A 144,179-nucleotide genomic window follows, 5' to 3' on the forward strand; every position below is an offset into this window, starting at 1 on the left:
TGTGTACTTACATCCCATGTGGGAACTGTCCTTAATGTGTTGTCTAATGTGCAGTGATGCTATAACTAGTACTGAAACAGTATTTTTACACTTTGTGTTTCTGCGTGGGTACAAACTGATGAGATCTTTACTAATTATATACAGAATCGATCTCCTGTATATAAAGATAATTGGAAATGAAAAAAAAAACCTGGTGTTAAATTGGAAAAGGCATAGAAAATTAATTAATTTTTAAAAAAATAATATGTAGGATCTCTGTCTTTAATGTGCTGTACACTCTTATTTGATGCAATAACTAGTACTCCAACAGTATTTTTTTTCACTCTGTGTTGCTATATGGGGCAAACTGTTGAAATCGTTACCTAATTTATACTAAACTGATCTTTTGTATATAAAGAGAATTGAAAATGAATCATGATGTGATTGGAAGGGGAGAGGGAGCGGGAAAGGGGAGGGTTGTGGGTGGGAGGGAAGTTTTGGGAGGGGGAAGCCATTCTAACCCATGAGCTGTACTTTGGAAAGTTATATTCATTAAATAAAAGTAAAAAAAAAGAATCATCAGAAATTACTACAAAGAGTTGTATACCAGCAAACAGGGAAATCTATCAGAAATGGACAGATTCTTGGACACATGCAATCTACCTGAATTGAACCAGGAAGACATAAAAAACCTAAATAGACCCATAACTGACACAGAAATTGAAACAGTAATAAAGGCCCTCGCAACAAAGAAAAGCACAGGACCAGATGGATTCACTGCTGAATTCTACCAGACATTTAAAGAAGTACTAACTCCAATTCTTCTCAAACTATTCAGAATAATCGAAAAAGAGGGAATCCTCCCAAATTCTTTCTATGAAGTCGGCATCACCTTAATTCCTAAGCCGGAAAAAGATGCAGCAATGAAAGAAAATTACAGACCAATACCCCTGATGAATATAGACGCAAAAATCCTCAATAAAATTCTCGCCAATAGAATACAACAACACATCAGAAAAATCATACACATACACCAAGTGGGATTTATCCCTGGTATGCAGAGATGGTTCAATGTTTGCAAATCAATCAATGTGATACACCACATTAACAGACTGCAGAAGAAAAACCATATGATTATCTCAATAGATGCAGAGAAAGCATTCAATAAAATTCAACACCCCTTGCAAACTGATGAAATCTTTACTTAATACATACTGAATCAATCTTCTGTATATAAAGATAATTGAAAAAATGAGAGCGGCAAGATGGCAGAATAGGAAGGGAGCACACTGATAGTCCGGGAAGAGACAGTTTAATAAAAGTGGAGATACTGCAGGGTCAAGGAAGAGTAGGGGAAGAAACAGCAGAGGAAACTCTTCCGGAACTAGTGATTCACAGTGGACCTGCGTGGAGAGCGTGGGAGCCCAAGTTCGGGACACCAGCGGCAGACTCAACACACCAGCGCTGGAACGCGAGGTGAGCCGAACCTCAATAGCCCGAGACACCGGCGGGCAAGTGGAAAGAGGAGACTAGAGGGAATGAGGCTTGAAACTCCGTGGGGAAAAGTTCACCAGGATAACTAGAAGAGAGAGAGAGAGAGAGAAAGTGACCAATACGGACACGAGTTTCTCTCTCTCCGCTCACCTCTCAAAGGTGAGCAAGACAAAGAGAAGGCGCCATTTTGGACAAACGTCATAAGCAGGGCGACCTCAGGTCTGCACTGGCCCTGAGTTAGCAGAAAAACCTGACTCTGGGGGGTGAGATAACAGGAGATTAGGATCTAACTTGGCAACCCAGTGGGAGACTGTAGGAGAACTGGAGCCCACACTGAGGGCAGCTGAGCTTCCCTGTGTGGTCCTTGGAAAAAGCTACCAATCTCTGGCTCCTGTGGGTATATAATTCGCCTGCTAACTACCTCCAATTAGGTTCAGCTGTGCGGAATTACTTCCCTTTTGAATAAAAAAAAGAATGAAAGAAAGAGAGATTTACCACGCCTAATCTGGGAGTGTCACCTTTGGCACACCCGCAACCCTGAGGAACCAAACTGAGCTCTCAGGCCACACTCATCTCAAGCCTCTAAGGCTCCATTGAAAGCAGCAGACAGTCCACTTAATCTAGAGCTGTAGTATAACAAGAAAAAACACCAGAGTGAAGAAACCAAATATCTCCAACATGCCAAACAACAAACGCAAAAACTGAGGTAACAAGAACAAGGAAGACACTATGATGACCCCAAATGAAAAAGACACCCTGATTCAAGATTATGAAGATGATGAGATAGAAGAAATGCAAGAAGCAGATCTCAAAAAATTGATAAGAACATTAAGAAGTTCTCAAAAACAAATTCTTGAACTACAGAAATCCTTAATGGACAAGATAGAAAATCTCTCTCGTGAAAATGAAATATTAATGAGGAATCAAAATGAAATGAAACAACTAGCAGAACATGAAACTGTGATAGTGACAAGAAATCATAATGAAATGAAGAACTCAACAGATCAAATGACAAACACATTAGAGAGCCTTAAAAACAGAATGGGTGAAGCAGAAGAGAGAATATCGGAATTAGAAGACAGAGAACAGAAAAGGAAACAGGAAAACCAAAGAAAAGAAGAGGAAATTAGAAATCTAAAAAATACTGTCAGGAATCTACAGGATACTATTAAAAAACCCAACATTCGGGTTCTAGGAGTTCCTGAAAAATGGAGAGGGAGAAAGGATTAGAAGGCCTTTTTAGTGAGATACTAGCAGAAAATGTAAAGATAATTGAAAATGAATCTTGATGTGAATGGAATGGGAGAGCGGGAGATGGGAGGGGTGTGAGTGGGGGTGAAATTATGGAGGGGGGGAAGCCAATGTAATCCATAAACTGTACTTTGGAAATTTATATTTACTAAATAAAAAATATAAAAAAATTCAACACCCTTTCATGATGAAAATTCTAAGCAAATTGGGTATAGAAGGAACATTCCTCAATACAATCAAAGCAATATATGCAAAGCCCACGGCCAGCATCCTATTGAATGGGGAAAAGTTGGAAGCATTTCCACTGAGATCTGGTACCAGACTGGTATGTCCACACTCACCACTGCTATTCAACATTGTTCTGGAAGTTTTAGCCAGAGCCATCAGGCAAGAGAAAGAAATTAAAGGGATACAAATTGGGAAGGAAGAACTCAAACTATCCCTCTTTGCAGATGATATGATTCTTTATTTAGGGGATCCAAAGAACTCTGCTAAGAGACTATTGGAACTCATTGAAGAGTTTGGAAAAGTAGCAGGATATAAAATCAATGCACAAAAATCAACAGCCTTTGTATATACAGGAAATGCCATGGCCGAGGAAGAACTTCTCAGATCATTCCCATTCACAATAGTCACAAAACAAATACCTTGGAATAAACTTAACCAAGGAAGTTAAAGATCTCTACGATGAGAATTACAAAATCTTAAAGAAAGAAATAGAAGAGGAAACCAAACAATGGAAAAATCTTCCATGCTCATGGATTGGAAGAATCAGCATCATCAAAATGTCCATTCTCCCAAAAGCAATTTATAGATTCAATGCAATACCAATCAAGATACCGAAGACACTCTTCTCAGATCTGGAAAAAATGATGCTGAAATTCATATGGAGACACAGAAGACCTCGAATAGCTAAAGCAATCTTGTACAACAAAAACAAAGCCAGAGGCATCACAATACCAGATTTCAGGACATACTACAGGGCAGTTGTTATCAAAACAGCATGGTACTGGTACAGAAACAGATGGGTAGACCAATGGAACTGAATAGAAACACCAGAAACCAATCCAAACATCTACAGCCAACTTATATTTGATCAAGGATCCAAAACCAATCCCTGGAGTAAGAACAGTTTCTTCAATAAATGATGCTGGGAAAATTGGATTTCCATGTGCAGAAGCATGAAGCAAGACCCCTTCCTTACACCTTACACAAAAATTCACTCAACATGGATTAAAGACCTAAATCTATGACCCGACACCATCAAATTATTAGAGAACAGTGGAAAAACCCTGCAAGATATTGGCACCGGCAAAGACTTCCTGGAAAAGACCCTGGAGGTGCAGGCAGTCAAAGCCAAAGTTAACTATTGGGATTGCATCAAATTGAGAAGTTTCTGTACTGCAAAAGAAACAGTCAGGAGAGTGAAGAGGCAACCGACAGAATGGGAAAAAATATTTGCAAACTATGCAACAGATAAAGGGTTAATAACCAGAATCTACAAAGAGATCAAGAAACTCCACAACATCAAAACAAACAACCCACTTAAGAGATGGGCCAAGGACCTCTATAACACATAGAGGAAATCCAAATGGCCAACAGACACATGAAAAAATGTTCAAGATCACTAGCAATCAGAGAAATGCAAATCAAAACCACAATGATGTTTCAACTCACCCCATTGAGAATGGCTCACATTCAGAAATCAACCAACAACAGATGCTGGAGAGGATGTGGGGAAAAAGGGACACTAACCCACTGTTGGTGGGAATGCAAACTGGTTAAGCCACTATGGAAGTCAGTCTGGAGATTCCTCAGAAACCTGAATATAACCCTACCATTCAACCCAGCCATCCCACTCCTTGGAATTTACCCAAAGGAAACTAAATTGGCAAACAAAAAACTATCTCCACCTTAATGTTTATTGTTGCTCAATTCACAATAGCTAAGACCTGGAATCAACCTAAATGCCCATCAACAGTAAACTGGATAAAGAAATTATGGGATATGTACTCCATAGAATACTATACAGCAGTAAAAAAACAATGAAATCTGGTCATTTGCAACAAGATGGCAGAATCTGGAAAACATCATGCTGAGTGAATTAAGCCAGTCCCAAAGGGACAAATATCATATGTTCTCCCTGATTGGTGACAACTAACCGAGCACCAAAAAGGAAGCATGTTGAAGTGAAAGGGATAATATGAGAAACAGTGACTTGATCAGTCCTTGCCCTGACTGTTGATGAACAATTTAATACGTTATCCCTCTTAGTGTATTTTTTGTCTGTTCTACTTAATACTATTGGTTTAATTCTGTAATTAATACACAGTTATTCTTAAGTGTTGAAACTTAACTGAAAAGTGATCCCTGTTAAATATAAGAGTGGGAATAAGAGAGGGAAGGGATGTACAATTTGGAACATGCTCAAGCTGATGTGCCTGAAATGGTATAGTTAGCAATATACCAGGGGATTCCAATTCAATCCCATCAAGGTGGCATGTTCCAATGCCATCTCACTAGTCCAAGTGATCAATTTCTGTTCACAATTGATCAGAATGATAGGACTAAGAATCAAAGGGATCACACAAACAAGACAAGTGTCTGAAAATGCTACCTGATAGAACAAAACAGGGAGAGAATGATCCAACATGGGAAGTGGGATACACAGCAGACTCTTAGAATGACAGAAGTCCTAAACAGCACTCTGGCCTCAGAATCAGCCCTTAAGGCATCCGGATCTGGCTGAAAGCCCATGAGAGTATTTCAGGCATGGAAAGCCAAGACACTCTGTCAAAAAAAAAGACCTAAATGAAAGATCTCCGTGAGTGAGATCCAAATGGAAAGAACAGGTCATCAAAGAAGGAGGTACCTTTCTCTGAAGGGAGGAGAGAACTTCCACTTTGACTATGACCTGGTCTAAATATGATAAGAGTTGGTGAACTCAAAAGGCTTCCATAGCCTTGGCAACTCATGACTAGAGCCTAGGGAGATTACTGATGCCATAAACAAGAGTGTCAATTTGTTAAGTCAACAACAGGAGTCACTGTGCACTTACTCCTCATGTAGGATCTCTTTCCCTAATGTGCTGTACATTGGGATTTAATGCTATAACTATTACTCCAATAGCATTTATCACTTTTTGTTTCTATGTGGGTGCAAACTGTTGAAATCTTTACTTAATATATACTGAATCGATCTTCTGTATATAAAGAGAATTGAAAATGAATCTTGATGTGAATGGAAAGAGAGAGGGAGCGGGAAAGGGGAGGGTTGCAGGTGGGAGGGAAGTTATGGGGGGGGAAGCCATTGTAACCCATAAGTTGTACTTTAGAAAATTATATTCAATAAATAAAAGTTTAAGAAAATTTTAAAAATGCAAAAAAGAAGAAATATATCAATAAATTAAGCTCTAATAATGAAAAAAAAGTCAGTGGGGGTGGAGCCAAGATGGCGGATAGTGAGGATGTGCACTGATAGTCTGGGAAAATATAGTTTAATAAAAGTGGAATTATTGTAGGCTTAGGAAAAGACTCAAGAAAAAAACTGCAGAGGAAATGCTTCCGGATCTAGTAAATGTGACACAGAGGACCTACAGGGCGCCCACCGTGTGGAAGCCCAGCCGCAGAGCCGAGCCACAGAATCTCGCTGGCGCGGGAACGGGAGCAAGGGAGAGAACAATCTGGGTGAGTCACTTTTTGCACAGCCTTAAACCTGAAGAATCAAGCAGAGCTCTCTGGCCATCTCAGCCTCTAAGGATCCAACAAAGCAGACAGCCCACTTAGAGGCATAGTATAACGAGAAAAAAACACCACAGCAAAAAAAAAATAAATAAATATTCTCCAACATGCCAAACAACAAATGTAGAAACTGAGGTAACAAGAGCAAGGAAGACACTATGATGCCCCCAAATGAACAAGAAACCCCAATTCAAGATTATGAAGATGAAGAGATAGAGGAAATGCAAGAAGTGGATTTAAAAAATTGATAAGAACATTAAGAAGTTCTCAAAAACAAATTCTTGAACTACAGAAATCCTTAATGGACAAGATAGAAAATCTCTCCAATGAAAATGAAATATTGAGGAGGAATCAAAATGAAATGAAACAACTAGTAGAACATGAAACTGAGATAGTGAAAAAAAAAAACCACAATGAAATGAAGAACTCAATAGATCAAATGACAAACACATTAGAGAGCCTTAAAAACAGAATGGGTGAAGCAGAAGAGAGAATATTGGAATTAGAAGACAGAGAACAGGAAAGGAAACAGTCAAAGAAAAGAAGAAGAAATCAGAAATCTAAAAAATACTGTCAGGAACCTACAGGATACTATTAAAAAACCCATCATTCCGGTTCTAGGAGTTCCTGAAGGCATGGAGAGGGAGAAAGGATTAGAAGGCCTTTTTAGTGAGATACTAGCAGAAAATTTCCCAGGTTTGGAGAAGGACAGAGACATCCTAGTACAGGAAGCTCATAGAACCCCTAATAAACATGACCAAAAGAGATCCTCACCACGACACGTCGTAATCAAACTCACCACAGTGAAACACAAAGAAAAGATCCTAAAATGTGCAAGAGAGAAACGCCAGATTACTCTCAGAGGATCTCCAATTAGACTCACAGCTGACTTCTCATCAGAAACCCTACAAGCTAGGAGAGAATGGCGAGATATAGCCCAGGTACTAAGAGAGAAAAACTGCCAGCACAGAATATTATATCCTGCAAAGCTCTCATTTGTGAATGAAGGCGAAATAAATACCTTTCACAGCAAACAGAAACTGAAAGAATTTGTCGCCACTCGTCCAGCCCTGCAAAAGATGCTTAAAGATGTGTTACACACGGAAACACAGAAACACGGTCACCAATATGAAAGAAGGTAAAGGAAGGAAAACTCACAGCAAAAGATCACAGGAATCTCAACCCATGTATTAGAAAATATCTTTGGCAAATGACAGGGCAAAGTTACTCCTTCTCAATATTCACATTAAATGTTAATTGCCTGAACTGTCTAGTTAAAAGATACCGATTGGCTGATTGGGTTAAGGAACAAAACCCATCTTTTTGCTGCTTGCAAGAAACTCATCTTTCCAACAATGATTCATACAGACTGAAAGTGAAAGGCTGGAAAAAGTTATACCATGCCAACAGAAATGAAAAAAGAGCAGGCATAGTCATCTTTTTTTATTTTATTTTTTTTCATTTATTAAACTTTTATTTAAGGAATATAAATTTCCAAAGTACAGCTTATGGGTTACAATGGCTTCCCCCCTCCCATAACTTCCCTCCCACCCGCAACCCTCCCCTTTCCCGCTCCCTCTCCCCTTCCATTCACATCAAGATTCATTTTCAATTCTCTTTATATACAGAAGATCAGTTTAGTATATATTAGGTAAAGATTTCAACAATTTGCCCCCATACAGCAACACAAAGTGAATAAACTACCTTTGGATTACTAGTTATAGCATTCAATAACAGTGTACAGCACATTAAAGACAGAGATCCTACATAATATTTTTTAAAAAAAATAATTTTCTATGCCATTTCCAATTTAACACCAGGTTTTTTTTTTCATTTCCAATTATCTTTATATACAGAAGATCGATTCAGTATATAATTAGTAAAGATCTCATCAGTTTGTACCCACACAGAAACACAAAGTGTAAAAATACTGTTTCAGTACTAGTTATAGCATCTCTGCACATTAGACAACACAGTAAGGACAGATCCCACATGGGATGTAAGTACACAGTGACTCCTGTTGCTGACTTAACAATTTGACACTCTTGTTCATGGCGTCCGTAATCTCCCTAGGCTCTAGTCATGAGTTTCCAGGGCTATGGAAGCCTTTAGAGTTCGCTAACTTTGATCTTATTCTGATAGGGTCATAGTCAAAGTGGAAGTTCTCTCCTCCCTTCAGAGAAAGGTACCTCCTTCTTTGATGCCCCCGTTCTTTCCACTGGGATCTCACTCACAGAGATCTTTCATTTAGGTCTTCTTCTTTTTTTTTCTTTTCCATGGTATCTTGGCTTTCCATGCCTACAATACTCTCATGGGCTCTTCAGCCAGATCCGAATGCCTTAAGGGCTGATTCTGAGGCCAGAGTGTTGTTTAGGACGTCTGCCATTCTATGAGTCTGCTGTGTATCCCACTTCCCATGTTGGATCCTTCTCTCCCTTTTTGATTCTATCAGAATTAGCAGACACTTGTCTTGTTTGTGTGATCCCTTTGACTCTTAGACCTATCAGAGCCATCAATTGTGAGCTGAAATTGATCATTTGGACTAGTGAGATGGCATTGGTACATGCCACCTTGATGGGATTGTATTGGAATCCCTTGGCACATTTCTAACTCCACCATTTGGGGCAAGACTGATTGAGCATGCCCCAAATTGTACATCTCCTCCCTCTCTTTTTCCACTCTTAAATTTAACAGGGATCACTTTTCAGTTAAAATTTAAACACCTAAGAATAATTGTGTGTTAATTACAGAGTTCAACCACTAGTACTAGAACAACAACAACAACAAATACTAAAAAGGATAAAGTATTACATTGTACATCTAGAGTCAGGACAAGAGCTGATCAGGTCATTGTTTCTTATAGTGTCCATTTCAGTTCAACAGGTTTCCCCTTTGGTGCTCATTTGTCACCGATCAGGGAAAGCAAATGATATTTGTCTCTTTGGGACTGGCTTAATTCACTGAGCATGATGTTTTCCAGATCCCTCCATCTTGTTGCAAATGACTGGGTTTCATTGTTCCTTACTGCTGTATAGTATTCTATGGAGTACATGTCCCATAATTTCTTTATCCAGTCTACTGTTGATGGGCATTTGGGTTGGTTCCAGGTCTTAGCTATTGTGAATTGAGCTGCAATAAACATTAAGGTGCAGATGGCTTTTTTATTAGCTAATTTATTTTCCTTTGGGTAAATTCCAAGGAGTGGGATGGCTGGGTTGCATGGTAGGGTTATGTTCAGGTTTCTGAGGAATCTCCAGACTGACTTCCATAGTGGCTTTACCAGTTTGCATTCCCACCAACAGTGGGTTAGTGTCCCTTTTTCCCCACATCCTCTCCAGCATCTGTTGTTGGTTGATTTCTGAATGTGAGCCATTCTCAATGGGGTGAGTTGAAACATCATTGTGGTTTTGATTTGCATTTCTCTGATTGCTAGTGATCTTGAACATTTTTTCATGTGTCTGTTGGCCATTTGGATTTCCCCTTTTGAAAAATGTCTATTGAGGTCCTTGGCCCATCTCTTCAGTGGGTTGTTTGTTTTGTTGTTGTGGATTTTCTTGATTTCTTTGTAGATTCTGGTTATCAACCCTTTATCTGTAGTATAGTTTGCAAATATTTTTTCCCATTCTGTCGGTTGCCTCTTCACTTTCCTGACTGTTTCTTTTGAAGTACAGAAACTTCTCAATTTGATGCAATCCCAAATGTTAATTTTGGTTTTGACTGCCTGTGCTCCTGGGGTCTTTTCCAAGAAGTCTTTGCCTGTACCTATATCTTGCAGGGTTTCTCCAATGCTCTCTAATAATTTGATGGTTTCGGGTTGTAGATTTAGGTCTTTAATCCACGTTGAGTTAATTTTTGTGTAAGGTGAAAGGTATGGGTCTTGCTTCAAGCTTCTGCAAGTGGAAATCCAGTTTTCCCAGCACCATTTATTGAATAGACTGTCCTTACTCCAGGGATTAGATTTGGATCTTTGATCAAATATAAGTTGTCTGTAGATGTTTGGATTGATTTCTGGTGTTTCTATTCTGTTCCATTTGGTCTACCCATCTGTTTCTGTACCAGTACCATGCTGTTTAGATAACAACTGCCCTGTAGTATGTCCTGAAATCTGGTATTGTGATGCCTCCAGCTTTGTTTTTGTTGTACAAGATTGCTTTGGCTATTCAAGGTCTTCTGTGCCTCCATATGAATTTCAGCATCATTTTTCCAGATCTGAGAAGAATACATTTTTGTTTATTTTTCTTCCCATGGAGTTTCATCTTTGGATGACTCTCCCTTGGTGTGGGGTTATGGGAGTAGATATAATTGGAGTATGTTAGTTGATTTAAATAGTGTTGCTGCTGTTAAAATATTAGAAATAAATCATGTTGTATCTAATTGTAGCATTTCATTATGGACAGGTGATTGCTCTCAATCATTAACTTAAAACATTTATGCTAATTATCTGCATAATGATATTGTAACAAAGATTGATTGCTTTTCAGAGTGTTTTATTGGCACTAATAGACAATAGGCATGATGCTATGGTTGGACAAATTATGGAGCATTCGCCATAATAATGACCTGGCTGAGTGAAATTTAGGGATGCTCGATTCAGACATACTGGATTGTTGTTGTTTTTAGACCTAATGATGGGATGAATGGTGAGTTTAAGACATCTCCAAGTGAAATTAGTATACAGATTGGTATTTCTATATTTAGGACTACTTCAAGCAGTTGTAGTTTTCTTGGTTTTACATCTGTTGTAGCCATCCTAGGAATCAAAGTTTAAGTCTTGATAGTCTTTATATTCATAACTTCAGTATCATTGCTGTCCTATAATTTTTATAGTTAGGGAAGAGTTGTTAATTTCATCTATTATATGTGAAACTGGTAAGGATGAAAGGGAAATTAAGGTTAGAATAATAGATGGTGAAATAAGTATTCCTTACTTATTAGGCACTTATAGTATTTGTATGGGTTAATTCGGTTGTGAATATATGTGAAATAATATAACAAACTAAAGAGCTAATTAAGAATACGATTATGGCCGGCGCTGAGGCTCACTAGGCTAATCCTCCACCTGTGGTGCCAGCACACCGGGTTCTGGTCCCGGTTGGGGCGCCAGATTCTGTCCCAGTGGCTCCTCTTCCAGTCCAGCTTTCTGCTGTGGCCCGGGAGTGCAGTGGAGGATGGCTCATGCGCTTGGGCCCTGCACCTGCGTGGGGGACCAGGAGGAAGCACCTGGCTCCTGGCTTTGGATCAGCGCAGTGCACCGGCCGCAACGCACTGGCCTTAGCAGCCACTTGAGGGGTGAACCAACAGAAAAAGAAGACCTTTCTCTCTGTCTCTCACTGTCTAACTCTGCCTGTCAAAAAAAAAGAATATGATTGTTAGTGTGTAATCATGAGACTGTAATAGTTTTTCTGTAACAGATGATGTAACGTCTTGAAGTCCTAGTTGCAGTGGATTTGCCATAAAGATATAAAGTACTTCAATCTATAAATTAACATCTGACAATTCATGTAATGTTTTTACTAATATTTTTATTGAGAAAGTCATAGTGGTTAATGTGGGCCTGAAACCAGTTGTAGGAGGCTTGATTGTTTCCTTTCTTAATTTAGGCTTTTACATTAGCTGGCTCTTCAGATGTGTATAGCTGTTCAAGGACTGTGGTTGAGAGGTCAATCACAATTCTCATTTTGACATAGAAGCTTCTCAAATAATAATAAATTGTTACTATAGTAATACTAAAGAATGATAAAGAATATGTAAATAATAAAAATAAAAGAAAGGAGCTCATTGATAAGTCACTATTTCATGTTGTGTATGTATCAGGATAACTGGAAGATCATCACAGAAGATATTGTGGGAAAATATTATATTTACAACTACAAATAGAATTGTAAATTTTAGTTTTGTAGAATTGAGTATATATCCTGAAAACAATGGTAATCAATGAGTGAGTCATTCTACATTGTGAATAGAGCTCCTGTAGAAAATAATTAATGGAAATGTGCTCCAACATGATATGCATCATGAAGAATGATATCTAGGAATGCATTGGATAGAACAATTTCTGTTAATGCTCTGATAGTAAATAGGAAATCCAAGTTGTAGTGTGACTGGAAAAATTATTTAACATTACATGCATGTAAGGTTGCTCGTCAGTGAAATATTTTTCTCCTGTGTGGCTTGCAATATTTATGGTAGTTGATGTGAAACATGCTCAGATGGCAGTTTCTATCCCATTGTAAATATATGATAAGCTGAGACCATAAATCCCAACAAAGCCAATTTATGTTTCAGCTTGTAATATTTCTGTGTACTCAACTGGTTATTTTTTCCAGGATAATAGATTACAATGTCTGAAATGAGTCCAAAACCAGGTAGGTTAAAAATAGATACTTTCTGGGTGGTCAAAGAATCAGAATAGGTGGTTGGTATAAAATCGGGTATACTTCTCTAGCTGACTCAAAGACAGTGGTGTTTAGGTTTAAGTATGTTAAGAGTATTATAATTTGTACTGCTAGCACTAGGAGAGATAACAATAGGAATGCTGCTGTAATTAATACTGATCACACAAAGAGTGATGTTTCATATTGAGATATCACAGGTGGTTTTACATTAATAATTGTGATGATGCAATCAGTGGCTTCAAGAATTGATGAGATGCCTGCAAGGTGAAATGAAAAGATAGTTATGCTTATACAGCATGAAATGTTGGACATCTCTGATAGTATACACCCCTTATTTAGATCTATTTTGAGGCAGAAAGCCTTAGAGCCACTAGTAGCTTAACCTCATTTAAGGATAAACAGTGGTACTCTCAAAATTAAGTGATATAGTTACCTGAGCAGGGAAAAATCCACAAGGCCCTGGACAAAGTCAGGGTATTTAGAAGTGTGACAGTTTGAAAAGACCCATTGTGCTTTGTCTGTCTAAGTACTTCACAAAATTCAATTAAAAGGAAAAGGTTGTTAAGGAGCCCGTAACTAGATGACATTCCTCTTGATTTCCTTCAGGTTATGTGGGGTGTGTCTTTAGGTTTGTCCACTGATTGGCTTCTGAAGTTCATAATGAAGGTGTTCACACCTGGGGCCGGCACTGTGATTCACTCGGTTAATCCTCCGCCTGCAGCGCCGGTATCCCATATGGATGCTGGGTTCTAGCCCCGGTTGCTCCTCTTCCAGTCCAGCTCTCTGCTGTGGCCCGGGAAGGCAGTGGAGGATGGCCCAAGTGTTTGGGCCCCTGCACCCGCATGGGAGACCAGGAAGAAGCACCTGGCTCCTGGCTCCGGATTGGCGTAGCTCCAGTCATAGCGGCCATTTGGGGGGGTGAACCAACAGAGGGAAGACCTTTCTCTCTCTCTTACTGTCTAACTCTACTGTCAAATAAAAAAAGGAGTTCACAGCTTTGTGCTTCTAGAGGGAAAGTGAAGCCTGCACTGAGAAGTGTGTGCAAAATCAATAGGGACTCATTTGCAGAGCTTTTTCTGGCTGTTTTGTTTTTTGGAATACTGGAGGAAAATTGACCTAGGAATATTTCAAAATTTCAAATTAGCTGAATTGAAATTTCAAAATTGTTTGAATCTGTAGAAGATTGTTGAATCTGCTGCCACAGGGTAGCAGAATATTGAGAACAGGTTAGGTTATTGTGCACATTGACTTTCTGTGGATTTATAATTCCTAAGGATTAGTAAAAAACGAGTGTGTCTCATGGTTCTGGAGAAAACTGTTCTGCAGAAGTCTGTGGGCATGTGTGCAAAGAAGAAATAAGCAAGCAAATGGATAAATGTATCATTAGTTACCCAACTGGAAAGTCCCAATAACAATGAAGAGGAAGGGATGGAAGTCTTAGACTGGTAGGAATTTGAGGCAGGGATCTCTGAAGGATAGACATTTAACCTGAGCCTCCATCTTAGTGTGTTTGGGGTAGGAGTATGTGTTTGGAAATCAGGATAGAAATAAATTGTGTTGTTAGTGCTCTTTGCAGAGATAACAAACTTTGATTGTGTTTGTATGGTTCTTAGAGATAGTGTTACAGGTGAACCCCTGGATATCTACTGGAGCCACTATGAAAGATTGGATATTCAAGAAGGTATTTGCATTTGGGATATGAATTGATTTCTAAGGTTTGAGAAATATGAGGATATTTGAAAAAAGGTGTAAATGTCAGTTAAAATGTCACTTGTGATTCCCACATCAAATTCCAGGTAACGGGTAGTATACAGCCAGGGTGGCATCGTTGTTGGGCAAATCATTATATCACTGCCTCTCTCGTGGGAGTCTTGGAATGAGTTTTTAGCTCTTCAATTTGGCCTGGCCTACCACCAGCTATTCCAGGCATTTTGGGAGTGAACTAGCAGATCAGAAATATCTGTACCCTCCCTTCCCTTCTATCTCTTTGTATCTTTGCATTTCAAACTAAATAAAAGCCAATAGATTTTCCAGAATTTTGTAGTAAATGGTGTTAAAAGATGTTTATTTAGGTGCCAGTTTTGAAATTCATGGATATGTGAGGTCTTGAACAAGTTAGCAACAAATGTATATGATGCAAAGTGTTCATAGCTTCCCAATGAACTTATCTTTTAATTCTATTATATTTTTTCTTGAACTTTTTGAAGGGCCCTCACACTTCCTGTCAGGTCTCTAATACAAGTAGAGATTAAACCTTATAATGTAAATCTTCCTTGAGTATTGAAGACATTTGCTATCATAAAGAACACAATGGAAGAAATTGAAGCAATTGAATAAATCAGGGGAATTTGAAGATGATGATGAGTAAAAAGAGAACAAGGGTTAGGACTGCGTCTTGACTTTTTCCATTGTTGATTGAGGAAGATCTTTCCAAGAATACTGAGAAGGAATGAGCAGATTAATTTTTAAAATAGATTTATTTTTTCACCTGAGAGGTAGAGTTAAAACAGAGAGTGGGTTTTCACAGAGAGAGAGAGAGAGAGAGGTCTTAACATCCGCTGGTTCATTCCCCAAATGGCCACAACTGCTGGATATTGGCTCTTCCAAAGCTAGCAGCCAGGAGCTTCTTCCAGGTCTCTCACACAGGTGCAGGGGTCCAAGAATTTGGGCCATCTTCTACTGCTTTCCCAGTCCATTACAGGGAGTTGGATTGGAAGTGGAGCTGCTGGGACTCAAACCCGTGCCCATATAGGATGCCGGTGCTGCAGGCAGATGCTTAACTTACTATGCCACAGCACCGGCCCCATGAGTAGGTTAATTTTAAGACATTCAGGAACCTTGAGATGTCAAAAAGGCTAGGAAATATAATGGTCCCAAATGGTGTTTCTGGTTATTATTTTTTTCTTTTTTGACAGGCAGAGTCAGACAGTAAGAGAGAGAGAGACAGAGAGAAAGGTCTTCCTTCCATTGGTTCACTCCCTATATGGCCACCATAGTGGCACAGTGTGGCCGAGACGCTGCACTGATCTGAAGCCAGGAGCCAGGTGCTTCTCCTGGTCTCCCATGTGGGTGCAGGACCCAAGGACCTGGGCCATCCTCCACTGCCTTCCCGGGCCACAGCAGAGAGCTGGACTGGAAGAGGAGCAACCGGGGCTAGAACCCAGCATCCATATGGGATACTAGTGAGCTGCGGCACCAGCCATTTTTTTTTCCCGTTTCTAGTTATTTTTAAAAAATAAGTTCCAAGGGACATGAAGAAAGAAACACTGAAGGTGAAAGAAACACCGAAGTTGTTGGTGCTGTGATTAAGATGCTGCTTGGGATAGCATCTTTTTTTTTTCCACTGCAAAACCGATTTAAGGAGAATAAATAGAGTCCCAGGGGGGCAGAGTCCAACTTGGCCGCAGCTTGCAGGAGACTGTGCCACGCCGGCGGTCTGGGAAGAGGGCAGCTGGGGTGAAGCATCCTGGGAGGCCCTAGCTGTCCCAGCAGGCAGCGTCCCGTCCATCTGTGAGCAGGGCCGGGGGTGTCGCAGGCTCCTCGGCTCCAGCAGCCCTGCGCTCCTGGCTCTCATAGACGGAGTGGAGCCTGTTAATCAAGAAGACTTTGTCTTCCCCCTCGTTGCGGATCTGCTCCTTGAGCAGGCAGATGACCTCTCGCTGGCCCTTCACCACCTGGATGTTGAGGTAGATGACAGCCAGCAGCAGCGCCGACGCCAGGAAGAGGGAGAAGGTGTTCTCCACCAGGTAGCGGTGCGCCCAGGGCAGCCATGACGCGCTGGGGCCCGCCAGCTCCAGGCGGCGCACCCACGCCGTGCCCGCCTCATACACGGCGCCCAGGGTCCGGAACGGGCCGCACGCGCCCGAAGCCTTCACCTGCCAGACGGCGTAGCAGAAGAAGACAGCGGCTCCCAGGAAAGACGGGAAGCAGAGCAGCAAGCAGAAGACGGTGCGCATGCGCGACGCCAGCCAGGGTCTGCCGGGGGCCTGGCAGTTGGCCAGCAGGCTGGTCTTCTTCAGGTAGAACAGCAGCACCAGCTTGAGGACCTGCACGGCGGGGAGGAGGGGCGAGAAGAGGACCCCCCCAGCCAGGTCAGAGTCTGCCCGTAAATCAGGTCCAGAACATCAGAGTGTCTGTGTTTGAGTACTGGCTCTTCTCCAGATTCTAGCTTCCTGCTCATGCATACCCTAGGAGACAACAGGTAGAGGGTAAACTAGTTGGATTCCTGCCCAGGGAAATCTGGACTGGGTTCCCAGATCCTACATTTGACTTGCTCCAGTCCCCCAACTTTTGTATGGTTTTGGTCGTGAGCTAGCAGATGGGAGACCTCTCTTTGTTTCTCTGTATGTCACTCTCTGACCCTGTCTGTCATTCAAATAAAATTAAATAAATATAAAAATTTTATTGTAGGGCAATTGCTATTTTATTACAATGAATTAATATACAAATCAACCTTAGGAATGAGGAAATCATTGGTTATCCTTGTAAATCTAAAGTGGAGAGCAATATAGGATGAAGGTAACTGCTCTTTCAGTCTCATTTTGAAGGGAAAGAAAGAGATGGTACTGGAGCTTTGGAAATTAAATGCTGAGGAGATTTCCTTCAAAGCTCAAGGAAACTTAGTGAGTTTAAATGATGGGTGGATGGCTAGTGATGTGATGAAAGAGTTAATGATAGTGGGGATATAGATTGTCAGTAGCAGAAGGGATATAAATTATTTTAAAAATTCAAAAAGGGAGTTATGTAGGGTAAATATGATCTTTCAGATACAATAATAAAAATGAAAATGCAGGAATATTTTAAAATATTATGTGATACACAGAGGGATTTTTTTCAAATTATATATTTCACCTGTATAGGAAAAATGTGAGCAGTACTATGAGAATAGGTGGAATTCAAAATGCATTGAAGAAAGCTTGAAATATTCATGGAAGGTAGAAAAGCGATCTAATTTGCTAGATAAAGTCGTTTCCAGATGTATATTAAGGAATTTAAGTATATCTGGATCAATAGCATAATCAGAACTCTTGCAGCCACCTTAGTGGCACATACTGACAGGAGACTCAGGTTCTTCTTTCAAATTTTTATCAATTTTCATTTATTTGAAATGCTGAGAGGCAGAGACAAAACAAACACAGAGAGAGAGCTCCCATCCAGTGAGCCTCCCAACAAAGGCCAGTAACAGCTTGGACAAGATCAGGCTGAAGGCAGGAGCCAGGCACCAGGAACTCAGTCCAGGTCTCTCATGTGGATAGCAGGGACCCAAATACTTGAACCATCACCTGCTACCTCATAGTGGGCACAGCATCAGGAATCAAACAAAGAGTGGAACCAAGACTCCAGCCCAGAGCCCTGGAATGGGACATGACTTCCCAAGAGGTGTCTCATCCATGGTTCCAGGTTCCATGGCCTAGATTCTTTTTTTTAAAGATTTATTTATTTATTTGAAAGGCAGAGTTACAGAGAGGGAGGGAGGGAGGGAGAGAGAGAGGGAGGGAGAGAGGTCTTCCATCCTCTGGTTCACTCTCCTGATGGCTACAATGGCTGGAGCTGTGCTGATCTGAAGCTTCTTCCAGCTCTCCCACATGGGTACAGGGGCCCAAGCACTTAAGCCATCTTCTACTGCTTTCCCAGGGCATAGCAGAGAGCTGCATCGGAAGTAGAGCAGCTGGAACTCAAACCAGTGCCCATATGGGATGCCAGCACTATAGGCATTGACTTTACCTGCTACACCACAGTGTCAGCCCCAAGGCCTACGTTCTTAATGAATAGATGTGGTGAATCGAATATGCAGTCATCCAGGGTCACATGAGTGGCTGGATTGAACTGGGAAGTCCGAATGAGGAGAGGGTGGGGCTGATGGGAGTGTATCTAATACAAGGGACTTCTTTGTGGTACCGGAAGTGAGGTATGTGAAATGATAGTGTGAATAAACTAGAAAGTGACATTTTAGCTAAAACTCAGGTTTCATATGTACCCTTGAAGGTGATGGATATGTTTAGGGATCTGAGCTCCAGAAGGAGGCAGACCTCAATCCAAACTCTAGCCAGGTCACAATTAAGCCATGCAGAATTTTTGTATTATGAAAGCTTTGTGAGCTGCAGCTTTCCTCATTTGGAATTGAGTAATGAATCCTAAATAGCTGGTTTACTTTGATGATTAAAAAATAAATATATAGGGGCCAATGCCTATATGGCATATTGAGTAAAACTGCTGCCTGCAGTGCTGGCATCTCATATGGGTTCTGGTTTGAATCCTGGCTGCTCCACTTCCAATCCAGCTCTCTGTTATAGCCTGGGAAAGCAGTAGAAGATGGCCCAAATCTTTGGGCCCTTGCACCCATGTGGGAGACTGGGAAGAAGCCCCTGGATCCTGGCTTCAGATCGGTGCAGCTCCGGCCATTGTGGTCTTCTTGGGAGTGAACCAGTGGGTGAAAGACCTATCTCTCTCTGCCTCTGCCTCTCTGTAACTGCTTTTTAAATAAATAAATAAATAAGTGCAAAACCCATGGGAAAACTCAGTAGAGCTTTTATTTTTTCCTTTCAGGCATCTAAGATGAAAGATTGAATTAATCTCACTCTTTATAATGACCCATAGTCAACATTTACCCAAATAGTACAGCTGATTATTAACAATGTGTTCAACAGAAGAAATGTGGTTTACAAGTGCCTCACATATGCTAATATGAGATGCAGGATGTTGCTGCTCATAATGGCCATTAATACTAGACACACTTTTGTTATCAATGTACTAGAATATCAAGTGTTATCAATGTACTAGAATAGCAGCAGATTACATTTGCCCTGACACCTTTCCTCTTTATTTTATGACCCTTGCTGCCATTCAGGATTCTTAGGATACAACACTTAAATTGAGACATGAGTGTACCTGCTACTTTCCTGTTGAAGGGATCATGAAATGATTCCATAGTTGCCTGGGCAGAAATCCAAATCCATGGAGTAGAGGGAAGATGTCATGTTCAGAACTGAGGGACCAACGTTATCTGAATCCAGATGCAGATGAGTGAGGGTGGCTGAGGTCAGTTGTCTTCAGAGGGTTGGGAAGCAACTTTGGGTGGGGAGGGTCTGAGGCTGCAGAGTTCTAGGATGAATGTGGGAACATAAAAAGGATATTGCATCAAACCAAGGATGACTAAATCTGAAAGAAATTGACAGTGATTTCTTAGATTTGGAGACAAGTGCCCACGTCATATGTGCCACATTTGCACAGGATTTGCAGTTATAAGGAGGGAGTGAATGAAATCTTTGAGTGCTAATTATATCTAACATATACAGCTAAGTTTTGAAAATCTGGTATGTAAATTGGGACAATGCATATATGCTTTATGAGCAGCAATAGCCAAAGCCCTCTGTATTTGGCGGTGGGAGAGATGAGGGTTGCCCTGTGTTTCTTGGAGTACTCCACATGTACATTCAGCTTTGGTTTGGACAGTCACTCCCAGGGGAGGTTTAGGGATTTATGGTTTAGGGAAGGCTTAGGGATTCATGACTGGTGTGCCTGGGAATCGTGGACAAGACTGGATTTCCCAGCTTCTTTCTCCATGGTTGTCTCTGCCTGCTTGTTTTTCAGATTTTCTCTGAGAATGCAGAAGGGGACAGGTGGGAGTTGAGTTCCTAGCAGTGAGTTCCCAGATGGCGCCTGTTCTTTCTCTCAAAAGTGACTTGTATGGCCAGAATGGGGATGTGCTTCCTCTTGGCTGGCGTTTGTCAGTGCACGCACAATGTGTTCAAGGGTCCAAATTCCTGGTATGTTTTCCCAGGACTGTGTGATGCTTAGTGAATTACAGATTGATTTAGAAATAGTCAGTTTCCCAGTATTTCCTCCATTGGTTCCAAATGGTATTAAAACTCTTGAAGAGAGGGATTGGTAGCACTTGCCCTTTTCTTTCCTTAATCAGGTTTGTTGGGGAGGAAATAATCAAAGTAGTGGCTACAGTAGACTTGAGAATGTGGCAGGCACAGAAGATGAGGAGGAATCAGGGAGAGAAAACTCAGAGTAGGTGAGAAGAGGCTTTTCAGCAAAGGAATCAGAGGAGGCCCTGGGGTGAGAGCTCCCTGCAGGGTTGTGGAGCAAAGAGTGCCTTTACACTTATGTAGATTTTGTCTGTGGTAAGTTATTAATTTTCCAATTTGAAATTAGTATGGGTTTGATGTAACATGTTTGTACTTCCTTCTCTTTGAAACTCTGTCTTTTAAGTAGTAAGTACTTTTAAGAAACAAGCAAATTAGAATATACTCTCTCTACTGGACTCAGATATCATACCTTTGAGTTTAAACAATAAAACTGAGATTTGCAAAAATGTTTTTGGCCAGCGCCACGGCTCACTAGGCTAATCCTCTGCCTGTGGCACTGGCACCCTGGGTTCTAGTCCCGGTTGGGGCACCAAATTCTGTCCCAGTTGCTTCTCTTCCAGTCCAGCTCTCTGCTGTGGCTCGGGAGTGCAGTGGAGGATGGCCCAGGTACTTGGGCCCTGCACCCACTTGGCAGACCAGGAGAAGCACCTGGCTCCTGGCTTTGGATCATGCAGTGTGCCAGTCGCAGTGGCCATTTGGGGGGTGATCCAATGGAAAAGGAAGACCTTTCTCTCTGTCTCTCTCTCTCTCTCTCTCTCTCTCTCACTGTCTGTCTAACTCTGCCTGTCAAAAAATGTTTTTAATAAAAAATTTACAACTTGATACTTTCAGAAGAAGCAGCAGTCATACCACATTTAGAGGATATTTTAATTTTAAGATGATGTTACGTATTTCAATTTTAGATATTATCTTCTCATAACTAAATGATCTCACCCTAACACATCTACAGAAAGTATTATAAGTCAAATTGGTTTAGGATATGTTAGATACCACAAGGAATTTAATTTGTAGAAATGTTTTAAATATGGGAGGACTTGAGAAGGTGATTTTCCCCTTAGCAACAAGGTCACAAAAATCCAGGTTCCCTTAATGTTTTTTTAAAAGATTTATTTATTTACTTGAAAGTCAGAGTTACACACAGAGGGAAGGAGAGGCAGAGAGAGAGAGAGAGAGAGAGAGAGAGAGAGAGAGAGAGAGAGAGAGATCTTCCACCCAGTGGTTCACTCCCCAGTTGGCCACAATGGTCGGATCTGTGCTGATCCGAAGCCAGGAGCCACAAGCTTCCTCTTGGTCTCCCACGTGGGTGCAGGGGCTCAAGACTTGGGCCATCTTCTACTGCTTTCCCAGGCCACAGCAGAGAGCTGGATGGGAAGTGGAGCATCCGGGACACGACCCTTAATGTTTGGTGTTTATTCAGATTAGGAAACTGGAACAATTTGTGCCTTAAGGGGAAAGAAGGTATTAGGTAGAGTGAATGACCATTTTTCAAAGACTGGAGAGACCCAAACTTAGCAGCAGCCTTCTCTTACTGTGTGAGCAGAGACACAGGGTGATGGAATAGGAGAGATGAAAATGGATGATGTGAGGTACCACAACAGACATGAGGCAAAGGCTGTCCAGTAGTGGGAAGGTAGTCTTCAGTGCAGCAGTCCTGGAACTACTAGCTTGTGCTGTGAACCCCCTGTCCCCCAGTTCTGTGGGAAACCTGTTCAGGTGTACCTGGTGTCTTGGCCATTACTTCAAGGGTATTTGCATTTTTTTTAAAATATGGAAACTTAAATATAAAGCTTCAATACAAGATTCAATAAAGTAAAAAAAAACTTTTCTAGATAGGAGTGGAGTTTGTACTTGTGTGATTCTGAATTTCAGGTTTTTGACTGCATCCATTTTGTTTATGGAGAGGGATATTTCAAGTCTCCCAGTGTCAGTGCCTGTATGAAGTGACAATGAAGTCATCTCCTGGCTGTAGGGACTGGGACTGTGCTGGATCTTCCCCTCATTCGTGCAAGAGACATAGGGCTTCTGTATTCAGTGTTTGCTGGTCCCCACAGGGCTCTGTGTTCATTTCTGGTATGGACACGAGACTCACCTATCCAGAACAGGATATATTTGTTTCTAAGTTGTAGGGTCAATGCATTATTTTTTTAAAATTTATTTGAGAGGTAGAGTTACAGACAAGAGAAGGAGAGACAGAAAGGTCTTCCATCTGCTGGTTCTCTCCCCAAATGGCTGCAATGGCCAGAGCTGGGCTGATCCAAAGCCAGGAGCCAGGAGCTTCTTTCAGGACTCCCATGTGGGTGCAGAGGCCAAGGATTTAGGCTGCTTTCCCAGGCCATATCAGAAGAGGAGCAGCCGGTACACAAACCAGCACCCATGTGGGATGCTGGCATTGCAAGTGGCACAAGCGGAGGCTTAGCCCACTGCACCACAGTGCCAGCCCCGGGTCAGTGCATTATTAAACCATGTGTCATCACACCCAGCTGAGAGGAGAGAGTGTGCAGGGCATGCCTGCACTGAGCATGGCTTATGGAGTCTGTCATCCAGTGCAGTCGTTTAAGGAAAGAAGATGGTGTCTGAGTCCTGTTCCAGGGAACACCAAGAATATCAGCTCAGCACAAATGTTATCAGGGATAGTATTCTGAGAATTTGCAAACACAAGAGTTTATTCACATTGCTGAGTGACCAGTCTCCAGAACTCTGTCTAAGTCCGTACCCACTGAACTACCCATTCCTGTGTTTTGTACCCCCTCCAAACTTCCAGTAACTCCTTTCCATGTCTAGGCTAGGGAGTCCTCCAGCATCTGTGAGGTGGCCCATGTTGCCATAGTTCTGTGTGGTTATGGAAAAGCATAGGGTTGTAGGTGAGCAGTCAGCAGCCTGAAGGTGACTTTGAGAGGTGCTGACCCTAGACGGAGTCCAGAAGTGTGGAGCCCAGGAAGTGCATTCGCCTCTTTGATGACAGGCTCCAACAGAAGATAGAAATCTGGTGACCAACACCCAGTTTGCTAGACAGCTGCCCAACTAACCTTTCTTGGAGATACTCTACAGAAGCTTGTATGTTTTCTGCTCCATCTTTTTTTTAAGATTTATTTATTTATTTGAAAGTCAGAGTTACACACAGAAGGAAAAGCAGAGAGAGAGAGAGACAGAGACAGAGACAGAAGGAGAGAGAGAAAGAAGTCTTCCATCCGCTAGTTCACTCCTCAATTGGCCGCAGTGGCCGGAGCTGTGCTGATCTGAAGTGAGAAGCCAGGAGCCTCTTCAGGGTCTTCCCGCACAGGTGCAGGGGCCCAAGGACTTGGGCCATCTTCTACTGCCTTCCCAGGCCATAGCAGAGAACTGGATGGGAGTGGAGCAGCTGGGACTGGAACCGGCGCCCTCCTGCTCCATCTTGACTGCTCAAGAACCTAGACTCAGGAAAGCGAAGTACGTGTCTTTACTGCCAGTAGATGGTGGCTCAGTACTCTCACTCAGTGCCTCAGGCATGATGGAAAACAGGACCGTTAGGTATCACCAAGCAGTCCACGAATGCCAGTCTAGACAAGGCCACAATGCTGATCCCACCAGGGTATCCCCATCTTTTGTTTGTGTTTTGGGATGTTTCACGGGGCTGTCCTGTAAAGGAGCAATTATTTTGGTAGGGGGTGGGTGGCAGTTAAAAGCCTGGTCATCCTCTCAGGTTCACCCCTCAGGTCATAGTTGGCAGGATGGGAAAGTGAGTGCTGGGGTGGCACCATCTTTCCTGATGTGAATCCCAAGCTCAGGCCTTCACTGTATCATTCCAGGATGGACATTTGCACAGATGCAGGTCTGTGCCTGACATAGGAAGTGAAAGTCAAATGCAACAGAAGCAGCACTGATGATGGTCAGGCAGGGGGCTTTGGTGCCCCCAGGCCTGGATGCAGACCTCCAAGAAGCAGATTGGCAAGAGTCTAGTTGACAGTCTCCCTAATTCCACTTTCCTTGGTGAGGGGAAGCTGCACCACACAGACAACAGGGGAGAGTTTAACTCAGGTTGAGTGCAGGTGCAGGGGTCTATACACCCATGGCCTGGGAATGATCAAGGGAAGCTTGCTGGAATCTCCCCAAGATTCATCCTCTGCTTTTCCTCTTGAGTGACCTCAGTTCCCCACTCCAGGAAATGTGGGCTTCTTCCCTTCGTGGACTCCACTGTTGGACCTCAGCTTGGCCAGGTGCAAAAATCAAGATTAACATTTCAAGGAACATTTGAAAAATCCTGTATATAGTGTTTTCCCATCACATTATTTTTAAGGGAAATATTTATGGTCAGGTGGGGGAAGCCTGATGGGGCTGGAAGGAGAGGGCAAGAGAGTAAGAGAGAGAGGCATCAGGAGAGAGAGAGAGCGCACATGTGCTGGAAGCAGGTCCTGTTATAGTCTTGCTGAAGGGCAGGGAAATAGGAGCAGCGAATCCCATTAGGGTGGGAGTAGAGCTGACACCTGTGGTTGGGCCATGGGGCTTAGGACCGAAGCTTACTGTGCAAGGTGGGGATAGGGGCCAGAGGCTAAGAAGGCATCTGGGGCATAGATGGCACCACAGATAAGACAGCACCACTTCACTAATGTTCCCCCCTTTTGTTTTTTATTATTTGTTTATTTGAGAGGTAGAGTTACAGACAGACAGAGAGAGAAGGGTCTTCCTTTCATTGGTTCACTCCCCAAATGGCCACAATGGCTGGAGCTGTGCTGATCGGAAGCCAGGAGCCAGGTGCTTCTTCCTGGTCTCCCACGTGGGTGCAGGGGCCCAAGGACTTGGGCCATCTTCTACTGCTTTCCCAGGCCATAGCAGAGAGCTGGATGGGAAGAGGAGCAGCCGGGACTAGAACTGGTGCCCGTATGGGATGCCGGTGCCACAGGTGGAGGATTATCCTCCTGCACCACAGCACCGGCACTCCCTTTGTTTTTTTTTTAAATTATTTATTTATTTGACAGGTAGAGTTAGTGAGAGAGAGAGACAGAGAGAAAGTTAGACAGTGAGAGAGAGAGAGAGGTCTTCCTTCCGTTGGTTCACCCCACCAAATGGCCACTATGGCCAGCGCTGTGCCAATCAAAAGCCAGGTGCCAGCCAGCGCCACGGCTCACTAGGCTAATCCTCCGCCTTGCGGCGCCGGCACACCGGGTTCTAGTCCCGGTCGGGGCACCGATCCTGTCCCGGTTGCCCCTCTTCCAGGCCAGCTCTCTGCTGTGGCCAGGGAGTGCAGTGGAGGATGGCCCATGGGAGACCAGGATAAGCACCTGGCTCCTGCCATTGGATCAGCGCGGTGCGCCGGCCGCAGCGTGCTACTGCGGCGGCCATTGGAGGGTGAACCAACGGCAAAAGGAAGACCTTTCTCTCTGTCTCTCTCTCACTGTCCACTCTGCCTGTCAAAAAAAAAAGCCAGGTGCCACGTGCTTCTTCCTGGTCTCCCGAGCAGGTGCAGGGGCTCAAGCACTTGGGCCATCCTCCACTGCCTTCCCAGGCCACAGCAGAGAGCTGGACTGGAAGAGGAGCAACGGGGACTAGAACCCGACACCATATGGGATGCCAGTGCCACAGGCCATAGTGCCAGCTCCCCCTTTGTTTTTAATAAAGCAAGTGTTGTATGGGATTCCATCAGCCCCAAAAGTCCAGGAGGGGTGGAGGGACAATGATCTGTCTTTCGACTCCAGGGCAGTTCCATTTCCAGGGACCTAACTCTTAGCTGGCAGAGCTGCCAGGGCTCTTCATAAGCTACTTCTGCTGAAGCCCTGGCTTTCCATGTAAACCAATGCAGTGGTCTGGTCTGTTGGATCTCCTTGATGGCAGATCACTGTACAGAGCAGCCTTAATTGGCCTGCCGCCTATCTTTACATTGCTTCTACTGCCTAGCTTTCTCTTCCTCCTGGCTTTTGTGGAAGCAGAACAGAGGAAACCTTTAAGAGTATGCAAGTCAAGAGGGTGCTCAGTCCCTTGTCTGGTGGTCTAAACTAGAAGTCTGTAGTCACAGGCATGTTCTGATAGTGGATTTTCTGTGAGATGGACAGTGCCATGAGGAAAGTTACGTCCTCACTTTAAAACTGTCTCTCCCTTTATTGGTCTGAAAGGAAGGTTTTGCCTGTTTACTGTGTCCATGGTGAAGTAAATCTAGCTGTGAAATTATAATTTAAGTTCTCATTTTGGCTATGCTATTATTACAGAAAATGTTAGCCATCCTTTTTATAAGGTTTAAGGATCAAACTGTACATCCTCAGAGTCCTTCAGTATAGAGTCAGTTTCCCATCTTGAAAAGAATAGAGAAATGAGGGAACAAGTCAGGCTTCCCAGATCGCTTACTGTCAATAACAATATCAAATGAAAATTTAGCAGGCAATTTCAACTGTTAAATAACAATTTATGAAAACATTTACCAGAAGGTCCAATGCCTTCTATAAATTTTAAAAATACATGTATTTTGAAACATCTCTTAAATATCCAATATGGTGAAGCTTGTTTGACCAGCAAGCATGTAAAAACATTTTTAGATTCTTTCTACCAACAATTTTTTATTAAACTTTTATTTAATGAATATAAATTTCCAAAGTACAGCTTATGGGTTACAATGGCTTCCCCCTCCCAAAACTTCCCTCCCAACCACAACCCTCCCCTTTCCCGCTCCCTCTCCACTTCCAATCACATCATGATTCATTTTCAATTCTCTTTATGTACAGAAGATCAGTTTAGTATATATTAGGTAAAGATTTCAACAGTTTGCCCCCATATAGCAACACAAAGTGAAAAAAAAATACTGTTGGAGTACTAGTTATAGAATTAAATAACAGTGTATAGCACATTAAAGACAGAGATCATACATAATTTTTTTTAAAAAATTAATTAATTTTCTATGCCATTTCCAATTTAACACCAGGTTTTTTTTTCATTTCCAATTATCTTTATATACAGAAGATCGATTCAGTATATAATTAGTAAAGATCTCATCAGTTTGTACCCACGCAGAAACACAAAGTGTAAAAATACTGTTTCAGTACTAGTTATAGCATCACTGCACATTAGACAACACATTAAGGACAGATCCCACATGGGACTGACTTAGCAATTTGACACTCCTGTTCATGGTTCAGTAATCTCCCTAGGCTCTAGTCATGAGTTGCCAGGGCTATGGAAGCCTTTAGGGTTCGCTAACTTTGATCTTATTCCGATAGGGTCATAGTCAAAGTGGAAGTTCTCTCCTCCCTTCAGAGAAAGGTACCTCCTTCTTTGATGGCCCCGTTCTTTCCACTGGGATCTCACTCACAGAGATCTTTCATTTAGGTCTTCTTCTTTTTTTTCTTTTCCATGGTTTCTTGGCATTCCATGCCTACAATACTCTCATGGGATCTTCAGCCAGATCCGAATGCCTTAAGGGCTGATTCTGAGGCCAGAGTGTTGTTTAGGACGTCTGCCATTCTATGAGTCTGCTGTGTATCCCGTTTCCCATGTTGGATCCTTCTCTCCCTTTTTGATTCTATCAGAATTAGCAGACACTTGTCTTGTTTGTGTGATCCCTTTGACTCTTAGACCTATCAGAGCCATCGATTGTGAACTGAAATTGATCACTTGGACTAGTGAGATGGCATTGGTACATGCCACCTTGATGGGATTGTATTGGAATCCCCTGGCACATTTCTAACCCCATCATTTGGGGCAAGTCTGATTGAGCATGCCCCAAATTGTACATCTCCTCCCTCTTTTACACTCTTAAATTTAACAGGGATCACTTTTCAGTTAAAATTTAAACACCTAAGAATAATTGTGTGTTAATTACAGAGCTCAACCACTAGTACTAGAACAACAACAACAACAACAAATACTAAAAAGGATAAAGTATTACATTGTACATCTAGAGTCAGGACAAGAGCTGATCAGGTCATTGTTTCTTATAGTGTCCATTTCACTTCAACGGGTTTCCCCTTTGGTGCTCAGTTGTCACCAATCAGGGAAAAAAAATGATATTTGTCTCTTTGGGACTGGCTTAATTCACTCAGCATGATGTTTTCCAGATTCCGCCATCTTGTTGCAAATGACTGGGTTTCATTGTTCCTTACTGCTGTATAGTATTCTATGGAGTACATGTCCCATAATTTCTTTATCCAGTCTACTGTTGATGGGCATTTGGGTTGGTTCCAGGTCTTAGCTATTGTGAATTGAGCTGCAATAAACATTAAGGTGCAGATGGCTTTTTTATTAGCTAATTTATTTTCCTTTGGGTAAATTCCAAGGAGTGGGATGGCTGGGTTGCATGGTAGGGTTATGTTCAGGTTTCTGAGGAATCTCCAGACTGTCTTCCATAGTGGCTTAACCAGTTTGCATTCCCACCAACAGTGGGTTAGTGTCCCTTTTTCCCCACATCCTCTCCAGCATCTATTGTTGGTAGATTTCTGAATGTGAGCCATTCTCAATGGGGTGAGTTGAAACATCATTGTGGTTTTGATTTGCATTTCTCTGATTGCTAGTGATCTTGAACATTTTTTCATGTGTCTGTTGGCCATTTGGATTTCCCCTTTTGAAAAATGTCTATTGAGGTCCTTGGCCCATCTCTTCAGTGGGTTGTTTGTTCTGTTGTGGATTTTCTTGATTTCTATGTAGATTCTGGTTATCAACCCTTTATCTGCAGTATAGTTTGCAAATATTTTTTCCCATTCTGTCGGTTGCCTCTTCACTTTCCTGACTGTTTCTTTTGAAGTACAGAAACTTCTCAATTTGATGCAATCCCAATAGTTAACTTTGGCTTTGACTGCCTGTGCTCCTGTAGTCTTTTCCAAGAAGTCTTTGCCTGTACCTATATCTTGCAGGGTTTCTCCAATGCTCTCTAATAATTTGATGGTTTCGGGTCGTAGATTTAAGTCTTTAATGCATGTTGAGTGAATTTTTGTGTAAGGTGTAAGGTAGGGGTCTTGCTTCAAGCTTCTGCACATGGAAATCCAATTTTCCCAGCACCATTTATTGAATAGACTGTCCTTACTCCAGGGATTGGATTTGGATCTTTGGTCAAATATAAGTTGTCTGTAGATGTTTGGATTGATTTCTGGTGTTTCCATTCGGTTCCATTGGTCTACCCATCTGTTTCTGTACCAGTACTATGCTGTTTTGATAACAACTGCCCTGTATTATGCCCTGAAATCTGGTATTGTGATGCCTCTGGCTTTGTTTTTGTTGTACAAGATTGTTTTGGCTATTCGAGGTCTTCTGTGTCTCCATATGAATTTCAGCATCATTTTTTCCAGATCTGAGAAGAAGGTCTTCGGTATCTTGATTGGTATCGCATTGAATGTATAAATTGCTTTTGGGAGAATAGACATTTTGATGATATTGATTCTTCCAATCCATGAGCATGGAAGATTTCTCCATTTTTTGGTATCCTCTTCTATTTCTTTAAGGTTTTGTAGTTTTCATCGTAGAGATCTTTAACATCCTTGGTTAAGTTTATTCCAAGGTATTTGATTGTTTTTGTAGCTATTGTGAATGGGATTGATCTTAGAAGTTCTTCCTCATCCGTGGCATTGCCTGTGTATACAAAGGCTGTTGATTTTTGTGGATTGATTTTATATCCTGCTGCTTTGCCAAACTCTTCGATGAGTTCCAGTAGTCTCTTATTAGAGTTCTTTGGGTCCCCTAAATAAAGAATCATATCATCTGCAAAGAGGGATAGTTTGAGTTCTTCCTTCCCGATTTGTATCCCTTTAATTTCTTTTTCTTGCCTAATAGCTCTGGCCAGAACTTCCAGAACTATATTGAAGAGCAGTGGTGAGAGTGGGCATCCCTGTCTGGTACCAGATCTCAGCGGAAATGCTTCCAAGTTTTCCCCATTCAATAGGATGTTGGCCATGGGCTTTTCATATATTGCTTTGAATGTATTGAGGAATGTTCCTTCCATACCCAGTTTGCTTAGAGTTTTCATCATGAAAGGGTGTTGTATTTTATCAAATGCTTTCTCTGCGTCTATTGAGAGAATCATATGGTTTTTCTTCTGCAGTCTTTAATGCAGTGTATTACGTTGATTGTTTTGCGGACGTTGAACCATCCCTGGATACCAGGGATAAATCCCACTTGGTCTGGGTGGATGATCTTTCTGATGTGTTGTTGCATTCTATTGGCCAGAATTTTATTGAGTATTTTTGCATCTATGTTCATCAGGGATATTGGTCTGTAATTCTCTTTCAACGCTGCATCTTTTTCTGGCTTAGGAATTAAGGTGATGCTGGCTTCATAGAAAGAGTTTGGGAGGATTCCCTCTTTTTCGATTGTTTTGAATAGTTTGAGAAGAATTGGAGTTATTTCTTCTCTAAATGTCTGGTAGAACACAGCAGTGAATCCATCTGGTCCTGGGCTTTTCTTTGTAGGGAGGGCCTTTATTACTGTTTCAATTTCTGTGTCAGTTATGTGTCTGTTTAGGTTTTCTATGTCTTCCTGGCTCAATTTAGGTAGGTTGTATGTGTCCAAGAATCTGTCCATTTCTGATAGATTTCCCTGTTTGCTGGCATACAAGTCCTTGTAGTAAATTCTGATGATTCTTTTTATTTCTGTGGTGTCTGTTGTTACGTTTCCCTTTTCATCTCTGATCCTATTGATTTGGGTCTTTTCTCTTCTTTTTTTGGTTAGTTGGGCCAATGGGGTGTCAATTTTGTTTATTTTGTCAAAAAACCAGCTCCTTGTTTGGCTGATTTTTTGTAATGTTTTTTTGGATTCAATCCTGTTGATTTCTTCTTTGATTTTAATTATTTCCCTTCTTCTACTGGGTTTGGGTTTGGGTTTGGTTTGCTGCAGATTTTCTAGATCCTTGAGATGACTTGAAAGCTCATCTATTTGGTGCCTCTCCAATTTCTTGATGTAGGCACCTATTGATATAAACTTTCCTCTTAACACTGTTTTTGTTGTATCCCATAGGTTTTGGTATGTTGTGCTGTTATCCTCATTTACTTCCAGAAAATTTTTGATTTCTCTTTTAATTTCTTCTATGACCCATTGTTCATTCAGGTGCATGTTGTTCAATCTCCATGTGTTTGCACGTGCTCTAGGGATTCCCGAGTTGCTAATTTCCAATTTCATTCCTTTGTGGTCTGAGAAGCTGCATGGTATGATTCTAATTCTCTTGAATTTGCTGAGACTTGCTTTATGGCCTAGTATGTGGTCAATCCTAGAGAAGGTTCCATGTACTGCTGAGAAGAATGTAAAGTCCTTAGATGTAGGATGAAATGTTCTGTAGATATCTGTTAGATCCATTTGGGCTATAGTGTCATTTAAATCTACTGTCTCCTTGTTGATCTTCTGTCCTGTTGATCTGTCTATCTCTGAGAGTGGAGTATTGAAGTCCCCCAGTACTATTGTATTGGTGTCTAAGTCTCCCTTTAATTCCCTTAACAAGTCTTTTAAATAAGCTGGTGCCCTATAATTAGGTGCATATACATTGATAATCGTTATATCTTCCTGTTGAATGGATCCCTTAATCATTAAATAGTGCCCCTCTTTGTCTCTCCTGACAGTTTTTGTGGTAAAGTTTATGTTGTCTGATATTAAGATGGCTACTCCCGCTCTTTTTTCATTACTGTTGGCATGGTATATCTTTTTCCATCCTTTCACTTTCAGTCTGTATGGATCATTGTTGGAAAGATGAGTTTCTTGTAAGCAGCAAAAAGATGGGTTTTGTTCCTTAACCCAGTCAGCCAATCGGTATCTTTTAACTGGACAGTTCAGGCCATTAACATTCAATGTGACTATTGAGAAGGAATAACTTTGCCCTGCCATTTGCCAAAGATATTTTCTAATATATGGTTTGAGATTCCTGTGATCTTTTGCTGTGAGGTTTCCTTCCTTTACCTTCTTTCATATTGGTGACCGTGTTTCTGTGTTTCTGTATGTAATACATCTTTAAGCATCTTTTGCAGGGCTGGACGAGTGGTGACAAATTCTTTCAGTTTCTGTCTGCTGTGAAAGGTCTTTATTTCACCTTCATTCACAAATGAGAGCTTTGCAGGATATAATATTCTGTGCTGGCAGTTTTTCTCTCTTAGTACCTGGGCTATATCTTGCCATTCTCTCCTAGCTTGTAGGGTTTCTGATGAGAAGTCTGCTGTGAGTCTAATTGGAGATACTCTGAGAGTAATCTGGCGTTTCTCTCTTGCACATTTTAGGATCTTTTCTTTGTGTTTCACTGTGGTGAGTTTGATTACGACGTGTCGTGGTGAGGATCTCTTTTGGTCATGTTTATTAGGGGTTCTATGAGCTTCCTGTACTAGGATGTCTCTGTCCTTCTCCAAACCTGGGAAATTTTCTGCTAGTATCTCACTAAAAATGCCTTCTAATCCTTTCTCCCTCTCCATGCCTTCAGGAACTCCTAGAACCCGAATGTTGGGTTTTTTAATAGTATCCTGTAGATTCCTGACAGTATTTTTTAGATTTCTGATTTCTTCTTCTTTTCTTTGATTTGACTGTTTCCTTTCCTGTTCTCTGTCTTCTTCTTTTTTTTTTGACAGGCAGAGTGGACAGTGAGAGAGAGACAGAGAGAAAGGTCTTCGTTTTGCCGTTGGTTCACCCTCCAATGGCCGCTGCGGTAGCGCGCTGTGGCCGGTGCACCGCGCTGTTCCGATGGCAGGAGCCAGGTGCTTCTCCTGGTCTCCCATGGGGTGCAGAGCCCAAGCACTTGGGCCATCCTCCACTGCACTCCCTGGCCACAGCAGAGAGCTGGCCTGGAAGAGGGGCAACCGGGGCAGGATCGGTGCCCTGACCGGGACTAGAACCCGGTGTGCCGGCGCCGCAAGGCGGAGGATTAGCCTGTTGAGCCACGGCGCCGGCCTGTTCTCTGTCTTCTAATTCCGATATTCTCTCTTCTGCTTCACCCATTCTGTTTTTAAGGCTCTCTAATGTGTTTGTCATTTGATCTATTGAGTTCTTCATTTCATTGTGGTTTTTTGTCACTATCACAGTTTCATGTTCTACTAGTTGTTTCATTTCATTTTGATTCCTCCTTAATATTTCATTTTCACGAGAGAGATTTTCTATCTTGTCCATTAAGGATTTCTGTAGTTCAAGAATTTGTTTTTGAGAACTTCTTAATGTTCTTATCAGTTTTTTGAGATCCGTTTCTTGCATTTCCTCTATCTCTTCATCTTCATAATCTTGGATTGGGGTGTCTTGTTCATTTGGGGGCATCATAGTGTCTTCCTTGCTCTTGTTACCTCGGTTTCTACGTTTGTTGTTTGGCATGTTGGAGATAATTTATGGTTTTTTTTTGGCTGTGGTGTTTTTTTCTCATTATACTATGCCTCTAAGTTGGCTGTCTGCTTTGATGGATCCTTAGGGGCTGTGATGGGTGTGGCCGGAGAGCTCTGCTTGATTCTTCAGGTTTAAGGCTGTGCAAAAAGCGACTCACCCAGATTGTCTCTTCCTTGATTTTTTTTGGAATGCCTGTCAAAAGATGCCAAGGAGGTTTAGAACATTTTGTAGAAACAGTATCCTTTAACATCATGACATAATATAGACAAAATTTGATCATTGTTACAAGGTGATTACTCAGATGTTTTAGAATAAGCATATATTTAAACAAACGGCTCTTAAGGGGAACTCAGCTGTTTTAAATGATCAGAACTTAACAGAGTCATTAAGAGAACATAATAGATAAACATTTACAAAATCTGTGTCTCTTTGGTTGTTCCAAAAATCAGAAATAAAACCTTAAATTTAAGAGCTAGTGCATGGAATCATATCTCATATTTTGGAACAGTTTTAACCAAGTCAGAACTAGGGAACTACTGGATCTGACTAGAAAACTGACAGTAACCAACTAAACATAACTATTAATAGGGGATGCTACAGGTTTTAAACAGTTTTTAAGATGATTTAAGTATTGACTAACATACATGCATTGCAAAAACCTCATTGCTTTAACAGAGGATCAGATTCTAATTCTATGTCAAATAGGCTAATAGCTTTTTTTTGACAGGCAGAGTGGACAGTGAGAGAGAGAGAGAGAGACAGAGAGAAAGGTCTTCCTTTTTGCCGTTGGTTCACCTTCCAATGGCCGCTGTGGCTGGCGCATCGCGCTGATCCAAAGCCAGGAGCCAGGTGCTTCTCCTGGTCTCCCATGCGGGTGCAGGGCCCAAGCACTTGGGCCATCCTCCACTGCACTCCTGGGCCATAGCAGAGAGCTGGCCTGGAAGAGGGGCAACCAGGAGAGGGAGAGGGAGAGAGAGAGAGAGAGAGAGACAGAGACAGAGACAGAGACAGAGACTGACTCTCTTTCTTTCTTATCTGCTGATTCACTTCCCAAATGACTATATTGAATGAGGCTGGGCCAGGCTGAAATCAGGAGCCTAGAATTCCATTGAGTCTCCCACATGGATGGCAGGTGCTCAAGCACTTGGGCCATCATCTGCTGCTTTCCTATGCACAGTAGTAGGGAGATGGACTGGAAGTGGAGCAGCTGGACTTGAATTGGCACTCTGATATGGGATGGCAGCATTGTAGGTGGTGGCTTAGCCTACAATACTGGCCCAAGATGGTGTGCTTATTTGGTGGATTGGGACTTAGTTGCTTCACTCCGGGGCAGCACATAGCACACTCAGTGTCATGGTGCTTCAACATTCTCCTCTTATAACAGAAGAAATGCATGAGATCTAAGATGGAGAGAAAACTTCTAGGATTGAGGCAAATAACCAGATTTAAAATTGGGCAAGTGCTTGAATGGCTAATTCTTCAAATACATGGGAGTGGCTATAAGCATATGAAAATTAGTCCAACACCATTGATCATAAGCCAAGTGAAAAATCAAACCCTAACAAATGTCATGTCACACAATGAGGATGATATGAAAACAATAAACAGCTACATACGTTGGCAAAGATAAGAGGGTTCATGAATGCTTGTGCACTCTTGGTGGGAATGTAAAATGGTACAGCCATTTTGCAAGCAATATTAATGTTTTCCATGTAATAGATTTATCTCATTATCCCATAGGGTATGCATGTAAAAGAATTCTAAACAGGATCTCAAAGAAATACAAGGAATATTCACCATAGTACCATTTACTCTAGTCCAAATTTGGGAGCTAGGCGAAGATGACCCTATAGACATCACAGAGAAGTGGTATGTGCAACACAATGGGATAATACATAGCCACAGAAAAGAAGGAAATCTTGTTATGTGGACTGTGACATGGATGAACCTCAAAGACAGTGTGCTAACAAAATAAGCCAGTCACAAAAGTACAGATTCTGCAGATTGTGTTCATAGAGGTTATCTAAAGCAGTCACCCTCATAGAACAGAAAGTAGAAAGGTGGTCATGGGCCCATTAAGGAGGGTATTAGTATTTTGAGGGAATAAGTTTTGTTCTAGACATCCACTTTACAATAACATAAATATATGTAACAGTGCTGAACTGTACCCCTAGCATGTTTAAGGTGATAAATTTAACATTGTGTGTTTCTTACCACAACGACAATGAGGATATTATCTGCCTTATGAGAAGCAGTGTCTAAGCCTTCTTGCCCCTGGCCCTGGGACATGAGAGGACTCCTGCTGTAGGTGCTGGTCACCCTGCAGGTGCATGTGGGCTGGTGCATGTGACAGGTATGACAAATTAATGACAGGAGATTTGCAAGTGGTGTAATGTAGAAATGTTTTTCATGATTGGAATCCCATATCCTTTGTTTCTTCCCAGCTTTGTCTGCTGGAATCTCAGGTTCTTGTGTGAGAATAGAGGGAGACAGGTCTCTACTGAGTTTATGACAGTGCACCTACAGTTCAGGATGGGCTTGCTGTTTTTATGAGTTGGTCCCCTTTGTTAATCAGTGGGCAGTGTTCTCATTGTAGCCTAAAATTTCCAAATGCACCTAGGAAATATTAGTTCCAGTTTTATTTCATGGGGACTCTGGGGGGTATATGGTAGGTCAATACATATCCAGAAATATTTCTTATCCTTCCAATGTTTACACTAACTTCCTTCATTTTCCACTGAGGATTTTTTGGGGAGAAGCATTGTGAAAACTTGTGACTTTCTCATAGTGTCACTGGGGAAGTAATTTCTTCATTAACCATGTGAGTGACTGCAGTGGACTTAGGCATATAGTGCACACAGGAGTCAGAGCTGGGGAGAGCAGAAGTTGACAGTGCAGTGGGAAGGCAGACACTTCCTCAGGGAGTTCAGTGGTCCTAGTGCTAGATGTACTTGGGAAGGACTGTGCAGCATTGAGTAGAGGAGAAAGGAGAGTGTTAGACAAAAGGATCAGAAGGAATCATGTGTTATAGCTACCAGTATTGAAGTTAATTGAACATTTTAATAAACTCTTACAAAAGACTATCCTTATCTCCCTCATCTCCAAAAATACATTTTTGCTCTTAAAAAGATTTACTTATTTATTTGAGAAACAGAGGGAGAGAGAGGAGGAGGGGGAGGGCGAGGGTGAGGGTAAGGTGAGGGTGAGGGAGAGGGAGAGGGATCCTTCACCCACTGGTTCACTCCCCAAATGGCTGCAGTGGCTGGAGCTGGGCTGATCAAAGCCAGGAGCTGGGAGCTTCCTCCAGGTCTCCCACATGGGTGCGGGGGCCCAAGCATTTGAGCCAACTTCTTTTGCCTTCCCAGATGCATTAGCAGGGAGCTGGATCAGAAATGAAGCAATTGGGACTCAAATCTGTCTCCATATGGGATGCCGACACCCCAGGCGGTGGCTTCTCCCACTATGCCACAGCGCTGGCCCCATTTGCTCTTATAAACATCCTTTGCTTAAGTTTTAAAACTGTGTGCAATGTGTGACAGGATTACTTACTCAATTTGGCTATGCACAAGTAGTTTAGTGGATTAAAATTAGGGTCATACGACAGCTTTGGAAGTAGAGGAGATGACATTAAACTGAGAGGTTTCTGGGGCAGGCATTTGGTGAGTGAATTAGACACTGCCTAGGTTTTTTTTTTATTTTTAAGATTTGAGGGGCCAGTGCTGTGGTATAGCGGGTTAGGCCACCGCTTGCAGTGCTGGCATCCCATATGGGTGCCGGTTCGAGACCCAGCTACTCTACTTCTGATCCAGCTCTCTGCTGTGGCCTGGGAAAGCAGTGGAAGATGGCCCAAGTCCTTAGGCCCCTGCACCCATGTGGGAGATCTGGAAGAAGCCCTTGGCTCCTGGCTTTGGATTGGCGCAGCTCCAGCTGTTGCAGCCAATTGGGGAGTGAACCAGTGGATGGAAGGCCTCTCTCTCTGCTTTTCCTTCTCTCTCTGTGTAACTCTGACTTTCAAATAAATAAATAAATCTTAAAAAAAAGATTCATTTGAATGGTAGAGAAAGGGGGCATACAGAGAAGTTTTGCTCCTGCTGATTTACTCCCCAAATGGCCACAACAGTCAGGTCTGAGCCAGGCCAAAGCCAAGTGCCAGGAATTCCATCCTAGTCTTTCTCATAGGTGGCAGGGGCCCAAGTACCTGGGCCATCTTCTGCTGCCTTCCCGGGGACATCAGCAGGAAGATGGATCAGAAGCAGAGCAGCTGGTTTCTCAAACTTGTGTTCTCATATGGGATGTCTCAGGCAGCAGCTTAACGCACTGTACCACAATGCTGGCTTCAGAGTACCTGGTTTTGAGTCCCAGCCACACTCTGAATTCCATCTTCCTGCTATTGCACGTACTTGGAAGCAGGGGGCAGGGGTGGGGGAGGCTTACATAGTTGGTTCTTGCCATCATTTGGGAGACCTGGATTGATTTTTTGCCTCTGACGTCATCTCAGGCCATTCCTTTTCTTTTTTTTTGACAGGCAGAGTTAGACAGTGACAGAGAGAGTGAGAGAAAGGTCTTCCTTTTTCCATTGGTTCACCCCCAAGTGGCTGCTACGGACAGTGCGTTGTGGCCAGTGCGCTATGCCGAGCCAAAGCCAGGAGCCAGATGCTTCCTCCTGGTCTCCCATGTGGGTGCAGGGCCCAAACACTTGGGCCATCCTCCACTGCACTCCCGGGCCACAGCAGAGAGCTGGACTGGAAGAGGAGCAACCAGGACAGAATCCAGCACCCCACTCAGGACTACAGCCCGGGATGCCGGTGCTGCAGGTGGAGGATTAGCTTAGTGAGCCGCGGTGCCAGCCCCAGGCCATTCCTAACTGTTGCAAGCATTTGAGGAGTGAAGCAATGGATGAGAGATCTGTCTGTCTCCCCTTCCCCTCTCTTTGAGTGTGTGTCTGCTTTTCTAATGAATAAATAATATTTTAAAAAACCCTAGAGGTCTCTATTACCCATTTAGTAGATGGGCAGGGTTGATATACAAGGAAAAATAATGATAACCAACCCTTGATGGACTCAGGGATTGGAGAGAAGGAAAGCCTTCACCACAGAAGTTGTCTGGCTAGGACCACCCTCTACAGAAGTCTCAGGGGTCCAACTCTGTCTTCTGAACTGTTCCTTGTACCAAATCGTGAAGATGTAGTCTCTGTAGAGATGATGGAAGCTGTACCTGGTAAACTCCCCATTCTGTATTTGAACAGTTCAACTCACAGAATGCCAGACGTTTCTTCTTCCTCCACTGCCATCCTAACAGAAATAGACATAGAAATTGCATTTATTGCTTGATACATAGGGAATGATGCTCCATTAGCTCACTGAACTCTCTCAGTACTTGGAACAATTTGTTGAAACGTTTTGTAGAGGAGAAACCTAAGTTTCATATCAGGGAATAGTTTTCCTGTGGTCATAGTTGATTCATGTCAGAGATTTTGCATATTGCTTATCTTTTGATGAGGCTGTGTATGAACTTCAAACTGCTAAAGAGGAACATTTACTTATGTTCTCAGTTCAAAAATGACTATTACCAGTGAGGAAGTGAATCATACCACTTTATTGGGAACTATACAGGTTATTTCATATCACACCTCATGTGATACTTCTTTATTCAGAGTGCAACTCTGAGTGATCATGTGTGTATGTCACATGTCAGGTCTACACAGAGAAACATTGAAGCTGAATCTCACACAGGGCTTGGGCTTTCTGTATGGTCCCTTTCTTCGCTGCTGTCTGGTGGATCATCCTCTCCTAGTATACTAGTGGGAGTAGCCCTGGCCTAATCAGGAGGTAAATGTTTTTTTACAGTCAGTCAACTTCAGGGATGTGGATGTGGATACCATCCAGCAAACATGGGCCCTGCTGAACTCACCCTGCAGAAACCTGTGAAGAGATGCAGTGCTGGAGAACATCAGTTGCTGATGGATGCTAGGACATGCACATTCTAACTCCCTGAAGCTATTCTACATAAAAACAATTTAACTTAAGCCTGTCCAAAATATTGACTTCCAGGTAAAATATTGTTCAGATGAAGCACATGTGGAGTAGGAGTTTGGCCTGGAAGTTAAGACCTCAAAATTCCATATCAGAGTATCTGTGTTCAAGTCCCAGCTGCACTTCAAAATCTAGCTTCCTGATAATGTGGACCCTGGGAGTTACGACTCAAGTAACTGGGATCCGGCTACCCATGGGAGGCATGGAATGAGTTCCCAGTGTTGGCTCAGCCCTCTCCTGGGTGCTAGGGGCATTTGGAGAGTAAACCAGTGGGTAATGAATAACAACTGGGTATTGTAGATAGTAAAGGAACATAGTGGCACATTGAGTAGCTAAGAGATGGTCCTGAAGTGAGATAGGCATGAGTGAGCTGCGAGGGAGTTCCATTCAGAGATCAGGGTGACTGCAACTTGACCAATGATGCCAGAGCAAATAGGACTCATGTTACAGCGGGCTAGTTGACAGAGGGGACTTTCTCCCTGATAAAGGTATCAATTTTCCTTTCAAAGGAAGAGAAGCTGGCGTGTAGAGGAAAGGAAAGCAGGGAGATGATGTGGGAGACCAAGACAGTGATGGGAGGTTGAAGGTGGTGAAGGCTAGACCTCAGGGAGCAGTGGAGGTAGATATGGAAGTATGGGGTTTGGTCAATGAGACTCACATAGGCTTGTTGGCCCAAAGGAAGAGCAGAGTCAGGATCAGGACAAGGAGCCTTCCATGAGCATCTGTGTTGGGGGTAATGTTCTTTGTTAGAACACGAAGGGATGGCAGAGGGTGCATTTCAGTGAGAAATTCGTATCAAATTGGGAGGAAATAGGTTTCCAGAGCCCACTGGAAGTACCAAGTGTTAGTCTAGGACTAAGAGAAAAAAATACATCTGTAGCTGGATCAGTCATTTGTGAGTGATGTTACTGTCACAGAGATTTCCTTGGGGTGGGCATATTCTGTGGAGTAGATTCAACTGGCCTTTTGGTAGCTAGAGTCCTCCTTAAGGTTGCCAGTATCAACGAGTTCTCAAAAACCACAATGGTGACCTACTCAAGTCTTCCCCACGTGTGAGAACTTGTGCAGAAACTGCATCCTGTTCCCTTTCTCAACATAGACTTGTTTTTGGTTTGGAAGGATGAGAATGGGTTTTTCACTATAGCACCTGCCTCAGGTACTGTATGTCCTTACCAGGAGGTTACTTGGGAAGATCTGACATCTCACCAAGCGCACATGCTTCTGAGGGCCATAGTCTCATCATCTTATGAGCCACTGAATACACTTCTGCCCTTGGCCTGAGGCTGGGGTTCAGCATTTGTAGCTAGAAATTCAGAGCCCATGCAGATAGCGGGAATCCTACAGGCCTTACTGGAAGGTCTCAGCTGACGACCTTGGGTTTGAATTGGAACCCTGTGTATCTCGTGAAAGACAGCAGGGATCCTTTGCCAGCTGTCTCCAAGACATAGTTGACCATGAAACAAAATGTTATGGTAAGGTAGAGGGTACCACCCACTTATTAATTTAGGTACTAATGCAGAATGATGGGAAGTTGATGCCTTTTGGATAAAAATTCTTTGTCAATTTATATGTAACTATTTTATGCAGGAGTTTGCTCACTTGTTTAGTATGTTGATTCTATGCGTGTGTGAGAATTTTATTAGTATTTTATAATTCATTATTGTTGCTTTATTGTTATGGTTTTCTCTTACCAGAGAGTACTGTGCTTGCTCCATGGTCTGGAAGATACTCTCCAAGGTTTCCTTCTTGAAACTTTCTTTAGGAATATGACATTATTGGTGAAGTTTGTGATCTACCTTAAATTAATATTTCTGTGATGTGAAGCAGGGATCATGGGTTGATTTGTCCTTATACATATGTAGCTATACTAGCCTCATTTTGAAAAACTTTGCTTATTGAATTATGTCGTCAACACAAAAATTTGACATATTCATTCTCTCTCCCTTGTGTATTTATGGTTTCTGTTTGTTTTGCTTTTTTTCTCCTTCTAAATAATCAATAAAACCATTGTGTTAAACTGATGCTGTCAATTACAGTCAGCGTTAGTTGAATATCCCCAAATCAGACTCCAAAAATCGTCCATCTCCAACACTGCAGGAGCCCAGCTAGGGCCCTGCACTCAGGATCCAGACCACGTATTCACTGCCTCCACAGAGCCACAATCCATGATTGTGAATGTCCCCACAACATCTTAGCCCCCTACTAATTGGTTCTTTTATTACAGTGATCAGGACCAATGACTTCCCCATTCCCTAATCCTAGATGATCCTCCTGGTATCAATCTATTACTCTTATCCTTCCCTTTTTCAGGACATTTGCAGTCCTTTCTGGGGCTTTCTGGACTAAGTGTTTTTCAGGGGTGTTGAGTACCGAGTTTATAAACAATGGCATCACCCATTTCTAAACTCTATAAAGAAACTGTTCCAAACAGACAACCCTCTGTCTTACTCAGGTCTGGAGCCTGCGTGCAGAGCCCTAACTGGGCTCTCAATGCACTCGAACACTACTCACACAGTCCACTCCACTTTGAAATGGCCATGCACATTCTGGCCACAAACAAAATTTGAAAATGTATTTGGATACATCCCCACGCACTCCAGATTTTATTAGAACCCACAGTGACTTATGCTTACCAAATACAAAATAATCAACAAAGAACACTCACCTAGAGAGCCATAGTTATGATGCACCTGTCCCTGTAAAATCCTGCAAACAAAGGCACACGTCTACACAACGGAGAATATTGTGGTGCACGTGTGTGCTCTGATCATGGAGTATTCTGTACCTCAGAATCAACACGCACTCTAGCGAGGGCGAGGGTTGGGGGCACAGCCCAAAATATGGGGAACTGTTAGATTGCACCTGCAGAAAGCAAATCCCACATCTGAAAAGCTAGTTCCTACAGTGACAAATGATACAGGGAACAGAAGACACCAAGAAGATCAGAAATGGTACACAAGATGTGTCTGCTTCTAGCCATCATTTAAAATCAGATGTAAAAACCAGTATTTAATGGGCTCTGAAGAGAATGTATCAGTGCTTCAGTGGAATTCCAAACAACAAAGGACAGAGAATCGTGGCTAAAAGAATACTCATCCTTGCTTTGGAAATTTCTAGGTAAACGTTACTCTACAGAGACAAAACATTGTTTACAGAGTCAAATAATTTCAGGTTTCACATTTACTGAGTGGCTTTGGATGAGACTGTTACAAATGGTGGACAGAATTTTCAAGACCTCACTGTATGGAGGGTCAGAGAGCAGCCTGTGCATACAGGCCTTGTGGGACTGCAGTCCCTGGCAACAGGGAGTCACTGGGGTGGGGGTGGGCATCATGTCCCCTTGAGCTTTTCCCCTAAAGTATTTACAGTTTACACCTGACGTAAGAGTCTGAGCAGAGTGAGGCAGGCTATCCGAGGTGAGGAGAGATGGACTGAAACTTGGTTCAAGCAAGGTCCTCTGATGGTTTTTCCAGTCAGGTGTTCTCAATGCATGGTACTGCGTGTTTGAAAATGCTAAAGGGATGTGGCTGCAAAGAGGATGGAGGAACAAAGATTTCTTAACGGGGAGAAGCTTTGTAGATGAGATGGGCAGACTTGCCCATCCTAGGGAGATTGTTTAACCTGGGGTGAGAGGTGGACATGTCTTAATGTTCCTATGATAGCTTTTTTTAAAAAAAAAAAAGATTTATTTATTTGAAAGGCAAAGTTACAGAGAGGGAGAGGGAGAGGGAGGGAAGGAGGGAGAGAGGGAGAGAAAGGTCTTCCACCTGCTGGTTCACTCTCCAGATGGCTGCAATAGCCGAAGCTGCTCTGATCCAAAGCCAGGAGCCAGGAGCCAGGAGCCAGGAGCTTCTTCTGGGTCTCCCACGTGGGTGCTGGGACTCAAGAACTTGGGCCATCTTCTACTGCTTTCCCAGGCCACAGCAGAGAGCAAGATTGGAAGTGGAGTAGTTGAGACGAACTGGCGCCCATATGGGATGCCGGCACTACAGGCAGGGGCTTTACCGCTATGTCACAGTGCTGGCCCCCTAGCATAGCTTTTGTAATACAGGTCTTACTTGCCTGTTTATTTTTATTGCCTCTACTAGAAGAGAAGCTCTGTATCAGGAAGTATGATATGTCATTTGTTGGCAAAACTCACGGAATAGTCCAGGCTCAGAACCAATTAAGACCTCACTAAATGTTGATCAGTTATTTGTTTGAAGAATGTATGGATCAGGTGATTGAGTTGAGGATCCTCTTCTAATGGCACAGTTATGCCAGTGATTCATGAATCTTTCGAATCAGAACTTCCTTAGGGATTGTGGAGGTGTGTGTCAGGGCTTCTCTCCTTAGTTAAGCACATTACTGACGCAGTTGAAAGTAGTCATTCAGCTGCCTCACAGACTCCTTTGTTCCGATGGTTCACTTGCAGGCCTTGGCCAATGTGAGCTTAGGGCCTGGGTGTGTGTGTGTGTGTGTGTGTAAGCGGTAGGGGCTGAGGGGATGAGAGCAGGGAGAAGAGCTGCCATCTGTGAATCCTAAGAGGGCAGAGGGGGATCTGGGGAACAGGCCGGTTCTTGGAACCAAGCTCCACTGACCTTGGCCTGGGGTCCTGTGCTCCGGGAAGGAAGGTGGCCCTCAAATCTCCACAGAGGTCTGAGTCCCATCAGACTGTTCATAAAACCAGCTGTTGGACTTAGGGCTGGGGCTGCATGGGGGCTCCCTAGGAGTGAGAACCTGCCATACTCAAATTGAGGCTAGGTGGGCCTTTGGGTATTCAGGATGGTTAATGATTAAGCACAGTGACTTTAAAGATGGACATACGAGACAAACTGGCTCAAATTGCTTATGAATATCACACCCATGAATGTAAGCAATTAAGTATTTTATAAGCACCACTGAGGTGCCAATATCAGAAAATAGGACTTGCAGGTGACAGAGGCGGGATGGTCACTCCGTGTTTTCCTCGGGAGCTTCGCTCTCTTCACCTTCTGCCGAGGACTCTGGAGGGGGTGTCTTCTCAGCGGGGCCCTCGCTGAGCTCCCTGTGAGAAGAGAGCAGAGCAAGGCTTCCTCTCCTGCCGCTCTCCCTGCCTCCCCAAGCTCGGTACAGTGAAGTGGCCCTGTCACGTACCTTGTCGAAAAGCTCTTCCTTTACGGAAGGCTCCTTGTACAGGGGCAAGTCCTCGGCTTTCTTGCGTGTGCCACCGAAAGGACTGAGCAGACGCCTCAGCCAGAGTGGCCACCTCAGCCGGAAAAAGCCCTAGGAAAGAGAAAAAGACATGTGAATTGCGCATTTTCCCTGCTGTCTCTGGCCACACACTGCAGCCTCCTCCCATTTACCTGAGTCTCATCTTCCGAACACTTTTTAGGCTCTTGTTCGTGAAAGCTCCTTGGGGAAAAAACACACAAGACCATTAGGGACTAGTGCCATTGTTCACTTCTCACAGTGTGCATCTCCGGTCTTCCTGGGACGACACATGCAGCTCAGCCATCACTGCAGTGAGCAGTCACTACAAGCCGGGGTCTCAGACACAATTCCCAGGGCGCTGGGCTTCCAGGAGCCCTCTGTCTGCACAGACCTGCAGTGTCTCTGGGAAGACTTTTGTCTGTCGTCAGTCCCAGTGCCATTCTTAGCCAAGTATGCTTGTGCAGTGGACACACTGCACCACCACTCCGGGCAGAAGTATTTTCTCTCCCCAGAGGCATTTGACACCTGCCCCTTTAGGATTGAGCCTCACAAGCATCATTCACTGGGGTGTAGGGAGAACATGCTTGTGTTTCCATAGCTGCTCTAGTCGCCTATAAATTGAATCCTATGAAGCAATGCCCGAGTCCAATAGCAACGTTACCCAGCTCATAGATTTTTCTCACTGCAGGGTGTCTGTCACTGATGGAAGATGGAGTTGTGAAACCACTTTAAAGGACAAAACAAGCATGGAAATACAAGGTGCCCTTTTTGAATATGATTAAAACAGAAAAAGAGTGCATTGTTTTAGCAACTGCTTGTGTCTACAGAGTGTGTGGGTATGGATTTGCAATAGAAATTGTAGCGCACAGCCCAAGCTCACTATGACCAAGGGAGAAGTCCCTGACTGGGGAGGAACCATCCTCTCTGTGATACTCAGTGGCAGTGTGACTATGGGACTAGGTATTGTCCCTTTCTCCTTTTGTTTCCTTACCATAACAGGGAGAGACAAAAGGTCTGAGAAGGTGTGAATAAAAGGCATAGGCAGCGGGGGTCTGGAAACAGTAAGTTGACAAGGTAAGTTTTCCAGCCACCTCATATGTTTTACTCTCCAGCAGCCTTGAGGGTGACTGTCCCCCTTCCCCCAGTGTGATGTGACTTTCCATAGCCCTTCTCTGAGCCTCTGGGAAGGCCTCTGGACTGGCCAGATGCCCACCAGCAGCAGGAACAGCACAGCCAAAGCCCCTCCCTAGCTGCTGTGTCTCGGAAGGACCCCTGACAGCACATGTCTCCATGTGGGTCCCGTCTCCCCAGCCGTGGCTGAGGACCAGTTTTGCTGGAATCAGGCAAAACATTCGGATGGGTAGTCTTCTGCCTCTGGCAGCGTCCTCATTCTAAAGTGAGCAGGTTTAAATAGATGAGTTCTAAATACTCCTCTACTTCTAAAATTCTAATGTAACAATTGTCAGACTGATACTTACGTTGAAGCTTTTTCTATGTCTTCTGTTACTCTTCCTCTATGAGAGTAAATCTGTTTTGTAAGGAAAAGCAATCATTATTCACCATAATGATACTATCTCCAAATCGTTTACCTTCCCTTTCCTCCTCTAAAAGCCTTGCCTGCCCAATAAGATAACTTTTTTTGAGGACAGGCATTCTGTCTTGTTAATAGTTCTCACTCTTCCACAGTCCTTGGTCTTGAATGCCTCTGGGTCTTAATACATTCTATTGAGAGCCATTCATCAATGAGTCCTCTTAAAAGTGGAATGGGAGTGCAACGTCATGCATTTAATGTATACAAATTTGGGAACATGGAAGTTGTAGTCCTTAAACAAAATAAAAAAAATCTGGAAGAAAACAAAGTGGAGTAGAAGGAAACACCCTTAACCTGCTGAAAGTATGGCCCAGAAACCTAAACAATGGTGTTTTAAAGGCAAGAACAGGAGTAGGATACTTATTAGACTACTAATAGTCATCATTGTTGAAAAGGCTGAAATCAGTGCAATAAGAAAAATAGGTATAATTACTGCAAAGGAAGAGACAAAACTGTCAACATTTGCATAGGAGATGGTGGACAACCTAAAAAAAAGCCCAAGGTAATCAGCTGACATTTTGTTGGATGTAACATGTGGTTTTGGGGAGGTGACTAGGTGCTGAGTCAGGAGAGCAGTACAGTGGATCTCCTGTTTGTTTCGACCCACCAGTGACTAGAGGGAAAATGGAGTACAGAGCCCTTCTGTAATAGCAATAGAAAGTAATAAACTGTCTTGGAATAAACTCAACGAAAGTTCTATAAGATTTATGTGATGAGGATGCTCTTCTGAAGCCCATAAAATGTCATGTTTCTAGGGTAGCATAAAGAAGCCAGTTCTCAAATTAATCTACAAATTCAATGCAACTTAACTCAAACCCCAAGAAAACTTTTTACAAAAACCAAGAAGCTGCCATCCTTTAGGGAAAAATATATGAGAAAAACTACTAAATTTATGAAAAAGATTAGAGAGCAGGAGCTTGCCCTGCACTGAAACTGTGTAGTGTTAGGGTGGGCACTGCCCATGCTGGTCTCTTTCTCATCTCCTCTGTCCTGTTATCACTTACTTCTTGAGCCTAGACATGTCTTTTAAAAAACTTTCATTGAAGATATACAGATTTCATGGATACAGATTCAGGAACATAGTGATGCTTTCCACCTTACCCTCCCTCCCACCCACACTCCCATCCCTTATTCTTCCCCCTATTTCCATTCTTATTTTTTATGAAGATCTATTTTCAGTTAACATTATACTCCTAAGATTAACCCTACACTAAGTAAAATGTTCAACAAATAATATGAAGAAAAAAATTCACTGTTCTTCAACAGTCCAGACAAGGGCTATTTAAAATCATCACATGTCAGGGATTTTTCAATATGGTGGCATAGGGAAGCAGCTTGCTGCTCTAGTCTAGGGGTGGATAGTTAAAAAAAAGTGGAAGGAGTGCAATCTCAGGGAAGGTTTAGGGGGAAAATGGTAGAGGAAACTCCATGCAAATTGGATGGACACTGTGGACCTATGTGGAGGGTGTGGACTTGCACAGTTTGAGACCCTAGCAGCTGAGAGCCTCAGCACCCCTTTGGAATGAGGTGAGACCATACTGCAGCAGCTCAAGCCACTGGCAATAAAGCTGTGCGAAAAGCCTGGCATGGGTCTGGCTTGGAGCCCTGTGGGGGTGGTGTACCTGCCAACCTAGAGCAAAAAAAAAGGGGGGGCTCATGTTTCTCTCTCCCTGACCACAGGCACTGGCATGCTGTAACTAGCCGAGAGAGGCACCATTTTGGAGATACATAACAACTGCTCGAGCTACTGACCGCGAACCCAGCAACCAACCTAGAGGAGATGCTGGACTCTGGGAGAATTGACAGGGGGCTGGGTGCTTGTGACTGTGGGAGCCTTGTGTGGTGGGACTGTGAAAACACTGGGCTGTGTGGGAGGGTGCAGGCAACCTCCATGGAGGGAACATATTTAGAGTAGCTTGATGCAGGAATCAGCTGCAGTGCATCAGCTGAACTTATTTAGACAAAGTCTTAGACATTGGAGCAGTAGGATGCTACGTAGATCTAATGTTTCTGTAAGATAATGCTTTTGTCTTTTGGCTGCATCCATTCTCCCAAGGGCAGTGACAGTTCCTAATCTCATTGTTTCAGCAATGAGGAAAGAGTTCAGTGGTAGAAGAGAGTACATCAAATCCCTGACATAATTTTGGAGAACTTCTGCCACTTTACTCTGGCTTTCTTACACTTAACCTCTCCAAATGTCCAGTCCCTTGTTATCTTGGTTCCAGTTGCACAGAGATTTTCCATGAGTGGGGTTCCTATAAAAAATCTGTGGAATGTGCTTTTCAAGGAAAAGAATAAAGTGCATCTCAGTCTTGGTGACTAAAGAGGAAGGTCAGCTCGTGGTACGTGGAAAGTGGCTTTGATGTTCAGTCTGTGGATTCCGAATCTATTACAAAGGAAGGATGCACTCTGGAAATCTGAACGAGTCGTCCTTACCTTAATGAGACAGAGGATGATAACCAGCATCGTGAGCTCTGCCATCACAGGTATTGCCATGATGAGCTTGTTGTGACAGCCGTGATCTTGAGCTCCTTTTGCGAGCTAAGAAAGAGCACAGTTTAAAAAGACAGAATAAAGAACTAGAAAATATGAATGCTTAATATTCAGAACCCCCTTCTTCCAGGTGAGTGGCTTAAAAGATCTTAAAAGACCATACAAAATCTACTGTAATATTATAATCTTGGTATTACTCATTTTCTTCTACAGTGTATTAGGTCTGCCTCCTTCCCTAAAGGAACCAAGTGTCACCGTCTTGGCTAAAGTTACATTACTGAGACAAGATCTGGACTGGGAGCCCCTGGTCTTCCCGTGTGGGGTCTCCTAAGTGATGGAAAGGTGCAGGTCTCCTGTCCTCACCTTACTCGACTCCTGCTCTTTCTGTCCACTCGGGGCTTCTGTACTCTCATTGATATAGGTCTCAGTCCTCCACTGCTCTGTATCCCATTCTTCCTTGGCTATCTTTTCTTCCTGCTGCTCACTGAGGAGCTTCATCAGGATGCCTGTTTTGGAGATGAGCTTGGCACAGTGCAGTTGCACCTGGGCCTCAGAGCAGTCCATTTTCAGAGTGCGGATGACGTGAGAAATGAGCCTTCTCACGTCAGTGTTGGGGATGAGGGGCTGTAGCTGCTGATTCAGCTGAATTTCCAACTGTTCCCCCTGGGACAGCATCACGGGGTAGGTGAAGCCTGCGGGCATGGTGGGGGCTTCAGTGCCCTCGCTGGGGTATTCCCACTGTGTTTCCTTGGTTTGGTCCACAGTCGGCATTAGGTTGAACTCGGTCCCAGCAGAATCTGTAAAAGACCTGCCCAGGATGTGTTTCTTCAGGAAAGAGGAGGCTGCAGCCCCATGTTCCTTTGTGAGCAAGGGCTCCGTGTGCAAGGAGTTTCCTACCAACTGCCTGGGCCTCTGAGCCACTTGAAGCTCCTTCAGCTCCCTGGAGCCTGCTCTCCCAAGCCTTCTTCCCCCGATGCTCTCTGCAAAGGGCCAGGTGCCCTGTCTCCTCCCGAGTCTCTTCTTCCTCATCTCCTGGTGGTGCCTTTTCCGTAAGCCCTTTGGCCCCTTGATGACTTTGTTCACTCTCTGCAGCCTGTACCCCACACTTGGCGTGGTTGCCAGGCTGTTCTCCTGTGACGGGGCCGGCTGTTCACTCATGCGACCTGGGAAGTCCATGCTGTTTCTCTCTGATACTGGGTTCTCTGGCTCAATAGTCAGCTCCTTGCTGGTGTTGTTCTTCCGGGCTTGCAATGTCTTCATGAATGCCCCCTTTGGGTTCCCTATGGATGCTTCTTCAACTGTCAAAAAAAGAAGAGACTGCTTTTTGGTACGGAAGACTGATGGGACAGCTTTATGTCAGTCCACAGCCCTACAGTCATCAATTAAATTAGGAGTCAAATCCAATATTTGGGGTACCATTGAGACTGTAGAGAGAAAAGTAAAACCAAACTCAAACCTATGAAATTGCAACAAAAAGAGGAGGAAAAAGATATTTTTGAGAGAGGCATTCAGAAGAGTTCACAGTGTTAAAAAAACAGGAACTATGATCAGTATTATTTCATTGGTTTCCAATGACCGACCACTGCAGCCTTCTGACTGCATCGGAGGAGCCAGGCAGCCATTTCTGGTTATGGAACCAGAAACTGCCAGGCTCCAATAAAACAGCATCATGTGTACTCTTTTATACAAGTGCAAAAACAAACAACTGCAGTGAGCAGTGTAGACCTGTTCTGTAAGACAGAGGGCCCTTGAGGCCCAACACATAGAAAACCAGTTTATAGACTGTGTGCAAATGAGTTATCATTGAAAAGCAAAGCACCCAAGAGCACAGAACACCACATGTGTAGTTCCCAATATTACTTCCTTCCCCTTCTATCTCTTTTCCATGATCCTTAGTGCATATGTAAGTTACATTATTAAATTACATAGTGGTAATTGGGAACCTGACTTTTAGCAAGGGAGCAGTGTAGCAATTTAGGGAGTTTAGATCTAAATGAATGAATAAAAATACAGCAATTACATTGTTACTTTAAACTTGACCCTCAAATTTTAAAATAGGAAATTTAAAACAAATAAAAATCTAAAAAAGATCATCAGGTAGTTCCGACTCACGGCAATGTGTGGTATTTGCCAGGCATTCATTGTCACAATGAAGCTTGATGGTCTTGCAGACAACCTCGATAGTATGTTTAAATTGGCAGAGGCAGCAGGCCATATGGCTAGGTAAGATCCTATGAATAGAAACAGAGAATTAAGTTACGTGTAAAGGGGTTCCTTGGGTAGGTCAAACAGGTGAGCCAAGGTGCCAGCAAAGGAGTTCTTGAGGTATGTGGCCAGGACATTTGGGTAGGAGCCTGGTGGCCAATTGTTGCTCTTGAATATGAGAATAAAGGAAGGAGGGAGAGGTGGCCAAAGGAGGTATAGGCATGGAAGTGGTTATGGTGTGCCCAAAATAAAGTCGACAGGGTGAGCATTGGGCACCATAGTTCTGTAGTTTGACTCAGGGGTGTCTCCTTCCAGTTCACAAGTCTCACTGTGGGTTGGGAGTGCACAGGAGGACTTCCCCCAACCTCTGGAGTCCCCTTCTCCATCCCTGTTGGAAGTGTTCACTATTAGAAACTACTCTGGTCCCAGAAAAACGACTGACTACAGTAATTGTTGGGAAAGATGTGGAGAAAAAGGAACACTCGTTTACTGTTTGATGAGTGAAAGTAATTGGACCAGGCAGGTGTTTAGCCTAGTGATGAAGATGCTGCTTGGGACAAGCACATGCCATTGTGGATTGCATGGCTCCATTTCTGATCCCTGTTTCCTGCCAGTGAGTGCCCTGGGATGTGTCAGGTGGTGCTTCAGTAAATACCCAGAAATGGAAAGACTGCAACTTATGGTAGGTGTGTGTTTTAAGTTTTTAACAAACTGTTAGTCTATTTCCATTATATTTTTTTTCAAATTTATCATTTTAGCAGTTTCTGTGGAAGGAAGAGAGAGAACAGACACAAACACACACACATCTTTTCATTAGGTGGTTTACTCCCCAAATGTCTGTGACATCCAGGGCTTGTCCAGGCCAAAGCCAGGAGCTCAGAAACTAGTTTGGTTTTCCATGTGAGGAGCGAGAACTCAAGTCCTTGGGGCATCACCCACTGCCTTCCAGGGTGCACATTAGCAGGAAGCTGGGGTGGAACAGAGCCAGGACTTGGATCCAGGCATTCTGATGTGGGATTTGAGTATCCCAGGTAGTGGCTTAACGGCTGCACCAAATGCCTGCCCTCATAAACCATTTAATTTTTATTTGTTTTGTTTTTTAAAGCTTTTATTTTCATAGGTACAACTTTAGGAATATAGTGTTTCTTCCCCCATACCTGCCCTCCCACCCACACTCCTATCCTACCTCCTACTCCCTCTCCCATCCCATTCTTCATTAAGATTCACTTTTGATTAACTTTATATACAAAAGAGCAACTCTATACTAAGTAAAGATTTCAACACTTTGCACCCCCCACCCCCCCCATAAAAAGTACTGTTTGAGAACAAGTTTTGCAGTTAATTCTCATAGTACAACTCATTAAGAACAAAGGTCCTACATGGGGACTAAGTGCAAACAGCTTAATTTTTAATACCCCCAAATTGGAACAACCTAAGTGTTCACAAATAGGTGAATAGATAAACTATGATAGGTTCATATAATGAAATGCTATTCAGCAATAAAAGGAAATTAACTCTTGGTACACACAACAACAAGAGTGTCTTAATCATGTTGAGTGACAAAAAGTGGTTAGAAAACAGTGCATACTGTGTGGTTCCATTTCTATAAAAGTGTAGAACATGCATATTAGCCCATAGTAACACAAGAAGGTCAAGGTTATGTGGAAATTGGATTGGGGAGAGCAAGGAGGGATGGAAGGGAAGAATAATAAAAAGATATAAGGACAAGTTGAGGTGGCAGGTATTTTGCTGTGGTCATGGCCTATGGTATATACATCTATCCACATAGATTGTCCACTGTGTCTATTGTTTCTTCATCTCTGGAACTACTGTGAAATTGCTCAGAGGAAAGAAGGAAGGGAGGAAGCAAGAGAGAGGAGGAGGAAGGAGTAGGGTTGGGAGTGAGGGAGCAGAGGAGGGGAGGAAGGCTAATAATTGAGTCCACATGAGAAGTATGCTGCTTGTGATACTCACATCCTGTATCGCAGTGCCTGGGTTCTCAGTGTACTTTTTGTACTATTCTTTATTTTTCTTGGGGGATTGAATTATTTTTAAAAAGATTTATTTATTTATGCTATTATTTATTATTATTTTTCACTCCCCAAATGGCCACAAAAGCTGAGTGGAGTAGCTGGGATTCAAACTGACATTCCAATATGGAGTGCTGGCATCACAAGTGGTGACTTACCTTGCTGTGCCACAAGGCGTGTCCCTAGTAGGTTTGAGTATTTCTAAAATTAAAATTTGGCAAAAATGCTAACAAAGCTAGTTGGTTATCTTACTAAGAATTATTGGAGGCTGTTTCAGGGAGATAAAAACAGCCTGTTTAATAGGAGTGAGTCCTCAAGATGATACTTAAGCAGTATAATCACTTAGGAATACGGATTCCATCACCAGATTAGGTTCACATCTTAGCTCTGCTAATAATATGATCTTGGGCAAATGGCTTAGACTCTGTGTCTCAACCACCTCATTCTGATAGCACCTACCTCTACTGAGATGTGAGGATCAAATGAATCAGCGCTTGAAATGTGCCTGACACATGTGAGTGTGCAACACAAGTTAGCCACTGTAGTTGTTCACTTGCAAACCACTACCTGCACAGTACTGATGCTCTCCCACTTTTGGTTGTTTGGGGACCTTCTCTGAGGCAAAAGGATGACTTTATTAGGAAAACAGAAAGTGTGCTTCATGGAAACATGAAGGCTGTGGGTTGGGAGCACAATGTATAGAGCTTAGATTAACACTGGGTACACTTAGTGGGCCTGGATCTTTCTAACCAATAGAATAACCAATAGTTGAGTTGTTACAGATGACTAATGTTACTTCTTTGGGTCCAGGGAAAGCTTCATATAGAAAGAATGTACTCAGAATGGTAACCTAGCATTTTACTAGACTTCAATGCTAACACGAAATTTTTGTTAAGTCCTTTCCTACCCCTAACTTTGTATTTTGAAAATTTTCAAGCCTACAAAAATATCTGAAAGATTGGTGTCATGAATTTACATATTCTTTCACTTAGATTCAACTCTTGCTAACATTTTGCCACATTCACTTTCCACGTGTGTGTCTCTATACACTTCTTGGACAAACCATTTGAGAATGAGCTATAGATATGATGACCTTTTATTGCTAAAACTGAAGTCTGCATCTCCTACGAACAAAGGCATTCTCCTGTATATCCACAACACTGTTATCACCCAGTCAGCTTTACATTAATATCATCATCTATTGTAGTCCACATAGAGGAGCTCTCAGTTGTTCCAAACATGTCTTGGCTATTTTTAAATCAGCCATTGCATTTTATTTTCATGGCTCTTTAATTTTCTTCAGTGTAGAACTGTTCCTGGTTAGCAGTATTTCAAGACATTGACATTTTTGAGGCATTCAAATCAGTTGTTTTACAGCATGTACCTCAATTTGTCTTTCTAAGACCAATACTGAATATAATCACCATGGATCATTTATTTTTTATGTGGCTAAGATTTTTTTTTAAAGTTTTATTTATTTGAAAGGCAGAGTGATGGTTGGGTGGAGAAGGAGAGAGAGGGGAGAGAGAGAGGGGAGAGAGGAGGGACAGAGAGAGAGGGAGGGAGGGAGGGGGAGAGAGAGAGAGAAAGAGAAAGAATATGAATGAATGTGAATAAATCTTCAGCCACTAGTTCATGCCCCAAGTGGCCACAGGAGCTGGGGTTGGGCTGGGTTGAAGTCAGGAGCCAGGAGCCAGGAACTATATTCAGGCCTCTGCTGGGTGGCAGGGGGTCAAGCACTTTGGTCATCCTTTGCTGCTTTCCCAGGTTCATTAGCAAGGAGCTGGGAGGGAAGTGGAGCAGCTGGGACTTGAACTGGCACTCCCATATGGGATGCCAGCATCACAGACAACTTCACCTTATGTCACAACACCAGCCCCACCAGGGACCATTTCTAGCAGGAACACTGCATCTTGCATAGGGAATGTTGTAGTTTTGCTGCTTACTAACATGGATGCACTAGGGATGATGTCAGTGATAAACTTAAAATATTTATTTTTTAGAAGATTTATATTTATTTGTGAGGTAGAGTTACAAACACAGAAAGGGAGAGACAGAGACAAAGATCTTCCATCTTAAGCTGGTTCACTTCCCAAATGGCCTCAATGGCCAGAGCTGGGCCAATCTGAAGCCAGGAGCCAGGAGCTTCTTCCAGGTCTCCCATGCAGGTGCAGGGGCTCAAGCACTTGGGTCATCTTCTACTGCTTTCCCAGGCCATAGCAGAGAGCTGGATCAGAAAAGGATCAGCCAGGACTGGAACTGGTGCCCATATGGGATGCTGGCACCGCAGGTGGAGATAGCCCACTATACCACAGTGCTGGCCCCCAAATCATTATTTTCAAAATATTGGCAACTCTGGGGCCGGCACTGTGGTGCAGTAGGTTAATCCTTCACCTGCGGCGCCGGCATCCCATAGGGGCACTGGTTCTAGTCCCAGCTGCTCTGCTTCTGATCCAGGTCTCTTCTATGGCCTGGGAAATCAGTGGCAGATGGCCCAAGTCCTTGGGCCCCTGCACTCGCATGGGAGACTGGGAAGAAGCACCTGGCTCCTGGCTTCAATTAGTGCAGCTCCTGCCATTATGGCCATTTGGGGAGTGAACCAACAGAAGGCTTTTCTCTCTGTCTCTCTCTCTCACTGTCTGTAACTCTATCTGTCAAATAAATAAATAAATAAAATCTTTAAAAAAATTGGAAAATGTTTTGAAATTGCTAATGACCTGAGGTATAGCTTATTCTTACTAGGTAATATTTATGTATTAAAGACCATTGCACATTAATATGCAATAAAAGGGCCAACACTGTGGTGTAGCAGGTTAAGCCTTTGCCTGCAGTGCCAGCATCCCTTATAGGCACTGGTTCAAGTCCCAGCTGCTCTGCTTCTGATCCAGCTCCCTGCTAATGCACTTGGGAAAGGAGCAGAGGCCCAAGTGCTTGGGCCCCTGCACCCACGTGAGTCGGAATAAGCTCTGACTCCTGACTTTGGCCTGGGCAAGCCCTGGCTGTGGTAGTGTTTTGAGATAGGAACTAGCAAATGGAAGATCTTTCTCTCTCTCTCTGTATTCCTGCCTTTCAAATAAATAAATAAGTCTTTAAAATGCATTCAAGACCATCGCTTATGAATCATGACACAAATGAGCTGGTCTGCTTTGTCTAAACTCCTGAGGACTTCCAATAATGAACTGCAGTGTAACAATTGCTTTCAGGTTTTTATAGCCTTGGTTGCAAATGGCTCCAGAAAATGCTAGCACTTTTCCTGTCCACTGATGGTCAAGTATAAAAAAAACAGCTAGAACACCACTCCCTTGGCTAACCGAGAAAGCTTGTTGATGATGAGAGCTTTGACTCTTTGGAAAGGAAGGCCTCTCACTGACCTAGGAGGGATCCACTGTGGCAGATGCTGCCCAAGGTTGAGGAAGAGGAGGCTAGAGTAGAAACCAATGGATTTGATGATGTAGGAAAGTTAGTCAAGGAGGTGATCTGAAAGAAATGATTAGAGCAGGGTATGCTATGAGAGGCCTTTCCCCATTCTTATCTTGTGGAGTCCACTCAACTAGCCTTATCATAGTTTCTGTTTAGCTTGTCCAATTGGCAGGGAGGAGGTCACAGTGGAAGTTGCAGTAAGTTTATGATAAAATGTCACAATAGGGCTCTAAGGAAATACTTTTTAAAACTTCAAAACTTGAGATACTTCAAACTCTACATGAAAATTAACTAGAATGGATCATGGACCTAAATGTAACTCTACAGTTTCTACAAGAAAACAGGAGAAAATCTTTGTAACTTTAGATTAGACGATGGGTTATTTGAAAGATTTTTTTTACGAAAGGCACAATAAAAGGACAAACCATACAAGATAAAAAGTTGCTATAGGCTCATCAAAATTAAAAAAATTAACTTCTACTCTTCAGAAGATACAGTTAATAGAGTGCAAGGATAACTCACAACCAGAGAGAAGATATTTAGTAAACATACATCTGAGAGAAAGTACTCATACCCAGAGCATACAAAACACTCTTAAAACTCCCTAAGATTAACATCAAATTACTACATGGGAACAGATTTGAATAGACACTTTGTAAAGATATTTGCACAACAGTATCATCAATTATTAGAGAGTGCAAGTTTAAACTGCAGTGAGTGTACCCAAGGTGCCAGCGTTAGGATGACTGAGTCCCACATTTGAGCACTTGTATTTGATTCTTCACTCTGGTTCCTGGTTCCAGCTTCCTGCTAATATGTTTTTCTGCCTTTCTTGGGCTTGAGTAATTGGGGTTCCTGCCACCTACATGGGAGGTCTGGGTTGAATTCCCAGCCGTCAACTCTAGCTTCAGCCCAGCGCTGGTCATGGTGGGCATTTGGTGAGAGAACTGATTGACTTTCAAGTATCTATTTTTAAATACTAAAAAAAATAGAGATTCCACTATATATCTACTAGCAGAAGAGCTACATTAAAAAAATTTTATTTTTTAACTTATTCGAAAGAACGAGAGAGAGAAGGAGAGAGAGAAAGAGAAAGAGAGAGAGATATTGATTGATTGATTGACCTTCCATCTGCTGGTTCACTTCCCCAAATGCTGATAACAGCCAGGGTTGGGCCAGGACTATGCCAAGGACATAGGTCTCAATGTGTGGGTCTCCTACATGGGTGGCAGAGACCAGAATACTTGAGTTACCATCAGCTACCTCCCAGGGTGCACATTAGCTGGAAGCAGAGTAGCTGAGACTCAAACTGGGCACTCTGATATGGGATGCAGGCATCCCAAGTGGTATCTTTTTATTTATTTATTTATTTGTCAGGTAGAGTTAGACAGTGAGAGAGAGAGACAGAGAGAAAGGTCTTCCTTCCATTGGTTCACCCCCCAATTACCCCCAAAAATGGCCGCTACAGCCGGAGCTGTGCCCATCCGAAGCCAGGAGCCAGGTGCTTCCTCCTGGTCTCCCATGTGGGTGCAGGGCCCAAGCACTTGGGCCATCTTCCACTGCCCTCCCAGGCCACAGCAGAGAGCTGGACTAGAAGAGGAGCAACCGGGACTAGAACCCGGTGCCCATATGGGATGCCGGTGCCACAGATGGAGGATTAGCCAAGTGAGCCATGAATGCCAGCCCCCCAAGTGGTATCTTAATGCTGTGCCACAACGTCCAGTTTCTAAATTTTTGTTAAAAAAGTTGAAATCTGAGGACTAGGACAACACATGTTGCAACTGCCACTCTCAAACAGTGTTGGTGAGAGTGCAGACTGCAGCAGCTACTTGGCAAACAGTTTAGCTGTGCGTTAAACAGTTCAATATACACTTAGTACGTAATGAACTGTCCTACCCCTAGATCTTTACACCAAAGAAATGAAGACACATATTCACACACAGACCTGCATGTGAGTGCTGCTAGTGGCTTTATGTATAATTGCAAAAAGTTGGAAAACACGGTTCTGTAAACTGATGAAATGGATAAACAAAATGGTATAACTACACAATTGGAATGTTACTCAGCAATAGGTAGCCACAGCAACATGAATAGTAGTTTAATCTCTAAAGGATTATGCTGAGTAAAAGGAGCCAGACACAGGAGGCTACACTTACTACGTGATTTTGCTTATATGACACTCTGGAAAGAAAAACTACAAGAATAGAAACAGGATGAGTGGTTTGCAGGGCCTGGGTCTGGGGATGGGAGCAGAGGATTTATTGGAAAGGACCATGAGGGACCTTTTGGGGTTGATAGAAATGTTCTACATCAGGAATTTGGTGGTGGTTACATAACCACATGTTTGCCAAAACTCAATAAACTTTACAGTGTGAATTTCAATACATAAAAATTATACCTCCATAAGCCTGACTTAAGAAAACATGTCTACAGAATTACATGGAAATAAACCTAAGAAAAAGATAACTTACAGTTTTTCCAATTGAAGAGTCATCATGAGGATGTTCTCAACTGTGGTAAGTGATACTTGTGTTGCTCCCAAGCCTCTGAAGGAGAAAGCCCAAACATTCATGGTGTGGAACTCAATAAAAAAAATCTGTCCTTAAAAAGATTGTTTCAGGAAGATGTGGTTACATCAGTTTTGGCTTCTCTATAAAGAAAGACAGCTCAAGAGTTTGTCATGGAGACAGATCCAGAAAGCCCTGGTTGAAATGACTTTACTATGTGCATCATCAGATTAATGACCTTGGCATTGAAGAGTAGAACCTACAACTTTTTATGCCATTGTCTTATTTTTCATTTTATACTACATTTACCTCTTTTAATTACTTAATTTGTTATTTAAAAAATTTACATCTATACCTCTTTGCTTGGGATAAATGGTGTTCCTAACATGTATTTGCATGTAACACTGTCTCCCCCTGCCAGCTGTCTTTCCCATGATAAATTCTTTCTCAGTTCTTGCCTCAGTCAATAACTTTTTTCAGTAATCTAATTTAAAATTATGACATTTTAGCCTCAATCTCAAATATTTAATGTTTGATGAAAATAAAAAGATTATTTTAATACTTACAGATATTTTAATGCTGGCAGTTTAAAAAGATATGAGTCTTCAACATTTGTCAGAGGATTACGATTGAGATTTCTGAAAAATGCAGTGGAATTAAAGTTATCGGCCTTTTCAAAAAGCACAAGACTGTATGAGAAATTATGTTATTTTTTGTGTAGACATTTTAGGCTTAAAATTACTTTCTGTGTACTTATAAATCACCCTTAGAATTCAAAAAGCACTTGTTCTTTGGGAACTACCTATGTCTCTTAGAGGATGAATGGAGAAGAGAAAGAGAAAAGATACAAAAAATGCATAATAAACAAAAATTATGCAAAAAACCTTTTTATGTCAAAAACCTTAGAAGTGGAGCCAGTGTTTTGCCTAGCAATTAACACCCAGATTGGTATACCTACCTCTCAAATCAGATGCCTGGATTTGATTCCCAGTTTCAGCTTCTTCTTCTTCTTCTTCTTTTTTTTTTTGACAGGCAGAGTAAGACAGTGAGAGAGAGAGGGAGAGGGAGAGGGAGAAGGAGAGGGAGAGAGAGAGAAAGATCTTCCTTTTTCCGTTGGTTCACCCCCAAAGTGGCCACTAGCCTGACACTTTGTGGCCGGCGTGCTGCGGTGATCCAAAGCCAGGAGCCAGGTGCTTCCCCCTGGTCTCCCATGTGGGTGCAGGGCCCAAGGACCTGGGCCATCCTCCACTGCCTTCCCGGGCCACAGCAGAGAGCTGGACTGGAAAAGGAGCAACCGGGACAGACTCCGGTGCCCCAACCAGGACTAGAACTCTGGGTGCTGGCACCGTAGGCAGAGGATTAGCCTAGTGAGCTGCAGCGCCGGCCCCAGTTCCAGCTTCTAATTGCAACTTCCTGCTAATGCAGACCCTGGGAGGCAGTGGTGGTGGCTCAATTGGTTGAGTCTCTGCTGCCTACTTGGAGACCTGGACTTCAGCCTGGGCCTGGCCTAGCCTCGCCCAAGCCATTGCAGGTATTTGGGAAGTGAACTAGTGGATGGGAGCTGTCTGTGTCTTAAAAAAAATAGACATATAGAAGTGACCACACTGATAGGGAAGCCCTTTTTTTCTTTCTTTCTTTTTTTTTTTTGTAGGAAACACTAATCCTGTGTTCTCCATAATTCAAGGTGCTTGCCTTTCATCTTTAGAAATTTTAAACAATCCATGACTTAATTCATTGTTAATGGGAAAAGAACCCAGGTCAAAGCCATACTCCTGTCATGTTCTTCCACTGGTGTTCTCACGTCACATCACAGTACATCACATCATATCACATTATCACATCACATCACATCACATCACATCACATCACATCACATCACATGTCTTTGTTACGTTGCTTGTCATCACCTGTTGGCCTGTCAGTCTCCTGGCCTGTTAGCTCCTTGAGGGAAGGGATATTGTTATTGTCTTTGTTATGCCTGAGTGTGTCATAGTGCCTGAAATTTACTGCATGGTTAGTAAATATTTGTTGAGTAAAGAAGTCACATTTTGTTTCCATACCAATACAATGAATAAATTCATAATGATGGAAATTTCATTCCTAAATGCTGTAATAGATTTTAAATTTTTTAAAGCAAGCAAACAAAAACAAAAACAGGTTAAAAAAACTGCCTTTAGTTTAACTCTACTCAAAAACGTACTGTACTGTTACAGACTGTGAAAATAATAATTCTTACAGATGATATTGATTGGGCTGCCAAGCATCTGTGTCCAGCATTTAACACTGAATGTTCCCAATAACCTATGTGATAGATATTGTACCCCAGTAGCCTATTGTGATATGTATTGTGCTGAGTCATAGAGGTTATACAACTTGTTCTAGGTCGCTGAACTTTTAAGAAGCAAAGCTGGCCAACATTATGCTATGTTATATGTGTGTACATATTGTATGTCCACATGGGGAAATTTTATTAAGAGTTTTATTTTAAATGGCTTTTAGATAAGATTGTCCATAAATTTAAGCTGCTAAAATCAATCAAAGATACATTTTAATTTGTGTGACCTGAATCTGTGTATCATATGTTTTAAACTTGTTGGTAGAAAGAAACTAAAAACATTTTAGATGATTGTGCTTAAGTTTACTGGTTAAACAAACTACACCATGTTAGATATTTAAGAGGTGTTTTCAAATACATGATTCTTACAATTTCTAGAAGGCGTTGGACCTTCTGGTAAATGTTTTCTTAAGTTGTTATCTAATGGTTGAAACGGTTTGCTAAGTATTCATGTGATATTGCTATTGTCAGCAAGCGATCTAGGACTTGCTCCCTCATTTCTCTATTCTTTTTTTTTATTAAACTTTTATTTAATGAATATAAATTTCCAAAGTATAGCTTATGGGTTACAATGGTTTCCCCCCTCCCATAACTTCCCTCCCGCCCGCAACCCTCCCCCCTCCCGCTCCCTCTCCCCTTCCATTCATGTAAAGATTCATTTTCAATTCTCTTTGTATACAGAAGATCAGTTTAGTATATACTAGGTAAAGATTTCAACATTTTGCCCATATAGCAACATCAACTGATCAGCTCCTGTCCTGACTTTAGATGTACAATGTAATACTCTATCCTTTTTAGTATTTGTTGTTGTTGTTGTTGTTCTAGTACTATTGGTTGAACTCAGTAATTAACACACAATTATCCTTAGGTGTTTAAATTTTAACTGAAAAGTGATCCCTGTTAAATCTAAGAGTGGAAAAAGAGAGGGAGGAAATGAACAATTAGGAACATGCTCAATCGGACTGGCCGCAAATGGTGGAGTCAGAAATATGCAGGGGATTCCAACACAATTCCATCAAGATGGCATGTACCAATGCCATCGCACTAGTCCAAGTAATCAATTTCAGCTCACAATTGATAGCTCCGATAGGTCTAAGAGTCAAAGAGATCACACAAACAAGACAAGTATCTCCTAATACTAACTGATAGAATCAAAAAGGGAGAGAAAGATCATTTCTCTATTCTAAGCTCAACTTGTTCTTTCATTTCTCTATTCTCTTCAAGGTAGGAAACTAATTCTAGTATGAAGGAATCTGTAGGACGCACAATTTAATCTTTAGACCATATAAAAGAGATGGCTAACACTTTTCTGTAATAGCATAGCCAAAATAAGAACTTAAATAATAATCTCATAGCTAGATTCACTTCGCCATCAGCGAAGTATACAGTAAGTAGAAAAACCCCCATTTCAGACCAAAGGGAAAGAAAGTTTTAAAGTGAGAATATAATTTTCCTCATGGGCATTGTCTACCTTAGAAAAACTACTACAGAACATGCCTGTGACTATAGACTTGTAGTTCAGGCCACCGAAGATTAGAGATGGGACACGGGCACTCCCTTGACTTGCATCTTCTGGTCTGCTTTAACACAAACCAGGAGGAAAAGAAAGCTCGGCATCAGAAGCAATGGGTGGCAGGCCTATTAATGGCTGATCTGTACAGTGCTCTGCCCTCAAGGAGACCCAACAGGCCAGTCCACTGCAGTGGCTTTCAATGTGGTAAGCCTGGGCTTCAGCAGAAGTCAGCTTGTGAAGAGCCCTGGCAGCTCTGCCAAGAGTTGGATCACTGGAAATGGACCTGCCCTGGAGTCGAAGGATGCCCAGGTCAGAGCCACAGATCTTATTGGCTCTAAGCTGAAAAGCCCTTCACTCAGCCCAACTTCCAAAGTGACCACTGCAGCTGAGTGTATTGTCAAGTAGGGTCAGCAACATTGCAGGCAGAACTGTAAATTTCTTGTTAGAGATGCCCCCTGCCTTTACCTGGCCAGCTCTCCTCCCAGGCCAGCCAAGTAATGAAAGTCAACAGAGTGCCTTCCCCTAGGAGGTTCACACCTCCCTTAGGATATACCCCATGTGAAGAGATAGATAGGTCTGGGCCTCTTAACTTACAAGGCCTAAAGCCCACCAGAATATTATCAAGCCCCTTCTATCAGGTTCTATTTGCCTCTCAATCAGAAAACTTAATTGTAGCTTAGACAGCACCTTTCTTAGCTCCTCTAATAATGACTCTGTCCTTTGTTCTAGACCCCGTCTAGCACACTTGGGCCTCGTTCCTTTGTAATCATAACCTCTACTCTACCACCAATGGCTCTACTCCCAACCTGTGTGTACTGATGGTCCTCTTCCCCACTTAATGCTGTATAATTGTTCAGACCTGGTAAATGCCACTCTTAGGATCATTGGTTACTATCCTCACTCTGTCTTTTATGACCTTGTCTAAATATGATCAGAGTCGGCGAACTTGGAAGGCTTCCATAGCCTTGGCAACTCATGACGACAGCCTAGGGTGGTTACTGGCGCCATAAACTAGAGTGTCAATTTGTTGGGTCAACAACAGGAGCCACTGTGCACTTGCTCCTCATGTGGGATCTCTGTCCTTAATGTGCTGTACATTTTGATTTGATGCTATAACTAGTACTCAAACAGTATGTTTCACTTTGTGTTTCTATGTGGGTGCAAACTGTTGAAATCTTTATACTAAATTGATCTTCTGTATATAAAGAGAATTGAAAATGAATCTTGATGCAAATGGAAGGGGAGAGGGAGCGGGAGAGGGGAGGGTTGCGGGTGGGAGGGAAGTTATGGGAGGGGGAAGCCATTGTAATCCATAAGCTGTACACTGGAAATTTATATTCATTAAATAAAAGTAAAAAAAAGAAATTAAAAGAAAAAGAAAAGAAGCAAAGCTGGAGCTTGAACTCAGTCCTGCCACCAGACTGTGTCTAATATGTGTGAAGAAAAGGGGTTCCAAATATTTGTTGCTTTAATCTGAAGCTTGAGATGACTAAATATAGAAGTACTTTGAAAATTTCATCAACCTTTTCAGGATAGCTCTCATGAAAATTAGTTTCTCTTTTTATTCCTTTTCCCTAATCATATCCCATGATTAAATATTTAGCTCAGAGTCATTGAGACTAGAGATTTAAAACCATGTTGTAGGTGACATCAGTGGAAACCTATGTAAACAGTGGAGTGAGAACATTTGAAAATTTATCCCTTCATAAAAGGAACAGCAAAATGGTAAAAGTGGTCAGAATCAAGTTTTTCATAATTCTGGAAATTTAACCAAAGGCTTGCAGCAACCTGTGGGGCATTTATTCAAGAAAATTGGCTGACTTTCTGTAAGAATAGTGAGATTTGTGTGGGTTTCGTGTATTTAATTTGCCCTAGACAGTTCTTCCCTGGCAAGCTCAGTGGTAGCCTTAAAAATAGCCTTGGCAGCTTATGACAAGAGCCTCAGGTGATTACTGACGTCATAAATAAGAGTGTCAATTGTTAAATCAACAACAGGAATCACTGTGTACTTACTCCCCATGTAGGATCTCTGTCCTTAATGTGTTGTACTGTGTGAATTAATGGTATAACTAGTACTCAAACAGTACTTAATACTTTGTGTTTCTGTGTGGGTGCAAACTGCTGAAATCTTTACTTAGTATATACTAAGTTGATCTTCTGTATATAAAGATAATTGAGAATGAATCTTGATGAAGAATGGGATGAGAAAGGGAATGGGAGATGGGATGGTTGCAGGTGGGAGGGAGGTTATGGGGGGAAAAAGCCACTATAATCCAGAAGTTGTACATTGGAAATGTATATTTATTAAATAAAAGTTAAAAAAAGAAACATCTGCTTTAGGAATAGACTGATGTCTTAGTAATATTTGGGTTTAGGTTTTTGGATTGTGGATGAATTTTATTTTTAATTTGTTGCTTCTCAAATTTTTTTTAAATTATGAGATGTATTACTTGCATACTCAAAGTCATATGTAACCACGTGAATGTTGGATAATGTTTGACTTAGTCTAAGTTATTTTGTCTACATTTGAACCAAATCAGGAATAATAATGAGAAAAGAGAAGTATGTGTAAAATGAGCAACAACAACAAAAAAACCTCAAACTCTCCAAAAAAAATAGCCTGTATGCCCAGCATCAGAGAGAGTGAGGGAGAGAGAGTGAGAGTGATAGAGGGATAGAGGGATAGAGGGAGGGAAGGAGGGAGGGAGGGAGGGAGAGGGAGGGAGGGAGAGGGAGGGAGGGAAGGAGGGAGAGAGAAAATGAAAATGAATGGAGATGAGCATGCAGAATGAAGCTGAGCTCCTCCAAAGTGCATTCCCAGTGAGTTGTCAGAATCTTCCTGGTGATTCCCTGGAAGACCTGACTTGACTGCTGTGTCTTTAGTTTATCTGAGGGCTGATTAGTGTTAAAAGCCTCTCTCAGAGGCTGTTTTTGGGAAATAACTACAGGCAAGTGCTTCACCATGGAAGCTGTGTGAGACACTGGATAGCAGTTGGGACCAAAAAATAGTCCAATCAAAAAGCTTAACGTGAGAAGCTAAGGAATAAGATGTTCATTAGAACTTTGAAACACTGCAATATACCCTCAGGACACTGGAAGATGGTGGAATGTATTCCTGTGAATTTGGAAGGCCTTACACATATTTAGGGCTATAAGCATTGCCAGGAAAGACCTAAAGAGGCCCTGACTTCTTTATAACTGGCTGATCCTGAGGTTCTGTGCATGCGGGAAGTGAAAGCTAATACAGCCCTGGACTGCCTGGTTAAGAACAGAAAGGAAACAGTACAACGTGTACATGGAGCTCTTTGACAGAAGCTGGGAGATTTGTTGATTCCAGACTTGTAGGGAATTCTCTATTCAGTCCTGACCCCCAGGCTAACCAAGTAGAGACGTCAATGGCCACAAACAATAAGTAATACAAACTTTATAGCATTGGTTCAGAAAAGTGGTTAGATAACAGCATCTGCTACAACAAGCATTAGTAACACCAAACTGTGGAGACAGGAACCTAATTTTTGGAATTGCTACATCATTTAAAATGTCCATTTTTTTATGAGAGCGAGAAGGAAACAAAATATGGCTCATACTCAGGGGAAATGCCAGTTTCAGTAAAAAACTATCCCTGAGGAAACCCAGACATTGGACTCACTAGATAAAGATTTGATTCAGTTATTTAAAATAAGTTCAGAGGTGGGTGTTGTGGTGCAGTGGGTAAGCTGTCACTTGGGATGTCCACATCCTACCTGGCTTCTGATTTCAGCCTCCTGCTGATTCACGTGCTGGGAGACAGCAGATTCTGCCTCAAGTATGGGAGCCCTTGCCAGCCATGTGGGAGACCCAGATGGTTTTCCAAGCTTTTGGCTTTGGCCTGGCCCAGCTCTGATTTTGCAGGCATTTAGGGAATGAACCAGCAGATGGGAGACCTCTCTGTCAGTCACTACTTTCAAACTAATGTTAAAATGGAAGTGATGATGAGGACACCCTGGTTGAAAAAAATAGAAAGGAAACCATTTAGTTTTGTTTAGTAAAGAACTAATGAAAACAATGCCTCATCAAATAGACCATATTAAATATGGAAATTACTTTAAAAAGAGGAACAGCTGATTGGTGCAGCAGTCAAGATGCTGCTTGGGACATCTGCATCCCATAGCAGAGTGCCCGGGTTCAAGTTCTGATTCCACTCACAACTTCAGCTTCCTGCTAATGCAGAGTATTGGAGCAAGCCGGTAATGCCACCCACATAGGAGACTTGGACTGAGTTCCCCATTTCCTGTTTCAGCCTGCCCCAGCCCCACATGATGGAGATAGTTGGGGAGTATAACAGTGGGTGGAAGATCACCATCTTTGTATGCTTTTTAAATAAAAAAAAAACCACAGAAATTATAAAAAGGAGCCAAATAGAAATTGAGGAGTTGAAAAACATAGTAATTAATATGGAAAATTCACCAGTAAGTGTCAGTGGCAGATCTGACTAAGCAGAAGAAAGAATCAGGAACTTGATAACAAACTGAGATTGTTGAGTTGAAGGAACAGAAAGAAGGAAGAAAGAAGAAAGACAGATGGAATCCTAGAGCGTAGGACACCATCAAGCTTACTAATTTCAGAAGGAGAAAACAGGAGAAAGAATATTTGAAGAAATGGTGGCCTAGGCTGGCGCTGCAGCTCAATAGGCTAATCCTCCACCTGCGGCGCTGGCACCCTGGGTTCTAGTCCCAGTCGGGGTGCTGGATTCTGTCCTGGTTGCCGCTCTTCCAGTCCAGCTCTCTGCTGTGGCCCAGGAGAGCAGTGGAGGATGGCCCAAGTCCTTGGGCCCTGCACCCGCATGGGAGACCAGGAGAAGCACCTGGCTCCTGGCTTCAGATCAGCGTCGTGCTCCAGCCACAGCGCGCTGGTCACAGCGGCCATTAGAGGGTGAACCAACGTTAAAGAAAGACCTTTCTCTCTGTCTCTCTCTCTCACTGTCTAACTCTGCCTGTCAAAAAAAAATGGTGGCCTCAAACTTCCTAAACTTAATAAAAATATGGATCTATATATGCAAGAAGTTCAAGGAATTCTTAAGTAGGATAAACTGAAAGAATTTCACATATAGACATATCATAATAAAACTATTAGAAGCCAAACACAGAACATCTTGAAAGCAGCAAGAGAAAATAACATCATCTACTAGGTATCGTCAATAAGATTAATAGCTGATGTTTCATCAGAAACAATAGAGGCCCCAAGGCAGTGAGATGGCACATTCAGTGTGCTGCAGGGAAGAAATATCAACCAAGAATTGCATAGTTTTTCCGTAATACACATTTCTGTAAACTTTTGAAGACTCCTCAAATGCATGGACTTCTAATATGTTTTAATTCCACATTCTCAAACTTTATTGTTAAAAGCAGTATATGGTTGAACTCTGTAATTAATACACAATTATTCTTAGGCATTCAAAATGAACAGAAAAGTGATCTCTGTTAAATATAAGAGTGGGAATAAGAGAGGGAGGAGATGTACAGGTCGGCACATGCTCATTCGGACTTACCTCCAATGGTAGAGCTAGAAATGTGCCAGGGGATTCCAATTCAGTCTTATCAAGGAGGCATGTACCAATGCCATCTCACTTGTTAAAGTGATAAGTTTAAGTACATAATTGATCAAAAAGATAGGGTAAGTATCGAAGAGATTTCACAAAAAAAGACCAGTGTCTGCAAATAATGAAGGATAAAATTCAAAGGGAGAGTGATCTGGTGGGGGAAGCAGGACACACAGCAGACTCATAGAATAGCAAATGCCCTAAACAGCACTCTAGCCTCAGAATCAACCCTTGGGGCATTCAGATCTGGCTAAAAGGCCCATGATAGTCTCACAGGCATGGAAAGCCAAGACACTGTGGCGAAAACGACCTGAATGAAAGATCTGGGTGAGCAAGATCCCAGCAGAAAGAATGGGCCATCAAAGAAGGAGGCACCTTTCGCTGAAGGGAGGAAGGAACCTCCACTGTGATATGGCCTTGACTAAGTAAGTTCAGAGCTGGTGATCTCAAGAGGCTTCTATAGCCTTGACAGCTCATGGCAAGAGCCTCGGGTGATTACTGACGTCATAAATAAGAGTGTCAGTTGTTAAATCAACAATGGGAGTCACTGTGCACATGCTCCCCATGCAGGATCTCTGTCCTTAATGTGTTGTACTATGAGAGTTAACGATAAAACTACTAGTCGAGCAGTACTCTATATCTTGTGTGGTTGTGTGGGTGCAGTCTGTTGAGATCTTTGCTTAGTATATACTAAGTTGATCTTCTGTATATAGAGATAATTGAAAATGAAACTTGATGAAGAGCGGGATGGGAGAGGGAGTGGAAGATGGGATGGCTGTGGGAGGGAGGGAGGTTGGGGAGGGGGAAAGCCAAAACAATGCAAAAGTTGAACTTTGTAAATTTACAGTTATTAAATTAGATAGCAGTATAAAGGTAGGGGAAGAATGGAGCTTTAGAAAAGCAAAGTTTCTGTATACTATTGAAGTTATTTTGATAGTAATCTGAAGAAAAATGTAAAACTAATATGTTAATTATAATTTCTAGGACAACCACTAAGGAAATAACTTGAATATATTGTAGAAAAAAGGGGGATGGCCATTTGGTCTAGTGGTTCAACCACTGTTTGGGTTGCCTGCATCCTGTATTAGAGTGTTTGCAAAGGAGTCTGAGCTTTGCTCCTAATTACAGCTTCCTGCCAGTGTGGACCTTGGGAGGTGGCAAGTGGTGGCTGAAGTGGTTAGTTTCCAGTTGCCCATGTTGGGTAGACATGGACTGAGTTGCCAGCTCCTGGCTTTTGCCTAATCCAACCCTGGCCAGTACAGGCATTTAGGGAGTGGACTGGGAGCTGTGGCAGCGGCACCCCAGATGGGTGCTGGTTTGTGTCCCGGCCATTCCTTTTCCCATCCAGCTCTCTGCTATGGCCTGGGAAAGCAAGCCCCTGTACCTGTGTGGGAAGACCCAGAGGAAGCTTCTGATTCCTGGCTTTGGATGGGTTCAGCTCTGGCTGTTGTGGCTATTTGGGTAGTGAACCAGTGGGTGGAAGACCTTTCTCTCTGTTTCTCCCTCGCTCTGTACTCCCTCAAATAAATAAATAAAATATTTTAAAAAAAGAAAACTTGAATGAATATAAACCATCTAGATGTACCAGACTTCTACAGAGCAATTCCCAGCAATATCAGCATAAAAATGCTAAAGATGTATTCTCTTCTAGTGTAAACAGAACATTCTCTAGGAAGATCATATGTTACATCACAAGACCTATCTCAATACATTTAAAAGAACTGAAATCATACAGAGTATGTTTTCAACTAAAGTAGAATGAAATTAGAAATTAGAAATCTAAGCAGAAAAACATCTGGGAAGTTCACATATAAGTGGAAATCAGCACCCATGAATAACTGGTGGTTCAAAGAAGAAATCACAAAGGAAACCAGAAACTATTTTGGTAGGAATGAAAGTGAACACAGAAGATTTCAATACTTACATGATGCAGCTGGAGCAGTGCTCAGAGGGAAGTTTATATATGTAAATTCAAATGTTTATAAGTCTCATGTCTGTACCCAAACTTCCTCCCAAATAAACAAGCAAAGCAAAAATGAATGGAATAAGGTTCAGAGCAGAAATATAGAAAAACAATAGAGAAAAGTCAATATAATACAAATTGGCTTATTGAAAAGATCAACACACTTAAGTTAGACTGACTAATAAAATTATTAAAATCAGGAATGAACGGGGACATTACTATTGACTTTATAGACATCAAAAAGATAAAAGGAAAACTGAGGACTATATGCCAGTGAATTAGGAAACATGGATGGAATGGACACGTTCTTAGGATACAAACTGCTGAACCTGACTTCAAATTAACAAATCTGAATAGATCTATATCATGTGAAGTCAGATGCAAAAGGCTGCAATACTGTATGATGCATTTGTATAAAATGTTCAGAATAGGCAAACCCATAGGGACAGGAAGCAAATTAATGGTTTCCTAGGCCAGGAATGGGGAAGAAAACTGGGGAGTGATTTCTAACTGGCACAGTGTTTCTTTCTGGGGTGATAAAAATGTTCTGAAATTGTTAGGTAGGAAGCTAGAAATTAGCCTCTCTCTCTCTCTCTCTTTCTCTCTCTCTCTCTCTCTCTCTCTCTCTCTCTTTGTGTGTGTGTGTGTGTGTGTGTGTGTGAGAGAGAGAGAGAGAGAGAGAGAGAGAGAGAGAGAAGGATCTGAGGAAGCCGGCATCTGCAGGAACCCAGCATCCTCACTTCAAAGTCCTGCCCAGACCCTGATGATCTTCCAGATGGTCCCAGCCCTTCCACCATGGGAATGCTCTCTCCTTAGCACCTGGCCTGATAAACATCAGACAGGCACCCGAGGGGCAAGCCCCTCTGTCCAGCAAACCTGGGGAGGCATTTCCTGATTAACATTTAATAAACCATTTGTCCTAGGGGAGGAGAAGGAGGAGGGGAAGGAAAAACCTGGACCCCATTTTCCTTATAAGCCCCAGTCTAGACAAAGACTGCACGCTCAGCTCTCTGCTCTCCACTGAGCTGCCCGCCTGGCCTGCCAGGTGTATTCTCTCTGCTCAAACACACCACCTTGCTTTCCCCTGGTCCGAGTGACTGGGCACACTCTCTCTGTCCCTTCCATTCTGACAGATGCCCTGTCCCCAGTGAAACCTTGCTACTTTGCTCTCTGTCTCACGCCTGAATTCTTTCTTGCATGAAGACAAGAACCCCACATGACTTCTCTCTGGTGACAGAATCAGATAATGGAGATTATTGTAGAGCCTTGTGAATGACTATACTGGACACCACTGGATTGTATGCATTTTATGATAAGTGGATTCTATTTCAGTTTTGAAACAGAACCATATTGTAATATATAAAGCACAGGTGCCAGAAAACCAGACATGCTGCTATCTGGGAAAAGAATGAAACATCTGATTCTTCTGTGATCAAGGTCAGGGTCAATGGTGAGTTCAAGAGCCATGTATTGTCTTGCCAGTGATCTCCCCCATTCAACTGTGTTCTCCCAGATATTTTTAGTATTATGAACTTGTTCAACTCAATTATTTAATATTCAGTAAGGATGCTAGATGAAAAATGTATCACGTGATTGGCAAAGCAAGGTTTCTCAGACTGGATTTTGACTATCTTCTGTTTTGTTCTTTATTCTGTGAGATCACGAGGGAGCCTTGTGCAAGAAGGCTCCTTGGCCTCTGCATCTCTCCTTGGCACCCTTTCCCCAAGCTGTGAAGAATGATGGTAGAGCATTAAGTAGCCCAGACTATTTGGCCATGTTTGTTGTTCTCCACTGCTTCACTCTTCCTTAGCAGCACCCATGGCCTTGTACCAAATGGCTCAGCCTTTCCTTTTAATGAGGCAGCCCTTCTGCAGTTGACGTAGGGGCCTTGCATTTGTCTCCAGTGAAGTCACACTACAAGGCCACTCTCTACTCTCCTACCTCTTCCTCCCATTGCAGAGCATTCATTTCTTCATTAGGGTTATGCATGGGCAGTGGAGAGACTGAGCAGGAACTGTCTCAACAGCTCTAGGTGGACTCTACAGATGCTCTTTACCATGAACCATTATGTTTTTTTTTTTGACAGGCAGAGTTAGAGAGAGACAGAGAGAAAGGTTCCTTCCATTGGTTCACCCCCCAAGTGGCCCCTACGGTGGACACGTTGTGCCGATCCGAAGCCAGGAGCCAGGTGCTTCCTCCTGGTCTCCCATGCAGGTGCAGGGCCCAAGGACCTGCGCCATCTTCCACTGCACTCCCAGGCCACTGCAGAGAGCTGGATTGGAAGAGGAGCAACCGGGACAGAGTCTGGCACCCCCAATGGGACTAGAACCAGGGGTACCAGCGCCACAGGCAGAGGATTAATCTATTGTGCCACGGCACCAGCCACATTACGTTTTGAGGTTCATGTGGATTCCACCATTTCTGGCCCAGTTCCTTCACTTTATAATTGATGGTCTATTGAATCTTACTCCATTGCCATTTTGATACGCTTGTGGGAGTAAAATGTGGCAGCTTTTTTATAGCCCCTGCAAATCAGAGTCCAAGTGTAAGAAATATTTGTTCTAAATGATCATGTAAAATTTACCTTATTAGAATAGAAAACATATTTTTGCTTTAGCTTTTTGATGTAGAACAATAGGACAGAGTAAACTGGCTCACAAAGTAAGTAGAACATCTCTTTACTGCCAATTTCTCCTCTAAACTCGTTTACACAGACCCAGCAGATGGGCTACATTTCTTTTGTATTAACTGAGGAAACAGAAGAACTTCTGACCTGGATATGCTGAAATCCTCACAGCTTTAACTGAAGAATGTACAGATGGGGCCATGAAAACACAGTCTGTATGCTAGAATCCCAAGGTAGGCAGGGAATCCTCGCTTCTCAGAGAAAGGAGGCAGAGGAAATAAGCAGAGTGGCCTTGTCCTTGGTCCAGGGTGTCTGTCGTGCCTGAGGACATAGACTCCTTTTCCTTTACCCCATGAGCTGTGAAGCTTCTCAGTAGAAGACCTCTGACTCCATCACATAAACCTTTCTCAGGAGCAAAGTCTGAGGAGTCTGAAATTGCTTGAATTTTAATCAAAGTTCTGAGAATAGAAGAGTCTTGAAGAAGACTCTGTGTGAGGAAAAGGGAAGAAGCAAGGGCCCTACAGTGAAGCAGCAAGTGACTGGGTAAGGAAATCTCTGAGTCTTTCTTTGTGGCATTTACCTCACCAGGCGATGTAAGGGTTAAGTTCAAGAGCGAGGACTGGAGACCTAGGGAAGCCGAGAGGCGGCATGGCCTGGAACTCTGAAAATGTGGAATTCCAGAGGGAGATGGAACTCTCTGCTCTGAGAGCCCTGTTCATTGCAGAAGTCAACTTCAAGATACAATGCACAGGGCTGACGCTGTGGCATAGTGGGAAGCCACTGCCTGCCGTGCCAGCATCTCATATGGGTACCGGTTCAAGTCCTGGATGCTCTACTTCTGATCCAGCTCTCTACTATGTCCTGGGAAAGCAGTAGAAGGTGGCCCAAGTCCTTGGGCCCCTGCATCTGTGTGGGAGATCTGGAAGTATCTCCTGGCTCCTGGCTTCAGATCAGCATGCCTCCCACCATTGTGGCCAGCTGGGGAGTGAACCATCAGATGGAAGGTCTCTCTCTCTCTCTCTCTCTCTCTCTCTCTCTCTCTCTCTCTCTCTCTCTCTCTCCCTCTGCCTCTCCTTCACTCCATAACTATGACTTTCAAATAAATAAATAAATCTTTTAAAAAAAAGATACAATGCTGCAAAAAAGGCCAAGTTGCCCTCCTTCAGCTCTTGTTCACCAGGGAACAAAGAGCTGCACAGACAATTTCTCACAAAGTTCCTAAGTAGTTGTATCACTTATTAACAGCATGAACTAAGTAACCAAGTTACTCAGTTTAATCTCCCTCATCCACACAATAGGGGTCATCATTTCTAAATGGCAAGAGTTGTTGGGAAGATGGAAGCACCTGTATAATCATGTACCATTTTCCAAGCACTGTTGTGCGGTCGTCATGTTATCTCACTTGTGTAAGTACTTAGTATAGTGCCTAAAATGTAATAACCTAATAAAAGGAGGAATTAAAGATGTATATGGTGGGGGCCAGCGCTGTGGTGTAGCAGGTAAATGTACCGCCTGCAGTGCCAGCATCCCATATGGGATATCGGTTAGAGTTCCCGTTCCTCCACTTCTGATCCAGCTCTCTGCTATGCCCTGGAAAATCAGTGGAAGATGGCTCAAATCCTTGGGCCCCTGCACCCATGTGGGAGACCTGGAATAAGCTCCTGGCTCCTGGCTTTGGATCATCTAGCTCAGCTCCAGTTATTCTGGCCATTTGGGGAGTAACCAGTGGATGGAAGACCCCCCTTATCACCTCTCTGTAATGCCTTCCTTCCTTCCTTCCTTCCTTCCTTCCTTCCTTCCTTGATTTATTTATTTGAAGGTCAGAGTTACACAGAGAGAGAATAGGTAGAGAGAGGGAGAGAGGTGCAGGGGCCCAAGGACTTGGGCCATCTTCCACTGCTTTCCCAGGCCATACAGGGAGCTGGATGGGAAGTGGAGCATCCAGGTCTCAGACCAGCACCCATATGGGATACTGGCACTTCAGACCAGGGCATTAACCTGCTGTGCCACAGCACCAGCCTTGCCTCTGACTTTCAAATAAATGAATAAATCTTAAAGAAAAAAGTAAAAGAAAAAAAAAAAACTAAAGCCAATGAAGAGAATACTTTAAGAAAAGCGTATGGAGCAGAGGAAGAATTACCTTAAGAGAAAAGAAGACCTCTTGTTACACAGATGAGAATGTGGTGCAGACGAAAAGACTATGAGAAGAAAAGTGTAATAGTTGCAGGAAGTGACAATGTGAAAACTTGTGAACCTTTACAAAATACCCCAAAGGGCAGACCTGTTCTCTTCATCTGTAAGGTTTATGCCTCTCTCTGAGTTTGGGGAGATGCTGTTTGGATTCCAGGACACACCACAGAGGGATGACCGTGCCAGCAGTGTGCAAATGCAGGTGCATCCACAGCTTCCCTGAAGGAAGTGATGCCCATGGCTGACCTTCAGTGTACGACCACACCCGGCTCACCTACCGTGTCAACAGTGGGGCGAATACCCGAGGAGGGAGAAAGCCTGGACTCTCCTCCTAGTTACCCACAGTGCTTGTGAGTAACAGATGAGTGAGCATGTGGATGTGCTCTGTCTGGATAAGGCTGCAGCTCTCTACACCCTAGAGTCCTTCCATTACTAAACTATGAAACTTGTATTGTGAGAACCAATGAAGTGCCTAAAACAATTTTTAGAAAGAAGCCATTGGGTTAAGACTTAATGTACATGAATGAAGCAGAAGAAATAAAGTGTACTTAATGTTTAGAATTATCAATTACTGCTGATTTTCCATAATATATTTCATTTCTGATTTCAGCTGAAAGATTGATGAGTATTACTGTTCATAGAGTGTTATGTCACTGGTAAGCTCTTGGCATGTCTTTGAGGTAGATTTCATATTCACAATAGACTGATCCTACCACACTGCTGTTTTTACACAGAGGCTTCATTCAGAAGACTATTTACTGGACTGCCTGTAGTACGTGCAAACTAAGGGTGAATGCGGATTTTGCTGAGCCTGAGCCTTACCTAATTTGGGGAATCCCTTATAATGAAACATGCAAAATTATGAATATAAAAATTGCTCCAGCCCCTCCCAGGACCTTGGAAGGGGCACGTGCAAGCGTAAAGCCTTGAAGCTTAGGCTGCAGTTCATGATGAATCCAGCTCAGCTGGAACTCTTTTCTGGACTCTGTAATGCAGTGAACAGGATTGTTTTCACTTTAAAAACCCTAGTCTTTGGTCATAAGATTACTGGTGTCTTCCTGGGGCAACATGCCTTTGAGAAGAGAGGCAGTAGGCTTTCATCTCAGGATAGCAAAAGTTTCCTTGAAGCAGATTAGCTTTGTCTAATAAAAGAATATGTTCCCAAATAAAGAAGACCAGCTCCCAACACACACTTGGTGTATTACAGCCATTATGCCCATTTTTGAAGTAACCATGAGTTAGATATGTTCAGATTGCATGATAAGAGAATTAGTTTCCAATACCAGCTAGCTCTGGGTTTTGCATCACCATGAAGCAAATGCTTTTTTTCTTTTGCTTAAGATGGACACAGAATCTTGAGATAAATGAACAGGTGCCTCGTCAACTGTGGGCCATCCCTAACTCTGTGCTCCTACTGTTTCAGCTCCTCTCTGGCCTTGCTGCGCAGATGCTAGCATGGCTGTCACTCATTTTCCCATCAATGTCCAACTTCCCGCTGCTGGCATGAAAGTCTCTTGGAGGCAAAACTTCTGTCCCATTCCAATTTGTACCCTCAGCACTTAATACAGCACCTGGCACTTGGTGGGCCTGGCACTCAGTGAATATTATTAAATGAATTCATTACTTTTCATCCTCTGTGATTCCACAGATTTTCTCCCTATGTTGTCTACAGAAAACTGTAGTGGAACTCGGCCCCTTAGGAGGGACTCTAATGGAAAGATATATGTTGAGGCCATTTTTACTGATGCTACCAAAACCACTTGGTGTGGCGGCTCCAGGAACCAGCTCCCCGGTGTGTGGGTGAAGGAAAAACAGACTCTCAGTGTTCTTCCTCAATATCTGCAGGCACTGTTGGTCCATCCCCAACACATCCTAAAACCTTCCATCATAACCAAAATGAATTGTGTTTGACAGGGATTCTGAACCACAGAACAGGTGGATAGTCTTTCAATGTCAGGTTTAGTGGAGAATCTTTATCTTGAATCTATAATTCCCTCAGGCCATTGAACATCACAGAATTATAGAGCTGAAAGGGAATAAAACTCACTTTCTGTTGCAGTTTAGTCAGGACAGAACATGTGGGATTAGGCTAGAGCAGTGTATTTTCTTATTTTTTTTACACTACAGTTTTTTTTCCTTTCCAACATTTATTATTTATTGTCTTTTTTCATTTATTAAACTTTTATTTAATGAATATAAATTTTCAATTAGTCTTTAATGTGCTGTACATTGCTATTTAATGCTATAATTAGTAATCCAATGGTAATTTTTTCACTTTATGTTGCTATATGGGCAAAATGTTGAAATCTTTACCTAATATATACTAAACTGATCTTCTGTATACAAAGAGAATTGAAAATGAATCTTTACATGAATGGAAGGGGAAAGGGAGCGGGAAAGGGGAGGGTTGCGGGCGGGAGGGAAGTTATGGGAGGGGGGAAGCCATTGTAACCCATAAGCTATACTTTGGAAATTTATATTCATTAAATAAAAGTTTAATAAAAAAAATTTTCAAAGTACAGCTTATGGATTACAATGGCTTCCCCCCTCCCATAACTTCCCTCCCACCCGCAACCCTCCCCTTTCCCGCTCCCTCTCCCCTTCCATTCACATCAAGATTCATTTTCAATTCTCTTTATATGCAGAAGATCAGTTTAGTATATATTAAGTAAAGATTTCAACAGTTTGCCCCCATATAGCAACACAAAGTGAAAAAATTACTGTTGGAGTACTAGTTATAGCATTAAATAAGAGTGTACAGCACATTAAAGGCAGAGATCCTACATAATATTTTTTTAAAAATTAATTAATTTTCTATGCCATTTCCAATTTAACACCAGGGTTTTTTTTTTCATTTCCAATTATCTTTATATACAGAAGATCGATTCTGCATATACTTAGTAAAGATTTCATCAGTTTGCACCCACACAGAAACACAAAGAGTAAAAATACTGTTTCAGTACTAGTTATAGCATCACTGCACATTAGACAACACATTAAGGACAGATCCCACATGAGATGTAAGTACACAGTGACTCCTGTTGCTGACTTAACAATTTGACACTCTTGTTTATGGCGTCAGTAATCTCCCTAGGCTCTAGTCATGAGTTGCCAAGGCTATAGAAGCCTTTAGGGTTCGCTGACTTTGATCTTATTCCAATAGGGTCATAGTCAAAGAGGAAGTTCTTTCCTCCCTTCAGAGAAAGGTACCTCCTTCTTTGATGGCCCCGTTCTTTCCACTGGGATCTCACTCGCAGAGATCTTTCATTTAGGTCTTCTTCTTTTTTTCTTTTCCATGATATCTTGGCTTTCCATGCCTACAGTTTAACATATACACCACTTCTTCCTATTTCAAAGGTTCTTAGTATCCACAGATAATTTATAAATTGAGAGCTAAATACATTTTGGAAAAAGCTCATGATCTGGGTGATGGGGAGAGATGTGCCCTTTGGCTGGGTCCCAGGAATTATTTTTGCATTATGACTTAAAAGCAGGTTACCCTGAGAAAGCACAAGAATGTTTTTCTCCCAGAGTACTTGGTGTTAAATTTTTGAAAAAAAAAATGGAAATTAAGACCTCCTTTGCAGAGTTTATATACAGGACTTAATACCCAGATAACCATAACTATATACAATTTTTACACATAAATGGTTTTTAAATATGTGTTCATCATCTATTTCACTTACACACTGTGCAAAAACTGCATTCCATGCCACGCCTGAAATGTCCCAAAGCTCAGTTCTGTCAGTAAATTGCAACCAAGATTTCTACAATAAAAGACACAATCAAAGAGAATGAATAAGAAAAAAGATATATTTTAAGAATACTCTTCTCTCAGGAGGGATTCTAATTTTTATAGATGAAACAATACTTCCACATTTTATCTACACACTAAAGAATTTACAGGTACTGGAAGATTTGGTTCTGAATTATACTTGGACATTTACAATAAATTTCATCATATCATTTTCATATTACACACGACATACTTGTACTGCGTGATCTTTATTTCTCTGGAACAGTTTCACAACTTGAATGCTATTGACATTTTGGATTCGATAATGCTTTTCTAGTGGAGGTTTGTGCTGTCCATAGTAGGTGGCTTAACAGCAGGCTGGCCTTGGCCCACTGGGTGCCAGCAGCACGTGCAGGGCTGTAAAATGTTACCTAAATGCAAACCTCTGTTGGCTGAGAAGCACTGCTCTGTGGGATTCACTCTGACCTTTGTATCTGATAGTATCTGTTCTAGAGAGGGAAAGGATCTGTCACAGAATTTTAGTAACCTTCTACTACAAATGTAAAGTAGAAGCTTAACCCTATTTCAAGGTGAACAGTGAATATTTATTAAAATTCCAAATATGATGAAATTGTAACTTACACAGACTGCAGAAAAGGGAGTGACTCAAATGCACGTCTTTCGATAAACTCTATTTTATTGCAGGATAAATCTCTAGGAAAGGAAAACATTGCCTTGGTTAGCTATTACCTATGTAGTCAGTGGGGTAATAAAATTTGCATTTGATAATGTCTGATATTCAGTTTTTACCTAAACTGTAAAGCTTTGGTCTTGTATTTGACCTTCTGGAGATACTAACCCTTCTTGCAACCTCTCCTAATAGTCTCACTGTTAGAACCTTCATAAATGACATACACAACTATAGATCTTGATAGATTGTGGTGGTAAACTTCCCTGAGAGAGGGAGAATTGATTAGATGAACTTTCATAGTCTTCATCCATTTGAAACAAGGAGCAAAGCTGTCATCTCCATTTTTAATGTCTAGTATTCAAAAGAACACTCACATTTTCACACCTTCCCTGGTTTAGTCCTATTTTTCTAACTTCATTCAATACCAGAAAAAAAGATGCCCTTTCAAACCATTTGAAAGGAAATTGGTGCTCTAATTAATTCATGATTTTGAACTGATTCAGAATTACACTTTCTGTCATACTAGAGGAAATTTATTTGTTGCCTGTTGCTTGATATTCCATGAAAGCCATGATAGAAATGTCAGAAAACAGCACGACACTGGATTCTCACTTGAAAATACTCTTGGTGGTAGAGGACTCTCTAACTTCCACTGATTACAATTTGACCCTCACTTTTCACCTGCAACTCATCTGTTGGTGGCTCAATCTCTAGAATCTCCTTCTCTCACCTGTCCCACCCACAGTCACCAGTGGGACTTGCCCTAAGTGACTCTCCAATTCCAGCATCACCTAGGTGCTTATGAAATGCAGATTCTCAGCCCTGTTCTAGACTGACTCAGGCAGTAACTGTGGGGTAGGGTTCAGAGCCCCAGGGAACTGTGATGCAAACTCAAGACTGTTTTAGAGCACTGCTGTGACAGCATGGTTCCCCATGGTGACTCTTGCTCAGCATTCAAAGGCCTGGAAGACATGGCTTCAGTCTCCAGCTTTCCCTGCTTCCCTATGGATACCCATGGCATTCCTCAGAAGCTCCCATGTTTTACCTTTCTCCCACGATATTCTCTCCAAGATGTCTGCTTGATGATGCACACTGCCCCCTTGGAAGTCCTGTTCAACTGGCATTGCTCCCAGTCACATCATCCCTGACCCAGCCCAAAGTCTCTTCTCCTTCGTCTGGACTCTATATCCATTTCTTTTCATATCGTTACTTGTGCCTTCCATTTCCCCAGAACATAAACTTCTTGAAAGCATGGATTTGGCCTTGCTCATCTACATTGCCCACTATGTTTCAAACTGACTCATGGAAATAAACTCAGGTGTTTATGAAATAAATGAATGGTTGAGTAGGTAGAAGAAGGAAAAGTGAAGTTTTAAAAAGCAATGTGGTTTTATTATTCCCTGGCCCCTCTGCAGCATTCTGTCAGCTACATAGCGCTTGTTGGGTCTTGGTTTGAGCTTGTGTATTTGTTTCCCCTGCAAGATTGTGAGCTCCTGGGAAGGTGGGATCCTGTCTTACTCATTTATGTGTCTCCAGTACTAGACAAAGTGTTTGGCTTTCTCTTTCAGCTTTAAACAATTGATTGGCATTTTGAAAGTGATGTGAATACATATGCTAGCATAAACTAATTAGGCTACAAGGGATTTTCCAGCAGAAACCATGAAGGGCCTATTCTACCGGCAGTAGTCTCATTTGTTTTTCTCCAAACATGTTTGCAAGGTTCCAGAGCCCAGATGGCAAAGGTGCTCAGAGGAACCATGCAGATGTGGTTGTCCTCTTTGGCCTAGAAGTTCTGATCATTCAAAGAAATGTTTTCAGTATCACATGCTATGTTCCTTAAGCCTTGTACTTTTGAGACAAGAATCTATTTGCTAAAGAGGCCCAGTAATTAGCCTAATAAGGATTAATGATGTACACTTCCCAATACTATGTAGCCATTGTTTTAATTATCTATTTCCAGCATGGGTATAATAGTTCCTTAATTGAAATCATGAATGCCAAATCTGTTCCCTTGGTAGCTTAGTATTCTTGATAATATTGTTTATATAATTTACCTGTTTAGCAAGTCACTTAATGGCTAAAGATTAACTTATTCAAGATTAGATCATTTAACAACTTTCAGTTGACGGCATTCAAATTAATGTTGTTGGTTTCTGTTTTCTTCCCTTTGTTGTATTAAACCAACTTGTTCAAACCTTGTTTGTAAAGGCCAGATGATAAATGTTTGAGACTTGGTGGGCCACATATTGTCTCTGTTGCATTTTCTTGTTTCTTTGTTTTTCTTTACAGTCCTTTATAAATGTAAAACTCATTCCTAACTTAGGACCTGTATGAAGACAGACCTTGGATCCTATTTCATCCATTGCTTGTAAATTAAACACAAATATAATCAATCAGTATATGAATATTTATAAAACAGAGTCCATATAGTTATCAGTAACTAATCAGATATTACCACTTTCCTCTAAAAGTGAAGTTTTTTCTGCTTCTTGTTTATATAATTTTAAAACACAAAGCACATAATAGGTATTCCACATTAGAGATATGAGACCCTACAGTGTAGACTTCCAGAAGAAACCTTAGGGATTATCTAGTTGGGACCCATATTTATTTCCTAGATAATATAACTAAAATCTCATAAATAAATACGATTAAATGACTTACAAGTGTTGGAGCGATAGCAGGCCTTCAAATGAGTCCTTATGTAATTCAGTCAAGTTATTTTCACTGAGGATTCTGGAAAATGAAAGAGGTACTTCTGAATCAAAATGACAACTAACTGCAGCTGTTTGCTTCATAGGAATAACTCCATATGTAGAGGATAATGGTGCTGTTTAAATATCCTGATTTTAATTTACTTTTAGGGTGGTGATGTCTGTTGTATTTTAATTTAAACCATTTTTCCCACTCTCCCTTTTTTGTCCATCTCTATACACCTACCCATCCTTCCCACCAAATCATAAATGTAATGTCTGCTCTGTGGGTCACAATGTCCCTGTTAGAACCTAACACTGGGAGGCACCAAGATTGGCAAAACTGCCATTTCCTTCTGTTTTTTCCCCCAAACTCTAGTACCAAAGCCCCATGTTTGAGGTATGCCAGGGCTACAAGTTAAGGTTGACCTGGGAGGCAGTAATGATGGCTGAGTATTTAAATCCCTGCCATCCATATAGGAGAACAAGACTGAGTTTGAGGTTCCTGAGTTTGACTGACCCAGTCTCACCACTACAGGCATCTGGGGAGTGAACAGTGTATTATAGCATGCTGCCTTTGCCTCTCAAATAAAAATTAAATTTTCTTCCCCTTCCCTTTATCCCTTAGCCTTTCCAACTCCCTTCTTCACTCTTCAGAGGAAACTAGTGTTATTTAGTTTTGTGTCAGATGACTTTGATTTTTTCTTTTTCTAAAGATTTATTTATTTATTTGAAAGAGTTACAGAGAGAAGGAGAGGGGAGAAGGGAGAAAGGAGAGAGGACAGGGGAAAGGGGAGAGGGGAGAGGGGAGAGGGGAGAGGGGAGAGGGGAGAGGGGAGAGGTAGGTCTTCCATCCACTGGTTCACTCCAAAATTGGCCACAATGGCCGGAGCTGTGCTAATGAGGAGCCAGGAGCTTCCTCCAGGTCTTCCCATATGTGGGTGCAGGGGCCCAAGGACTTGGGCCATCTTCCACTGCTTTCCCAGGCCATAGCAAAGAGCTGGATCAGAAGTGGAGCAGCTGAGACTCGAACTGGCACCCATATGGGATGCTGGCACTGCGAGTGGTGGCTTTACCTGCTATGCCACAGTGCCAGCCCTGACTTTGATTTTTCTTACAAGTTTGGGACATCTTCAAACGAAGCATAACCAAAATAAATATAAACTGTATATTGTATTTAAGAAATATCATAAATTAAAAGTCACAACTGCCTGATTCTAGCATTTTCCCATCAGAAATGAGATAGTAGGCTAAGGGGAAACTTTTATCTTTTTTAAAAAAGATTTTATTTATTTGTTTGAGAGTTATAATTACAGATGGAGAGGAGAGACAGAAAGGTCTTCTATCCACTGGTTCACTCCCCAAATGGCTGCAATGGCTGTAGCTGGGCCAATTGGAAGCCAGGAGCCAGGATCCATGAGCCTCTTTGGGGTCTCCTACATGGGTGCACAGACCTAAGTGCTTGGGCCATCCTCTACTGCATTCTCAGGCCATAGCAGAGAGTTGGATTTAAAGTGGAGCAGCTGGGACTAGAACTGGTACCCATAGAGGAATCCGGCGCCACAAGTAGCAGCTTAGCCCACTGCACCACTGCACCACTGCACAGGCCCTGGGAAAATTTATCTTAAAGTGATCATAACCCTTCTCCTTTGTCTGTTATATGTCTTGTTTGTATTCAGAAATAATTTATGATGTCTATACAAGTTGTCCCAGTGATATAACCCGCAAACTGTTGTGAAAAATGTCAGTTAATTCTTTTTTTTTTATTATGTTACACTCAGCACTTCAAAATTTCTAGTTCACTGTCCGAGGTGACATGATAGATTATTTTTAGTTAATTACTTTTAATATTAAGTATTTTCCCCCAAAATTGGGAGTCTAAACTGATTCCTTTCAAAAATCAGTAAGGAAAAGATAATTCAACAAATGGACAGTGGACAAAACCTCAACGAAACATAGATATTCAATAAGTATATAAAGACATTTAAATTTATGAGTAATCAGAGAAATCCAAATTCAGCTGGGAACCCTTTTATTTGCCTGTCACATTAGCAAAATACAGAGCATCCCGAGGTGAAAAGGTGAAGGGAAGAGTCAGTGTTGGGGCATAGCAGGCTAAGCCCTCACTTGAGAAGCACAAATTCCATATTGGAGAGCTTGGTTAAAGTTTTGGGCCCTCTGCTTCTGAGCCACATGCCTGCTAGTGCACCTAGGAGGCAGCAGATGATGGTCCAAGTGCTTGATTCCTCGCCATCCTTGTGGGAGACCCAGAATCAAGTATTAGATCTTAGCTTTGGCCTGGCCCAGCCATGGCTGTTTTGGGCATTTGGGGATAAAGCAGTGGATTGAAGATTCTCTCTTTCTCTCACTCTCTCATTTGCTCTCGCTCCATCTCCCCCTTCCCTCAACTCTCATATTTCAAGTAAACAAATACATCTTTTTAAAAAGGATGAAGGGAAATGAATGTTCTTATTTTCTGTTAGCTGGAGTGTAAGTAAGTGTGCACAGCTTTTCTGAGGGCAATTAAAATTTCCTATTTCTGTAGTCTCCATCTATTTTCATTCTTTTTTTTGAGATTTATTTATTTATTTGAAAGTCAAGTTACACACAGAGAGAAGGAGAGGCAGAGAGAGAGAGAGAGAGAGATCTTCAATCCACTGGCTCACTCCCCAGTTGGCCACAACTGCCGGAGCTGTGCTGATTCAAAGCAAGGAGCCAGGAGCTTCTTCAAGGTCTCCCACATGGGTGCAGGGGCCCAAGCACTTGGGCAATCTTCCACTGCTTTCCCAGGCCATATCAGAGATCTGGATCAGAAGTGGAGCAGCCAGGGCTCAAACCAGTGCCCATATGGGATGCTGGCATGGCAGGTGGAGGCTTTTCCCGCTCTGCCACAGCACTAGCCTCCCCATTTTCTTTCTAGACTTCTATTTTGCAAAATGCTTGTCCATGTTCACAAGTGTGCACAAGGATTTTCCTTGAAGCAATACATGAGAAGTGGACATAATCCAAAATCCATCAATAGCGGGATTATTAAGTAAACTGTGAAATGGCCATCCATACTATAGAATTTCATGTAGGAGTTACATGAATAGGATAACTGACTGAGTACTAGAAGGGAAAGAAATCCAGGAGAAACCATGAAGTGAAAGAGCCAAGTTGCGGGATGTTACTATTTAGGTTAAAAAAGAAAGAAACCACACAACAAACCTATTATGCTCTATGTAAATATGTTTGTAGGTAAGTTTTTGGAAGGATATATGCCAAACTCAGAGCAGTGATTATTCCCTCATAGGTAGGGAGTTAGGACACAATGAAGGTCTTCACTATCCCTATCACTTTTTATCTACTAAGAATATAATCAGTATTACTGATAAATGATTCTTATTTCAAATTCTGTGCCTTGTTAAAACAACCATAGAATTATAATCAACAGATGTTGATTGTGACATGGAGAGGGGAATACTTTTTCTGACATACTGACCTCAAAATAGTAGAACAAGAAAGCTCTTACAATGCAGTTAGTTTTTTGTATTCATGTTTTGGGAGCGTGTACTCACAGTGTCTCAGCCCAACGGTATGCTTTCCATACATTTTCATCAATGAAATAAATTGAGTTTCCTTGGAAATTTCTGTAAAGGAACACAGTTCATATCCATAAATAGGTTGGAAAAGAATGAACAAAATGAGGCACCCTCATGGGGGAGTATTGAAATACAGAAATATTATCAGCTTTCTAATAAATACCAGTGCTCTTAAGGTCCATAGCTCTCTGCTTCCCGGTTTGCTCACTCAACAAATAATGTGGGGCCACTGACAAACAATGAAGCATCCTCTCAGAAGCTTAACTTCGTCTCTGTGCAATCTCTGACAGTAAAGACAGTCACTTTGAATATTAAGTATTTTCACCAAAATAACTCAGGTGTCTAAAGTGACTTCTATAAATCAGTGAGAAAAGGATAAATAATTCAAGAAAAAAAATGGGCAAAATGTATTGTCACAAATAAGAATAATGAAAACCTATGACAGGTAATACCAGTGCTTTGGCCAAGCACCCTCTGCTGAAATCTTTCCAAGTACGGAATGGATACAGACAATTTAAAATCAGAGGGACTAATGTGCTGATGTGGGAAAGCCTTTTGGAATACAGCATAGGGTAAAAGTGCCGATCACTGAGCCAGGAGCCAAGCATTACCTCCATAGGAAAAAAAGTGAGAGGAGGTTGGAAGGAAAGACACACAGCCTGGGTTATGGGTGATAGAGTGAGGACCAGGGGATGATGAGGGTTTGTGGGGGTTCATACTTTCACATTTTATCCTACATTCTTTGCGCTTTTTCAAAAGTGGGAAGGTACTCATAATCGACACATGTTTACAAGAAGCTGTTAAATGACTTATATTTAGCTTCAACTCTGAATTGCTGTGAGTGCTTACCTTTCACTCTGTCCTCAGTCCTCAGCAACAATGAACCTATTTGTTTTAGGTACACATTTTCCTGGAAGCAGGAGCAGCAATAAAACAGATACCTGTCTGCTCACCTGTCTGGTGGATATGTCCACTCGGGTTACTTTATGCTCACCAATAAAAAGTGCCTAACACCGAACACATCTCCTGCAAATGGGCTCTTCTTTCTGACTGCTGTGCTTCTGCCTTACAGACCACCATCATTCTCACTGTCATCCAGGGAAAGACTGTGGAGTCACCCGTTTTTATTTTCTGTTACGTCCATCGCACAATTCTTTAAGCCAGCTTTACAGATGAGGAGATTGAATCCAAGCTAAATAACTTTTCCAAAGTCACAAAGCTAATCACTGAGAGACCTGTGTTCAAAGCCAGGCAACCTGGCTCCAGAATCTATCCTTAAAACTGTTGTATCATCTCTAATAAGTTGGGATGAGGGTTGTGTTTAAGAATGGGAGTAAAGCAATGAGGTAATAATATGGTGAATGTCAATACATAAATAATCAGGCAAAGGAGTAAGGGCAATCACACAAGACTGAAGAAGGCACACAAGACTAAGAAGAGAAGGAGGATAACGAAAGCTCACAAGCAAAGTGGCCACTTGGGGGGGTGAACCAATGGAAAAAGGAAGACCTTTCTCTTAGTCTCTCTCTCTTTCACTGTCTAATTCTGCCTGTCAAAAAAAAACTACACACACACACACACACACAGTCAACATAAAGGTGGGGACTTGAGGAAGGCTCAGAAGATCTTGAGGAAAAGCTGCTGAGACAGGCAGGCTGTAGGGAACTATGAGGAAGGGAGATTCTTACAATATGCTGAAGGTGCCGTTGTAGCTGTTAGGCTCTGGTACAGGAACTTTGTGAAGCTTCTGCACTGGGCTGAGGCCAGTGCATGAAAGTGTCTCATTTCTGCAGGAACAGAGCTCACATACATTTACGGTGGCAGCCGCATTCAGGGGCTGATCTGTGACTTCAGTTAGGGTTGAGTGCTGAGTCTGAACCTGGCTTGGATGTAGATCTGTAGTCTTCTTCAGGGATGGAGAGTGGCCAGCTTTTGTAGTGGGTATCAGAGTTCTGGTAAGCTCCATCTTGGAAGGCTGAGCTATGACACTGGGTGATATTGGGTGCTGAGCTTGATGCTGACCTGCTGTTGGAACTTTCATCTCATTGTCCCCTGGGGATTGAGGTACGAGCTCCTTTAGTGGCTCTGTAGAAGGAGTTAGGGTCATTTGCGTGGTAGTAGAAGGTTTAACCTCTGTAGTACGTTGTGGAGTTTGGGTAATTTCCAGGTCCCGAGGCTTAACTGTGACTTGAGGCAGGTTTGTATGCTGAGTCTGAATCTGGACTGGAGGTGAAAATGTCACCTCAGGGTACATTGGATAAGGAGGAGGAGATATAGGCTTCAAGGCTGTAGAATGTCCATCCTGTGTAGTGGGTACCTGAGTTATGGTTGGCTCTAGCTTTGAAGGTTCAGCTGTGGCACTGGGTGACATTGGATGCGGAATTTGATCTTGACTTGGTTTTGGAACTACCATCTCATAATAAACTGGAGGCTGATAGACCACTTCATTTTGTGGCCCTGGAGGCTGCCCTGAAGTCTCCTGGGTGGTTGGAAGTGGTTCACCCTCCACAATGGATTCTGGAGTTAGGGTAAGTTCTACATCAAAAGGTTGAACTGTGACTTCTGTCAGGGTTGGATGCTGCACCTGAACCTGGTCTGGTTGTGAAAGTACCTCCTCATGGTGCACGGGAGGTACTTTAGTCCTCTTCAGGGCTGTAGAATGTTCAGCCTTCCTGGTATGCTTTGCATTTATGGTAAGCGTTGTGTCCAAAGGCTGAACTGTGATATTAGTAGGCAATGTTGGAAATTGAGCTTGATTATGACCCAGTGTTGGAACTGTCACCTCTTGATGTGTTGGAGATTGGGTTACACCCTCCTTGGGAGGTTGACTTGAGGTCTCCTGCTTGTCTGTAGAGGGTTCAGTCACCATACTACTGGTTTCTGGAGTTATGGTAAGTCCCAGGTCCAAATGTTGAGTTGTGACTGGAGTCAGGTTTGGAGATGGAGCTGTAGTCTTGCTCAGTTCTGTAGGATGCTCAGCCTCTGTAGTAGGTTCTGTAGTAATGGTAAGTGCCAGGTCTAAAGGTTGATTTGTGACACTGGGTGATAGTGGAGGTTGATTTTGATCCGGACCTAATGTTGGAACTGTCATCCCATGATGCACTGGTGGCTGAACTACAGTTCCTTTAGGTGGAGCCTCCTGCACATTTGTGGCAAGTTCAGCCTCTGTAATGGGCTGTGGAGTTATTGTAAGCGCCAGATCAAAAGGTTGAAATGTGATGCGGGGTGATTTTGGAAACTGAGCTTGATCCTGAGCTGGTGTTGTAACTGCCACCCCCTGATATCCTGGGGCTTGAGCTATACCCTCCTTAGATGGCCCTGGAAGCTGAACTGGGGCCTCCTGCATGATTGGAGAAAGTCCCCCTTCCATTCCAGGTTGTGTAGTTATGGTGAGCTCCATGTCCAAAGGTTGAATTGTGACTTTGGTCAGGTTTGGTTGCTGAGTTTGAAGCTCCTGCTGGGTTGCAGATGATTGAGTATTAGGGAAGTCTTGTGGCTCAGCTGGGGCTTCATTTTGCACTGGAGCATGTTTTGCATTCTTGAGGGGCTCTGGAGACTCAGCTGGAGAAGGTTCCATCTTTTCAGGCAGTGCCGGAGGCTGGGCAAGAGGAGGCCCAAGCTGGGTTGGAGAAAATTCAACTCGCTTGGTGGGAACTGTAGGCTGGGCAGGTCCTTCCTGCTGACCGGGGTAAGGATAAACTTCTGGAGTGGGCTTTAGGGTTCTGGCAAGGTCAATATCCACATGTTTTGGTGTGGTTTCAGACAACCTTAAATGCTGAGTTCTGAGTATTTCTTCCGGAATATGAGGTGAAAATGTCATATTCATTGGAATAGCATCACTAATCTCTGGGAAGATTACTGAAGGCTGGTTTGTGTCTCCCTGTTGGAGTGGTAATTGGTAAGCACTCATGGGGCGCTCTAGAGGTGGAACGGAAATCCCCTGCTGGCTTGGTGAAGGTTCCTTCAGTTCTTCAGGCTGAGCTGGGACCCCTGGAACTGGGGAGTGCTCATCCTCTTCCGGGGGCTTTGGCTGCTGAGCTGTGTCTGCCTCCTGGTCTTTGGTCTTTCAAAGGCTCAGGCTCCATAGGGAACACTGAGGCTTGATCTTGGGCTTCCTGATGGATTGGAGAAGGTCCAGCCTCCTCAGGGGTCTGTACATTTTCAGCTGTTTCCTCCTGCTGGGTCGAATAGGGTTTCTCATCCTGAATAACTTCTTGAGACTGAATTAGCAGTGGTTCAACCTCTTCAAGAGGCTTTGGAGGCAGAGCTGGGACTGAGGCCTGAGTTGTTGTGACCTCATGGCTGACTGGAAATGTTTCCATTTCTGCTGCAGGTTTTGGTGTTAGGGTCAGCTGCAGGTCTGGAGGTTTAGTAGTCACACTGGGCAAGTCGTACTGCTGAACTTGATGGTGACCTGGAGGTAAAATGGTCACTGCGTGAGGACTTGGATGCTGGGCTGGGACTTCTGAAGAGGTTGAATCTTCTGTAAAGAAGACAGAAGACTCAGAGGGCCGCATTGGTTGCTCCTGCTCACTGATATAAGGTTCGGTCTCCATAGGTGGGACTGGAGTCAGAGCTAGGGCCTCTAGCTGGCCTGGAGGAGCTTGAGTCTCCACCAGAGCCTCCGCATACTGAGCAATCTGCTCCTGTTCTCTGAGAGAAGGCTCTGTCTCCACGGGAGGGCCTGGAGGAGGCTGAGTCTCCACCAGAGCCTCTGCATACTGAGCTATCTGCTCCTGTTCACGGGGAGAAGGTTCTGCCTCCACGGAAGGGCCTGGGGTGTGAGCTCTGGGTCCCTGCTGGAATGGAGAAGGTTCTGTCTCTGCAGAAGGGGCCGGAATCTGCTCTGGGGTTTCCTGCTGGGCTGGAGAAGCTTCTGTCTCCAGGGAAGGGCCCAGAGTTTGATATGGGGTCTCCTGCTGGGCTGGAGAGGGTTTTTTTCTCTATAGAAGACTCAACATACTGAGCGGACTGCTCCTGTTCACTAGAAGGTTCTGTCTCCACAGGAGGGCCTGGAGTCTGAGCAGAGCCCTCCTGCTGCACTGGAGAAGAGTCCTGCTCCATGGTGGGCTCTGGAGTTATGGTCAGTGCCACATCTGCAGGCTTGATGGTAATGTTGGGCAAGTTATAACGGTGAACTTGATTCTGATCTAGAGACCAGTCCGTCCCCTTCTGAATCTGTGTTATCTGAGCTATGATGTTCTCCTCAGGAGTTTCTAGCATTTGAGCTTGGGGATCTTGCTGTACTGGAGATTTGACTTCCACAGGGAGTGCCAAAGGCTTCTCCAGGGCCTCCAGTTGGCTTCTAGGAGGTTCAATCTCGGGAGACTCAGAAGGCTGAACAGGCTGCTCCTGATTGCTGGGGGGAATATTCGGTGTCCACAGGCAGGCTGGGAGTCTGAGCTGGGGCCCCCTGCTGGGATACAGATGGGCTGACTTCCTCAGCATACTCTGAAGGCTGAGCTGTGGCGTCGTTTTGGGTAGAGAAAGGCCCAGTCTCCTCAGGGAGCTCTGAAGTCTGAGCTAGACCCTCTTGAGTCCAAGATTCCACCTTCCCAGGGAATTCTGGAGTCTGCACTGGGGCCTGTTGTTGGGTTGAGGGGAGTCCCACTTCCTCAGGATGCTCCAGAGGCTGCGCTGGAGCCTGCTCCGTGCTTGGAGTAGATTGAACTTCCTCACCAGCCTCTGAGGCTTCTGTCAGCTCCATGTCTGCAGGTTTCAGTGTGACGCTGGGGAAGTTTGCTTGGAGAGCTACAACCTGAGGTGAGGATGGAGTGTGAAGATGGTGATGCACTGATGCCTGACCTACTACTTCTGCAGTAGCAAATGGATTCTGAGCTGGGGCCTCCTGCTGCCATGGAGATGCTTCTTCCTTGGGCTGCTGTAGTTTTGGTACTGGGACCTCTTGCGGGGTTGAAGCAGGCTCATCGGTTTCAATGGGCTGTGGAGGCGGAGCTTGTTCTTCTTGCTGTGGGGAGGAGGATTGGATGGGCTCCTGAGTCTCTGGATTTGGAGTCTGGCCCTCCAGCAGGAATTGAGATGGTTCAGCCTGCTCAGAAGGCTGTGCAGGTTCCCCTGGGTTCTCCTGGGATTCCGTAGGAAAGCCACCAGGATAGACCACATTGTCAGCCGGCAAAACTTGATTTTGACCCTGAAGCTTGGCCGCTTTGTCTGGAGTTCCTACACCAACCTTAGGAAGTCGTCTAAGCCGAGCTAGATCTTTCTTGGGGATCAGGGGTGAAACAATCAACTTGTTTCCTTGTGAACTCTGACTGTCTAGAGGCAGAACGAGTGCTTCAAATGACTGGTGAACCTTTCCTTCCAGTCGAGGAGGCAGAACTAGGGGCTGATCCTGATCCCTGTCTAGCACGGGAATGGCCTCTGGTAGCCTTTGTTGTCGAGGAAACCTATTGAAATACTGGTACGGAGCAGCAAGCTGTTCTGACTCTGGGGGCAGCCCTTGAGCTGAATCCATGTCCAGAAAAGGAACAAAACTCACAGTGGACTCTTGAGGTGAGGCCAGCATCTGAGAGGGAGCAGAAGACCGCAGGTCATCAAAGCTGCCGGGGTCTGCCGGGAGTGTGAGCGCGTCAGGTGATTCAGGTGGGGCATTCGAGGAGTGGGAAGACCAGGGCTCAGAGAGCCAAGGGAGGCTGGAGGTCAGCTGGACCAGGTCCTGGGCCCTCTCCAGAGGCTGAGTCGCCTGGACTGGTAGCCACAAAGGCTGCCAGTTGAAGAGGAGCCATGTGACCCACAGGCACAAATGGGTCATTGACAGGGTTTTCAGGATACAGTAACTCAGGCTGCTGGGGCACATGCAGTATGCCCTGAGCATGAGTTAATGAATTATGGCAGCCCCTTAGAGGGCATGCCTTAGCAACTGTGAACCCCGCCCCACCCTTTATGACACCTGACCTTTATTTACACATTCTTTATTAGGCTCTGCCTCCAGGGCTCTTCTGCTTTGAGCCAGGGCAGCCTTTTTCTACAGCCACTGGGTCACAGACCCAGGTGGCTCCAGAACCCCAGCAGCCCACTAGTGTGGGGTGGGGCTGGGGAGGCGGAGTTTCCCAAGGAAGTAACAGGGCTGGTTTTTTTTTGGGGGGGTCTTCAGAGTTATCTGGTTCTGGTTGCTAGCTTGAAGTTTCCTCCTCCAAGTTCAAATCCAAGAGCAGTCTTTCCTCCCATCAGGGCTAGTTAGGGCAGAGGTAGGAGGACACATATTATGCTTATTTATTATGGAACAAGGCCATTTCCTCTAAAGTCTCAGTATCCTTGTTTTCATATTTGACAATTCTGTTAGGTAGGGGCTACAATGAAATCAGTTCTTAGAAGATTTCTGTAGAGACATGGGCAATTCAGTGTGGGTGTGATGATTAGAACAGAAATCAATAGCAGTTTACATTGGCATAGGAAAACTTCCCCCATTCTACCCTGGCTCAGTACAGCTGCTAACCTATGAAGGACCCTTATAGGGGGATGGACAAGAAACTAGGCCTGGGCAAATATCGGGGGCTTCTTAAGAGGTTAGATGTTCCCCAGAGTCCAGCAGGCAGGACGTTCTCTGGGAAGGAAAAGTCAATCCCCTTCAGAGAATCTCTGGGCACGCCCAGAGCAGAACTGCCCCTCCCCTCCAGGAAACCTCTGGGCGCGCCCAGAGCAGAGCTGCCCCTCCCCTTCGGAGAGTCTCTAGGCATGCACTTATGATGTCACTGCGACCGGCCAATCCTGTAACACCTCAGCACTCTCCCTCAGCACTCTCCCTCAGCACTCTCCCTCAGCATTCTCCGGTATGCTAATTGTCCCTCCGAACTAGCCAATCCCGTGCCACCTCTGCATTTTCCACCAGCACTCTCCACCAGCATTCTTCGCCAGCGTTCTCCCATATGCTAATGGTCCCTCTGAACTGACCAATCCTATGCATGCGCATTAGGAATATGCTAATTCGTTGCCTATATAACCTGTGTGAAACTGCCGCTCAGGGCTCCTCACTGCCTGAGGTGGGGGCCCGTTTGCGCAAACGTTCAATAAAAACCTCGTGCTTTTTGCATCAACTGGTCTGGAGTCTGGATCTTTGGGCGTCCTCCCGAGCAAGTGGGCATCTCTGCAACTGAGAGGTCCAACACCTAGAAGTAACAATGGCACTTTTTAGTGGTTTTGCCCTGTGTGGCCCATAGAGAAGATACGTAAGATGTTAAAGTCCGCAAAGCATACTGCTGTGACCAGAACCCAGCTGACTTCCTTCAGAGCCCTTTTCATAATCTATTTTATCATGTACTGTCTGACACAGCTTCTGCTATGGAAACTCCAAGAGAGGACTCTATCTTATTCCCAGTACCTAGCACATGGCTTGGCATACGGCAATGATTTTCATATTTTTTAAATTTGAAATGATTATTTGAGAAGTAGAGAGACAGAGGGAGGGAGAGAGAGCTCTTTTGTACTGGATTATTTCCCAAATACCTGCAATGGCTGAGATGGGGCCAGTCAAACCAGAAGTCAAGAACTCAATCCAGCTTTGCCATATGGGTGGAAAGAACCCAACTACCCAAGCCATGGCTGCTCTCAAAGTCTGCATTAGGAGGAAGCTGGAGTTAGGAGCCAGATCTGTGTGTTGAACCCTAGGTACTCTGAATGTGGGATACAAATGTCTTTGTTGCCAAATACTCCAGTGTTAAAAATGGAAGTGAGGCTGGTGCCATGGCTCAATAGGCTAATCCTCCGCCTGTGGTGCTGTCACAGCGGGTTCTAGTCCCGGTCTGGGCACCAGATTCTGTCCCGGTTGCTCCTCTTCCAGTCCAGCTCTCTGCTGTGGCCAGGGAGTGCAGTGCAGGATGGCACAAGTGCTTGGGCCCTGCACCCCATGGGAGACCAGGAGAATCACCTGGCTCCTGGCTTCGGATCAGCGCAGTGTGCCAGCTGCAGCACGCTGGCCGTAGCGGCCATTGAGGGCTGAACCAACGGCAAAGGAAGACCTTTCCCTCTGTCTCTCTCTCTCAACTGCCCACACTCCCTGTCAAAAAAACAAAAAAAACCCAAAAACAGTGTCAATTAACATTGTTGGAGGGAATGAGGATGACTACAGTCTTTCTGTAAAGCGTTCTCTTAATACTGAATTTGTGTGTGTGTGTGTGTGTTTGGGCACAATAATCTCAATATTGTTATCTCATTTACAAAAATAAGACATTAATAAGACATTAATGAGAAAGATAAGTACATAAATACTTTATAAAAGTAGAGAATTAATGCATTAGCAAGTACAGAAATATATATTGCAGGATAAAGTCACCAACTGTGACACTGGCATTCCATATGGCCTTGGGTTCAAGTCCCAGCTGTTGCACTTCCAATCCAGATCCCTGCCAATCCACCTAAGAAAGCAAAAGAAGATGGCCCAAGTCCCTGGGCCCCTTCACCCATGTGGGATATCTAGAAGAAGCTCCTGGCTTCAGTCTGGCCCAGCCATGGCCACTGCAGCCATTTGAGGAGTGAACCAATGGATGGAAAATCAATCTCTCTCTCTCTCTCTCTCTCTCTCTCTCTCTCTCTCTCTCTCTCTCTCCTTTTTCTCTCTCTCTGTAACTGTGCCTTTCAAATAAATAAAATAAATAGTTTTTAAAAAGATCGGAGAAAAACAGAAAAGCATGTATGCTATAATGCAATAAGAAATGGTAGTGTTTGAGACACCAGTTAGGAAGCTTGCATCTCACAACAGAGTACTTGGGTTCATATCTTGGCTCTTCTCCCAATCCCAGTTGCCTGCTAATGCACACTCTGGGAGGTAACAGGAGATAGCTCAAGTAGTTAGGACCCTAACACCCACATGAGAGACCTGGATTGAATTCTGGACTTCTGGTATTTACCTGACCCAGCCCCAGGCGTTAAAGGCATTTGGAAGATGAAGAGCAGATTGCTGCACTCTCGCTCGCTGTCTCTCTTGCTCCGTCCCTCTATGTCTCTCTCAAATACATACATAAATACATTTTTTAAGAAGAAAAGATGATTGAGGCCAGCACTGTGGCATAGTGGATAAGGCTGCAACTTGCCATGCTGGCATCCCATATGGGCGCCAGTTCGAGTCCCAGCTGCTCCACTTCCAATCCAGCTCTCTGCTATGGCCTGGGAAAGCAGTGGAAGATGGCCCAAGTCCTTGGGCCCCTGCACCTGTGTGAGAGACCCAGAAGAAGCTCCTGGCTCCTGGCTTCAGATCTGCCCAGCTCTGGGCGTTGCAGCCATCTGGGGAGTGAACCAGCAGATGGAAGACCTCTCTCTCTGTCTCTCTGCCTCTGCCTCTAAAATAAATAAACAAATCTTTAAAAAGAAATAAAGATGAAACTGATAATATTTCTTCAAAAATATAAGGGTATATAATTGTTTATGATCAAAGTTTAAGAGTAACATGAAACAGAAAACTTTGATTTTATTAGAAGATAGAACTGGGGCATTTTTATTTTTTAGATTTCTATTGTTTCTTGAATGCTTGTTTTCAATAAAGTAACATTAAGTAAAAGTAAGTAAAATACTGAAAGGAAAAATTTTATGAACTACAGGTGGGGGAGACTATCTGTTACAAATTGAAGGAACCTAGAAAATTTGAAGAAAACAATTGATAGATTTATCATTATAAAAATGGTAAAAGATGCTATATTAAAAGCCAAAAATTCAAATTATAGAGTGGGGAAAATATTTTTAACATCCATAACAGGAAAAGGTTATTATCTCTAATATTTTAACAACACCTATAGGGTCTGGCATGGAGGCACAACAGATTAAGCCACTGTCTGCAGTGCCAGAATCTTGTGTGGGTACTACTTCAAGTCTCAGCTACTCCACTTCCTATCCAGCTCCTTGCTAATGCACCTGGGAAAGCAGTGGAAGATGACCCAAAATATTTGGGACCCACTACACACAGGGGAGACAAGGAAGAAGCTCCTGGCTCCTGGCTTTGGCCAGGCCCAGCCCTAGCCATTGCAGCCATTTGAGGAATGTACCAGCAGATGGAAGTTTCTCTCTCTCTCTCTTTCTAACCCTGCTTTTCAAATAAATACATAAATATTTAAAAATAAATCACCTACAAATTAATTAAAACAATTACTAGGGAAAAATATACTAGATGTATGAACCAGCAAGTCACACAAGACAAATTGAAAATGGCCTGCAAATACATGATAAGACAGTGATTTTCAATATTAATTATGGATATGTCAATTCAAACATAACTTCTCTGCATATCTAATTGGCAAATTATTTTTATAAAAAATGGGTAGCACTGGGGACTGGAACTGGTGTAAGAAAATTGGCAGATTTAAGAACAGTTCATTAAAAAAATGTAAGAGCAACAGATGGTGATGCGCCAAGTTCTGCATATAAATTTCCCTGAAATTATCATCTGACTCCTAAAATGCACACGTGCAGGGCATACTGCAAGAATCTCGATGGAGACACTAGTCTTGTTTATGTGATCCCTTTGACTCTTAGTCCTATCATTATGATCAATTGTGAACAGAAATTGATCACTTGGACTAGTGAGATGGCATTGGTACATGCCGCCTTGATGGGATTGAATTGGAATCCCCTGGCATGTTTCTAACTCTACCATTTGGGCCAAGTCCTATTGAGCATGTTGCAAACTGTACATCTCCTCCCTCTCTTATTCCCACTCTTATATTTAACCGGGATCACTTTTCAGTTAAGTTTCAACACTTAAGAATAATTGTGTATTAATTACAAAGTTCAACCAATAGTATTAAGTAGAACAAAAAAAACACTAAAAGGGATAAAGTATTAAGTTGTTCCTTGACAGTCAGGGCAAGGGCTGATCAAGTAACCGTTTCACATAGTGTCCATTTCACTTCAACAGGTTTCCTTTTTGGTGCTCGGTTAGTTGTCACCAATCAGGGAGAACATATGATACTAGTTATAGCATTAAATCACAATGTACAGCACATGAAGGACAGAGATCCTACATGAGGAGTAAGTGCACAGTGACTCCTGTTGTTGACTTAACAAATTGACACTCTTGTTTATGGCGTCAGTAATCACCCTAGGCTCTTGTCATGAGTTGCCAAGGCTATGGAGGCCTTTTGAGTTCACCAACTCTGATCATATTTAGACAAGGTAATAGTCAAAGTGGAAGTTCTCTTCTCCCGACAGAGAAAGGTACCTTCTTCTTTAATGACCTGTTCTTTCCACTGGGATCTCACTCACAGAAATCTTTCATTTAGGTTTGTTGTTGTTGTTGTTGTTGTAATGACCTGTTCTTTCTACTGGGATCTCTCTCACAGAAATCTTTCATTTAGGTTTTTTTTTTTTTTTTTTTTGCCGCAGTGTCTTGGCTTTCCATGCCTGAAATATTCTCATGGGCTTTTCAGCCAGCTCCAAATGCCTTAGGGCTGATTCTGAGGCCAGAGTGTTGTTTAGGACATCTGCAATTCTGAGTCTGCTGTGTATCCCACTTCCCATGTTGGATCGTTCTCTCCCTAATGCTATAACTAGTACTTAAACAGTATTTTACACTTTGTGTTTCTGTGTGAGTGCAAACTGTTGAAAGCTTTACTTAATATATGCTAACTTGATCTTCTGTATATAAAGATAATTGAAAATGAATCTTGATGTGAATGGAAGGGGAGAGGGAGCAGGAGAGGGGAGGGTTGCGGGTGGGAGGGAAGCTATGTGGGGGAAAAAGCCATTGTAATCCATAAGCTGTACTTTGGAAATTTATATTCATTAAATAAAAGTTAAAAAATAAAAATAAAAAAAGGAATCCCAATAGAAAGCAACATCTGCAAAGGTGAGACACAAAGAGAATTCAGCTATAGCTACCTCTTGTGACAAAGATAAGAACATTTAGAGCTCGAATTCCATCAAGTTAGAGGGGTTGATTATCAGCTTGGCTTTTCTATGGAAGGGCCATAAAACATTTTCTATGGAAGGGCTATAAGAACAATAAAAACAAACAAACAAACAAAATAAACCAAAACTATGAAAATATACTTCCACTGGCTCAAGGTGACTGGTCAACAATTTATCTTCCTAATGGAATAAAACAACTCTCTTCAGAGAAAGTATATGGAGTCCACAGTCCCCATAACTAATTTTCTAGTATTTAGTATATGTGACAACAGCACAATCAAAATACTAAATATGTGAAAAATGTGACCCATAGTGAACTGAAAAAGCAGTCAAAGCAGTCAAAAGAAACTTAAATGACCCCAAAACTGAAGTTAGCAACAATTTTAAGAGGGAAACTACAAAGATTAGTAAGTCTGAAATTTTAAGTAAAAATGACCATTATGGGTGAGCAGATAGGGAAATTTCTGCAGAGAAGTAAAAATATTAGGCAGAACAAAATGGAAATGGTAGAACTGAAAAGTGAAATGTCTGGGACAAAAAAGCTCATGCCAGATGGACTTAGTAGAAGGGAATGGCAGAAGAGAGTGACCATGGGCCAGCGCCGTGGCTCAATAGGCTAATCCTCCACCTGCGGCACCGGCACACCGGTCTAGTCCCATTAGGGGCACCGGATTCTGTCTCGGTTGCCCCTCTTCCAGGCCAGCCCTCTGCTATGGCCTGGGAGTGCAGTGGAGGATGGCCCACGTCCTTGGGGCTTGCACCTGCATGGGAGACCAGGAGAAGCACCTGGCTCCTGGCATCGGATCAGCATGATGTGCCGGCCACAGCACGCTGGCCATGGTGGCCATTGGAGGGTGAACCAACGACAAAAGGAAGACCTTTCCCTCTGTCTCTCTCTCACTGTCCACTCTGCCTGTCAAAAAATTAAAAAAAGAGAGTGACCATGAAGATAGGTCAATAGAAAATATCCTTCTTGATGACTATTTAATGAGTATTTCAATAGAAAATACCCTACTTAATGTTTTCTTTGAAAAATTAAAAAAATTGTAGAGCCTCTGTAGCTCCTAGAGTATTAGGCAAATCTGTGTAATAATTACTCCAATTCCATATGAATTCTAATATTGGCAAACATTCATTACAAAAGCTTTCAATTTACTTTTAGTAATGGAATTTTGTTCAAATAATTTTATTGTTAACTATGGTATTTTTATTCCATTTTAATCCAGGGGATTAAAAACATTTTAAGGGAGGGAGAAGAGCTACAGTGGGAAGTATCATTATGCTCTTAAAACTGTATATATGAAAAACTTGAGGGGCTGGCGCTGTGGCACAGTGGGTTAATGCCCTGGTCTGAAGCGCCAGTATCCCATATGGGTGCCGGTTCGAGTTCCGGCTGCTCCACTTCCAATCCAGCTCTCTGTTATGGCCTGGGAAAGCAGCAGAGGATGGCTCAAGTCCTTGGGCCCCTGCACCCACATGGGAGATTGGGAAGAAGCTCCTGGCTCCTGGCTCCTGGCTCCTGGCTTCAGATCGGCACAGCTCTGGCCACTGCAGCCATCTGGGGAGCAAATCATCGGATGGAAGACCTCTCTCTGTCTCTCTCTCTGCCTCTCCTGTGTAACTCTGACTTTCAAATAAATAAATAAATAAATAAATCTTTTAAACAAACTTGAAATTTTTTCCCTTTATATATATATATATATGTATATATGCATATATATATATATATATATATATATATTTTAAAAGTAAAAAAAAATTAATGAAATTCAGGGGGCCAGCACAGTGGCTTAGCAGGTAAAGCTGCCACTTGCAGTGCCGGCATCCCATATGGGTGCCGGTTTGAGTCCCAGCTGCTCCACTTCTGATCCAGCTCTCTGTTATGGTCTGGGAAAGTAGTAGAAGATGGCCCAAGTCCTTGGGCTCCTGCACCCACATGGGAGACCCAGAAGAATCCCCTGGATCCTGGCCTCAGATTGGCTCAGCTCCACCCATTGCAGCCATCTGGGGAGTGAACAAGCAGATGGAAGACTCTCTCTCTCTCTCTCTTTCTCTCTCTCTCTCTCCCCCTCTGCCTCTCCTAACTCTTTCTTTCAAATAAATAAAATGTTTTAATTTTTTTTAATTAAGCATGAAATTCACACAAATATAGTAAAGAAAAAAATTTTAAAGAGAATTTCAGTTTCTCTGTAGTGAATGGAGAATTGATGGGAGTGTTCTAAATAAATGAGTAACAGCCTGCAGTCCCAGCATCCCTTTCCCAGTTGCTCCTCTTTCTTTCATAGTCATTAAATCATTGATGACTTATTTTATAACCATTGTAAAGGAAATGATTGTGAGATGTTTCTAGTTCAGAACGATAGAAATATTTTTCATGAGGGGAGGAGAAGGATAGAGAATATAAAGGCAATTGCTACCTAACGCCAATTAACCTTTCTGATGGCACTCCACCATCAAGGCCCTTTCCTCAGCCCCTCAATTCTTTTCCTCCTCCAACATATTTCTGTGTGACTTTACTATCGCTAAAATACCTCTGTTCACACACACACAAGTAAAGGTGAATATAAGGGACCTTTGGTGAAACTCAGTGGTCATTGAAATTTGTTTTGCCCATAGTCTCACATTTCACCTTCTTTTTTTGTTTATTATATATATTTTTTTATTTAGTGAATATAAATTTCCAAAGTACAGCTTATGGATTACAAAGGCTTCTCCCCCTCAACTTCCCCCCTACCCGCAACCCTCCCCTTTCCCACTCGCTCTCCCCTTCCATTCCCATCAAGATTCATTTTCAATTCTCTTTATATACAGAAAATCAGTTTAGCGTATATAAAGATTTCAACAGTTTGCCCTCACATAGCAACACAAAGTGAAAAAATACTGTTGGAGTACTAGTTATAGCATTAAATAACAGTGTACATCACATTAATGACAGAGATTCTTCAAGATATTTTTTTAAAAAAAAGATTGATTATTTTTCTATGTAATTTCCAATTTAAAACCAAGGGTTTTTTTTTTCATTTTCAATTATCTTTATATACAGAAGATCTCTTTAGTATATACTAAGTAAAGATTTCATCAGTTTGCACCCACACATAACCACAAAGTGTAAAAGTACTGTTTCAGTACTAGCTATATCATTACTTCACCTTCGACAACCTATTAAGGACAGATCCCACAAGGGACGTAAGTACACAGTGACTCTTGATGTTGATTTAACAATTTAACACTCTTGTTTATGGCGTCAGTAATCTCCCTAGGCTCTAGTCATGAGTTGCCGAGGCTATGGAAGCCTTTAGGGTTCACCGACTTCGATCCTATTCCAACAAGGCCTTAGTCAAACTGGAAGTTCTCTCCTCCCTTCAGAGAAAGGTACCTCTTACTTTGATGGCCCCGTTCTTTCCACTGGGATCACACTCGCTGAGATCCTTCATTTAGGTCTTCTTCTTCTTCTTCTTCTTCTTCTTCTTCTTCTTCTTCTTCTTCTTCTTCTTCTTCTTCTTCTTCTTCTTCTTCTTCTTCTTCTTCTTCTTCTTCTTCTTCTTCTTCTTCTTCTTCTTCTTCTTCTTCTTCTTCTTCTTCTTCTTCTTCTTCTTCTTTTTTCCCCAGCATGTCTTGGCTTTCCATGCCTAAAATACTCTCATAGGCTCTTCAGCCAGATCCAACATTCACCTTCTACAACCTTCTTGGGGCCATCAGCTTCCTCACAAAAGCACTAGTGCCCCTACCTGCTCTCCTCATCAGGTGTCCACCGTGTACGATGCTTGCATTCCAAATAAAATACACTCTTCCAAAGCTATTTGTTCAACCCCGTTTCCTGGGAGAAGTCTACCCCATTACATCTCACATAGTCTCTTAAGAGAAGGCCTGGGGCTACTGTAAGATCCAGGCTTACCCAGAGGTCGCATCTGCAGGGTGAATTGGGATCGCTTGGCTGAGGCAGGCCTGCCTGCAGCTGTTGCAGGGCTTTTCCCAGGAGCCTGTAGCATTGAACTTCTTCCTGCCAAGTTCTCAAGATGTGACTCCTCTGCTGCCAGGAAGTGCATCCCCTGGAAACGTTCTCTCCCACTACTCTGCACTCATCTGCACTTTCCCCAAGCCAGCCACTCTTCCCCTTCTGGCAATTTGAGATTCCTCTCTTTTAATATTTTTGCCAAGTTTCAGAAAAAGGCTTACTTTAAAAAAAATATTTCTTTCAACTTTTTTTCAAAGTATAAAATTAACTTAAGCTTATCTTGTAAATAATTAGAAAATTGATGAGGGCATAAAGCACTTACTCCTCTCACCCAGAGACAACTGATTTTAATTTTTTAGTGAGTGATTCCCCTTGGGTTCAAATTCATTGGAAAGTATGATACCACTAAATATGTGAGTGCATTAGATTTCAGCAAACTATGACTTTCATTCTGTGTGTTGAGCCCCATAGGAAGCCTCTCCAATGAGAATAATGAGGGACACACATTAGCCACCCCATTTGTGGGGGGTACTTTCCAAGCCCCTCACCTCAAGTGGATCCCTGAAGCTGCAGATAGCAACAATGTATACTAATGATCTTCAAAAAGTTCATGCAAAAATGCCTATTATCAACAATCTGTGCATGAATTTCAAATTTTTGCATTATAGTAAGCTTATTTTTTTAATTCATTTTCTACAATCTCTTTTTTTTTGACAGGCAGAGTGGACAGTAGAGGGAGACAGAGAGAAAGGTCTTCCTTTGCCATTGGTTCACCCCCCAATGGCTGCCGCGGTAGGCGTGCTGCGGCCGGCGCACTGTGCTGTTCCGATGGCAGGAGCCAGGTGCTTATCCTGGTCTCCCATGGGGTGCAGGGCCCAAGGACTTGGGCAATCCTCCACTGCACTCCCTGGCCACAGCAGAGAGCTGGCCTGGAAGAGGGGCAACCGGGACAGGATCGGTGCCCCGACTGGGACTAGAACCCGGTGTGCCGGCGCTGCAAGGTGGAGGATTAGCCTGTTAAGCCACGGCACCGGCCCTCTACAATCTCTTTGAAGTACCCTCATATATACTATTTTTTCTCGTGCATACATACCTGCAATAGTTTAATTTGTAAATTAGGCACAGTGATATTAACAACATAATGTAGATCTTAGCAACCTCATAAGATGATTTTTTTCTTTCCTGATTAAACTGAGAGTTTTCACCTGTTACTGAAAGGAAGCAGTCTGAGGCTCCTGAGTTCTAAAGCAAAAGATGACATTTATGTTTGAAGAGCAAGGAAGAACCAAGATTTTTCTAAATGATGATTTCCCACTCAGAAAATCCAACATGAGTCATTTCCCTGGTGGCCGATGGTTTTGTCATTCTTGCTTGGCAGTGGTCCCATATCTGTGGTGGCTAAAGCATATACAATGGAGGAGCCCACATTTTAGAAAAAGAATAATGAATTACAAATACATATGAGGTTAAAATATGACTATACTTTAAAATAAGGGGGTGGGAAATTGGAATACATTGTGATTTTAAAAGAAAAATGCTGTAATATCAATGAATAAAGAAGTTCAGTCTCACCAATGAAGGAGAGTACCATCGAATCTGTTAAGGGCCCTAATGGAACAAGGAAGCAGAGGAGGATGAATTTGTTGCTGTTTGAACTGGGACACCCCCTCTTCTCCTGAACTTGGGAGTTAGTTCTCAGGTTGCTTGCATCTTTGCACTCAGACTGGGCCTTACAGTATTGTTTTCCCGGCTCTTGGGCTTTCAGATATGGATGAAGTACAGCCCCAGCTTTCCTGGTTCTCCAGTTTGATCCTGGGATTTCTGAGCCCCTGTACTCATGCTAGCCAATTCCCATGACAAATGTAAATATTCCTGTGGAATTTTCACAATATTCACTTTGCATGAACTTTTTGAAGACTTGTATCTTGTTATTTATTTATTTGTTTGAAAGGCAGAATTATAGAAACACACACAGTGAGAGAGATTTTCCATCTGCTAATGCAGATGCATCTCCAAATGCCTTAAACTGCTGTGCCACCATATCTTCCAAAATAAATAGATTTTAATTCCATTTTCTGTGTATCTTTTGAAGCGCTTTCATGTGTGTGTGTGTATGTGTCTGTATCTTCTATTGGTTCGGTTTCCCTGAGAACCTTGACTTACACACCTTCTATTATCCACTGTTGGGGAAATATAATTTAAAACAAAAGCACAACCCAGAAAATCTTCACAAAGCTAGTAGAGAAAGAAAACAATTTTGTTATCAAATGAGGATTAAACATGAATGTGATACACATCACAAGCAATCTGCTAAAGGACTGCAAAGAGAGGAAGAAATCTCACCCTTTTATAAATGCAAACAGACCCAACCTATTACAGACATGCTTTCAAGATAAAGAATAGTCCTCAAGTAAGAAGACTTGACAGCACCATGTGCCACACATAGTTCATCCTGTGTTGCCTAAGTGGATTTCCAAAAATGATTAAACACTTGGAATCTAAAACCAATGTAGAGAGACCTCATTGAACACTCTGTGCTAGAAGAGTCACCTGCCTTTGCAACAGGAAGAAATTACCTTAAAATAAAGTCCATACTAATGCCCTAACAGAGCTTAAAAATAAGTTTTGAAATAATAAAGTAAATCTACAGAAAAATTGAAAGCCTATCAGTACAAATTATAAGACTCATCAAAGGAAGAAAATAAAACTCATTGAACCATCTTGATGATGTCTAGCATTTCATCAAAATATACTAGATAGGGGTGAGCATTTGGCACAGCAGTTAAGATGCTGCTTGGGCTGCAGTGAAGAGTGGTGTTGGTGTTGTGGCAGAGCAACTCGAACCACTGCCTGGGACACCTGCATCAATAAACCCAGGAGCCAGTTTGAGTCTCAGTTGCTCTGCTACCAATCCAGCTCTCTGCTAATGCCACTGGGAAAAGAGCAAAGGATAGCCCAAGTACTGGGCCTCTACCACCCACTTAGGAGATACAGATGGGGTTCCAGGCCCCAGACTTCATTCTGAACAAGTACCAGCCATTGCAGCCATTTGAGGAGTGAACCAGTGGATGAAGATCCATTCCTCTGTATCTTGCTCTCTCTGTGTTGCTCTGTCTCTCAAATTGAATATATATATATATATGCATGTATATATATATATGTGTGTATATATGTATAAATATTATATATACATATAATTAATTATATTATATATAATATAATTATATATACATATATATGCATGTATATATACATAATTATATGCATATATATGTGAATATATATATGTATATATATGTGTATATATATGTGTGTGTATATATATTAATGATGCTTGGGATGCCCACATCCCATATTGTAGTGCCTGGGTTCAAGTCCCAGTTTAACTATACGATACTTCCCCTTCCCCATTTACAATCTAACCTTGAGAATATCCATTCATTTGCAATTGTGGGGGTGGAGGGGGGGAATACATCTTCCTCTTCTTTTCAGCTTCTAATTAACAAAAGTAACCCACAAAGAGATGCACAAACAACAGATTCCAGTTAAGAAAATTTATGATGGAACACAGGTCTCTGTCAAATTTCATATCAGAGAAGACTCCATCAGACCCCCAGAAATCTGTTTAACCATCTTCCCCAGCTCCTGTTTTTCCCTTTAAAAGGATCTCTAGTTAAATTGCAAGGGATAGAAAAGCATATTAAGTGCATCTGTCAAGCGACCTCAGCCACCTCCACTGGGAAGGAGAAGACTCAGTGCACAGGCTGCTGGAGGTTAGCAGACCCCATGGCAGGATTTCAGGGATGGTCCAAGCAGATGCTGAAAAACCTTTTTTGGAGAAAATCTCTCTTCTCTTCCTGCCTTGGCATAGGATACCTGTAATACTTGTTGATGCAGGGACACAGTACTTTGAGAAGTGTACCGACTCTGTGGGGAAGTCAAACTGGATGCACCCTGGGAACCCTCTTTCTCCACTGTCTGGACTTCATGCCATTTGGAACTAGCTTAAGTTGAATTTTCTGGAAGCATTGGGTGGGTGTTAAAACTCTAAGAGTATTCTGTCAGTGCCTCTACAAGGAGCATTTGCTTTGGAAGAGAGCTCTCTTTGTGTTAGGATTTCTTTCTCTGTCCTAAAATATGAGTGACAGTTTTAATTCCATCTAAAAACCCTCTGAACCCTATTAGGATCTGAAATGAAGACATAATTTTCATAAGTGTGAAAGTGTTGCTGGTACTACAGTAATTTTGCAAAAGAAATGCTCAAGTAACTTTTTTTCCCTGCATGTTCCAATTGAGATGATGATACAGAAAAATTTAAAATTGCTTACTAGATTTTCACTAAAAAATTTAGTAATTAAGGTCACCAAGAGCAAGAAGTAATTCTAACTGATTGATGGTAATTTTTCAAAAAGAAGATAAAGATTAAAAAAAAAACAAGCTGCTATAATACTGCAGCAGATTTCTGTCTCATAATATATATTATATAGGTGTTTATGTGTATGCATGTAGTATGTTGTGTCTACATAGTACAAACTTCTTAAAAGTTCTGTTTTAATTTACATATGGATAAATGAGTTATTGATGTAAATATTCCAGAAGTTATAGAATATTTATAGAGATCTAGTATTTCTGGTAGGATGTTATCACTAATGATTGTTTACTTAATTTTTTAAGGAGGGAATTTGGCAGGGGTGAGGGGTGGCATTGTGGTGTAGTGGGTAAAGCCACCATCTGTAACACCAGCATCCCACATGGACACAGTTTCAGGTTCATTTCCTGCTGTGCCAATTCTGATCCAGCTTCTTGCTAGTGGTCTAGGAAAAGCAGCAGAAGATGGACCAAGTGTTTGAGCCCCTGCCACCCACATGGGAGATCAGATGAAGCTCCTGGCTCCTGGCTTTGGCCTGGCCCAATCTTGGCTAATATGGTCAACTGGGGAGTGAACCAGCAGATGGAAGATCTCTCTTTCTCTGTCTCTCCCTTTCTCTGTAACACTTTCAAATAAATATATGAATCTTTTTAAAAAGTGGGGTGGCTCAAGAAAATGCAAATCAAACCACAATGAGATTCCACCTCACCCCTGTTTGAATGGCTCTCTTTTTTTAAAAGATTTATTTATTTATTTGAAAGTCAGAGTTACACAGAGAGAGAAGGAGAGGCAGAAAGAGAGAGAGAGAGGGAGAGAGAGAGATATGTCTTCCATCCTCTGGTTCATTCCCCAATTGGTCACAATGGTGAGAGCTGCGCCAATCTGAAGCCAGGAGCCAGGAGTTTCCTGTAGGTCTTCCCACTGTGGCACAGTGCTGGCCCCCTGGGTTTGTTTTTGCTGTTTAAGATTGCTTTAGCTATTTGGGAGTCTCTTCTTGTGTTTTCCATATGAATTTTAGCATAATTTTTTCTAGATCTGAGAAGAATGTCATTGGCATTTTGATTGGGATTGCATGGAATTTGTAAATAGTTTTCAGTTGTATGGACATTTTGATGATTGCTAAGTAGTATTATCACTAATTTCCACAAAGAGGTAATGTTACAGAAAACTTTAATTTTCTTCTCCATATAATGATTTAGCAAGAATTGGCTTCATTTTTGAAATATTGAACAAGTAGATCTGAATGATTTTCCATGTACTTGTGTGTGAAAAGGAAGCTGAATGTTACATGTATGTGATACACTTAGGACTGGTTTCTCCTCAGACAACTATCCCAGAGAGAATCCAAGGCATAAACACTCCAACAAATTTTCTTGCAATTTCTAAACTAATCTCCAGTCTTACTAATCCAGTTTGTCCATAGACACAGCTCACACATGGGGATCAAAAATTAGAGGACAAAAAAGTCAATCATAATGAGCATGACAAGTATAACATAGGAATAAATACCTTTGAGATTAATTAGCCCAAAAAGTTCTCTTTTCAATGATTCTGTTTAAGAGATCTGGCTTGATGCAAATGGAGAAACTTTTGCAAACATGCTACTTATGAAGAGGCTTTCTGTTTCCTAATGAAAAGAACAAGGAAAATTGTCTCCATTTCAATGAAAGATGTCACTAGAAATGACCATAGAACACACATACCATAATCAGTATTACGCAACATACATTGTATAGGAGAGGCCTCAGAATAGAGCTCCCAGACAATTTAGGGCCAAATGCTACAAGGAACATACAAGTGATTCTGAGCAACTTGTTCTCTCTCAGTGTCAGTTCTGTACAGTGAAAAACAGACAATAATCAATACGTGTCTAAGAAGGTTATTGTGCACAGTAACTGAAATAAGAAAATGAAACACTAAGCACAGAATTAGCTCATGTCAAATGTTCCATAAGTCATAGATAATCATTTCCATAACTGCATTTGATAAAATACAACACCCTTAAATGATGAAAACTCTAAGCAAATTGGGTACAGAAGGAACATTCCTCAACACAATCAAAGCAATCTATGAAAAACCCATGGCCAGCATCCTATTGAATGGGGTAAAGTTGGAAACATTTCCACTGAGATCTGGTACCAGGCAGGGATGCCCACTCTCACCATTGCTATTCAATATAGTACTGGAAGTTTTAGCCAGAGCCATTAGGCAAGAAAAAGAAATGAAAGGGATACAAACTGGGAAGGAAGAAGTAAAACTATCCCTCTTTGCAGATGATATGATTCTTTATTTAGGGGATCCAAAGAACTCTACTAAGAGACGATTGGAACTCATAGGAGAGTTGAGCAAAGTAGCAGAATTCAAAATCAATGCTCAAAAATCAATAGCCTTTGTATACACAGGTAATGCCATGGCTGAGAAAGAACTTCTACGATCAATCCCATTCACAACAGCTACAAAAACAAATACCTTGGAATAAACTTAACCAAGGATGTCAAAGATCTCTATGATGAGAATTTAAAAATCTTAAAAGAGAAATAGAGGAGGATACCAAAAAGTAGAAAAATATTCCATGTTCATGGATTGGAAGAATCAATATCATCAAGGGGCGGAGCCAAGATAGCGGATAGTGAGGACGTGCGCCGATAGTCTGGAAAATAAAGTTTCATAAAAGTGGAATTACTATAGCCTCAGGAAAAGATTCAAGAAAAAAACTGCAGAGGAAACGCTTCCGGATCTAGTGGATGTGACACAGAGGACCTACAGGGAGCCCACCACGTGGAAATCCAACCACGGGACCAGAGCTGCAGAATCTCCCCAGCATGGGAACCAATGGGAGGTAAGACAAAAGCCTCAGAAACGCGAGACATTAGTGGGGAAAGGCAGAGGCCCCTCCCTTCACTTGAGCAAAACAAAGAGCAGGCACCATTTTACATATGTAAAGCGGCAATGAGTACACAAACACAGTAACTTTGGGTCTAAGGTGAAACTTGAGAACACATTGAGGGCTGCATAAACTCTGTGTGTAGTCCCAGGGGTAGTTCAAACGAATACTCACAGAGGCCAGATTTCAAATACCCTCAATTCCACTCAGCCATTTGGAATTACTTCCCAACTGAGTCAAAAAAAAAAAGAGAGAGAGAGAGAGAGCGAGAGAGAGAGAGAGAGAGAGAGAGAGAGATCCAGCAAGGAGCAAGGTGAGTCACTTTTTGCACAGCCTTAAACCTGAGGAATCAAGCAGAGCTCTCTGGCCACAACCATCACAGCCTCTAAGGATCCATCAAAGCAGACAGCCCACTTAGAGGCATAGTATAACGAGAAAAAATCAACACAGAAAAAAAAAAAAACCATAAATTATCTCCAACATGCCAAACAACAAACGTAGCAACCGAGGTAACAAGAGCACGGAAGACACTATGATGCCCCCAAATGAACAAGACACCCCAATCCAAGATTATGAAGATGAAGAGATATTGGAAATGCAAGAAGCGGATCTCAAAACATTGATAAGAACATTAAGAAGTTCTCAAAAACAAATTCTTGAACTACAGAAATCCTTAATGGACAAGATAGAAAATCTCTCTCGTGAAAATGAAATATTAATGAGGAATCAAAATGAAATGAAACAACTAGCAGAACATGAAACTGTGATAGTGACAAGAAACCATAATGAAATGAAGAACTCAATAGATCAAATGACAAACACATTAGAAAGCCTTAAAAACAGAATGGGTGAAGCAGAAGAGAGAATATCGGAATTAGAAGACAGAACAGGAAAGGAAACAGGCAAACCAAAGAAAAGAAGAAGAAATCAGAAATCTAAAAAATACTGTCAGGAATCTACAGGATACTATTAAAAAACCCAACATCTGAATTCCAAAGCTTCTGTGTTGATGGTGTTTGAGTGTAGAGGCTTTGGGAGGTACTTAGGATTGGATGAGGTCAGGACAGAGGGAGCCCCATCGGCATTAGCAGCACTTTAGAAAGAGGGACCTGTGCCAGCATACGTGCTGTGTCCCAGCATACGTGCTGTGTCCCAGCATGTGATGCTCTGTGTCATGTTATAATGCAGTAAGAGGGCCCCCAGCGGATGCTGGGCAGACATCTGCACCATGGTCTTGGACTTCCCAGGTACCAGAACAATGAGCCAAATGAGCTTCTTTATAAATCACCCAGTCTTAGGTATTTTGCTGTAGCAACAGAAAACTAAGATAGTAGCATGCTTTACCCCTGCACTACCATAGGGCTTTGTTCACTTAACACACCTATATATCTAGGAGAGAGATTGCCAAGGTCTATTTAATTTTTTATAACTGCTGTATCCTCTTATTATTCACAGAGGCGATCCTTTCTCAGTCTGGAGAGCCATAGGCCTTCACTTTTATAATAAGCCCTAATAGTCCACATGTATCATAACCAAGTACCTCACAACAACTGCAATTCCCCACACTTCCATAGTTATCAGCCTGGGCCCGAGAGAGCTTGACACTCACAGTACCTTTGAGGAACTTGGGAAACAATTTATCATGAGCCACTGCCCTAAAATACATTCAGTGTATGTGGCCTGTGCCCTGAATTCAGCGGTGGTTGGTCTTTTTTAATGGTTCTCCTTTAAAGAGCAAGGTCTTCTGAGAAAAACGGCAGTTAAGGTGGAGCACCTGCGGCTGATCTTGCTCCTGTCCTGATGTGGCCAAGGGGCACTGTGCAGCAGTGGGGTGACTGCGCACTGGTGGTGACTCTCACTACCTCTCAGTTATCCTGAAGCCTTGTGGATCTCTGGCTAATTTTGGGCCTTGAGACAGTCTGCTCTTAGGATATTTCTGCTTGTGAGAAACTTTAAAATTTCCCAGGTCCCAGGGGCCGGCACTGTGGTGCAGTAGGTTAATCCATTGCGGCATCAGCATCCCATATGGGCGCCAGTTTGAGTCCCAGCTGCTCTTCTTCCAATCTGGTTCTCTGCTGAGGCCTGGGAAAGCAGTAGAAGATGTCCCACATCCTTGGGTCCCTGCACCTGTGTGGGAGACCTGGAAGAAGCTCCTGGCTCTTGGCTTTGGATTGGCACATCTGTAGCCTTTGCTGTTATTTGGGAATGAGCCAGTGGAAGAAAGACCTTTCTTTCTGTCTCTTCTCCCTCTCACTGTCTGTAACTCTTCCTCTCAAATAAGTAAATAAAAATCTTTTAAAAAAATAAAATTTCCCAGGTCCAAATGGCCTCTAGAGGAAGAAATTTCACTAACCTGTTCCGATCTCTTGTTGTTGCTCCTGCAGAAGCTGCTTCTACTTCTTCCTGATTTAAGTATTTATTTGAAAGACAGAGTTAGAGAGCGAGAGCGAGAGCTAGAGTGAGAGAGAGAGATTTTCTATCTGCTAGTTTACTCCCCAAATGGCTGCAACAACAAACAACAGCTGGGGTTGTACCAGGCTGAAACCAGGAGCTGCTTCCGGGTCTCCCACGTGGATGCAGGGGCACAAGGACCTGCACCATTTTCTGCTGCCTTCCCAGGTGCATTAGGAGGGAATGGGATCAGAAGTGGAGTAGCTGGGACTTGAACCTGTGTCCACATGGGATGCTGGCACTGCAGGTGGCTTAGCCTGCTACAACACAGTGCTGGCCCCTTGCTCCTCCTTCTGGAGGTCCCCACGAGGCAGTAGATGTACTATTTGGTGTCACATCTGGCTACAGACTCAGCTTCAATGGCACAATCTATTAAGAGCATTTTGGGTGAACACTTAGTGCACTATCTGCTGAGCTTTAGGATCTTAGGCTATATTTCCTAATGAATCACATCATGGGGTGCAGTGGAGGGGAATGAAGGGGCCATCTAAAATGCACTCAGCAATCTTGCTGCGTCATCCGTAGGGACAGACTGGGTGTTAGGCATTGAGGGAAGGGCACGGGGCTTTGTGGAGAAGGAAGGCTGAGTTTTCAGGATTCCTGACCTAATAGAAAACTGGGGGTGAGGGATAGACAGTGCCTTTTACTACACTCATTTCCAGGCAACCCCTAGAAGAGTGGGCCCAGGTCATGTAACCTTCAAACCAGGGTCCATCACAGTGGAATAGACGCACTTATTGGCCCCAATTCCTCCCCTCTCCCTGATCCGCACACTTGCCATAGTTTCATTGTGGGAAGACTGTGGCTTGCTTTGGCCCATGTAATGAAGGAGCAATGAAGACATAGTGGTTCTGAGCCTAGGCTGGAGGGGCCGCGTGAGTTTCTGTGGCCCTCATGTGCTTCTGCCTTCACTGTGAGAAGAGCTGCTCTCGGGGAGCAGCTGCCTCGGTCAGCCTGGGCCCCAGAGTGAATACCCGTGGACCAGAGCCACCCTGGCTAATTGGCAGACCCATGTGAGAAGCAGAGCCAACCCTGCCAGCACAGCACTCGAGCAAAACTGTGGAAATGATCAGGCACACGTGTCCTAGTTGTCCTTAGTCACCTGGGTTGACTGTCTCGTGCAGCTGAAGTATGAAAACAGGGGACAGGGGACAGGGTGAATCAAGAAACTAATGGTCATCTTGCTGAGATCCCATCTTGCTTAGTTCACTCTGCCCATTTGGCTAGAATCTTCCCAGGTGTTCTCCCTCCCCAAAATTCCTTTGGGTTAGTACTTTATGATTTTTGGGCCCATCTTGAACACTGTCCCTGTTATTTATAGCCTTGGACTTGTTAGGTTGCAATCCCTGGCTTTACCGCTTAGCTCTGCTCATTTACAATCCCAGGTGTCTTTGTTTTGTTCATTTAGAGTCTCAAAACTCTTATCTCCTTAATATTTTTTAGGTTCCAGGCTTTTTTGATTCTCAATTGCATGTCTCTTAAATGCAACCCTTTGCTTGTATAAGGCTTACTCTCTGCACTTAATTTCAGTTGGCCTTTATGCAAAGTCTGCTTTAACAGCATGCAGGCTCAATGTTCATTAGAAACCCTTCTCCCCATCTTGTAGCCACCTGCCTTCACTTTCCATCCAAGTTCAACCTAACCTAGCTGGCTTTTTCCTACCTGTATCACCATGACCTACAGAGCTGAAAGAATGGTGATTGTAACCCACTCTGTGTTTTTGGATGGTGTATGACATAGCGTTATTGTGACCATAGCTAACATTGATGAGGTTATAGGTTCAGGTGCTACAACAGAGACCCACACAAGGGTAGGTTAAAATAAAAGAGCAATTTTTGGCTCATGTGTCAGGGACCCAGGTACCTTTTATTGCTCTTCCTTCCTTGGGGGGGTGGCTCTCATCCACATGCAGATTTCGTACTCTTCATTTCCTACCAGCCTGCAAGCCCACACATCTACAGCGTGGGGCAAACCCTCTTTCCAGCAGTACCCGCCAACACTTAAAGCTTCAACTTGAAGCCCTGTTTCCACTTCTGTTCCATCCTTGGGCATCTTCCTCTTCTTGAATGGGGTGCTGCTCCCTCCTGCATTCTCCAAGTTTCTGCAGCATCCCAATCCCACCAGGATGTCGGGAGCCACAGCCAGTGGCGCCTGTTGCCCTGGAGGTGGGAGGCCCTGGCTTTCAGGGTGGGAAGCTGCAAAGCAATGTTAACATTTTGCCTTCCAGACTTTGCCAGACACCAGTCCTCCTCACCCTGCTCTGTCTTTCCCACCCTCATCTCCCTGCTGACCTCTAGCCTTGAAGTAGCCAGAGGGCCTCTGCTTTTTCTCCCGGCCTTCCCTATAACACCTCAGGAGTGTAGAGAGCACACAGAGCCTTGTTAAAGTAGGTGCCTGTGTCTTGGAGATTGACTCAGGACAGCTGGCATAGGGGATCCTCCAGGTGGAGGCATACGTCCATGTGTTGGGAGGGTGGATCCCCCTGACTCCATGGGAGCCTTCCAGACCATGCGGATGTGTGTCTTCATCTGGCTGCTCCTTTACATCCTTTACATCATCCTTTCTGATCAGTTGGCAAGACTAAGTGATTATTTTTCTGGATTCTAGCATGTGATTGTACCCAAAGAGGGATGTCACAGGAATCCGGATTTACAGCTACCCAGTCAGAAGCACAGGTGGCAGACTGGATTTTTGATTGGCACCTGAAGTAAGGTCAGCCTGTGCTTGTGTGACCTGACACTAGCTGCGTCATAATAGAATGGAATTATGGAATGCCTACTTGGCATTCACAGAGAATTGCAGAACTGCTTAGTGTGGGAACTGGCCACCCCCCCCCCCAGCAGGGGTCTGAAGTGAAGTACTGAAGAGTGAGAGTAATAGTGGGAAAAATTGTTTTTTTTTACCCTATGTGCAAGAGGTTTTACTATATATTTCCAAATTCTTTAACCCTTCTCTCTTCAAGAGATCGAATCATTGACTTCTTGACCATACTATTGGTGGAGATAATGCCCTGTACTTCTGAGGCTAGTTCATAAAAAGTATCATCCATCTCTTTGTCCTCAGAACACTCCTTCCAAAAGGAGCCAGTCATCATGGTGTGAGGACACGTCACCAAATAGCATGTGGACAGGCCCCCTAATGGGAGACACTGAGGCATCCCTCCAATGGCCGGCACCAACTTCCCCTGAAGATGAGTGGGTGAACCACTTGGGAGGTAGATCCGCCAGCCTCAGTTAAGCTCTCTGATGCCTGCAGCTCTGGCTAATAGCTTAACATTTTGAGTGACCCAGAGCCAGAGGTGCCAAAGCTACCCCTGAATTCTTGACTTGGAGAAAATCTGAGTGGTAAATTTATATTGTTCTTACAGAGCATCAGATAAACCATAACTGTCTGACACAGGGTTAAGGCAGACAGACTTGAGACAAGCCTCTGAGATGGTGTATTAATTCATGATGACTAGATCATGGTTGGGGACTTTGGCCCTAGGCTCTAAGTCTCCTCACTACCACAAGACATGCCGTGCCTACAAACTCATAGGTTTTCCTAGGTATAAAATTCCTTGACTCCCTGTCCCATAAAGGGGATGCTAACATCACATTGAGCAGGGAGGAATTAGAGTTTTGGGGGAAGATGTACAACCAGAGCGATTCAAGAGCAGACTCAGTCTCTCAGGTTTTCAAAGGTGCGTTAGGCTGGACTTAGCTTGCCTGTGTCTGCCATGGATAGAGTTCTATAGAGGAGACCTGCCCTGGAATGTACTACATGTTTAAAGAGGTGGCGAGGCAGAGGGCACATATGCCATCATCAATGGAAACTGTCTGATGGTAGAAACTGACTCACTAGAAAGGGGGAGCCTGTTTTCCCATTGTGCTCATGTGTCTTGAGCTATTTGTCTGCCAACAAGCTGAAAGGGGAATCCAAGCCCTGCTGCATTGCCCAACCTGTTAGATACCCAATCCCCAAGGTTGCTGCTGAGTCTGGACCTCCCAGTTGATCTCTCGCTCTCTCCATTTCTAGGCTATCAGCACTCTTGTAAGACTGAAGCTTGGTCACATCTCTCTGCTTAAAACTGTCAGTAGTTCATCTTGTTTGGCCAAGTTAATGACCAGGTATGGTTCTCTGTCACATGTACAGCTTCATGAACTGTCTTCTACTCCTTGCACTCCATGTTCTAGAAGACTCACACAGTTTGATGCTTCTCTGCCCATGTGCCGTCCTCTGTTTAGAGTCCCTTTGCTTCCTCCTGGCAGCTAAAACAATGCCTTTCTTTCCCAGCTACTTTACTCCTTCCACACCTGCATCCCTTTCCACTCAACCTGGAGCCTGACTACTTGTTGATACTGAGCTATCGTCATGTGCAACAAAACATGGATTCAGATGGTTGTCTTTCTTCTCAGTGTAGGAGCCCCATGAGTAAAGGGACCCTGCCCCAGTCAGCTCCCTCCCCAGCACAAGTTCCTCTTTCTCACACTGCCCTGGCCACCTATCTCCTCCTCTGAACCACTGCATTTCTTTTCTGTATCCCCTTTCCCTAGTCATCTGCTGCCTCTTTTCACCATCTTTTTAAAAGTGCTTCATTTCTCTCTGGCAGGTTTCATAGGAATCTGTGAGAACTTCATTGATGTAGTGGCATTGGTCTTCTGAGCTCAAGTTTGCCTGTCAGTAAGGTGGAGGTAGAAGCAGGTTTTGTGCCCCCTGGCTGTGGGTTCCCATTTTCCCTTCCCGGTTACAGCCAGCAGTGTGCACCTGACCCTAGGGGTGATGACAGGTCATCAACAGCTGGCCAGGCTCTAGGGTAGGATACAAACTGAGCAATCCAGGACAAGCTGGGCAAAGCAGACTCTCACTCTTGGGAGTTTTTGTTTATGAATAACAATAGCCAAATTGAACGCCAGAGCTGCGCCTCAGTATGTTAATCATCCACCTGCGGTGCCAGCACACCGGGTTCTGTCCCGGTTGCTCCTCTTCCAGTCCAGCTCTCTGCTGTGGCCCGGGAATGCAGTGGAGGATGGCCCAAGTGCTTGGGACCTGCACCCACATGAGAGACCAGGAGAAGCACCTGGCTCCTGGCTTCGGATCAGCACAGTGCGCTGGCTGCAGTGGCCATTGGAGAGTGAACCAATGGTAAAGGAAGACCTTTCTCTCTGTCTCTCTCTCTCACTGTCCACTCTGCCGGTTAAAAAAAAAAATAGCCAAATCGAGGAGAGAGTGCTTAGAAGAAACCAAATGCTACCAGCATCTTGTTCTCAGACTTCTGGCCTCCAGAACTGTGAGAAAAGCAATGTCTGCTTTAAGTTGCTTTATTATGGGAACTTTAGTAAAAATAATACAGGTAGTATACCCTCATATGTGTTCTTCCATTTATCTTCAAGTGTGTTCTTCAGATTATCAAGTAATATGTAAATAAAAAAGTAATGTTGATGACATTGAAAAAGCTATTATATTAAAAATATGGTGGGCTTATTTTTTATTATTGAGACTAATAAGATTTACTCAATTTGAGACTGTATTACATAAAAACATTATCTAAGCCTCACATTGTGTACCATGTTGTAAATGCTGTAAGTAAGCCAAAATAGGAACCTGCAGCTGTCTGGAATCCCCATCCAGACTCCAGGAAGCCCAAAAGTCTCTATTGTGATTTCTCCCTGTTTATATCCAACACTCGCATTCATATCAACATCCCCCTCCCCCAGTTATAAAATGTGACCAGCGTGGGGGCATTTCTGTGACCCTACTGCCTAGTACTGTACCTGTGCCTAGCTGGTGCTCAGTGAACAGTAGCAGCCACCGTCTTTTCCCATCAGTGTGATCATTACTGCTGTCACCACTTTGGTGGCAACCCTGGTTGTTCCTTTCTTTCTTTTTCTTCTTCTTTTTTTAAAGATTATTTATTTGACAAAGTCACAGAGCGAGGGAGAGAAAGAGAGAGAGAGCTCTTCCATCCTCTGGCTTACTCCCCAAATGGCTGCAAAGGTTGGAGCTGGGCCAGTCCAAAGCCAGGAGTGAGCAGTCAGGAGCTTTTTCCGGGTCTCTCACATGGGTGCAGAGACATCTTGGACCATCTTCTACTGCTTTCCCAGGCCATAGCAGAGAGCTGGATTGAAAGAGGAGCAGCTGGGACTAGAACCAGCACCCATATGGGATGCCAGCACCACAGATGGAGGCTTAGCCTACTATGCCACAGCACTGGCCCTGGTTGTTCTTTTTCTCTATCCCTGTGCCCTGCAGCCAGGTCCCAGAGGCTTTGGAGTCTAACAGCCCTGGGTTAAAATCCTAACTTTTCTCCTGGTTCCTGGCTTCAGATTGGCATAGCTCCAGGCATTGAGGCCAATTGGGGAGTGATGAAAGACCTCTCTCTCTCTCTCTCTCTCTCTCTCTCTCTCTGCCTCTCCTCTTTCTGTGTAACTCTAAACTTTCTTTTTTTTATTAAACTTTTATTTAATGAATATAAATTTCCAAAGTACAGCTTATGGGTTACAATGGCTTCCCCCTCCCAAAACTTCCCTCCCACCCACAACCCTCCCTTTTCCCGCTTCCTCTCCCCTTCCAATCACATCATGATTCATTTTCAATTCTCTTTATATACAAAAGATCAGTTTAGTATAAATTAGGTAACGATTTCAACAGTTTGCCCCCATATAGCAACACAAAGTGAAAAAAAAATACTGTTGGAGTACTAGTTATAGCATTAAATAAGAGTGTACAGCACATTAAAGGCAGAGATCCTACATATTATTTTTTTAAAAAAATTAATTAATTTTCTATGCCATTTCCAATTTAACACCAGGTTTTTTTTTTCATTTCCAATTATCTTTATATACAGGAGATCGATTCAGTATATAATTAGTAAAGATCTCATCAGTTTTTACCCACGCAGAAACACAAAGTGTAAAAATACTGTTTCAGTACTAGTTATAGCATCACTGCACATTAGACAACACATTAAGGACAGATCCCGCATGGGATGTAAGTACACAGTGACTCCTGTTGCTGAGTTAACAATTTGACACTCCTGTTCATGGCGTCAGTAATCTCCCTAGGCTCTAGTCATGAGTTGCCAGGGCTATCATGGCTTTCATGGAATATCAAGCAACAAGTAACAAATAAATTTCCTTTAGTATGACAGAAAGTGTAATTCTGAATCAGTTCAAAATCATGAATTAATTAGAGCACCAATTTCCTTTCAAATGGTTTGAAAGGGCATCTTTTTTTCTGGTATTGAATGAAGTTAGAAAAATGGGACTAAGTAATTAACACACAATTATTCTTAGGTGTTTAAATTTTAACTTAAAAGTGATCCCAGTTAAATATGAGAGTGGGAAAAAGAGAGGGAGGAGATGTACAATTGGGGACATGCTCAATCGGACTTGAACCAAATGATGGAGTTAGAAACGTACCAGGGGATTCCAATACAATCCCATCAAGGTGGCATGTACCAATGCCATCTCACTAGTCCAAGTGATCAGTTTCAGTTCACAATTGATCACACTGATAGGTCTAAGAGTCAAAGGGATCACACAAACAACTCTAGTGTCTGCTAATACTAACTGATAGAATCAAAAAGGGAAAAAACGATCCAACATGGGAAGCGGGATACACAGCAGACTCATAGAATGGCAGATGTCTTAAATAGCACTCTGGCCTCAGAATCAGCCCTTAAGGCATTCGGATCTGGCTGAAGAGCCCATGAGAGTATTTTAGGCATAAAAAGCCAAGACACTGTGGCAAAACAAAAGAAGAAGAAGAAGAAGAAGAAGAAGAAGAAGAAGAAGAAGAAGAAGAAGAAGAAGAAGAAGAAGAAGAAGAAGAAGAAGAAGAAGAAGAAGAAGAAGACCTAAATGAAAGATCTCTGCGAGTGAGTTCCTAGTGGAAAGAATGGGGCCATCAAAGAAGGAGGTACCTTTCTCTGAAGGGAGGAGAGAACTTCCACTTTGACTATGACCCTGTCAGAATAAGATCAAAGTCAGCGAACCCTAAAGGCTTCCATAGCCTTGGCAACTCATGACTAGAGCCTAGGGAGATTACGGACGCCATAAACAAGAGTGTCAAATTGTTAAGTCAGCCACAGGAGTCACTGTGTACTTACTTCTCATGTGGGATCTGTCCTTAATTTATGGTCCAATGTGAAGTGATGCTATAACTAGTACTAAAATAGTATTTTTACACTTTGTGTTTCTGTGTGGGTGCAAGCTGATGAAATCTTTACTTAGTATATACTGAATAGATTGTCTGTATATAAAGATAATTGAAAATGGAAAAAAAAACAACCTGGTGTTAAATTGGAAATTGCATAGAAAAATAATCAATTTTTTAAAAAATATCATGTAAGATCTCTGTCTTTAATGTGCTGTACACTGTTATTTAATACTATAACTAGTACTCCAACAGTATTTTTTCACTTTGTGTTGCTATGTGGGGGCAAACTGTTGAAATCTTTACTTAATATATACTAAACTGATCTTCTGTATATAAAGAGAATTGAAAATGAAAAAAAATAGGACTAAACCAGGGAAGGTGTGAAAATGTGAGTGTTCTTTTGAATATTAGACATTAAAAATGGAGATGACAGCTTTGCTCCTTGTTTCAAATGGATGAAGACTATGAACGTTCATCTAATCAATTCTTCTACTCCCAGGGAAGTTTACCACCACAATCTATCAAGATCTATAGTTGTGTATGTCATTTATGAAGGTTCTAACAGTGAGACTATTAGGAGAGGTTGCAAGAAGGGTTAGTATCTCCAGAAGGTCAAATACAAGACCAAAGCTTTACAGTTTAGGTAAAAACTGAATATCAGACATTATCATATGCAAATTTTATTATCCCCACTGACTATATAGGTAATAGCTAACCAGGGAATGTTTTCCTTTCCTAGAGATTTATCCTGCCATAAAGTAGAGTCTATCGAAAGACGTGCATTTGAGTCACTCCCTTTTTTGCAGTCTATGTAAGTTACAATTTCATCACATTTGGAATTTTAATAAATATTCACTGTTCACCTTGAAATAGGGTTAAGATTCCACTTTACATTTGTAGTAGAAGGTTACTAAAATTCTGTAACAGGTCCTTTTCCTCTCTAGCAAAAATACTATCAGATACAAAGGTCAAAGTGAATCCCGCAGAGCAGTGCTTCTCAGCCAACAGGAGTTTGCATTTAGGTAACATTTTGCAGCCCTGCACGTGCTGTTGGCACCCAGTGGGCCAAGGCCAACCTGCTGTTAAGCCACCTACTATGGACATAACAACCTCCATAAGAAAAGCATTATCGAGTCCAAAATGTCAATAGCATTCAAGTTGTGAAACTCTGTTCCAGAGAAATAAAGATCACACAGTACAAGTATGTCATGTAATATGAAAATGATATGATGCAATTTAATATAAATGTGCAAGTATAATTCAGAAGCCAAATCTTCCAGTACCAGTAAATTCTTTAGTGTGTAGATAAAATGCAGAAGTATTGTTTCATCTATAAAAATTAGAATCACTCCTGAAAGAAGAGTATTCTTAAAATATATCTTTTTTTCTTCTTCATCTTCTTTGCCTTATGTCCTTCTTTGCAGAAATCTTGGTTGCAATTTACTGACAGAACTGAGCTTTGGGACATTTCAGGCATGGAATGGAATGCAGTTTTTCAACAATGTGTAAGTGAAATAGATGATGAATATATATTTAAAAACCATTTATGTGTAGAAATTGTATACAGTTATGGTTATCTGGGTATTAAGCCATGTATTATAAACTCTGCAAAGAAGGTCTTCATTTCCATTCATTTTTTTTTCAAAATCTAACACCAAGTACTCTGGGAGAAAAACATTCTTGTGCTTTCTCAGGGTTACCTGCTTTTAAATCATAATGCAAAAATAATTCCTGGGACCCAGCAAAGGGCACGTCTCTCCCCATCACCCAGATCATGAGCTTTTTCTGAAATGTATTTAGCTCTCAATTTATAAATTATCTGTGGATACTAAGAACCTTTGAAATAGGAAGGGGGTGGTGTATATGTTAAATTGTAGTATAAAAAATAAGAAAAAGCACTGCTCTAGCCTAATCCCACATGTTCTGTCCTGACTAAACTGCAATAGAAAGTGAGTTTTATTCCCTTTCAGCTCTATAATTCTGTGATGTTCAATGGCCTGAGGGAATTTTAGATTCAAGATAAAGATTCTCCACTAAACCTGACGTTGAAAGACTACCCACCTGTTCTGTGCTTCAGAATCCCAGTCAAACACAATACATTTTGGTTATGATGGAAGGTTTTAGGATGTGTTGGGGATGGACCAACAGTGCCTGCAGATCTTGAGGAAGAACACTGAGAGTCTGTTTTTCCTTCACCCACACACCGGGGAGCTGGTTCCTGGAGCCCCCACACCAAGTGGTTTTGGTAGCATCAGTAAAAATGGCCTCAACATATGTCATTGCGTTAGATTCCCTCCTAAGGGGCTGAGTTCCAGTACAGTTTTCTGTAGACAACACATGGAGAAAATCTGTGGAATCACAGTGGATGAAAAGTAATGAATTCATTTAAGAATATTCACTGAGTGCCAGGCCCACTGAGTGCCAAGTGCTGTATTAAGTGCTGGGGGTACAAATTGGAATGGGACAGAAGTTTTGTCTCCAAGAGACTTTCATGCCAGTAGGGGGAAGTTGGACATTGATGGGAAAATGAGTGACAGCCATGCTAGCATCTTCACAGCAAGGCAAGAGAGGAGTTGAAAAAGTAGGAGCACAGAGTTAGGGATGGCGCACAGTGGATGAGGCACTGGTTCATTTATCTCAAGATTCTGTGTCCATCTTAAGCAAAAGAAAAAAAGCATTTGCTTCATGGTGATGCAAAACCCAGAGCTAGCTGGTATTGGAAACTACTCTTATCATGCAATCTGAACATATCTAACTCATGGTTACTTCAAAAATGGGCATAATGGCTGTAATACACCATGTGTGTGTTGGGAGCTGGTCTTCTTTATTTGGGAACATATTCTTTTATTAGACAAAGCTAATCTGCTTCAAGGAAACTTTTGCTATCCTGAGATGAAAGCCTACTGCCTCTCTTCTCAAAGGCATGTTGCCCCAGGAAGACACCAGTAATCTTATGACCAAAGACTAGGGTTTTTAAAGTGAAAACAATCCTGTTCACTGCATTACAGAGTCCAGAAAAGAGTTCCAGCTGAGCTGGATTCATCATGAACTGCAGCCTAAGCTTCAAGGCTTTACGCTTGCACGTGCCCCTTCCAAGGTCCTGGGAGGGGCTGGAGCAATTTTTATATTCATAATTTTGCATGTTTCATTATAAGGGATTCCCCAAATTAGGTAAGGCTCAGGCTCAGCAAAATCCGCATTCACCCTTAGTTTGCACGTACTACAGGCAGTCCAGTAAATAGTCTTCTGAATGAAGCCTCTGTGTAACAACAGCAGTGTGGTAGGATCAGTCTATTGTGAATATGAAATCTACCTCAAAGACATGCCAAGAGCTTACCAGTGACATAACACTCTATGAACAGTAATACTCATCAAATCTTTCAGCTGAAATCAGAAATGAAATATATTATGGAAAATCAGCAGTAATTGATAATTCTAAACATTAAGTACACTTTATTTCTTCTGCTTCATTCATGTACATTAAGTCTTAACCCAATGGCTTCTTTCTAAAAATTGTTTTAGGCACTTCATTGGTTCTCACAATACAAGTTTCATAGTTTAGTAATGGAAGGACTCTAGGGTGTAGAGAGCTGCGGCCTTATCCAGACAGAGCACATCCACATGCTCACTCATCTGTTACTCACAAGCACTGTGGGTAACTAGGAGGAGAGTCCAGGCTTTCTCCCTCCTCGGGTATTCGCCCCACTGTTGACACGGTAGGTGAGCTGGGTGTGGTCGTACACTGAAGGTCAGCCATGGGCATCGCTTCCTTCAGGCAAGCTGTGGATGCACCTGCATTTGCACACTGCTGGCACGGTCATCCCTCTGTGGTGTGTCCTGGAATCCAAACAGCATCTCCCCAAACTCAGAGAGAGGCATAAACCTTACAGATGAAGAGAACAACTCAGGCCTGCCCTTTAGGGTATTTTGTAAAGGTTCACAAGTTTTCACATTGTCACTTCCTGCAACTATTACACTTTTCTTCTCATAGTCTTTTCATCTGCACCATATTCTCATCTGTGTAGCAAGAGATCTTCTTTTCTCTTAAGGTAATTCTTCCTCTGCTCCATACGCTTTTCTTAAAGTATTCTCTTCATTGGCTTTAGTTTTTTTTTCTTTTACTTTTTTCTTTAAGATTTATTCATTTATTTGAAATTCAGAGGCAAGGCTGGTGCTGTGGCACAGCAGGTTAATGCCTGGCCTGAAGCACCAGCATCCCATATGGGTGCCGGTTTGAGACCTGGATGCTCCACTTCCCATCCAGCTCTCTGCTATGGCCTGGGAAAGCAGTGGAAGATGGCCCAAGTCCTTGGGCCCCTGCACCTCTCTCCCTCTCTCTACCTCTTCTCTCTCTGTGTAACTCTGACCTTCAAATAAATAAATCAAGGAAGGAAGGAAGGAAGGAAGGAAGGAAGGCATTACAGAGAGGTGATAAGGGGGTCTTCCATCCACTGGTTTACTCCCCAAGTGGCCAGAATAACTGGAGCTGAGCTAGCTGATCCAATGCCAGGAGCCAGGAGCTTATTCCAGGTCTCCCACATGGGTGCAGGGGTCCAAGGACTTGGGCCATCTTCCACTGATTTTCCAGGGCATAGCAGAGAGCTGGATCAGAAGTGGAGGAATGGGGACTCAAACCAACATCCCATATGGGATGCTGGCAATGCAGGCAGTACCTTTACCCGCTACACCACAGCACTGGCCCCCACCATATACATCTTTAATTCCTCCTTTTATTAGGTTATTACATTTTAGGCACTATACTAAGTACTTACACAAGTGAGATAACATGACGACCGCACAACAGTGCTTGGAAAATGGTACATGATTATACAGGTGCTTCCATCTTCCCAACAACTCTTGCCATTTAGAAATGATGACCCCTATTGTGTGGATGAGGGAGATTAAACTGAGTAACTTGGTTACTTAGTTCATGCTGTTAATAAGTGATACAACTACTTAGGAACTTTGTGAGAAATTGTCTGTGCAGCTCTTTGTTCCCTGGTGAACAAGAGCTGAAGGAGGGCAACTTCGCCTTTTTGTGCATTCTATCGTTTTTTTAAAGATTTATTTATTTATTGAAAGTCAGAGTTACAAAAAGAGCAAAGGAAAGGCAGAGAGAGAAAGAGAGAGAGAGAGAGAGAGAGAGAGAGAGAGAGAGAGAGAGACCTTCCATCGATGGTTCACTCCCAAACTGGCCACAATGGTGGGAGCTGTGCTGACCTGAAGCCAGGAGCCAGGAGATACTTCCAGATCTCCCACGCAGATGCAGGGGCCCAAGGACTTGGGCCACCTTCTACTGCTTTCCCAGGACATAGTAGAGAGCTGGATCAGAAGTAGAGCAGGGGGGGAGAGCCAAGATGGCGGATAGTGAGGACGTGTGCCTTAGTTTGGGAAAATAAAGTTTCATAAAAGTGGAATTACTGTAGCCTCAGGAAAAGACTCAAGAAAAAAACTGCAGGGGAAATGCTTCCGGATCTAGTGGATGTGGCACAGAGGACCTACAGGGAGCCCACCGCATGTAAAACCAACCGCGGGAGACGAGCCGAGCTGCGGGAGACGAGCCACAGAATCTCGCCAGCGCGGGACCCAACGGAGGGTAAGACAAAGACCTCAGAAACCTGAGACATTGGGGAGGGGGGGGAAACAGAGGCCTCTCCCTTCACTCACCAAGCAAAACAAAGAGCACCGCCATTTTACATATGTAAAGCACAGCCAAACTCAGTAACTTTAGCAAAACAGAACACATTGAGGGCTGCATAAACTCTTTGTGTGGTCCCAGGGGTAGATCAAACGAATACTCACAGAGGCCAGATTTCAACTACCCTCAATTCCACTCCCAACTGAGTCAAAAAAAGAGAGAGAGAGAGCGATCCAGCAAGGAGCAAGGGAGTGAACAATCTGGGAGAGTCGGTCTTTGCAAGGCTTAAACCTGAAGAATCAAGCATAGCTCTCTGGCCACACCCATCACAGCCTCTAAGGATCCAACAAAGCAGACAGCTCACTTAGAGGCATAGTATAACGAGAAAAAAAAAACACCAGAGCAAAAAAAAAAAAAAAAACATAAATTATCTCCAACATGCCAAAAAACAAACATAGAAGCCGAGGTAATAAGAGCAAGGAAGACACTATGACGCCCCCAAATGAACAAGACACGCCAATGCAAGATTATGAAGATGAAGAGATAGAGGAAATGCAAGAAGCAGATCTCAAAAAATTGATAAGAACATTAAGAAGTTCTCAAAAACAAATTCTTGAACTACAGAAATCCTTAATGGACAAGATAGAAAATGAAATATTAAGGAGGAATCAAAATGAAATGAAACAACTAGTAGAACATGAAACAGTGATAGTGACAAAAAACCACAATGAAATGAAGAACTCAATAGATCAAATGGCAAACACATTAGAGAGCCTTAAAAACAGAATGGGTGAAGCAGAAGAGAGAATATCGGAATTAGAAGACAGAGAACAGGAAAGGAAACAGTCAAATCAAAGAAAAGAAGAAGAAATCAGAAATCTAAAAAATACTGTCAGGAATCTACAGGATACTATTAAAAAACCCAACATTCGGGTTCTAGGAGTTCCTGAAGGCATGGAAAGGGAGAAAGGATTAGAAGGCCTTTTTAGTGAGATACTAACAGAAAATTTCCCAGGTTTGGAGAAGGACAGAGACATCCTAGTACAGGAAGCTCATAACTCTAAACTTTCAAATAAATAAATCTTTAAAAAAAATACTAGCAGTTTTGGATGTGTGACTTTGGGCAGGTCACTGCCATGCCTTGAGCCCTGTTTCTTTATCTGTCAAATAATGTTAAAGGCATTTGCTCCCATGGATTGCTGGGATACGTGATACAAAAATTTAAAATGCTTGACATAGAGCCTGGCAAAATGTAGGAAAATCCTGAATGGCAGTGGCTGCTGCCACAGCCCAATGGTTTTTGTTTTAAAAAGATTTATTTATTTATTTTAAAGGCAGAGAGAGAGAGAGAGAGAGAGAGAGAGGGAGGGAGGGAGGGAGGGAGGGAGAGAGAGAGAGAGGTTTTCCATCAACTGGTTCACTCCCCAGTTGGCTGCAATGGCCCGAGCTGAGTTGATCCAAAGCCAGGAGCCAGGAGCTTCTTCTGGGTCTCCCACATGGGATCAGGGGCCCAATGACTTGGACCATGTTGCACTGCTTTCCCAGGCCATAGCAGAGAGCTCGATCAGAAGTGGAGCAGCTGGGCCTTGAACCAGCTCCCATATGGGAGGCCAGCACTGCAGGTGGCAGCTTTACCCGCTATGCCACAGCGCCAGCCTCTGCACATTGTTATTAGTACCATTTTGTCTCAGGAATATTGGTTGCTTGCTGAAGTGTTTCTCAATCCCAGTGACGAACTTTGGACAGTGACTTGGGAGGTATTATGATCCAAATATTCTGACCACCCCAAGACCCTCCGAGACCGACCAGAGGAAGTGGGTCCTCTGTGAGCCGGAGGTCTAGTCCCCCTCTGTTGACTGGTTCTCAGTGATCCAGGGGAGAGAAAGCACCAGAACACCTGGTATTTGATTTAAAAGTCTGTGCCTTGAGGATGAGTTTTTGGGTTCTTGGAGACTGACAGGTTTAAATAGATGAGTTCTCAATACTCCTCTATTTCATGGAGGAAGAGAGGTGAGAGTTCTTGCTGGTGCTGTGCCCCTGTGGAGGGCTTGACTCCCTCCAAGGCTTCTAGAAGTGGTCCTGCTTTTCTTGCCTGTGGCCTCTGTTACTGCATATAGTAAATATTTGACAACATTTTAATTTCTCACCACCTGGCTCGAATTGCTTATGAATATCACACCCATGAATGTAAGAAAATAAGTATTTTATAAGCACCACTGAGGTGCCAATATCAGAAAATAGGACTTGCAGGTGACAGAGGCGGGTCACTCCATGTTTTCCTCGGGGGCTTCGCTCTCTTCACCTTCTGCCAAGGACTCTGGAGGTGGCATCTTCTCAGCGGGGCCCTCGCTGAGCTCCCTGTGAGAAGAGAGCAGAGCAAGGCTTCCCCTCCTGCCTCTCTCCCCGCCTCCCCAAGCTCGGTACGGTGAAGTGGCCCTGTCACGTACCCTGCATCCTTGTCGAAAAGCTCTTCCTTTATGGAAGGCTCCTTGTACAGGGGCAAGTCCTTGGCTTTCTTACGTGTGCCACCGAAAGGACTGAGCAGACGCCTCAGCCAGAGTGGCCACCTCAGCTGGAAAAAGCCCTAGGAAAGAGAAAAAGACATGTGAATTGTGCATTTTCCCTGCTGTCTCTGGCCACACACTGCAGCCTCCTCCCATTTACCTGAGTCTCATCTTCCGAACACTTTTTAGGCTCTCATTCGTAAAAGCTCCTTGGGGAAAAACACACACAAGACCATTAGAGACTAGTGCCATTGTTCACTTCTCACAGTGTGCATCTCCGGTCTTCCTGGGATGACACATGCACCTCAGCCATCACTGCAGTGAGCAGTCACTACAAGCCGGGGTCTCAGACACAATTCCCAGGGCGCTGGGCTTCCAGGAGCCCTCTGTCCGCACAGACCTGCAGTGTCTCTGGGGAGACTTTTGTCTGTCATCAGTCCCAGTGCCTTTCTTAGCCAAGTATGCTTGTGCAGTGGACACACTGCACCACCACCCTGGGCAGAAGTATTTTCTCTCCCCAGAGGCATTTGACACCTGCCCCTTTAGGATTGAGCCTCACAAGCATCATTCACTGGGGTGTATGGACAACATGCTGTGTTTCCATAGCTGCTCTAGTCCCCTATAAATTGAATCCTATGAAGCAATGCCCGCGTCCAATAGCAACGTTACCCAGCTCATAGATTTTTCTCACTGCAGGGTGTTTGTCACTGATGGAAGATGGAGTTGTGAAACCACTTTAAAGTACAAAACCAGCGTGGAAATACAAGGTACCCTTTTTGAATATGATTAAAACAGAAAGAGAGTGCATTGTTTTAGCAACTGTTTGTGTCTACAGAGTGTGTGGGTATGGATTTGCAATAGAAATTATAGCGCACAGCCCAAGCTCACTATGACCAAGGGAGAAGTCCCTGACTGGGGAGGAACCATCCTCTCTGTGATACTCAGTGGCAGTGTGACTATGGGACTAGGTATTGTCCCTTTCTCCTTTTATTTCCTTACCATAACAGGGAGAGACAAAAGGTCTGAGAAGGTGTGAATAAAAGGCATAGGCAGCGGGGGTCTGGAAACAGTAAGTTGACAAGGTAAGTTTTCCAGCCACCTCATATGTTTTACTCTCCAGTAGCCTTGAGGACGACATTCCCCCTTCCCCCAGTGTGATGTGACTTTCCATAGCCCTTCTCTGAGCCTCTGGGAAGGCCTCTGGACTGGCCAGATGCCCACCAGCAGCAGGGACAGCACAGCCAAAGCCCCTCCCTAGCTGCTGTGTCTCAGAAGGACCCCTGACAGCACATGTCTCCATGTGGGTCCCGTCTCCCCAGCCGTGGCTGAGGACCAGTTTTGCTGGAATCAGGCAAAACATTCAGATGGGTAGTCTTCTGCCTCTGGCAACGTCCTCATTCTAAAGTGAGCAGGTTTAAATAGAGGAGTTCTAAGTACTCCTCTACTTCTAAAATTCTAATGTAACAATTGTCAGACTGATACTTACGTTGAAGCTTTTTCTATGTCTTCTGTTACTCTTCCTCTATGAGAGTAAATCTGTTTTGTAAGGAAAAGCAATCATTATTCACCATAATGATACTATCTCCAAATTGTTTACCTTCCCTTTCCTCCTCTAAAAGCCTTGCCTGCCCAATAAGATAACTTTTTTTGAGGACAGGAATTCTGTCTTGTTAATAGTTCTCACTCTTCCACAGTCCTTGGTCTTGAATGCCTCTGGGTCTTAATACATTCTATTGAGAGCCATTCATCAATGAGTCCTCTTAAAAGTGGAATGGGAGTGCAACATCATGCATTTAATATATACAAATTTGGGAACATGGAAGTTGTAGTCCTTAAACAAAATAAAAAAAATCTGGAAGAAAACAAAGTGGAGTAGAAGGAAACACCCTTAACCTGCTGAAAGTATGGCCCAGAAACCTAAACAATGGTGTTTTAAAGGCAAGAACAGGAGTAGGATACTTATTAGACTACTAATAGTCATCATTGTTGAAAAGGCTGAAATCAGTGCAATAAAAAAATAAATGGGGTATAATTACTGCAAAGGAAGAGACAAAACTGTCAACATTTGCATAGGAGATGGTGGACAACCTAACAAAAAGCCCAAGATAATCAGCTGGCATTTTGTTGGACAAAACGTGTGGGTCTGGGGAGGTGACTAGGTGCTGAGTCAGGAGAGCAGTACAGTGGATCTCCTGTTTGTTTCGACCCACCAGTGACTAGAGGGAAAATGGAGTACAGAGCCCTTCTGTAATAGCAATAGAAAGTAATAAACTGTCTTGGAATAAACTCAACGAAAGTTCTATAAGATTTATGTGATGAGGATGCTCTTCTGAAGCCCATAAAATGTCATGTTTCTAGGGTAGCATAAAGAAGCCAGTTCTCAAATTAATCTACAAATTCAATGCAACTTAACTCAAACCCCAAGAAAACTTTTTACAAAAACCAAGAAGCTGCCATCCTTTAGGGAAAAATATATGAGAAAAACTACTAAATTTATGAAAAAAGATTAGAGAGCAGGAGCTTGCCCTGCACTGAAACTGTGTAGTGTTAGGGTGGGCACTGCCCATGCTGGTCTCTTTCTCATCTCCTCTGTGCTGTTATCACTTACTTCTTGAGCCTAGACATGTCTTTTAAAAAACTTTCATTGAAGATATACAGATTTCATGGATACAGATTCAGGAACATAGTGGTGCTTTCCACCTTACCCTCCCTCCCACCCACACTCCCATCCCTTATTCTTCCCCCTATTTCCATTCTTATTTTTTATGAAGATCTATTTTCAGTTAACATTATACTCCTAAGATTAACCCTACACTAAGTAAAATGTTCAACAAATAATATGAAGAAAAAAATTCACTGTTCTTCAACAGTCCAGACAAGGGCTATTTAAAATCATACATCTCAGGGATTTTTCAGTATGGTGGCATAAGGAGGCAGCTTGCTTCTCTAGTCTAGGGGTGGATAGTTTAAAAAAGTGGAAGGAGGGCAATCTCAGGGAAGGTTTAGGGGGAAAATGGTAGAGGAAACTCCATGCAAATTGGATGGACACTGTGGACCTATGTGGAGGGTGTGGACTTGCACAGTTTGAGATCCCAGCAGCTGAGAGCCTCAGCACCAGCTTTGGAATGAGGTGAGACCATACTGCAGCAGCTCAAGCCACTGGCAATAAAGCTGTGCGAAAAGCCTGGCATGGGTCTGGCTTGGAGCCCTGTGGAGGTGGTGTACCTGCCAACCTAGAGCAAAAAAAAAGAGGGGGGTTTCATGTTTCTCTCTCCCTGACCACAGGCACTGGCATGCTGTAACTAGCCAAGAGAGGCACCATTTTGTAGATATGTAACAACTGCTCGAGCTACTGACCGCGAACCCAGCAACCAACCTAGAGGAGATGCCGGACTCTGGGAGAATTGACAGGGGGCTGGGTGCTTGTGACTGTGGGAGCCTTGTGTGGTGGGACTGTGAAAACACTGGGCTGTGTGGGAGGGTGCAGGCAACCTCCATGGAGGGAACATATTTAGAGTAGCTTGATGCAGGAATCAGCTGCAGTGCATCAGCTGAACTTATTTAGACAAAGTCTTAGACATTGGAGCAGTAGGATGCTACGTAGATCTAATGTTTCTGTAAGATAATACTTTTGTCTTTTGGCTGCGTCCATTCTCCCAAGGGCAGTGACAGTTCCTAATCTCATCATTTCAGCAATGAGGAAAGAGTTCAGTGGTAGAAAAGAGTACATCAAATCCCTGACATAATTTTGGAGAACTTCTACCACTTTACTCTGGCTTTCTTACACTTAACCTCTCCAAATGTCCAGTCCCTTGTTATCTCGGTTCCAGTTGCACAGAGATTTCCTGAGAGTGGGGTTCCTTTAAAAAATCTGTGGAATGTGCTTTTCAAGGAAAAGAATAAAGTGCATCTCAGTCTTGGTGACTAAAGAGGAAGGTCAGCTCGTGGTACGTGGAAAGTGGCTTTGATGTTCGGTCTGTGGATTCCGAATCTATTACAAAGGAAGGATGCACTCTGGAAATCTGAACGAGTCGTCCTTACCTCAATGAGACAGAATATGATAACCAGCATCGTGACCACTCCGTCACAGATATTGCCACGATGAGCTTGTTGTGATAGCCATGATCTTGAGCTCCTTTTGCGAGCTAAGAAAGAGCACAGTTTAAAAAGACAGAATAAAGCGCTAGAAAATATGAATGCTAAATATTCAGATCCCCATTCTTCCAGGTGAGTGGCTTAAAAGATCTTAAAAGACCATACAAAATCTACTGTAATATTATAATCTTGGTATTACTCATTTTCTTCTACAGTGTGTTAGGTCTGCCTCCTTCCCTAAAGGAACCAAGTGTCACCGTCTTGGCTAAAGTTACATTACTGAGACAAGATCTGGACTGGGAGCCCCTGGTCTTCCCGTGTGGGGTCTCCTAAGTGATGGAAAGGTGCAGGTCTCCTGTCCTCACCTTACTCGACTCCTGCTCTTTCTGTCCACTCGGGGCTTCTGTACTCTCATTGATATAGGTCTCAGTCCTCCACTGCTCTGTATCCCATTCTTCCTTGGCTATCTTTTCTTCCTGCTGCTCACTGAGGAGCTTCACCAGGATGCCTGTTTTGGAGATGAGCTTGGCACAGGGCAGTTGCACCTGGGCCTCAGAGCAGTCCATTTTCAGAGTGTGGATGACGTGAGAAATGAGCCTTCTCACGTCAGTGTTGGGGATGAGGGGCTGTAGCTGCTGATTCAGCTGAATTTCAAACTGCTCCCCCTGGGACAGCATCACGGGGTAGGTGAAGCCTGCGGGCATGGTGGGGGCTTCAGTGCCCTCGCTGGGGTATTCCCACTGTGTTTCCTTGGTTTGGTTCACAGTCGGTATTAGGTTGAACTCGGTCCCAGCAGAATCTGTAAAAGACCTGCCCAGGATGTGTTTCTTCAGGAAAGAGGAGGCTGCAGCCTCATGTTCCTTTCTGAGTAAGCGCTCCGTGTGCAAGGAGTTTCTGAGTAACTCCCTGGGCCTCTGAGCCACTTGAAGCTCCTTCAGCTCCCTGGAGCCTGCTCTCCCAAGCCTTCTTCCCCCGATGCTCTCTGCAAAGGGCCAGGTGCCCTGTCTCCTCCCGAGTCTCTTCCTCGTCTCCTGGAGGTGCCTTTTCCATAAGCCCTTTGGCCCCTTGATGACTTTGTTCACTCTCTGCAGCCTGTACCCCACACTGGGCATGGTTGCCAGGCTGTTCTGCTGTGACGGCGCAGTTTCTGATTTCTTTAGGAGGATTTGAGGGTTAAATTGAGGACCTAACAGGATAGGCTGCATAAGCATGGCTTTTTTCCTTCTTAACCTCACCAATTTTTCCTTGAATTTCTTCATCCAACAAATTCTCTAGGAAATAGAGCTTTCTCAACTTATTTCTGTAAGGACGAGAGGGCCTTCTTATGTGGGTTTTCATGTAGCTCAGGGACTTATCTATCTCTTGCGCATTTGAAGAAAGCAGTTTAATGTATGGTAATAATGTTGATTCTACATTTTGTAGATTTTCCTCTGAGAAATAAGGCAATAGATAAATCAGTGCACTAATAACGTCACTTCCATCGTTGAAGTCCGGCTGTTCACTCATGTGGCATGGGAAGTCCACGCTGTTTCTCTCTGATACTGGGTTCTCTGGCTCAATAGTCAGCTCCTTGCTGGTGTTGTTCTTCTGGGCTTGCAATATCTTCGTGAATGCCCCCTTTGGGGTCCCTATGGATGCTTCTTCAACTGTCAAAAAAAGAAGAGGCTGCTTTTTGGTACAGAAGACTGATGGGACAGCTTTATGTCAGTCCACAGCCCTACACTCTGATCAATTAAATTAGGAGTCAAATCCAATATTTGGGGTACCATTGAGACTTTAGAGAGAAAAGTAAAGCCAAACTCAAACCTACGAAATGGCAACAAAAAAGGAGAAAAAGATATTTTTGAGAGTGGCATTCAGAAGAGTACCTGGTTCCCTGACACATGAGCCAAAAATTGCTCTTTTATTTTAACCTACCCTTGTGTGGGTCTCTGTTGTAGCACCTGAACCTATAACCTCATCAATGTTAGCTATGGTCACAATAACGCTATGTCATACACCATCCAAAAACACAGAGTGGGTTACAATCACCATTCTTTCAGCTCTGTAGGTCATGGTGATACAGGTAGGAAAAAGCCAGCTAGGTTAGGTTGAACTTGGATGGAAAGTGAAGGCAGGTGGCTACAAGATGGGGAGAAGGGTTTCTAATGAACATTGAGCCTGCATGCTGTTAAAGCAGACTTTGCATAAAGGCCAACTGAAATTAAGTGCAGAGAGTAAGCCTTATACAAGCAAAGGGTTGCATTTAAGAGACATGCAATTGAGAATCAAAAAAGCCTGGAACCTAAAAAATATTAAGGAGATAAGAGTTTTGAGACTCTAAATGAACAAAACAAAGACACCTGGGATTGTAAATGAGCAGAGCTAAGCGGTAAAGCCAGGGATTGCAACCTAACAAGTCCAAGGCTATAAATAACAGGGACAGTGTTCAAGATGGGCCCAAAAATCATAAAGTACTAACCCAAAGGAATTTTGGGGAGGGAGAACACCTGGGAAGATTCTAGCCAAATGGGCAGAGTGAACTAAGCAAGATGGGATCTCAACAAGATGACCATTAGTTTCTTGATTCACCCTGTCCCCTGTCCCCTGTTTTCATACTTCAGCTGCACGAGACAGTCAACCCGGGTGACTAAGGACAACTAGGACACGTGTGCCTGATCATTTCCACAGTTTTGCTCGAGTGCTGTGCTGGTAGGGTTGGCTCTGCTTCTCACATGGGTCTGCCAATCAGCCAGGGTGGCTCTGGTCCACGGGTATTCACTCTGGGGCCCAGGCTGGCCGAGGCCAGTTATAGAACCACCAGTTAAAGAACCTCCTACAGATGTTACTCCCACCTTTTTGACAACAGGGGTGCTCAGTGCTTTATGCCAGGCTGATTTTGAGGCCCATAACATTCTCAGGGAGTCTGGATATGCTGGGAAAATCAGCCAGATGCCAGTGATTTTGACACCACTGCATTTTGATCGGGACCCACTTCAGGAGCAGCCTTCATGCCAGAGATATGTGGTTATTCGAACCTTTATTACTAGTGACTTTATGACGGGTGTCCCTGCAACGCCTGGCAGTGAAATCCCTGTGGAGGTGGTGTTAAAGATGGTCACTGAGATTAAGAAGATTCCTGGTATTTCTCGAATTATGTATGACTTAACATCAAAGCCCCCGGGAACTACTGAGTGGGAGTAATAAACTTCTTGTTTATTACTTGTTATTCTTGTTTATTATAAACTTCTTCTCACAGTGAAGGCAGAAGCACATGAGGGCCACAGAAACTCACACATATAAAATGAACCAAAATGTGGCAATCTCCATTTGGCACAAGGGACAGGCTCCAATATCTACTGTCTATGACAGTATGTCAGTGTAATGCAGGAGGTTACCTCTCTACCAAACAAGAAAAGCTATTTTATTATTATTATTATTATTATTATTATTATTTGACAGGCAGAGTGGATAGTGAGAGAGAGAGACAGAGAGAAAGGTCTTCCTTTGCCGTTGGTTTGCCCTCCAATGGCTGCCGCGGCTGGCGTGCTGCGGCCAGCGCACCACGCTGATCCGATGGCAGGAGCCAGGTGCTTCTCCTGGTCTCCCATGGGGTGCAGGGCCCAAGCACTTGTGCCATCCTGCACTGCACTCCCTGGCCACAGCAGAGAGCTGGCCTGGAAGAGGGGCAACCAGGACAGAATCCAGTGCCCCAACCGGGCCTAGAACCCGGTGTGCCAGTGCCACAAGGCAGAGGATTAGCCTTGTGAGCTGCGGGGCTCACCAGAAAAGCTATTTAAGTTCAGCTGGACACCATTCTGCTGACTGTTGACCTTATTTACTGTTAGTCTGGATGCTTTCATTGGTTGCAATCCAGAGACCCAATTTTTCCATAGATATTAACATCAGCAAACATGAAAATTTAGTAAGAAAAGCTTAAACTGAGAGTTATTATTGATAACTATTTTAACAAAATTTCTCAGAACCCATCTAGTCCAAACCTTGGACAATTGGAAGCTGTTGTACTTGGCCCACCCATAATCAAAATGGATTCTAAATTCTTTAACTGCAAAGAGAGTATCATAGACATTAATGCTCCAAACTGATCCAGTTCCCTGCTAGTGTGTCTAGAAAAGCAGCACAGGATGACTCAAATATTGGGGCTCCTGCACCCCTGTGAGAGATTGAAAGAAGGCCCTGGCTCCTGACATCAGTCTGGCCTAGCCACAGTCATTGCAGTCATTTGAGGAGGAAGATCAATCTCTCCCACTCTCTCTTTGTAGTGCTGCCTTTCAAATATATAAATACATCTTTTAAAAAGTAGATCATTTCAATAAATTTGCCATTGCTCAGTCATGATGACTTTTACTACCTAAAGTTCTTTTTCAAAAGGTTTATTTATTCAAAAGGCAGAAAGAGGAGCTGGTGTTGTGCAGTGGACAAAGCTGCTATCTGTTACACTGGCATCCTGTATGTGCACCAGTTCAAGTATCAGCTATTCCACTTCTGATCCAGCTCCCTGTTAATGGACTGAAAAAACAGTGGAAGATGGGCCAAGTGCCTGGGCTGTTGCCACACACATTAGAGGAGAAGCTCCTGGCCTCAACCTGGCCACACTCTGGCTATTGAAGTCATCTCAAAAATGAATCAGGTGATGGAAGATTTCTGTCTCTCCCTCTCTCTGTAACTCTTTCAAATAAATAATTAAATATTTTTAATATGATAAAAAAGGCAGAGAGACACAGAGACAAAGAAAGAGGGAAAGAAAAACATGGAGATCTCCCATCTGCTGGTTCACTTTCTACATGGCTACAACAACTGTGCAAGACCAGGTTCTCAAGTCCCCATTTAGGTTACAGTTCTCCAAATTACATGACAGGAATCAAAGAATTTGAGCCATCATCCATTGCTTCCCGGGGATATTAACATGAAACTGATTTGGAAGTGGAGTACCCAAAACTCAGATTAGCATTGCAATATAGGATGTGGGCATCTGTTGTGATGGCTAACAAATTGGAAAACCTAGAGGAAAAAAATCAACAGATTCCTGGGCATACACAATATACCAAAATTGAGTCATGAAGACACATAGAAAAGCTAAACAAATCAAAAACCAAGACAGAGATTGGATGAGTAATAAAGACCCTCCCAACAAAGAAAAGTCCAGGATCAGACAGCTTCACATTTGAATTCTTCCTGACTTTTTTTTAAACTTTTATTTAATGAATATAAATTTCCAAAGTACAGCTTATGGGTTACAATGGCTTCCCCCCTCCCATAACTTCCCTCCCACCTGCAACCCTCCCCTTTCCCGCTCCCTTTCCCCTTCCATTCACATAAAGATTCATTTTCAATTCTCTTTATATACAGAAGATCAGTTTAGTACATATTAGGTAAAGAACTGATGAGGTCTTCACTAATTATATACTGAATCGATCTACTGTATATAAAGAGAATTGGAAATGAAAAAAAAAAAAACAACCTGGTGTTAAATTGGAAATGGCATAGAAAATTAATTAATTTTTTAAAAAAACTGTTATGTAGGATCTCTGTCTTTAATGTGCTGTACATTGTTATTTAATGCTATAATTAGTACTCCAATGGTAGTTTTTTCACTTTATGTTGCTATATGGGCAAACTGTTGAAATCTTCCGGACTTTTAAAGAAGAACTAATTCCATTTCTTCTCAAACTATTCAAAACAATTGAAAGAGAGACAAGCCTCGCAAACTCCTTCTATTAAGCCAGCATCACCTTAATTCTTAAACTAGAAAAAGATACAGTAGAAAATGAAAACTATAGAAAAATATCCCTGATGGGGGCCAGTGCCATGGCACACTGGGTTGATCCTCCATCTGCAGAGCCGGCATCCCATGTGGGTGCCAGTTCTGGTCCCAGTTGCTCCTCTTCCAGTCCAGCTCTATGCTCTGGCCTGGGAGGGCAGTGGAGGATGGCCCAACTGCCTGGGCCCCTGTACCTGCATGAGACCCAGAAGAGGCATCTGGCTCCTGGCTTCAGATCAGAACAGATCCGGCCATTGCAGCCATTTGGTGAGTGAGGCAGTGAAGAGAGGATCTTTCTCCCTGTCTCTCTCTGACTTTCTGTAACTCTACCTGTAAGTAGTGTTAAAAATTTTTAAAAAAGAAAGAAACATATCTGTGATGAACATAGATGCAAAAATCCTCATAAAAATACATAATTGAGTCCAAATGACCACAATGCCTGGAGCTGGGCTGATCTGAAGCAAGAAGCCAGGAGTTTCTCCAGAGTTTCCCACATGAGTGCAGGGGCCAAAGTACTTGAACCATTTTTCACTGACTTCCCAGCCCATTTGCAGAGAGCTGGATCATTAGAGGAGCAGCCAGGATACAAACTGATGCCCATGTGATATGCCAGTGTGGGTGGCAGAGGCTCAATCTAGCACACCACAGCACCAGCCCCCCAAAAGCAATTACAGATTCAATGAGATCCCAATCAAAATACCAACAACACTCTTCTGAGATCTGGAGAAAATAATGCTAAAATTAGTATGAAAATGAAAGAGACCTCAAATAGTTAAAGGAATCTTAAACAACAAAAACGAAGTTGGAAGCCTCACAATACCAAAATTCAAGACCTATTACAAGACAGTTATAATCAAAACAGCCCTGTACTGGCACCAAAAAGTCATGTGGATGAATGAGGTAGAGTAGAATCCCCAAAAATTAATCCACAAATCTACAACCAACTAATTTGTGACAAATGATCTAAAAGAAATCCCTGGACAAAGAACAGTCTTCAAAAATGGTACTGGGAAAATTTGACCTTCTCATGCAGAAAAATGAAACAAGATCTCTACCTTACAACTTATACAAAAATACAGTGTAAATGGATCGATGATCTAAATCTATGATGTGATACCATCAAATTCCTAGAGGGAAACATCAGGGAAACTGCAAGATACTGGCATCGGCAAAGCCTTCTTGGAAATGGCTCCAAGAAGCACAATCAATAAAGGTATAAATACTCAAATGGGATTACATCAAGCTAAGAACCTTCTGAACTACAAAGTAAACATTCAACAAGATGAAGCACCTGACAGAATGGAAGAAAATATTTGCAAACTAGGCAACTGAAAAAGTAAAATATCCAGAATCTAGAAAGAGCTCAAAAAACTCAGCAACAAAACAAACAATCCAGTCAAGAAATGTGCAAAGGATATAAATCGGCATTTTTCCAAGGATGGATTTCAATTAGCAAGCAGACACATGAAAAACATGCTCAGGAACAATAGCCATCAGAGAACTGCAAATAAAAGCCACAATGACCTCTTGCCTGGCCCAGTTAGAATGGCTCTCAGACAGAAACCAAAAGTCAGGAGACGGGAGGTTTTGTGTAGCAGGTTAAGCTGCTGCCTGCAGTGCTAGAACCCCACATGAATGCAATTTTGAGTTGAGGCTGCTCCACTTCTGATCCAGCTCCCTGCTAATGTGCTTGGGAAGGCAGCAGAAGATGGCCCAAGTACCTGGGCCCCTGCACCCACTTGGGTGACCAGGGAGATGCTTCTAACTCTGGCTTCAGATTGGACCAGCACCACCTGTTGGGTCATATGGAGAATAAACTAGCAGATAAAATATTTATGTCTCTCTGCCTCTGCCTCTCCCTCTCTGTAACTCCACCTTTCAAATAAAGAATTGTTTTGAAAAAGTCAAACAATAAAGGCTGGTGGAGAGGTAGAGAAAAAGGTACCCTAACCCACTGTTGGTGGGAATAAAGCTAGTACAGCCATTATGGAAGGCACTATAAAAGTTCCTCAGAAATCTGAAAACAGATATACCATATGATCCTGCCATCCCACTCCTGGGAATTTATCCAAATGAAATGAAATAGAATATGCATATGCACTAGAATATGCATATGCATGAGTTATCTGTACCCTCATGTTTATAACAGCTCAATTCACAATAGTTAACATGGAATCAACCCAGATGTCCATCAACTGGTGACTGGAAAAAGAATATGAGCAATATATAGAGTGTAAAATAATATTCAGCCATAATTTAGAATGAAATCCTATCTTTTGTAACTAAATGGATGCAACTGGAAACAATTATGCTTTGTGAAAAAAGCCAGTCCCCAAATGACAAATACCAAAGTTTTCTCTGATTGGTGGTAATTAATATATAGACAACAAAATGGAGCATGAGTTAAATTGACATTTTGAGATTTGGTTATTGCTCATAGCCCTTTTCTGTATTCTTTGAGTATAGAAAATATACTCATTGATATTTCTGCTACTACTTGAATTCTTTATTTTGTAGAGGGTTAAAGCTTGTGATTCTTAAATAAAATCAAAGAATGCTGTTGCAAAAATTGAAAGAAAATAAAACAAGAAGGAGGGAGTTGGAAGTATGAGACAAAGGGAAGATAGGGTAGGATGTATCAGCTTGCTCTTAAATCTGTATATATAAATTACATGAAATTTGTTCACTTAATATGAATTTTAAAATATGAACTTAACACTAGAAGAAAAAGACCTGAGATCAGTGTTTTCTGGATCACCACTAATAAAATTTAGTCTTCATTTATGTCTGATCATATTTGATTTTTTATTTATTTTATAAGAAAATTAACATCACCATTCCTAACAAGCCCATCCTGAATCATCCATATCTATCAGTTCCCACTATGCTAATAATTTCTCATGAACTTATATCCATATCATCTTAAAAAGATTCAATGTGGGGCTGGCGCTGTGGCATAGCAGGTAAAGCTGCTGCCTACAATGCTGGAAACCCATATGGGTGCTAGTTCAAGTCCTGGCTGCTCCACTTCTGAACCAGCTCTCTGCTATGGCATGGGAAAGCAGTAGAAGATGGCCCAAGTCCTTGGGGCCCTGCACACAAGTGGGAGACCCGGAAGAAGCTCCTGGCTCCTGGCTTCAGATCGACACAGACCAGCCATTGTGGCCAACTGGGAGTAAATCAGTAGATGGAAGACCTCTCTGTCTCTGTCTCAGTCTCTCTCTCTGTCTCTCTCTCTCTACCTCTCCTCTATTTGTGGAACTCTGACTTCCAAATAAATAAATAAATCTTTATAAAAAAAACTGATTCATGTTATTATTTATGTCTTTTAGAGGCTTTGCAGATGTTGATTGCATGAGCCATGAAAATGCATTAAAATGCAAATCCTAGAATAGGCAACTCCATGTTCACTAAACTGGTAAAATCCAGTGCATGTGTTGAAAAACATACACTAGCAATAAATTTGAAAAAGGTGTTAAGTATTATAAGTGGCTGTCAAAGAGCTAAAAACCTGACAATGACTCATTATGTCATTAATTTAGTACATAATGCTGAGAAAAGCAGAAGTATTTGTTAAAATTTCTGCTAAAATGCACTAGATTTATAATATTTGAATGCATCTTTCTTATATGTAATGTAGTCCTGTGCTACTTTATCAGAAATTTTAAATGTTGGACTGGTGCTGTGGTGGAGGTTAACACCATGGCCTGAAGTGCCAGCATCCCATGTGGGGGCTTGTTCAATACCCAGCTGCTCCACTTCTGATCCTGCTCTCTGCTATGGCCTGTGAAAGTAGTAGAAGATGGCCCAAGTCCTTGTGCCCCTGCACCCATCTGGGAGATCTGGAACTAGCTCCTGGCTCCTGGCTTTGGAACAGCACAGCTCCAGCAGTTGCAACCAGTTAGGGAGTAAACATAAGATGGAAGACCTTTTTCTCTCTCTGGCTCTCCTCTCTCTTTGTAACTCTTACTTTCAAATAAATAAATTTTTTAAAATTAAGAAATTTAAAATGTGAAAGGTTTTAAAAAATGTATTTATTTATTGTGAGGCAGAGTTACAGATATAGAGAGAAGTGAAAGATAGGTCTTCTATCCACAGGTTCACCGCTAAATGGCCAGAAAGGCTGGAACTGGGCCAATCTGAAGCCAGGTGCCAGAAGCCAGGAGTCAGCAGCTTCCTCCAGGTCTCCCACATGAGTGCAGGGGCCCAAGCATTCATGTCATATTCCACTGCTTTCCTAGGCCATTAGCGAAGAGCTGGATTGGAAGTACAGAAGCAGGGACTCAAACTAGTGCCCATATTGGATGCTGGTGCTGCTGGTGGAGGCTTAACCTACTATGCCACAGAGTGGGCCCAATGAATGCTTTTAGGAAGACACCTTGCATGTAGAATTGGCTGCAATATTGTAAGGCAAAGTTTAGCTTTTATTTCTCACACATCAGTATTCATCTTTTAGCAACTATAAGTATTGAATATCATACATATATATATAAATATAGGTAACTGCAGATTTTGTTGTCATTCTTTCTAATTCTCTTTTTAATGTCTGCTTATAGGCCATCTTATGGATTATTATTGATGTTACCTGTACACAACCAACAGGCATTTCCACTGTAGGATGCGTTTATATGTACAGGTATTTTTTTTGTGTGTACATGAATGCACATTGGATGGAGATAGCACAGACAGTAATACTGTGAGAATCCTAATGCTGATTTCAAACTTTCTGTCCTCCCTAGAAATGGCTGTCATTGAAGCAGACCACAGGGCCCCTTTTGATGTTATGGACTGAAATGTGCCTCCCTAAAGCTCAAACACTGAAGTGCTAACCACCAACATGACTCTACCTCAAGAAAGTGCTTTTTTATTTATTTCTTTATTTCTTTATTTTTGACAGGCAGAGTGGACAGTGAGAAAGAGAGATACAGAGAGAAAGGTCTTCCTTTTGCCATTGGTTCACCCTTCAATGGCCACCATGGCCAGCGTACTGCGCTGATCCAATGGCAAGAGCCAGGTACTTATCCTGGTCTCCCATGGGGTACAGGGCCCAAGCACTTGGGCCATTCTCCACTGCACTCCTTGGCCACAGGAAAGAACTGGCCTGGAAGAGGGGCAGCCAGGACAGAATCCGGCACCCCGACTGGGACTAGAACCCGGGATGCCGGTGCTGCAAGGCACCTAGTGAGCCATGGCACCAGCCTTGATCTTATATTTTCAA

General features: G+C 42.8%; 2 protein-coding genes across 2 annotated transcripts; both read right to left on the reverse strand.

Annotated features, from left to right (window-relative positions):
• Positions 1 to 16,335: 16,335 nt before the first annotated feature.
• LOC133747047 (leucine-rich repeat-containing protein 37A3-like) lies at positions 16,336 to 90,223 on the reverse strand. The gene is made up of 17 exons (XM_062175178.1): positions 88,382 to 90,223; positions 88,002 to 88,279; positions 86,290 to 86,361; positions 82,704 to 82,775; positions 79,991 to 80,062; positions 79,299 to 79,379; positions 59,974 to 60,045; positions 59,372 to 59,446; positions 51,358 to 51,476; positions 49,609 to 50,543; positions 49,189 to 49,293; positions 46,153 to 46,552; positions 45,105 to 45,233; positions 44,902 to 45,015; positions 44,570 to 44,694; positions 39,868 to 39,958; positions 16,336 to 16,958 (listed from the first exon to the last, which is right to left on the reverse strand). Exons 1-17 carry the CDS (start codon positions 90,221 to 90,223, stop codon positions 16,336 to 16,338), a joined length of 5,205 nt encoding a protein of 1,734 aa, XP_062031162.1.
• Positions 90,224 to 115,747: 25,524 nt separating this feature from the next.
• Positions 115,748 to 137,042, reverse strand: LOC133747048 (leucine-rich repeat-containing protein 37A-like). The gene is given in 8 exon segments (XM_062175179.1): positions 115,748 to 115,894; positions 118,867 to 118,921; positions 130,592 to 130,641; positions 133,147 to 133,187; positions 133,190 to 133,250; positions 133,566 to 133,859; positions 134,614 to 134,846; positions 136,964 to 137,042. Coding segments are annotated over 8 exon segments (960 nt in total).
• Positions 137,043 to 144,179: the final 7,137 nt, after the last annotated feature.

Source organism: Lepus europaeus, chromosome 18 (genome assembly GCF_033115175.1).
Source record: "Lepus europaeus isolate LE1 chromosome 18, mLepTim1.pri, whole genome shotgun sequence".
In the NCBI taxonomy this organism is placed as follows: Eukaryota; Metazoa; Chordata; class Mammalia; order Lagomorpha; family Leporidae; genus Lepus; species Lepus europaeus.

What these genes read in the sequence shown, in the direction of transcription:
- LOC133747047 (XM_062175178.1), bottom strand. Translation starts at nt 90,223, where the DNA reads ATGAGTGCTTACCAATTACCACTCCAACAGGGAGACACAAACCAGCCT. An exon ending in CTCCCTTTTCTGCAGTCTGT is followed by an intron (nt 79,380 to 79,990) that starts GTAAGTTACAAT and finishes CTTTTATTGTAG; the next exon opens with AAATCTTGGTTGCAATTTAC. An exon ending in CTGCCAGCATTAAAATATCT is followed by an intron (nt 59,447 to 59,973) that starts GTAAGTATTAAA and finishes TTTCTCCTTCAG; the next exon opens with AGGCTTGGGAGCAACACAAG.